The sequence below is a fragment of the Ranitomeya variabilis genome, chromosome 8, assembly GCF_051348905.1.
Source record: "Ranitomeya variabilis isolate aRanVar5 chromosome 8, aRanVar5.hap1, whole genome shotgun sequence".
NCBI classification, from domain to species: Eukaryota; Metazoa; Chordata; class Amphibia; order Anura; family Dendrobatidae; genus Ranitomeya; species Ranitomeya variabilis.
Window position 1 is genome coordinate 47,193,246 of NC_135239.1, and position 144,179 is coordinate 47,337,424.

Genomic DNA, 144,179 nt, shown 5'->3' on the forward strand with positions numbered 1-144,179 from the left:
CAAGACTAAAGAGCTGTCTAAGGACACCAGTGACAAAATTGTGGACCTGCACAAAACTGGGATGTACTACAGAATGATAGGGAAATAGCTTGGTGAGAAGGCAGCAACTGTTGGTGCAATTATTAGAAAAAGGAAGAAGCACAAGATGACTGTCAAGTGTCAATATTCCTCAATCTGGGGCTCCATGCAATGTTTCTCCTCCTGGAGTAAGGATGATTCTGAAAAAGGTCAGGAATCAGCCCGAAACTACACGGGAGGACCTGATCAATGACCTGAAGAGAGCCCAGACCACAGTCTTAAACATTACTGTTAGTAACACACTACGCCGCCATGGATTAAAATCCTGCAGGGCACGCAAGGTCCGCCTGCTCACACCAGCACATGTCCAGGCTCATTTGAAGTCCACTAATGACGATCTGGATGATCCAGAGGAGGCATGGGAGACGGTCATGTGGTCAGATGAGACCAAAATAGAACTTTTGGTATCAACTCCACTCGCAGTGTTTGGAGGAAGAAGATGGATGAGTACAACCCCAAGAACAGTGTCCCAACTGTGAAGCATGGTGGGGGAAACATCATACTTTGGGGGTGCTTCTCTGCAAAGGGGACAGAACTGTAGTGAAGGGAGGATGGCTGGGGTCATGTATCGCACGATTTTGACCAACAACCTCCTTCCGTCAGTAAGAGCATTGAAGATTAGTTGTGGCTGGATCTCCTAGCACAACAATGACCCAAAACACAGTGATGGCAACTTCAAAGTCCTGGAGTGACCTACCCAGTCCCCAGACCTGAACTCAATAGAAAATCTTTGGAGGGAGCTGAAACTCAATGTTGGCCAGCGACAGCCGCGAAACCTGAAAGATCTGGCGAAGATCTGTATGGAGGAGTGAAAAAACTTGGTCAAAAACTACAGGAAGCGTCTGACCTCTGTAATTGCAAACAAAGGTTTTGTACCAAATATTAAAGGGCCACTGTCACCCCCCTCCAGCCGTTATAAACTAAAAGAGCCACCTTGTGCAGCAGTAATGCTGCATTCTAACGAGGTGGCTCTTTTAGTTTTAGGTTCAAGTATACCCAAAATAAAGCGTTTTTATACTTAGCCACAATTCCTGTCTCTAGCCAGGGAGGCGGCTCCTCACTCCCCAGCTTGGCCAGCTCCTCTGCTGTCACTCCAATCTTCCTGCGCTTTTGGCGCCGCCCCCTCAGCGCTGTTATCTTTCAAAACCGGCGCCTGCGCTGTGTACTGGTGTCCTGCGCAGACGCAGTAAGCTCAGAATATTCTGTGTAATGGCTGATACCAGAGAACAAAAGACATCCACAGAAAACCAGGATGAATCTGCTGCACAGCAAATAGTTGTAGGACCTGCGATGACGTCACTGCCATGTGATTAGGGCAGTCACATGTGTGAAAAGCCTCCCTGGCTAGAGACAGGAATTGTGGCTAAGTATAAAAACGCTTTATTTTGGGAATACTTGAACCTAAAACTAAAAGAGCCACCTTGTTAGAATGCAGCATTACTGCTGCACAAGGTGGCTCTTTTAGTTTATAACGGCTGGAGGGGGTGACAGTGGCCCTTTAAGGTCTGTTTTTCTTTTGTATCAAATACTTATTCCATGCAATAAAATGCAAATTGTTTAAGAATCATACAATGTGATTTTCTAGCTTTTGTTTTTAGATTCTGTCTCTCACAGTTGATAAGAATTGCAGATTTCTCCATTCTTTGTTGGTGGAAACATCCTTATTTTCTGCAGTTTATATTGTGTGATCTGCTGTGTATAAAGTGTGATCTGTCACATATAATGTTCTGATAGTGTGTACTATCTACAGGGTGATCTGTCATGTATAATGTTCTGATAGTGTGTACTATATACAGTGTGATCTGTCATGTATAATGTTCTGATAGTGTGTACTATATACAGGGTGATCTGTCATATATAATGTTCTGATAGTGTGTACTATATACAGGGTGATCTGTCATATATAATGTTCTGATAGTGTGTACTATATACAGGGTGATCTGTCACATATAATGTTCTGATAGTGTGTACTATCTACAGGGTGATCTGTCATGTATAATGTTCTGATAGTGTGTACTATATACAGGGTGATCTGTCATGTATAATGTTCTGATAGTGTGTACTATATACAGGGTGATCTGTCATGTATAATGTTCTGATAGTGTGTACTATATACAGTGTGATCTGTCACATATAATGTTCTGATAGTGTGTACTATATACAGTGTGATCTGTCACATATAATATTCTGATAGTGTGTACTATATACAGGGTGATCTGTCATGTATAATGTTCTGATAGTGTGTACTATATACAGGGTGATCTGTCATGTATAATGTTCTGATAGTGTGTACTATATACAGGGTGATCTGTCATGTATAATGTTCTGATAGTGTGTACTATATACAGTGTGATCTGTCACATATAATGTTCTGATAGTGTGTACTATATACAGGGTGATCTGTCATGTATAATGTTCTGATAGTGTGTACTATATACAGTGTGATCTGTCACATATAATGTTCTGATAGTGTGTACTATATACAGGGTGATCTGTCATGTATAATGTTCTGATAGTGTGTACTATATACAGGGTGATCTGTCATATATAATGTTCTGATAGTGTGTACTATATACAGGGTGATCTGTCATGTATAATGTTCTGATAGTGTGTACTATATACAGGGTGATCTGTCACATATAATGTTCTGATAGTGTGTACTATATACAGGGTGATCTGTCATGTATAATGTTCTGATAGTGTGTACTATATACAGGGTGATCTGTCATGTATAATGTTCTGATAGTGTGTACTATATACAGGGTGATCTGTCATATATAATGTTCTGATAGTGTGTACTATATACAGGGTGATCTGTCATATATAATGTTCTGATAGTGTGTACTATATACAGGGTGATCTGTCATGTATAATGTTCTGATAGTGTGTACTATATACAGTGTGATCTGTCATATATAATGTTCTGATAGTGTGTACTATATACAGTGTGATCTGTCATATATAATGTTCTGATAGTGTGTACTATATACAGTGTGATCTGTCATATATAATGTTCTGATAGTGTGTACTATATACAGGGTGATCTGTCATATATAATGTTCTGATAGTGTGTACTATATACAGTGTGATCTGTCATATATAATGTTCTGATAGTGTGTACTATATACAGTGTGATCTGTCATATATAATGTTCTGATAGTGTGTACTATATACAGGGTGATCTGTCATATATAATGTTCTGATAGTGTGTACTATATACAGGGTGATCTGTCATGTATAATGTTCTGATAGTGTGTACTATATACAGTGTGATCTGTCATATATAATGTTCTGATAGTGTGTACTATATACAGGGTGATCTGTCATATATAATGTTCTGATAGTGTGTACTATATACAGTGTGATCTGTCATATATAATGTTCTGATAGTGTGTACTATATACAGTGTGATCTGTGGAGCTGACACCTTGTCTCCCTGCTGTCAGTTACTGTCACCTCCATAGTCATTACTATTACACGCCCAGCAGCCAATTAGTGGCCTGTACGGTGACTCCGCCTCCTCGTTACTGACCACACCCCTCAGTGCCAGGGTCTGTGCCGCCTGTGGCTGGTGAGAGGGCAGTGACGGCTGCGGGAGGCCGGTGAGGTCGGCTGCGGTGAGAGGTGGGTGACGGCGGCGGCCCGGGCTGGGCATTGTGCGCTCACATGTGCCGGGCGCAGGCGGCGGCGCTCACTTCCTTGTCTGCAGCTGCTCTGGGTACAGTGAGTCATGGAGGTGACACTGAGGGAATAGCCCGGAGACAGCGGCCGGTTATAGCGCGCTGTCTGACACCTCCGTGCAGCAGGTGGATGTCGGTCGCCTCCAGCGCTTTCTTCTCTCCTCTGATCTTGGTCTGTGCTTTGCTGTGTGGTCCGAATTCTTCTCATTATATTTGCTGCATTTAACTCTTGTAAAAACCGCAGCGTTTCAAGGGTTTTTCCAAATTTTTTCCTGTAACTTTCACAGTTTTTTTTTCTTTAAATCCCCTAGTGTCTCAGTGCACCACAGGTCTTTCTCTGCAGATTCTGCAGCGGAAAGTGCCTGAAAGAAACTATCAAAAGTTCAAAAGTATGACTATATGCATTACTATAGGGAAGCGACTGGCTGTGTTTTATATTCAGGGTTTTACTTTTCTGAGCAGAACTCACCAAGGAGTTAAAAGTTTCCGGTTCAGTCTTCTGGTGGTTTCTACTCATAAGACGCTCCTGTACTTATTACAGCCATGGGAAAGCTCAAAAGACGCACAGTCAGATGTTTTGGGAGCATTTTTTTTTTTTTTAAAAAGCGCAAAGTTTCTTAACTGCCTGCTCGCTGGGAGCGCACACTCAGTCGTGTGGTCACGTGATCGCCCGCTCTCTGGGAGCGCACACTCAGTCGTGTGGTCACGTGACCGCCCGCTCGCTGGGAGCGCACACTCAGTCGTGTGGTCACGTGATCGCCTGCTCGCTGGGAGCGCACACTCAGTCGTGTGGTCACGTGATCGCCCGCTCACTGGGAGCGCACACTCAGTCGTGTGGTCACGTGATCGCCCGCTCGCTGGGAGCGCGCACTCAGTCCTGTGGTCATGTGACCGCCCACTCGCAGGGAGCGCACACTCAGTCGTGTGGTCACGTGATCGCCCGCTCTCTGGGAGCGCACACTCAGTCGTGTGATCGCCCGCTCGCTGGGAGCGCACACTCAGTCGTATGGTCACATGATCGCCCACTCGCTGGGAGCGCACACTCAGTCGTGTGGTCACGTGATCGCCCGCTCGCTGGGAGCGCACCCTCAGTCGTATGGTCACATGATCGCCCACTCGCTGGGAGCGCACACTCAGTCGTGTGGTCACGTGATCGCCCGCTCGCTGGGAGCGCACCCTCAGTCGTATGGTCACATGATCGCTCGCTCGCTCGCTGGGAGTGCACACTCAGTCGTGTGGTCACGTGTTCCCCCCCTCGCTGGTATAAGCAGGTTACAGGATACAGCACAGACAAAGAGGCAGACCAAGGGTCAACAAGGGGATTTATTTAACAAACAGCAACTCCTCGCAGAGAGATAAATATAACCAAGGGTATGAAGTAATTTCCTAACACAGAATATGCAAAAGGGGAAAAAAATGTCAACTATGCACTTAACACTTTGGGCTCCTGTCACAGATGTGCTCCTGTCCGCGAATGAGACTGTTAGATTAGGCTAGGTTCACATTGCGTTAATGCAGCCCGTTCAACAAATGCGTTAAACGGGCTGCGTTAACGCAAGTGTCGACTTGCTAGCGCAGATAGAGCTAGCAGATGCTCTATCTGCGCTAGCGGTGACGGATCCGGAAACGCTGCAGCCCACGTCCCAGGGTCCGTCCCTCAATGACGGCACATCGCTAACACACGCTCATTATGGGCGTGCGCTAGCAATGTACCCGAAATAGAGCTCAATGGCAGCGCTAACGGACTGCGTTACACCGCTTTATGACACAGTCCGTGTAACGGACTGCCAGAACGTAATGTGAACCCAGCCTTATGCTCAAAGGGGATTTATCACAGTTCTGGGGAGAATGGGAGAAAACTTCCCTGACGTTGACGGTGTGTTCCGGTGTTCCTGACGATGTCTGTGCTCTCTGGTGGTCCTGATGATGGCGTTGTCCTGTTGTGGTCCCGGCAATGGCGGTGTCCTCACCCAATCCAGATGATGGCGGCGATAGTCTGGGGCTCCAGCACTGGCACTGACCTCAGCGGATGGAGTAAGGAAGGGGAATAATCTCTTCTCTCAGCGGTAAGAGCCCTTACACTAGCGGGGCCTATGACACTGTCCCGACACTGTTTATAATGGCCAGCCCGGTCTGCTGCGCTGCACTGTTCAGCGCCTGTATCCCGCACACAGACCTTGCCTCTCACGGTCACCGGCCTCGACGGATTTGTTAACGTAGTCGGCCATGTCAGCAGTCTCGTGAATGTCCGTGATGTAAGCGGGGAGAGCGATGTTGGCGTGGACAGCGGTGTCTCCGGTGTGACAGTGGGACCCCGTCTGTTGACTCCTGTCAGTGCGTCCTCTCGTCCCCGGCTCCAGTCAGCGTCGCCTCACAGCTGATCTTTTCTGACAGGACTCCTGCGTGCGCTGTTCCCACCTGAACTGTTTGAATTTCTGCACGTTAATTAACTGTTTAGCCTCGTCCTCTTCTCGCAGGTACAGGGAACACTCTGACACTGTTAGGTTGAACAATTAATAAAATGTTCACTTCAGTTGCGTACTCCTGGCCTAATGGATATTGATCAGGTGCGCACTAAAGAAATAACATATGACAACACACAGTCAGATGTAAACTCTCCTTGATCAAGCTATGGCTCGGCTCCAAGGGGCTTTATTTAGTCAGAACACAGGTTTATATAACCCCTGTAAGGGGGCTCGGTTAGCTCTAAAATGGGAGTGATCGGATGTATTCCATTGGTTAGTGGGTTGGGCAATGAGCAAGTCCATGGGCGGATCCATGAGGTCATCAGGGTGGGTTGGTCCATGAGGTCATCAGGGTGGGCGTCACTGTGGGTGGATCCATGAGGTGATCAGGGTGGGCGTCATCTTGGATATCAGCACATGGTGTGCTGAAACAGGAAATGGCAGCCATCTTTAGGGTCTCACTGATCATCTTGGATATCAGCACATGGTGTGGTGAAACAGGAAATGGCAGCCATCTTTAGTGTCTCACTTTGATCTGAGAAAGCTTATGTAAGGTTAAACAATACATGTTATGGGTTGCTTCTCGCAATCTCTTATGTCTTGAGATTAGTTAAGTATTTGATCTTATGGCTCTCCTTAACAACACCCCAAGCTCGCCCCCCTGTATCCTAGGTGACAGACCCGACGGTTCTGGACCCGTTACAGATGAGGCAACCCTGGTTAGTTTCTCCCCCTTAGGGCTCCTTTTCACTAGCGAGAAATACGTGCGAATCTCGCATGTTAAAACCAAGCTGTGGCGCCGGCACTCCAGAGCGGAGCGTGCGGCCGCATAGCAACTCATGGAGCTGCACGCTCCGCTCCAAAGTGCCGGCGCCAGAGCTTGGTTTTAACATGCGAGACACGCATGTATTTCTCGCTAGTGAAAAGAAGCCCTTACACTGGGAGCACACAAGACTCTTGACAGTGTTTATAGTGACCATGCCATCATAAAATCACCTTTAACCTGCACTCAGACCGGGTCCTGCAATTACATGTTGATTACAAAGGTGCTAGACTATGGCCCCAATTCATCATTTGAGCTTTTTTTTGGTCCTTTTTTTTTTTGTCTTGGTTGCCATTTTTTTGGTGCCAAATTCATCGAAATGGTAGGTGTGATTCATGCATTTGGTGTAAAATCATAAATGGACTTTTTTTTTCCCTTGTATTGAACCGGTTTTTATGACCTTTGGTCCAAGTTGCAAAAAATTGCACCAAAATACCACCGAATTATAAAAAATACACTGGGGGAGGAGGAAAATTGCACCTAAACTTTTGCCAGACAAATCAAATGAAGTTATTAGGAATCTCTAAATTCCACCCACAAAGTGGTAAATAAAATAAACATGGGCGAGCAGCTATAAAGTAGACTTAAAAAAAAAGGCGCAAATAGAATAATGAGTTGTGTACAACAAAAAAAGGAAAAAAAAGCACAAAACTAGACAAGAAAACATGGGCAAAGTCAAGAATGAATCGGGGCCTATTTGTCTTGTGGTTTTGCCATATTTATAAATACCGTAAGTAACTTTCCTCCTTGTGTGTAAAATCAACATCTACATATAGTTTAGCTGCGAACATGATTGTGATTATCATGTAATCACCTGCAGGATCCCGGGGTCAGGTTAATAGGTGATTTTCTGAGGACAGGTTCCCTTTTAATGTTTTGGCCACGTAGGCAGAAAAAAACAAAATGTTGCGTCAGGAATCTTACATTTGGTTGAGATTCACAATATTTTGGACCTTTGCTAAGTTTTGAGAAACCTGTCAGTATGTTCTTTTATCTAAGGATGCTGTGGTATAACATGTTTTTTTTTCTGTTCAATCTATAGATGGCTCTGGGGGTGCCAGTTTTCGTCATCTGGCTGCTTGCTTGCAGTGCTCCACCTGTCACCAGTTATCCAGATGGGAAGGTCACCGTAGCCTGTAGTTCCATGGAGCCGCATCATAAACATTCCCCGCAGTCTGGAGTCATCCATAACATCACTGTGGATAAGACCGTATTTAGTCCAGGAGATCAGATCAAAGGTAGGAGCATTTACATTAGGCCACCTGCAGCCAATAAATAAGCGATGATCGGTTACGTTTTGCCGAGCACTATTCATTTAATGGCCTGTTCAGACCCGGCCGACCGCACTTCCATGAGCACAGAACCATCGGTAGTAGATAAATCTGTGCAAATAGGCTGTCGTTATATAAACACCAGAGGAACAAGCATTTTGCCCATTTGTCGGGTGATTGGCAGCCCTTTTACACTTCCTGATTAACGGGAAACGAGAGTTCTTAGGAATGTTCGCTAATAATTCTTCAGTGTAAATGCAACTTTATGCTTCCGCAATTGTCTTTGGAGATACTGTGTGCCTAGAGCAACCAAATTAGTTTTCTTTTGTCATTTCTATGAAAGCTTAGAAAATTAAACTTGATGGGTAATTTTCCTAAAAATCAATATAGAATATATGACGGTATGTTTTTTTTTCTATGTATTTTTTTTGTTCTTTTAGTCATCTATTGTCCAATTTTTATTCAATATCATTATTGTCTGATGCAGAAAATTAACAATATTTTTTTTTTTCTCTTTTTCAGTGACTTTGTCTGGATCTCGCTTTTCTGGATTTTTCATTCAGGCTCGAAATGCGAATAATTTAGACGGTGATGCTGTGGGCTCCTTCTCATTAGTTGATAGACAAGTTTCACAACTTTTGAAATGTGGAAGTCTCCCGGTATAGTTTCTTATACTTCATAGGAAATAGAAAACCTTAGAGAATGACATGTAATTTAATGTTGTACACTAGAACTAATTTGCCTGTATGGGAGGTGTTTAGTGGGAAGATCCGTCAGCAGCAAACGATTCTACACAAATCTATTGTTCCTTATGCTATGGGGTCTCTCCAGAACCCAGGGTATAATAAACAGAAGATGTTAAAAATAAATAAAAATTCTTAGTCTCCTCACCGTTCGACTTTCTTGGGCTCCTAACCATTACCCTTCCGGTCTTCATCACATCTTCTCATCCCTGCTGCAAGTTCTCAAATTCCCAAGACCCTCACATTGACCTTGGACTTCTGGCTCTGATGAGGCCGGGGACAGTTCTGTGCAAGTGTACACAAGTTCAAGATGTTACAAGGTGGCTGTGACCTTGCATGTACATACACAGAACCATCCCGAGCTTCATCAGTGCTGGAAGTCCCAGCATTTTGCTGAATCTGCGCAGAAGAGTTGCCAAACAATCTGTGTTTTGGCAAATTAAAATTTTGGTAGAATTTGATTCCACTCAAATTTTATTATTATTTATTTATATAGCACCATTGATTCCATGGTGCTGTACATGAGAATGGGTTACATCAAAATACAAATATCACTTACAGTAAACAAAACTAACAATAACAGACTGATACAGAGGGAAGAGGACCCTGCCCTTGCGGGCTTACATTCTACAGGATTGTGGGGATGGAGACAATAGGTTGAGGGTTGAGGTGGCCATGTGGTCATTACAGGTTGTAAGCTTCTCTCATTTCATTTCTTTTGTAGAGTTTACTTTTCCTTTATTTTATTTCCTTCTTTTCCATTTTGTTTATAGTCTAAACAGAAACTCCATTTTCATTAGACTGCCATACTCTGTATATCCGTGACGTGTTAGGAGTTGATTACAATGACACTGGCATAGTGACACAACTGCACGGAGCTTTATTACACAGCTGAGATGCAGCCGTTCTGGGACATTGTGGCAGAATGTGGCTGCAATACATTACTTTTTGCTATAAGTCACAGTTTTAATAGAATCACAAGATTTTTGTAATGAAAATTGATAAATCCCACTTCTACTGCAGCGCATTGTGCAGAAGTAACTAAGGGTGATGCCTTCCTGACTCCAGAAGGCAGGGAAGTGGCGCCCTTCGCAGTACTTCCCGGGCACTTCGGCTTACTAGTCTGCATGGATGTTATTCTGGCTTGTGTAACCCAATGCTTCTCTTTCCAGGGCTCCGCTGTCAGTCAGACCAGCAAGAGGAGAAAAGAACAGGTTGAATTCTATTGGATCGCTCCCAGCGCCGGCCCGCAGCATATCCAGTTTCTGTATGTCCTCATGTTCACAGCACAGGCCATTGTACATTTTCCCTTGCACTCACCTGTCACTTTATATTTTATGGTATTCAGGGTAGAACATGAATATTCATGATAGAATTTTGTACCCCAAATGGTTTGGCAGATACCAAGACTCCGTTTTCTACAGCTGGACCCATGATGGTCAGCTGAAAGCTAGGCCAGCCTCCTGAGAAGTTAGTAATTTACTCTATTCACACAATATTAATCCTTTAACCCCTGTCACACTATGACTGATGTATACGTTATGGATCGGGGTGCTTGGTGTAGGCTCATGACCTGCACCCGCTCTGCACATGGCGGGTGCAGGCTGTGTTGACCAGCTGCCATCTGTCTCAAACAATTTGCTGCTGTCAACCCCTTAAATGTTCTACATGGGACATCTCAGGGTTCCCATTGATTGCCATGACATTGAGGCCTATACCGTAACTGAAAACAGAAGGTCAGATTTGAAAAATTATTTATTTTTTGTTCTCTGAAACCCCAACAAAAAAGTACAATAAAACGTGTCGACACAAAAAAAGAAAAAGCTTTCATTCAGCTCCTCAACATAAAAATAAAAAATCTTATAGGTCTTGGAAGGTGACAACACAATCCATTATTCATTATTAGTTTTTTTTTCAAAGTTCAGAATTTGGCCATTAATGTAAATAATGTCAATGTCAATCAAAACTACAACTCGACCCACAAAAAAACAAGGTCTAATACTGCGGTGGTAAAAAGAAAAGGCTCCTTGAAGGGGAACATATGATAGATTTCTGCATCCTTAAGGGGCCTAGCATTTCACCAATCAGCACTTGCACTAAGTGGAAATTTTTTTTTGTATTTTTATTACCACACCGTCCTTCATTGTGATTTGCTTTGCTGTCCGGTCTGTTCTCCTCTGAATAACCAGTATTTTATTGGTTAATTTTGCAGACGTGGATTCTTTTCCAGATAGTGGCCGGGCTTCACCTTTACCGACAGATCAATTGTTAACATTTACAGGTGGATGAGGGATTTGGAGGCCGCATTCTTCCCGAGCTCGGCGAATGCTGCTCTCTGAATCTGGAAATACTTGTTTCTCAGCACGCTGTAACAAACCTGTATTACACAAGTCAGAGGGATTAAAGAAGTCGTAGTCTCTGCCAAAAATAATCAACACTGCCAGGCAATGTAGAAAATCTCTGCAATGTTTCACCTTATTAAAAAGGCAGTTTTAACACTTGTATTATAAGACCAGTGCTCGGAGCGAGGTTCATTCTGGCAAAAGAAAGTCTCTGAGGTGTTTAAAGCAGTAATACAAAACAAAAAAGTCCTACTTGCTTATCGGCACTCACCTGGTAACCAGTCAGGCCGCTCTGTGGTCTGCACTGATGCATGAAGAGGAGACATCACTGTTCCGTCAGGAGCAGAACCGCTGCGCTCTTGATTGGCTGCAGCGGTCAGATGTCTTGATCATTGCATCGCTGCTAGAGTCACTTGAATGCTGCTGCCAATCTCTGTCCGCAGCGGTTCTGCTGCTGGTTGAGCAGTGAAGTCTTCTCTTCCTGTGTCAGCGCGGACCACAAAGCCACCTGCTCTGGATCCTGGTGGGTGTCACTAGGTGATTATCACTTTTATTTTTTCTTTTGCAGCTCCATCAATAATGAACAGGCTGCCAGAAACCCTGGCTATCAGTAATTGGGTAAAGCTGTTGGCGCCTGCCGATATGTGAAGGTCATTGACCATTTAATACCTGGTTGGGCCAAGCTGCTTATTTTCTCCATGACATTTATACCTAATCTGTCTTCTATGCGTAACTTTTTATACCCCATAAACGCCCTCCGATTAGAAATGACAAACAGTAACTATAACCATGACCCCCGCAATGCTTCTACTACAGTGTATGTGACCACTGCAGCCAATCACTGCCAATGTAGATGCCCAGTGATTGGCTGAAACAGTCCTGTGCGCTGTAGTCATGATGTCATTGCTGTAGCCCATTAGCGTGCTTTACTCACTCCATTTTTTCATCTGTGACACAATGATAAATGTGCCCAATGTTTTCTTTTATCTAGGATTTTGGCAAACACTAGGGATTTTTTTTTTTACTGGATTAATTCCCTGCATGTTTCTTAACCATAAAGTTCTCTTTTTTTTTTTTCATGCCTTAGAGCCACCGTTGTTGAAAAATACGCAATTTACTGGGTGAAGATTCCAGGACCAATTATTTCTCAATCTGGTTTTCCACTCGTCTCCAGTAAACCACAGACTGTTGTGCCGCCAGCCGAGCCATCCGCGTCATTACTGACCGAGGGGGTAATACAGGATGGTGACTGTTGTTGTTGTTTTGTTGTTGTAACCCCCCCATTGCTGTGAGATCACAAGCTGGCTCTGGTTATTTAGGGGAACTATTCCATTTTTCTTTTTTTTTGCAGGGCTATCTTTATACTGTAGTCTTGTTCATTTCCATTGTAGGCCACCTACATTACTCCTGCCATCTAATTGATAAAAACGTTACCTGATCCCAAACAGATCACATTACAAGCTATTGGTGTTCAATTAATCGCTATTTGCATTATACAATGAATCGGCGCTGGATCGTGGCGTGTAATAAATGCTTTTACACCAGTGAGAACATTGTGTAAAGCAGCTTTCCAGTGTCAGCTGGTATATAGGAGTCACTATCCTGTGAAAATGGGACACACCGAATGGCAGAATAATTTATCGTTATTATATTTTATAGTTTTAATTCTTTTTTTTTTTTTTTTTCCTAAAACTTTGTATTGTAACTTTTGTGATGAGCCGTTTTTTTAAATTTCAACCATTTCTTACTTGTGACCTTTCTTTAGGTATAAGACTACAATTTAGACTATGAATAGGTAAATCTGGTCATAAACCTGTTCATATCATTACCAATAATCATTTTGTCTATAATACTGAAAAACATTTGCTTGATGTGAAAGATTCGACCAATGAGTCCAATCATTCAGGCATAACGTTTTTCAGATGGCGTTGGTACACACAAGGATTGTAGACTACATTTTTATCAATGGCTTTACACTTCCCATGATGCAGGCAAATGCGTGTCGTTATAAACCGCAAAATTATAATTATTCTTTTTCGTTTTTCTTTAAGCTAAAGCCCTTATGGAAGAGCTGATCATCGGATTCCTGGCAAACCATTTAGTATCTAATTATTTGCTATCAATTTTAAGGAACTTGATTTTATTTTTTTTTTCAAAGCATATATTTTTTTATAATAAAAAAAAAATTAAAATGTTGCTGTTGAATTTAATTAAAAATTGACACGATATACTAAGGCAGTGTTCACAAGTTGCGTTTTTGCTGCGTTTTTTTATGCAAATTTTCAGCTGTTTACAAGAAGCTGGTTTTGCATAGTTTTTACTGCGTTTTTATCGGTACATTTTGTTTCTTGTGCATGCTGATAAAGTTTAGTGTATAAAAAAAAAAAAAAAATCTGATTCGACTTCATCAGGTTTTGGCACCAAAAACGCAGCAAATCCTGATACCTGCATTTTTTGCACTACCCATTGCTTTTAATGGGTGAAAAACACTGAAAGAAGTGACATGCTGCATGTCGGGGAAAAAAAACAAGATGTGTGCATGAGATTTCTGAAGTCTCAGACTTTGCTGGTACTGTTCTGCATTGTCTGTTTTTCTGGTTGCAGAAGATGTGAACTGAGTATTTGAGTGAACCCGTTCTGTTGGAAGAGTTCACAACTCTTAGATTCCAAGCTGCTCAAAGCTTACTTATTAACACAAAGTTCACTTCAACCTTGTTTTCCTAAATCTCAGAAGAAAAAAGTTAAGGGTTACAAACTCTTCCATTGGAATGAGCTCACTGATGGATTCTCAGCTCACTCCCTGCTGCCAGCAGAATAGACTGTGCAATTCAGACTGTAGATTGCAAATTGGGAAAAAGTTTTAACTAAACACAACAACAAAGAAAAAATCACAAAATTAATGAATTTAAGAAATATTAATGCGTCCAAGTGAGTGAGTATTCTTTCAGCCAGTCAATAGAATAAATGTTTTCATCAGCGATGGTCTATACATAGACCAGAATATTCCCCAGCCCGTTTGTCTCTAGATAACATCCACCACACAAGGACACGATCGGTTTAACACCGTGCACTCAGGGATGGTTATAACCAATACCTATTGCTCTTGTTATTCATAGGAGAGCGCCATCAGGTGGCCACACATGATACTAACCTTTTTTTTATAATAATTTTTGTGAGGGGGATTTTTTTTTTTTTTTTTTTTTTTTTACAGTTTATTGTATTTGCAGGTCAGCTCATCTGGATGTGGAAGCAACAAGTTCTGTGTCAGGAGCCCCACGTCGTGCGATCCTCAGCGTGATCTGCACTGCTTCTTCCTGTCTTTCAGGAGAGAAGACGACTCCATGCTGATTGAGATGAGTGGACCAGTAAAAGGATACCTGTCTTTTGCCTTATCACATGACCACTGGATGGTGAGTATCACCAGGTGTTTGCTATCTAATCTGATAACTGCAGGATGTAGAAACAGAGACCCTGATTCCAGCGATGCGTCACTTACTTTACGTGGTGCTGCAGGTTTGATTAAAACAGGTTTTATCTGCAGATGCTAATAGTTTGATGTTTTTTTTTTCCTAGGGGGATGATGATGTTTACCTGTGTGTGATTAATCAGCAAACTGTCGAGATAAACCCTGGATACTTTCGAGGACGCACACATCCAGATATAGCATCACCGGTAATTACTGAAAATCATGAAATCGCAACATGAACTTTCAGAATGTAGTTTCATAAGGTAGAAAGTTGTAATTCTAGTTTTAAATTGTCAAGCCTTCTTGGCAAAATGATGCAATGTTTCTGTATTGTAGAAGCGGTATTAATGTTTTGCTCCTGACACTTTTTGTAAATTCTTTAAAGGGACTAAAAATTACCTATTTTTGATTCAGGTTTTTATCTTACATGTATTTTTTTTTAATGTTTTTGGCAATGTGTGTTTTTTTTTTTTATCGCTCTTTGTCTGATTTTTTTTATTTTATTTTATATTTTTATTTTATTTTTTTGGTAATTAAATGTCATGCTCAACCAGAGCGAGCGGTGTTCTTTCTTTGATTTATTTCTGCTGTGACACATTCCGAATCCCTTAGGATACAGATTTGTTTAGAAAGTTTTGCAACTGAAAATTGGTTCCATTAAAGGAGTTGTTAGGTGAAGAGAAAGTCATCGATCCCAAGTATAGGTGATAACCGATGAGGGTCCGACTGCTGGGAGGACCCCCACTGATCAGTAGAATGAGGCACATTATAGTATGTGGTATAGCAGATTGCATGCCAAGAGTGTGAATTGAGCAGTGGGTGACCATGTGCACTGCCGCTCCTATCTGATTGGGGTAGAAGTGCCCAGTTCTGCTGATTGGCGCAGGTCCCAGCAGTCACAACCCTTTATTTAGCATACATGATATATTCTATTTAATTTAAATGGGATGTTTTTGGATGGCAGGAAGCGCGTGAGTTTTCGGCATTGCCTATTTAGATCAGTTGGACAAGTCTATTACATGTGAATTGTCCAAAAATTAAGGCTACAAAGAATTGATCCAACCTGAACATTTGTTCTGTGATTTGCTGAATAAATGGCACAAAAGATCAGATTGAATCTATGGAAAGTGCATTCTGATCTGTCTTCTAATATATGATTTTTACTCCAGAGCGTTCTGCGGGACATGGCATGGAGGATAAAAGATGGAATTCTTCAATGTTCTTTCCGCAGAAATATCCGTATTCCAGACTCTCAAGAGCGATTTCCGCTGGACAGCCGTCATTATATATTTTTGGCTGATGGTGATGCTGAAGATGGTATATCAATACTATAAATTCTAAATACAATATCACTTTATGTTTAAAATAGCAAATTAATTATTATTTTTTTTTTTTAATGTAAGGACACATTCACAGACATCAACGACAGCCTCTTATAACCAACAAAATGTACAACGTTGCTGAATCGAACGAGGACGTCGGTGGATCACGATCCCCTCTGCTCATTAAGTTCCATGGTAAACAGACTTTTGTTTCTTTTCCCCTGTAGGGTTTTTTCTTTTTGATAATGCAAATTATTTTCTTACAGCAAACAACTTTAGTATTCATGGTAATGTAGTTTTGCCAAGTGACTGTTAGTTGGTGACGGTGTAGCATTTGCTGCAGGTTTTTGTGCTCTTTGGATATCTGTTTAGCTGGTATTACAGCATCACCTGCTCATGGCGTTTGTTTCCACCAGGATTAGTAAGTTTCCAGTACGTTTTAGCCCTGGGAATGGTGTAGTCCGGCTATTCTGTCCAGTCCAAAAGAACAAAACAACCATTTATCAAGGATGCAGTAAATGGATGTATCCCTCCTCTCATTCCACTTAATATTGCACTATCCAAACTTCTAGAGAGGAGTTTATCGAATGTTTAGTCTTATCCCGGGCAAAAATAAAAATAAAAAAAGTCCAGTCTTCAGCTGTCCTGTAAGTAGACTGAGCTTCTCATAAATGAGCGGGCAGGCCCTAATGCTGCACATAGGAGAGACCGTCCTGTCTGACTGTGCTCCGTGTCTGTCGGGTCACAGCTTAGTATTGCCGTCCGCTGTCATTCACCTGTCCTTGTTCTGCTCACCTTGTCAGGCGCTATGATGTTCGTTGCCTGGATGACTACAGTCAGTATCGGTGTCCTTGTGGCTCGTTTCTTCAAACCTGTCTGGCCAACAACTACTCTGTGTGGGGAGAAAATTTGGTTCCAGGTATTTTGCACTTCTTAGAATGACTGTTTAATGCTGTATTCACATGTTGCGTTTTTGCTACGATTTTTTATTTTTTTACTTTGAAGGTCTGTGATTTAAATAGCCATCTGTTATTATTTCCATTTGAAAAGATTTGTGTGGGTTTTGTTTTTATTTTTTTTTAACTGGATCCATTTCAAAGGGATGATTACTGGACCAGTGGACTTTATCCTTACCTGGCCAGCGATGATAGCTGGGTGGCACCTGCGAGATAGTTGTCGTTTGTTCTTCAGAGAGGGCTAACTTGCATGGTTGGGGTTTCCCATGGATTATTATTACCAATGAAGCTCTATAATGAGCTGATGTCTTCCTCTAAAGGCGTAATTGTGTAGGATGGCCATGACATGACATGGCCAAAGAGGAGAGTTGTGTAACATATTTTATCACATTTACAATATGTCATGTATTTTTTTATTTTTTTTGCCATTTTGTAAATTTTACATTTTTTAATGTTAGCTAAATCTCCCTCCCCAAAGTCGTTTTTATTTTATTTTTTTTCATATCTACATAAACCTGTCATCGGTTTTATGCTGCCAGAACTGTGGACAGCGTCAAGTACACACTGGGAATGTTATGCGTGTATGTGTTAATTTTTGTCAGCCTGGTGGGGACTATGCATCTCGGCTGTTTAGTCCAAGAAGCCGATCCTTGGTGGCTTCTCGCCCATTGACATTGCTTGACTGGTTTCTCCTCCTACACAGTCTAGGGGGTGGTACAAGGAGAAGCTGCCGAGGACCGTTTTCTTGGACAAGACTTCTGAGACGCATAGTCCACGTCAGGCTTTTCAAAGTTTATCCTGAAGAGCTGCACAGCTTCAGAGTAATATAGAACACTAGATGGTGGCCCGATTCTAACGCATCGGGTATTCTAGAATATGCATGTCCACGTAGTATATTGCCCAGCCACGTAGTATATTGCCCAGTCACGTAGTATATTGCCCAGTCACGTAGTATATTGCCCAGTCACGTAGTATATTGCCCAGTCACGTAGTATATTGCCCAGTCACGTAGTATATTGCCCAGTCACGTAGTATATTGCCCAGCCACGTAGTATATTGCCCAGCCACGTAGTATATTGCCCAGTCACGTAGTATATTGCCCAGTCACGTAGTATATTGCCCAGTCACGTAGTATATTGCCCAGTCACGTAGTATATTGCCCAGTCACGTAGTATATTGCCCAGTCACGTAGTATATTGCCCAGTCACGTAGTATATTGCCCAGCCACGTAGTATATTGCCCAGCCACGTAGTATATTGCCCAGTCACGTTGTATATTGCCCAGCGACGTAGTATATTGCCCAGTCACGTAGTATATTGCCCAGCGATGTAGTATATTGCCCAGTCACGTAGTATATTGCCCAGCGATGTAGTATATTGCCCAGCGATGTAGTATATTGCCCAGTTACGTAGTATATTGCCCAGTTACGTAGTATATTGCCCAGTGACGTAGTATATTGCCCAGCCACGTTTGTCACAGGTTAAAAAATAAAAAAGAAACATATACTCACCTTTCCGAGGGCCCCTTGTAGTCCACGGCAGCTTCCGGTCCCAGGGTCGGTCTGTGCGCAGGACCTGTGATGACGTCACGGTCACATGACCGTGTAGCGGTCACATGATCATGACGTCACGTCAGGTCCTTGCCGCGCAGGCGCGCCGGACTTGTGATGACGTCGCGGTCACATGACCGTGACGTCATGGCAGGTCCTGCTGCCATACCATCTTTGCCACCGCAAGCTGCAGCGGAAGATGGCGGGCGACGCGAGCGGCTCAGCGGACAACAGAGAGTGAGTATAGCAGGGTTTTTTTTTTTTATTTATTATTTTTAACATTACAATTTGTACTATTGATGCCGCATAGGCAGCGTCAATAGTACAAAGTTGGGGACACACAGGGTTAATAGCGGCGGTAACGGAGTGCGTTACCCGCGGCATAACGCGGTCCGTTACCGCCGCATTAACCCTGTGTGAGCGGTGTATGCGGGCGCCGGGCAGTGAGTGCGGGGAGTAAGTGGCCATTTTTTTCTGGACTGTGCGCGTCGCTGATTGGTCGCGGCAGCCATGACAGGCAGCTGCCGAGACCAATCAGCGAACGAATAACCGTGACAGAAAGACGGAAGTACCCTTAGACAATTATATAGTAGATACATGACTGCAATAATGCTGCCAGTGTCTGATTTCATGCTTACCGTGGTGCTGGCAGCTTAAATCTCCTGCCAGGTTCCCTTTACTGTACTGCTCGTTGCTGATTTTCTTATCACCAAGGTAAAATGGTCACTAACGGTATAAAATAGAAAAATCTTATCCAGATGAAAGCACTTTGCTTAGTCTTTAGCCATGTCAGCTTTTTCTTTCCTTCCCCAGGTGCATCGTATCCTAATGGTCACCACAGTATTACTAACCGTTTTGGCCTTTGTGCTGCCATTTTTATACCGCGGACACTGGAGCACTGTAAGTAAGCTGCATCCTGCACCAGCTGAATCGCTTTTATTGCATTCATCAATGTTGGACAACCTTTTACGTGGTCAGCTTGGCTTTGTATCTTTTTATTATTCTCATTAAACGTGTTGTCCGGCCTTAGGCTATCGTGGACCACACATTGCCCAAAATAAGGGATGAATCTAAAAAGATAGAACACATTTTGTTGCATACAATATGTTCTATTTTTTTTTTTTTTTTTGATCCATCCTTTGTTTTGGCTGGAATTTTTTTTTCAAAAGCTGCGTTGTGTAGAGCACGTGTGGGAACGGTGTATTCAATAGAAATAAAAAGCATGCACGGCCTGAACCAAATGCGACTCTGCAAGGGCTGTGCAGATTGGTAAAACTACATTAAGGCTATGTGCACACGTTGCAGATTTCCTGCAGATCTGTAGCGTTTTTTTCCACGCAGAAACAATGTAAATCAATGGCAAAAAAAAAAAATGCTGTGCTTATGGTGCGGAAAAATCTGCACGGAAAACACAGCAGATTCAAAAAAGGACCGTGTCAATTATTTTTGCAGATCTGCTGCATTTCTGCACCCATTCCATATTAGAAATCTGCGGGGGTAAAATAAAAAACGAAGAAATCCGCACAAAAAATCTGCAACGTGTGCACATACCAAAAAAAGTGCAGATTCTGACCTGCGTTTTCTCCCAAAAAATTCAGAATCTGCACCGAAAATTCCGCAGTCAAATCTGCAACGTGTGCACATACCCCAAGTCTGTAGTCACAAGGGTTGATCCCAGACCACCCCTTTAAATCCCTCAAAGGTGTTCTATTAGATCCTGTTAATGTAGTTTTACAATATGTTCTAACTTTTTTGGATCCGTCTTTTGTTTTGGGTGAAAAAAAGTTACAAAAGCTGCATTGTGTAGAGCACAAGTGGGAATGGTGTTTTAAAAAGGTTACCTAGAATTTGAAGCCATTATATATGATTCATGTCACTGAAATAATGCAGTGTGTCAAATATTTTTAAGTCACTATAACCCTTTAAAACCTAGTTCTCGCATATGTGTTCGTGTGTTTAAAGGGTTTTTCACTTGCTGCCAATCACTGAGCTCAGCAGCTCTGACCTCCATCGATCTAAGTGATGCCTTATCCTTTGCATAGGCCATCAGTCTTGGAGGATACAAGTATTATCACAAGGATTATTAGCTCGCCTTGTTTGCTGAATAATGGCACAAATTACATGGAGCTTCTCTAATTCTGTATTGTCTTATGCTCCCTACAGCGGGCCGGTTATCATCCCTATTTAGGCTGTATAGTCTTAGCCTTGGCAGTTCTTCAGCCGATAATCGCCGTTTTCAGGCCTCCACCTTTCAGTCACAGGTATGAAATTGTACCCTCTCAATGCTCTTCTTCTCTAGCCAGCTTTTTGTTTTTCCTTCCCTTTTTCCAAGAACCATAGCTTTATTTTTTCAGCAACAAAGTTGTATGAGGGAATAAATTCCTAGTACGATGAATTGATGGGAGGGAAAAAAGGGCAAAAATATGATTTTGCCATTATTTTTTTTTTTTGGGGGGGGGGGGGTTATGGTGGCCTCTGCAGTAAAAATAACCTGGTAACATAATTTTTCCAAGTAAGTATGTTTATGGTGTTGCCAATGTTGCATTCAATTTAAAAAAATAAAAAAAAAAAATTTGCACAATTTTCTGAGACCCTAACTTTGACAAGAAAACAATCGACCGGTGTGAGGGTTTGTTTTTGAGTACCTTGCTGATGTCTTAATACTGATGTCCATTTCTATTGCATTTGGTTAGGGGGGTGAGGTGTCTAGGCGGAAAAAATATATATGTTGATACATTCAACTTTTATGGATGCGGTGATATCAAATATTTCTTTTTTTATTAAACTTAGGGGTTGATTTAAAATATTATAATTTTTGTATATTTTAAAAATTGGTGTTTTTTTTGTGCTAATTTTCACTGTACTTGAACCTGTAACTATTTAATTACTTGTTTCATACAGCGGTATTACAGTATATAGAGAAAATTACATTCCCATATGTAGCCCAGTTTCTGTATGTACACAATTCACATTAGTGGTGCAGAGCGTGGCCCACCTGCTCCTGTGACAGTATTGAACCCCTTCTCCCTCAAGCGCATGTATTTTTTTTTTTTTTCTTTTCCCACAACCATATTTTATTACGTTTTCAAATTAAAAAAGGGATTGTATGTATTATACTATATCACACACTAGATGGTGGGCCAATTCTAAAGCATTGGGTGTTCTAGAATATGTATGTAGTTTATTTATGAAGTTTACAGAATAATGCAATTTATACACAGGATTCGGCCTGCCGGGCGCGACTAATTAGCGAAGCGTGATTCAAATTCCGCGCCTGCTCCAGGTTTTTGAGGGCCCCGGGCAAAAGAGGCTCAGTGGGCCCCCCTCTTTAACACATGCCACGATTCATGATGCACAGATACAGCAGAGAAATATAGCACAGCCAAGTAGCATATAGCCCACGTAGTATATAACATAGCCCACATAGTATATAGCACAACCCACGTAGTATATAACACAGCCCACGTAGCATATAGCACAGCCCATGTAGCATATAGCACAGCCCATGTAGCATATAGCACAGCCCCGTAGTATATAGCACAGCCCCGTAGTATATAGCACAGCCACGTAGTATATAGCACAGCCACGTAGTATATAGCACAGCCACGTAGTATATAGCACAGCCCATGCAATATCTAACACAGCCCATGTAGTATATAGCAATGTGGGCACTATATCCCTGTTAAAAAAAAAAAGAATTAAAATAAAAAATAGTTATATACTCACCTTCTGTCGGCCCCTGGATCCAGCCCAGGTGTTTACCGATGCTCCTCACGACGCTCCGGTCCCAAGAATGCATTGCAGTCTCGCGAGATGATGACGTAGCGGTCTCGCGAGACCGCAATGCATGGACCGGAGCGTCGCGAGGAGCAGCGGGAAAGGCGATGGGAAGTGAGATATAATGATTTTTTTATTTTGTTTATTATTTTTAACATTAGATCTTTTTACTATTGATGCTGCATAGGCAGCATCAATAGTAAAAAGATGGTCATACCGGGTTAATAGCAGTGTTAACGGACTGCGTTACACCGCGGCATAACGCGGTGCAATGCAGCCATTAATCCTGTGTGAGCGCTGACTGGAGGGGGTACTGACAGAGACTAGGAATTGGCGAATTCGCGGCCGGACTGTGCCCGTCACTGATTGGTCGCGGACCAATCAGCGACGCTGGATTTCCGTGACAGACAGAAGTGTCCCTTAGACGATTATATCTACTATATAATTGTCTAAGGGTCACTTCCGTCTTTCTGTCTGTCCTTCTGTCTGTCACGGATATTCATTCGCTGATTGGTCTCGCCAGCTGCCTGTCATGGCTGCCGCGACCAATCAGCGACGGCCACAGTCCGATTAGTCTCTCCCTACTCCCCTGCAGTCAGTGCCCGCTCCATACTCCCCGCAGTCACCACTCACCCAGGGTTAATGCCAGCGGTAACGGACCGCGTTATTCCGCGGGTAACTCACTCCGTTACCGCCGCTATTAACCCTGTGTGCCTATGCAGCGTCAATAGTAAAAGGATCTAATGTTAAAAATAATAAAAATAAATAAAAAATCATTATATACTCACCTTCCGCCGCCTTTCCCGCTCCTCGCGACCCTCCGCTAACCTCTCCGTGCAAGCGGCACGTTCCGGTAGCAAGGATTGTATGGGAGAAGGACCTGCCATGACGTCACGGTCATGTGACCGCGACGTCATCACACCCTGGGACCGGAAGCTGCCGCCTGTACCGCGCACAGGTGGCAGAACTACAAGTATGGTGAGTATGTTAGAACTACAAGGGGCCCTCGGATCGGAAGGTGAGTATGTTTATTTTTTATTTTTTAACCTGTGACATACGTGGCTGGGCAATATACTACGTAGCTGGGCAATATACTACGTGGCTGGGCAATATACTACATGGCTCTGTGCTGTATACTACGTCGCTGTGCAATATACTACGTGGCTGGGCAATATACTATGTCGCTGTGCAATATACTACGTGGCTCTGTGCTGTATACTACGTCACTAGGCAATATACTACGTCACTGGGCAATATACTACGTAGCTGGGCAATATACTACGTGGCTGGGCAATATACTACTTGGCTCTGTACTGTATACTACGTCACTGTGCAATATACTACGTCGCTGGGCAATATACTACATCACTGGGCAATATACTACGTCACTGGGCAATATACTGCGTGACTGGGCAATATACTACGAGGCTGGGCAATATACTGCGTGGCTGGGCAATATACTACGTGGCTCTGTGCTGTATACTACGTCACTTGGCAATATACTACGTCACTTGGCAATATACTACGTCACTGGGCAATATACTGCGTGACTGGGCTATATATTACATGGCTGGGCAATATACCACGTGGGCTGGGCAATATACTACGTGAACGTGCATATTCTAGAATACCTGATGTGTTAGAATCGGGCCACCATCTAGTAATTATATATATATATATGTGTACGTACACACACACACCTACACGTACGCGCGCATACATATACACACACATACATATACCCACACACACACATATATACCCTTAACCTTCTGGCTATTCCAGAAACCTGGATCCAGCATTCAAACGCGCTGCCGCTCTCTTGTTTGGTGGGCTGAAATTTTCACATCCTGTCAGACAGGGAGAACAGACAGGGTGGCTGTTGGTTTGCTCCCTTCATCACAATGTGCTTGCCAGGTCACCCCCCCCCCCCGGTTCCCTCACTTACATTTTCTTCCTTTTGAAGTCCACGTCGTCAGACTCTTTAATCCCTTCTCCTTACAAGTGGCGGTTGTTTATCGCTTTCTATCCTGTGACATCCCCACCCTCATCATGGGAGACTTTATCATCCTCATCAATGATCCCCTCTCCCAATCTGCCTCTCATCTTCTTTCTCTTAATTTCTTCATTCGGCCTCTCACAGTTTACTAATTCTCCTACGCATGAGGACGGGAATACTCTGGACGTGGTTTTCTCCCGTCCCGGCTCGCTGCACGACTTTACTAACTCCGCTCTCGGACCACAACCTTCTTTCCTTCTCTGTCAAGAATTGTCTCCTCACCTGGGACACCCCCATTACCACACTTATCGGAATACACGTACCATTAATACCCAGCAGCTTGTAGACAATCTCCACAATCTCCACAATCTCCACACACCCATCTCCTCCCTCTCCTGTCCAGACTTAGCATTGTCACACTTCAATAATACACTGAAGAATGTCCTAAATGAAGCAGCCCCTTCTACACGCAGAAAGACCCGACACAGACAACGGCAGCCCTGGCACACTATGCAAACACGCTTTCTTCAGCGCTGCTCAAGGTGTGCAGAGTGGCAGTGGAGAAAATCTCTATGTATGAGTGTGAGTGTGTGTGTGTATGTATGTGTGTGTGTGTGTGTGTGTATGTGTGTATATATATATATATATGTATTTTGACCCTCCTATGCGCTATGTTTTTTTTGTTTTTTTTTGTGCACCTTGCCAAAATCTGACATACAATTTTCTTTTTAACTTCCACGTTGAGATATAATTTTTTACTATTTTAGTCCCCTAGGCTTACTCTTAGTTCTAGTTCGTGTTAAACTGTAGAGGAGCTCAGTGCTGCACATGCTGTTGCTGCCTATGCAGAGCGCAGCAGGTGAGATGAGTTTGTCATTGACGGCTGTGCTGCTCATTTTCCTGAGTTTTGTCAGCCCGCCAAACATTGGGTGGGCACTCGCTGTGCCCAGATGTCGCACCACTCAATGGAGCTGCTGCTCAGTGCACTGGTGTTCTCACTCACTTAAGGATAGAAGAGGCACAAAATTTGAAATTTGTACAATTTGTGCCTGGGGTGACCACCCCACAGTACACCACTGGTTTCCACACACTCCAAAAGTGGTGATTTGATATGTGACATCATCCAGTGATATAAGTCAGCGGGTATATAATGGATCAGGTGCCCAGGTGACATTAGACACCAATGACTGTCATTGGCCCATGCTTTCTAAAGCGAAGAAAAAAAGGGAAAACTAGATTAAAAAATTTAGCAGCTTTCAGAGTGTTTTAGTAAATGTTTTTATGGAATCAGAAGACCTTTTACTGGTTTGTGTTTTAAGACAGATTATTTCCGCACTGCTACTTGTAATAACTGATACATTTCCAAATAGGAGGCCATTATTTAACTGGGCGCACTGGGGAACTGGCACAATTGCAAGAATAATGGCAGGTAAGTTACTTTTTGGAATTTGTGGGTTTTATGGTCCTGCGGCTGCACTTGTGTTCGTGGCTGGTAAAATAGTTCTTCTGTTTTCACTTTTTTTTTTTTTTTTCTATATAAAAAAAAAAATTTAAATATTCATTTGAACCAAAATAATAAACAATAGGTTTTTGGTGTATGTATATTGAATGTACTTAGCCTCAAGGAGGTTTATTAACTTACAGTTAGGTCCATATATATTTGGACAGAGACAACATTTTTCTAATTTTGGTTATAGACATTACCACAATGAATTTTAAACAAAACAATTCAGATGCAGTTGAAGTTCAGACTTTCAGCTTTCATTTGAGGGTATCCACATTAAAATTGGATGAAGGGTTTAGGAGTTTCAGCTCCTTAACATGTGCCACCCTGTTTTTAAAGGGACCAAAAGTAATTGGACAATTGACTCCAAGGCTATTTCATGGACAGGTGTGGGCAATCCCTTCGTTATGTCATTCTCAATTAAGCAGATAAAAGGCCTGGAGCTGATTTGAGGTGTGGTGCTTGCATTTGGAAGGTTTTGTTGTGAAGTAAATATGCGTCAAAGGAGCTCTCCATGCAGGTGAAACAAGCCATCCTTAAGCTGCGAAAACAGAAAAAAACCATCCGAGAAATTGCTACAATATTAGGAGTGGCAAAATCTACAGTTTGGTACATCCTGAGAAAGAAAGAAAGCACTGGTGAACTCTTCAATGCAAAAAGACCTGGGCGCCCACGGAAGACAACAGTGGTGGATGATCGCAGAATAATCTCCATGGTGAAGAGAAACCCCTTCACAACAGCCAACCAAGTGAACAACACTCTCCAGGAGGTCGGCGTATCAATATCCAAATCTACCATAAAGAGAAGACTGCATGAAAGTAACTACAGAGGGTTCACTGCACGGTGCAAGCCACTCATAAGCATCAAGAATAAAAAGGCTAGACTGGACTTTGCTAAAAAAACATCTAAAAAAGCCAGCACAGTTCTGGAAGAACATTCTTTGGACAGATGAAACCAAGATCAACCTCTACCAGAATGATGGAAAGAGAAAAGTATGGCGAAGGCGTGGTACAGCTCATGATCGAAAGCATACCACATCATCTGTAAAACACTGCGGAGGCAGTGTGATGGCTTGGGCATGCATGGCTGCCAGTGGCACTGGGTCACTAGTGTTTATTGATGATGTGACACAGGACAGAAGCAGCCGAATGAATTCTGAGGTATTCAGAGCCGCCATACTGTGTGCTCAGATCCAGCCAAATGCAGCCAAACTGATTGGTCGTCATTTCATACTACAGATGGACAATGACCCAAAACATAAAGTCAAAGCAACCCAGGAGTTTAGTAAAGCAAAGAAGTGGAATATTCTTGAATGGCCAAGTCAGTCACCTGATCTCAACCCAATTGAGCATGCATTTCACTTGTTAAAGACTAAACTTCAGACAGAAAGGCCCACAAACAAACAGCAACTGAAAACCACCGCAGTGAAGGCCTGGCAGAGCATCAAAAAGGAGGAAACAGCGTCTGGTGATGTCCATGAGTTCAAGACTTCAGGCAGTCATTGCCAACAAAGGGTTTTCAACCAAGTACTAGAAATGAACATTTTATTTAAAATTATTTAATCTGTCCAATTACTTTTGGTCCCTTTTAAAAACAGGGTGGCACATGTTAAGGAGCTGAAACTCCAAAACCCTTCATCCAATTTTAATGTGGATACCCTCAAATGAAAGCTGAAAGTCTGAACTTCAACTGCATCTGAATTGTTTGGTTTAAAATTCATTGTGGTAATGTTTATAACCAAAATTAGAAAAATGTTGTCTCTGTCCAAATATATATGGACTTAACTGTACACTTCCATAGCAGATCAATGCAATGTACACGATCTGTGTGATCCGAGAGGGTCCAGGGAAGCTACATTTCTTCAGATCAATCAAAACCACCATGATTAAGAAAGTGGAGGATCACTGGGCAGGATACACAACCAGTGCAAAATACCCAAGTTGTTTACTTGCTCTCTGGTTGATTTACTATTAGGTCATGAGAACATGGTCTACTTTGGCTGAATGCTTTGACCTAATCTCTGTGAACTCGACAAGTAGTTTTCCAAAAAGAGTCCTTACCCCATTTTATTATTTTATGACAACAGTTACATGTAAGCATTTTGCCATGTAATGGTTAAAGCATCACTCCAGCTTGGTGTTTTTTGTTTTGTTTTGTTTTGTTTTCACAACTGGAGTGGTGCTTTGAATCGAAGGTCCTTGCACTCAGTCTCATTCTTGCCTATGGCCATCGGTTACTAGCAGTTTGTGACACCCTGGAACGCTCCAGTGTTTGCTGGAGTGAGCCGGAGGTCACTGTAAGACTGAGAACCTTGTTCTGGCAGTCGCAGACTTGCATTGCGAGCTTGTGACGTAACTTATGACTACCGGAGAGTCAGAAGTTGCTGTCAAGTGACTGTGCCCCGGGACCTGAGCGATGCTGAAAAAAGGTGAAGACGCTGGATGGTGAGTTATAATACCAGCTGCAAGGACCTTACATTAGAAACAATACTCCAGGGCTGAAAAAAATCACAAATGCTGAAGTGGTACTTTAATATCAGGTAAGAAGCTGTGACACGCACTGATGAAAAGTTGTCTGAATCCAGTGATGTTACCAGTATTGGATGACTCTTATGTTTCTGGGGGAACATCCTGACTATTCCTCAACCGAAGATGATGACAGATCAGGCATGTTGAATATTAGGTGCCCAGTTGTTTTTTGCACACTAGCGAGGAGCTGTATCAGTGGCATCTCACAGACGTGTACGTCACTTTCATCATTCAGGACACATGCTTTCTCGTGCACATGTAAGGATGTGTTCCAAAGATTAGCTGTTGACGAACGTCGTTCATTGTAGAAACTTTGAAGGTGTATGTCCACCTTAACTGTTCCCCCAAAAACGTTATTGGAGTCCACCGTATCGGATTGAATCGTGAATTTGCCCAATTACCTTGCACCTTGAGTATTGCAACAAGCTTGCAACCCTCCAGTCCATCCTGAACATTGCTGCCCCATCAATCCACATGTTTCTCTGCTGCCTCTCCCATCTCCTTCAGGGACAGCTTGTTGCCTACAGAATTCAGATTACTTATCTCATTAAACTTTGTATAAATAAAATAGTGCAAATGAATATAAAATTTTGTAATGTATCTTGTCAGAGAAATCTGCTTCTTTCTCTACTGAGAAGCCACTTCATTTTTTCCCTCTGCTTCTTGAACTAGCCATTCACTTGGTGGGGAAAGAAAATACTGTAAAAATCCATCTTTGTCAAAACAAGACACTGCCAGGAAGGAGGAGGAGTAAGGAGCGCTCGGCACAGTACACAGCGAGACGCGCATTGCGTTATGCAAGCATCTGGTTTACTTCATTACATTGCAGGATTCACAGCCACTCTGCTCAGTACTGCTGTATAAAGCCATCCGAGCCTTTGTCTGTGCGCTCGCTACACAGAGGGAGAAAACCATGAATCATTCTCTGTGTGCTATGTATGGGAGATGCACTAGCAGCTAATCTCTATCCAGAAGCTCAGAAAAAAATGAAAATTTACAGATGGAGGCTGCAGAAGGGAGAAGTAATGAAAATGCATAATATAATTACTGCTATTCCTGATTTACAAGGTCCATAATCTGTCCCCTCAAGGCACCTCTGACCTAATCTCCTACTGCATGCCCACTTGTAATCTCTGTGCTCCCCTCTTGTCTGCTCCTCGTACAAGCCTCTACAATGTTTCTCCCATGATTCCCATGTTTTCTGGCGCTCGCTACCCCTGTAGGTCAAACTGCCATATCAGCTGCTGTTATTCCCTGTAGATTGTAAGCCCTCGTGGGCAGGGTCTTCGCTCTCCCTCTATCCCTGACCTAGATGGGTTTATTTGTAATTGCATGTTACCTTTTATATAAAGTCACTCCTGTTTTTCTCATGTTCTGCTCCCTGGAATTATGAGCGCTTTACAACCAAACAACGTGTATGTGTGAGACTATGTAATGATTCCTTCCTCTTGCAGTGGCTGCAATATTCCTCGGTATGGATCTACAAGCGTTGGATCTACCAGACCCCTGGGACACCTACACGATGGTTGGATTTGTCCTGTGGCACGTGTCTGTAGACATCTTACTGGAGGTTCACGGCTTCTTTCTGCAGAAGGGTAAATTGAAGTTTGCCATCTCTAACTTGCAGGGAACCTGTTACATCCAGAAACTCTCTTCACTTGTAGATATAGGGTTAATCTGCAAGTACAAAGCATTAAAGTCCTACCTTCCTTAATGGAGCAGCGGGTACAGGGAGAAAATGATCTTACTCTTCCCTGCAGCTATTCATTTCGAGTCATTGATGTGGTACAGTCAGCATGCAGTGAGCGCACTGTAATCACTCCGCAGTACTTTGACAGCTCTGTGCACTCACTGCAGAGCAGACTGTCAATCAATAAGTAGGGGATTCATTACAGTGTGGCAACTGCGACTGTAGCAACTTCTTGCGCCACCATGATAACTGAAGGCAAGTGGCTGCTGGGAGGAATGAAGTGACTTTTCTCCCTGTACCACTTCTCTAGTAAGGTAGCCAGGAATGATTTTTAATGCCATTTACCTGCAGATTAACCATACATTGATTCCACTGTCCTTGTTCCAATCTGCCACGGCAGCTCAGTGTGGACAAGTAGGATAACTGGTTGTGGCTGCAGCTTTGGTCTGTACAAGTGAGACTACGACCTGTGTGGTTTAAGGGGTTGAAGAGGGTAGCATCATGTTAGACCAGAAAACTGTTCACGGCTGTAAAACTTTAAATCAAATTTTACTTGAAAATGTTCAAATTTTAAGGACTGTTGCAAACAAAAGAAAAAAAGGACACCAGCTCCCAACACAATATAACAAGTCACATCGAAGTGCAAAAGATGAACCATTTAGTTTGATAAGAGAAAACATACTTATTTACCGTCAACTTATTAGGACAGAGCATAAATACAAATTAATACTTGTTTGCTGGAAAAAGTGCAGTCAAGAAATAGAATGCATATAAATATATCTATCTGCGCTGTAGATCACAAAATAAAATAATTAATAAAATTATCTGCATGTGTTGTCCACCCCAAAGTATGTCCACAACTGCCTAATCCAAAATATGTTAATACATTTTCGGTGCTTTATATATAATATATAAAAGATTTGTTATTTACCGGATATTTCACACTGAAGTTCTCCTGGATCTGCCCGCAGCCTTCAGGTGTGTTACAGTAAGAATCTTCTAGGTAAGTGCAGGCGGTGATATTAAAACCAATTCCTTTCCAAGGTGTATATGAGGAGAAGGTGGAGAGCTGTCCCGGCCGGTGACAGTCCCCCCTTAACTCACCGATAATATTCCTGGGTTTACAGCGTGAGCCTATGCTTCCACACGCTAGTTGCCGACGAGGTCCAGCAGAGCCGCAGGACCTCGTGTGACGTCACTTACACGTGATGTGACACGTGAACGGCTAACGGATTGCACTCGGTACCAAAAAGAATCTATCCAACGCGTTTCAAAGTCCACGGACTCCTTCTTCAGGGATGGTACGGTGCTGGTCAAAGATACTTTTTATATTGTCTAGCTAGTGGAAGCACTGAATCTCATTTGTTGAAAGCAAAGAGTTCAATTTCGCTATTTAACCCGTTCGGAATCAATGTATCCAATTCAAAAATCCATTTACTCTCCTCCTTTGACATCTGATGAATGAAATTACCTTTCCGCCAGCTTCTTTTAACGATTTTAATCCCAGTAATTCCAATGTCCTTTATAGAGCCCCCATGATATTCTTTAAAATGTAGTGATAAAGGGTGGCCCGCGAATTTCTTCTTGATGTTCCGTAGGTGCTCCCCTATACGTACATACAAAGGCCGTATAGTGCGCCCTATGTATAATTTGTTACATGGGCATTTAATGCCATAAATTACTCCGCGGGTGAAACAAGTGATATGTTCTTTAATCTCGGCTTCATTGCCTTTATGAATGATATTAACTTGCTTTTTTATATTTACTTCCCTACATGGTAGACATTTTTTACAGGGAAAAAAGCCAAGCGGGATTTGTGATATAGATGATGGTTTTGACAATCCAGGCTTACGCACAGATGGAGCTATAATGTTACCCAGATTGTTCGCCCTCCTATAGACAAACCTTGGACGTTTTGTTAATGTCTCTCCAATTACCTTATCTTCCTTAAGTAAATTCCAATGCTTGTTTACAATTTTTCTCAAAAAATGGCTGTTGGAGTTGTATGGCGTTATTATGGGTATTCCATCATCTTCCATATTGTGACTTTTTTTCTCTTTCAGTTTAAGCAGTTTTTGTCTTGATTGTTTCCCTACCTGTTCTTTAACCCTTAACAGGGTCTCCTTATCATATCCTTTGTTGCAAAACCTCTCTATCAGAATATTTGTTTCTTTGTTAAAGTCTTCTGATTTGGAACAGTTTCTGTGGGCCCTTATAAATTGACTTTTGGGTACATTCAAAAGCCAACTAGGTAAATGACAGCTGTTTAATGAAATGTAGTTATTTGAATCTGTTGGCTTATGATATAAAGTGGTTTGGATCCTATTTTCCTCTATAAAAATTCTCAAATCTAAAAAATTGATTTCTTTATTACTACTATTAACTGTAAAATTTAAAAAATAATTATTTTTATTAAGATCATTGATAAAATTTAATAATAAAACCGGACCCCCTGACCATATAAAAACTATATCATCTATAAAACGCTGCCATAGGACCAGGTTTGCCCGTAGGAGTCCGTCCACATAAATATGTTCTTCCTCCCACTTACCAACATATAGGTTGGCATAACTAGGGGCAAACCTGGTACCCATGGCAGTGCCCCACTGCTGGGAGTAGTAGTCCTTCCCAAAACAGAAATAGTTGTGGGTAAGTATAAAATCTATACACTCAATAATAAAAGAAATTTGGTCGCCCGGTAAAGTTGCATCCTTAAGTAGAAAATGTTTAGCAGTTTCACAACCTTTCTGATGTTGGATAACTGTATAGAGAGAAGTAATGTCGAGAGTGCCGATAATATAGTGGTCCTGCCATTGGACGGTTTGTAATATCCGTAGAATATGTGCACTATCTTTTAAATAAGATGGAAGTAAGGGACATAATTTCTGTAAATGGCAGTCGACATATCTCGACAAGTTGGTTGTGAGTCCACCTATGGCTGAAATTATTGGCCTCCCCGGTGGGTGAAATGAATCTTTATGTACCTTGGGTAGATAATAGAAATACGGGATTCTGGGATGTGTGATATTAACGAAATCATATTCAGATTTATTTAAAAAACCTCTATGTAATCCTGATTTGATTAAATTTTGCATTTCACCCATATATCTCTCGGTCGGATCTGCCTTAAGTATTTTATAAGTACGTTTATCTCCCAATAGGCGTAATGATTCTCTATTATAGTCCTCAGTGTTCAGGATCACTATTCCGCCCCCTTTATCTGCTGGCCTTATTGTGATCTCTTTATTGTTTTGGAGTTGTTTAATTGCCATCCGTTCGCAATGAGATAAATTATATTGATACTTAGAACAATTTTTATTTGGTATTTTCCTAATATCGTTTATAACATTCTTCTGAAAAGCATTGAAAGCCTCAGAATATTCCTGAATCGGATGGAAATTCGATTTGTTTTTCAGGAAGGTATGTTGATATGGAGCAAGTGTCACTACGTCCCCATTGTGTTGCTCGCTGACAACTTTCTTCTTCATATAGTGTTTCTTGATAGACCACTTCCTCATAAATAATTTTATTCCTACAAAGGCTTCAAATTTGTTAAATTTCATACTAGGGGCGTATTTTAAACCCTTATTTAATAAATTATTTTCATGGGTATTTAACGTATGGTTACTAAGATTAACAATCTTTTGTTCTAACGTAGTTGGTTCGTTTTTTTGTTGATGTTGTTGTTGGTGTTTGTTCTTTTTTTTGGTAGATTTCCCGGCCCTGCACCCCCTCTTTCGTGGTTTTTTCGAACCACCTGAAAAAAAGGAAGGTGACTTTGTTTGGTCTTCTGTTGTTTTAATTTCCTTTGTTCGAGGGCTCGGGTAGATGCTTTACTAGTAGTTGGTCTCTGAGGACTTAGTTCTCTTTGCTCATTTTCAAAAGAGTTTGCTCCATTTTCAAGTAGGAGGAACCTGTTCTGAGTGTTTGCGGAGGGTATAGGAGTAGAAATCTCAGGTCCATTGTTTTGGATATTGTCTTCAGTGTCCAAGTCAGTATTGACATTGTTCTCAATGATCTCACCTGAAACATTCTCTGCATCTGAGGTGACGTTAAGGGGGGACTGTCACCGGCCGGGACAGCTCTCCACCTTCTCCTCATATACACCTTGGAAAGGAATTGGTTTTAATATCACCGCCTGCACTTACCTAGAAGATTCTTACTGTAATACACCTGAAGGCTGCGGGCAGATCCAGGAGAACTTCAGTGTGAAATATCCGGTAAATAACAAATCTTTTATATATTATATATAAAGCACCGAAAATGTATTAACATATTTTGGATTAGGCAGTTGTGGACATACTTTGTGGTGGACAACACATGCAGATAATTTTATTAATTATTTTATTTTGTGATCTACAGCGCAGATAGATATATTTATATACTTTATGGTTGGTATCTTTTCCATCCTATATCGGACACTTTTGGTAGTTAGGTCCGTTTATCTGCAGCAGTAGAATTACTAATGCAAATATATTGTGTGCAGCGCCTATAGTTGTTTTTATATTTAAGAAATAGAATGCATCTGCAGTTATTGTACTACATAGGACTAGTGTCCAAAAAAACACTTAGACAGAATTTCTGTAACTCTTGATGACAACTCCGATCCATCAATAAATGGGGCCCAGAGCTTTTCGGATTTTGTATCCACATTTCTTTTTAAATAAATTCCCCTTTCCAAATGAAGTAATCTGCTGACATTTATAAACTCCGGGATTGTAGAGCCCTATTTCTTTAATATTGAGCTATTAATTTCCTAGCCATGAACAACATACAGGACACCGCAGTCTGACCATATTCATCAAGTCCTCAATGTACCCCAGTATACACACACACAAGGAGTAGGGACTAAACCCCACTTATGATTTCCAACACCCCCTTTCCAGAAAGATTCTAGATTAGGACAGGACCACATCATGTGCAGTAAGTTTGCAGTGTTATACAGCTGTTAATTATTTTACAGCAGTTTGGGGAGTAATTGACTTTTTTTTTTTTTTTTTTTATTCATGCACTTTAAATTGTTTGGCACAGTTTTTTTTTTTTTTTCGTAGGAAGTAGAAAGATGATAGAAGATCATGTGGAGATTTTAAACCCATCTATAGCAAAAGATGAAGTAAGTCTATCTGATGGTGTCTGTCTTCTTGCTATTCGGGCTCACCCATGTCACCCTATTAGGGCCTTGTGCAAAGTCTGTGGGGCCATAAAACTGCACCCATTTATGTTTATAGGTGCAATATTATCTTATGTACAGTTTTCTCCATTCTCCTCTAGACACATTGCACGGGGACACCATAGAGCGGCACGCAGAGTATCTAATAGCGCACCGTGGTGCCTCTTGTGTGCTGTCGTACATGCTCCATTCATATGGTTCGGCTTTGCGCATACTGCATGCCTTATCCGTAATGTTCTATGTGTGGAGGTTCACTGCCTATGGTCTGCCTTTTTAAAGGGGTTGTCCAGGCTTGGGGTACAAGTCTGCAATCCCTCTGACTGCAGACTTATGAATCCTCATAGCATGCACTGTGTGCGGGGTCAGAAGCAGGTGGCCACATGACCGCAAGCATGCGATTTGCATACGTCCAGCCACATTCCAACTAGTAGTGTCCAGCCATGCTCAATTCACTTGTCTTGAGCAAGGCTGCGCATGCCTAGTTGGCATGTAATAATAATAATAATTTTATTTATATAGCGCCAACATATTCCGCAGCGCTTATGTGACCACATGTGTGCAAATCATATACTCACGTTCGGAGAATTCTCACTACGCGTACACTGTGCTGTGATGATTCACAAGTCTGCAGTCACACAGACTGATTGCAGTCATACATCCTACGCCTGGATAACCCCTTTGAACTAATTGCTGTAATTTCCTTAATATATACTTTTCAGTAGATCTCCCTTTGCAAAAAGTAGCATTTAGAGTTGAGCTAAAAAGATTCCTTGTCCAGCATACAAATGGGTTCTCTGGGGCAGCTAAACCTGGACAGTCTCCACTTCTGCGGCCGGCAGTATCCACCTGGCTTCCAAGGTACGCCATGCCATTACTAGCCCCTACAATGTTATGGCAATGCCAATTGCAGAAGTGAAGACTGATATGGACCACTGCCACAGAGAACCGCACTGGATGCTGGACCAGGGCAGGGCAAATCCCTACGGCTACTATGTAATCTCATTGTCTAATGTCTAGTGACTTGGCATCATGTTAATAAATATTTCTCCATTCAATAACAAAGATTAAACCTTTTTTTTTTTTGTCCAACTACTTGCAGTTCATGTAATTGTCAGCAGAGGGCGCTCCCTAACTGCTGTGTTCTGATCTGTGACGTTTTTTGCATTGTGGTGCTAAATGGTGTCTTTACATTCTCAGGGCCACACCTTCAAGAAGATTGTGCTGACCGTATACATCTGCGGAAACTTTGCCTTTTTGATAACTTTCTTAGCTGCTATTAACCAGCTTTGAAGAAAAACACTGGAAAAAAAAATCTTTATTGCTGCCATACAGGCTCGTTTCACAATGCAAATCATATTCAGCATATACTATCTGATGGTGCAAGTACCTGGTGCTGCTGGAAGTGTGGCGGATGTGAATAGGAACAAAATGTGCTCCAAGGACCACTTTTACTACTATGCCCAAAAGTTCCAAGTGCCTTAATTAGAAGTCCATGGTGCCTTCAAATTTTCTCATATTTTATATGTAGTTTGCGGCTTCTAAAAAGGAAATTTAAATTTATTCTTTTGTATTAGGACTTACAGGAAGACTCCAGATAAGTAAATCCAGTCTTATATGCTGGATTGAAAGGGCACCTCCTCCCTCCTGTGACCTTGTACCAAGTGCTCCGGCCTGCGCCCCCCCCCCCCGCAGGTGACCTTGTACCAAGTGCTCCGGCCTGCCCCCCCCCCCCCCCCCCCCCCCCGCAGGTGACCTTGCACCATGTGCTCTGGCCTGCGCCTCCCCCCAGGTGACCTTGTACCATGTGCTCTGGCCTGCGCTCCCCCCAGGTGACCTTGTACCATGTGCTCTGGCCTGCGCTCCCCCCAGGTGACCTTGTACCATGTGCTCTGGCCTGCGCCTCCCCCCAGGTGACCTTGTACTATGTGCTCTGACCTGCGCTCCCCCCAGGTGACCTTGTACCATGTGCTCCGGCCTGCGCCCCCCCCCCCAGGTGACCTTGTACCATGTGCTCCGGCCTGCGCCCCCCCCCCCAGGTGACCTTGTACCATGTGCTCTGGCCTGCGCTCCCCCCAGGTGACCTTGTACCATGTGCTCTGGCCTGCGCTCCCCCCAGGTGACCTTGTACCATGTGCTCTGGCCTGCGCTCCCCCCAGGTGACCTTGTACATGTGCTCATGTGCACCCCCCCCCCCCCCCCCTCCCCAGTGGCCTTGTGCCATGTTCTGGGCCTCCCCCCAGTGGCCTTGTGCCATGTGCTCTGGCCCCCCCCCAGTGGCCTTGTGCCATTGCTCTGCACCCCCCCCCCCCCAGTGGCCTTGTGCCATGTGCTCTGGCCCCCCCCCCCCCGGTGGCCTTGTGCCATGTTCTGGCCCCCCCAGGCCCTGCACTATATCTGACACAATATTCATTATTCCAGCAGCTTGCGCCTCTAACCATTTTGCAGCTTTATTGCACAGAGGATGTAATGGAGGTATCAGGCAGACTCTTCTTATCTCAGGTTATTGGGTGCCACATCAGTGCTCCTCAGTATGGATTCTAGTTTGCAGTCCTAAAAATCACAGCCTGTTTCATGTAACCTTCTATAATCTGGGAGTAATTGTATAAAGGACTGTTGGCTACTTAAGTAATCTGAGAGCAGAATTTTCCTTTCTCCACCTTCGGGTTGTGCCACCTTCCAGTAGGGTAAAACTGAACAAAGCCAAAATGGAGAACTTCCAAAATAAATGCCTTTATGCAAGTTTTTGCTTTTAAGGACTTGTTCCAAATTTACAATAATGTCTCAGGTATTTAACGCTGTGCTCATATGCACATTCAGACATTGCATTTGGCTGGTTAAAGAACTGGAAAAAGTGATCCATTGCATCCAGCTATGCAAACAGAAGCTGCGGGGTCTTGTTCCTTTATTATTGGGTCCACTTTTTTTTTCTTCTTCTGACCTAAAAAAAACCAAACAAACAAAAACCCCCCCTGAACCTGGAAGGACTCTGTAATAATCAATAATCACACTTTGGTTATATAACTGATGCATCGGATCTGATTCCCTGCTCTGTTCACTCTCAGATTGTCTTTTAGACCGAGAACTATTGCAAGTGTAAACTTAAATGTTGCTTGCATTTGTTATAGTCAGCCTTGGACAAATGTGAAAAATCGGGAAGCTGGTCCAACATTTGCAATTTTTTTTTGTTATTCTTTTTATACAACGGTGACCTGTATTATGATTACAATGACGGAAATATTTCCATCAAACACTTGTAGAAAATGTTGAAACCATTGATTATTGGAATCCTCAAGCCTTAACATTCGATCCAGCAGGTGAGATGTATAAAGACTGGTGCAAAGAGAAATGGCGTAGCTAACCAGGTTAGAAGCCTATCAGATGTTTTGGCAGCAGCATCCATTTTTTTTTTTTCTTCATCAGTTTTGATACATCTCCTCTGTGTCATTACAAGGTGACCATTTTCACATGGTGCATATTTTGCATCTGATTTAGAAGTCAAAAACAGATTTGACTTGATATTTCAAATACAAAATGGTTCTTTATAGAGATATTCCCATCTTTAGAAGTTATCACCTATTCACAAGAAAGGTTACAACTTGCTGATCAGTGGGGGCCTGACCATTAGAAGCTCCCACTGATCCTGGGAACAAATGCCCTGTCTGAATGGAGACGTGGCCGGACACGTGCAACTCCGCTCCATCCATTCTCTCTGTGGCTGCCAGGTAGCGGTTTACAGCTGAGTGGTGCACGCACCCCGCCACTCGAAGCATTTCAGAGCCCTGTGTTTTTGGGGGATGAGCAGTGGGTCCCAGAGGATGGACCCTTCCCTCTCCTCCCACTGATCAGCAAGTTACCATCTGTCCAAAGGGAAGGTGAGAACTTGTAAAGATGGGAATAACCCTTTATTTTAAGTCGATTTGTCTTGAAAGCAGATGTTGCCTGAATGCCAAAGGAATACTGAGAAATGAAAATTCATGTCTGCTGAAATCGGTCAATAACTTGCAGTGAGGCCTCTGCTACACAGTGCAGATAGAAATAAAAAATGTAACTTTAAGTAGAAAACTAGAAAAAACAAACAAACTGATACCTGCGGTCTCTATTTTAATTAGTAACAAATTACCGTATGCTTCTGAATAGTAATGAATTATTGATTTTTTTATTTATTTATGTAATAAAAAATTTCCCACTTAAGAATTGTCTGAAATATTTTTTTACACCACTGTTCCAAGCTACTCCAAACTTGTTGACCGTCAGTTTTAGGTTTCGGTTGCCCATAAGGAGTTTTGTTACTATCGATGAGGCCAAATGTAGTAGCTGGTGTCCGGTTTGTGGTTTTGGGCACAAATGGGTGCAAAAATCAATCCACATTGCATGCAGAATTACCATTGCTTAGGAAGGCTCCGCAAACATGTGTCCCACCGACCGTATGTGACCCCACGTGTGGTTCTCCCTAGCAGGAATAACATATGTCCGCTTCAGTCAGTATATGAAGAAACTGGTCTGCTTTCAATGCGTTGGCATCATCGGGCTGCCATGGCACAAAGTGCAGCGGGGCACAGCCGGCACGAGCAGCACTGTAGACTCTGGTTTAGGTCATCGGACCCCAGGTACAGCGTACCCCGTATACTCATGGATGGTGGAACCGTAATTAATGTTATTCAAGCCACACATCATATCATCCTGCTTCTTAGGCAAAGCTCAGACTGAAATGAGTGGGCACCCACAAGGAGACAAAGCCTGACTGTTCTCAGGAGGAGCTGCACGGTCTCTGCAGCATTCTGTAGGTGTACTAACATTTCACTTAGCGGTGGAATAAATGCCTGAGGGTCCGCACAGACACAGAGTTTAACACACAGCATGTGTCTGGTTAATTGAGCTGACGTGAGGCAGAGAGTGGTCTCTGAGAAGACTCTTCAGCCGCAGTGCTTATACCTTCCAATCTGATATTTTTACCCAATGCGGCCGGCAGTGTCTGAGATACAATCCTGATCCATCACGTTACTGAATTAGCTTTTATTAAATCTGGAGCTCATCAATCTGCTCGGCTTTTACCGAAACGCACGGCTGCAGATGGCAACGGCCGTTCTGTCTCTCGTATTGAACGTCTTCAAACAATAAATGGTTTTATGGAGACGGCAGAATGTACACAAATGTTATCCTTAATGTTTGTTGGGGTTTTTTTTATTCAACACTTTTTATCAAGTTGAATAGGTATCGGTTAAAAAAAAGTCCTAACAATGAACCATAAATATTGTCTGCTTAACAAGTGTACAATGTTTACTTTCAAACAACCTTTTATTAAACATTTTACTAAAAAGAAATTCTTCAAATAACCTTAGTCTCAATTTGGATTATCTAAAGTTGTGGCTTTTCTTACTTTGCATCCCGCTGCCTGTTTTGCGGATATGTCCGTCTCTAGTGACAGAGGCGCGGAGACTGACTGCAGGGAGTGCGGGCGTCTCTCAGGCTTCCTCCGGTGTCAGTGCATCATTGCTGCGTTAATGTGACCATGATTGTCACATTCCTTATATGTATGGGTATTTGGTGCCAAATTCATCAAAATGGTGCATGTGATTCACGAATTTAGTGTAAACTCAAACATGGGCTGTTTTGTTTTTTTTTTCCCCCTGTCGAGAACTGTTTTTGTGACTACAAAAAATTGTACCACAATTTTGACATAGCCAAAATTACACTGGGTGGGAGGCGACTAGCGTGCAATAGCACCAAGTTTTCAACTTTTTTTTTTTAAAAAAAGGTCACATTTGATGAATTAAGCATACATCTAGAATCATTACCTTCCACTTGCAAAGGAAAAAAAAGTGAGCACAGATTTCAAAAAGGATGCAAAAAGAATAAAGTGGGTGCAACAAAATATAAGGGCACAAAGGGAATGATGAATCGGGGGCCTATGACAGATCTCTCTGCAACAATGGTCATTGTAGAAAAAGGTAAAAAAAAAACATGGACATCCGATCTAATGCTCGTTTAATGTTACAGTTGGCACTAAAATTGCAGAGTCTACTACTCTTAAGTGTTTGTCTACAGTAGGCATAGACACCCAAAAATGAGGCATGGCACAGCGCACTGTTACTCTGCCAGTATATACAAGCAGAAAAAAAGGCATGGCAGAGTGCACTGTTAATCTGCTAGCACATACAGGCCTGAAAATGAGGCATGGCAGAGTGCACTGTTAATCTGCTAGCACATACAGGCCTGAAAATGAGGCATGGCAGAGTGCACTGTTAATCTGCTAGCACATACAGGCCTGAAAATGAGGCATGGCAGAGCGCACTGTTACTTGGCTAATGCATACAGGCCAGAAAATGAGGCACGGCAGAGCACACTGTTGCTGTCGGCGCATACACGACCAAATCCTGTTTTGCAGTAGGTTTGGATGTAAGCCCCAACAGGACCCATGACCTGAATGCCATGTGAATAAGGATATGGCTGCAAAAAAATAAATTGAAACTTGAACCTAACATGATTCTGCAGTCTTTATTAAACTTTTATTGAAAAGTCCGTTACCTGTTAACCCCCTCGCTCCTTCTTAGTTCCAGGGTGCTCTACATAGAAGAGGTGTCCCACAGCAATGATCACAATTCTCTGCCCCATTATGGAATTTTGCACATCAACATTACAGTTGTGGAAGACAAGAGAATCAGAACAGAATACATTTCTATAACATCTCCAGTAAAGTCCTCTGCCTAATTTCTTCGTTTTCGTTTTTTTTTTTTTTTTTTTTTTTAAAAACAACTTTTTCTTGGACTGTTACTCCAGGTTTTTCTGCTATTTAGAACATTGCAGTTGTGCCTGAGAGAGAAGTCATGGACAAGTTATCACCAGGCAACAACAGGGGCATGGGGACCAACTTTGGTCTCCGCTTTGAAGGGGACAATAATAGGTACAAAATTTCCATGGATTTAAAGTGAATCTGAGAGCAGCATAATGTAGGGTCAGAGACCCTGATTCCAGTGATGTCACTTACTAGTCTGTCTTCTGCGGTTTCAATACAATCAGATTTATCAGCAGGAGATTATCATAAGAGGACAAACTGCCTCTTTCCCCCTGGTCTAACTTGCCGCCCACCAATATCCATTGCACATAGAAGGCAGCCAATCAGTGGTGTTGAGGCGGAGGTTATACAGGACTCCGCATTTAAGCTCTGCTAGATCTGCAGCGCAGAATACTGTGATTCTATCACAACTGCTGCACTCAGTAAAGGAAGTGATACATCACTGTAAACAGGGTCTCTGCCCCTACACCATGCTGATCTCGAATTACATAGCAAAAGCTGCTCGCGGATTCTCTAACAATTTTTGGATTTAATTTTAAAGGCCATTTTATTTTTTCCAAAAGTCACAACAGGAAATGCAGCCCTATTAGACCTTCCTCTCCTTTTTAGCCAGTGTAGTTTATCTAATAGGTATTGATTGTCAGATACAGATTTCCTGACCGGGTATAAGCGCCGTTTGCACAATGGATCTTTAAATGCAAAAAAACACAACACACCCACGATCATGAACAATTTTTTTCATTACTACCAAATTACATAAGATTTATTTGCTGATAAAATGATCGAGGATCAGAAGAAAGACGCAAAACAGCTTTGTCTTTACATCTTTATTTACTTTGTGCTCCTTTACAGACGTGACAAATAAATAAGAGGAGGCGGCCATACATTCTTAAGACAAAATAAGGCACATTTCTTTCATAATACAGGAGTACAGGCTAGTGATAGATTTGGCTTATATGTTCCCGTCAGGACCAGCCCTGGTTACTTGTGGCAGTGTTTCATGGCATAATGACTGTCCGGAAAGTCTCCAGTCCTTACAAGATCTCACATTGATGAACCCCCAACACAACATTTATAATCCTGCTTGAAAATTCTAGAAATAAAGTATATAAATGTGATTCTCATAATGCGACATTGCCGGGAGGTAAAAGCAGCAGAAATCAGCCGTAATCTGCAGAGAAGTAGTCAATTTCTTACAGCGCCCCAACAGAGTAAATGGAGCATTGCATAAAATCAATGAGCTGTCTATATGATACACGGACATTTTGGGAGGTTCTTAAATTAATTTTTTTTTTTAACCAATTATTGAGGGGCCACATTCAAAGATGGAGGTCCTCTACTAGTTTAGCAGTGTAGAATGGGGTACTTCAAAATGGGTTGTCCATCAAAGAATCCTTTAGAAAATGGATAAAATCACAAAAAAACAGTAAAGCCCTGTTTAGACTTTTTTTACGCACAAGAAAAAAAGTTTTTTTTCATCAGCATGCTGAACACGAATTATTATTTTTTGGTCCGTGTCTGTTTTTACCAAGCGCGTGGCATCAGTTTTTCATAAATGAAAAAAAATAGAAACGTGAAAGCTTTTACTTGGTAAACAGTAAAAAGTGTACAGTACTCGAGTAATATCTTTGTGCAGTCCATTTTTTATTTTTTTATGGACATTAAACGGGTGAGTTTAATATGTTACTGTAATAAAACATGGACATATCTTTGTGGGTTTTTAGCATCATATGTCTTGCAAATAAAAAAAGAAAAACTGACGTGTACGACAGACTATATTGAGTGGGTGTTCCATCTGGATAGCAAGGATAGGAGATGGAAAACATGATGTCTGAATGAGGACTTACTGCATATAACATTATAGTACTACATGAGCTAATTGTGTGCTGCACATAGAAACGTCTTTATAAAGACAAACCTTTCATTCATCGCTCAAAATTGGATTCATCACATACAGTAACCAGATCTTCTAATAACAAAGACGGAAACCAAACTAGGACATCATTTCACATGGACCCTGGTCATGCAAAATCTGATTTAAAAAAACGACATCAAAACTGCAGAATGCTGCCTATAATAATACATTGGGCCAAATTCTGCACCCTAGAAGTTCTGTAGCGCAGGATCTAATACATAACAAGCAATATGGATCGGTAATTGTACAAATGTGGTGCTCAAAAATAAGTTCTGTATGGAGTGCCATGTTTTGCCCAATAGTGTGCAAAGGCATCAGCATATGTCCTTAGTTATTCCTCTACATACGGACTAGAACGCATCTATTTTAAAACAAAATCAAAAAGGAAACTAAAATCATAAATTATGGGACATTTTTAAAAACAGAAAGGAATGATAGACTGAACATTTACAAGCCAAACTTTACTCATCAGACATCGCTGGACTAAGGGGCCTCATACACAATAGATAGATGCTGGCTGAACCATGGTTCAGTCAGCACCTGTCTCTCCCGACTACTCCATACGCAAGAACGATCACTCTGCCAAGCCCTCGGGTTCTCTATGAAAGAGCTGCTGCCAGACTCTTCTGGCGCTGGCTTATATCACTGAGAACAGTCCAAAATCAGACATCATCTGTTGGAAGAGCTGGAAGGCCACCATACATATTAGACTGGCAGCCGAGCTTGCCTAGGTCGGTGGGTCTGTCTGATATTAGTATAATAGGTTTGGGAGCCATAAGTATAAATCTTCTGTACAGGTCATTTGGGAAAAATTAGGGTTCTACCATTGTTCCCCTCTGGAGGCTGATAAACATGTGAGTGTGCGCATATGAAGACACGGCTATGCCCCAGTGGCCGGCACTATCACAGGAACATTGTACAGATCCAAATCATGATCAACTTCAGTGAACAGATATACAGAGATATAGTGGAGAACCTAAACCAATAGTGGATTACTGCAGTGATCTAGAAACATTGAAAGGACTTATGGTCGGACAGACCGAAACCTGATCTTTCCACAGGGAAAGAGGAGGATACAGCTGACATACACCAGTATCGGGAGATGAAATTCCAAATGCCCAATAATTCTATCCCCCGGCATCGTCTGTTGGAGAGGCTCATGTACACATTCATCTGGTTTGGCGGACTTTCATCTATCTGTGTATGATGACCCAGGAGGCACCCAGTTTTCTAACCTATGTTATTATTCACACCATATACCTGGATGTACCCTAAAAGGGAGTAAGCTTTGGGTCTAGAGTCTAGAATTTTACCAAGTAATAGCAGAAAGAAAATATACAAGGAAGTCTATTATAGGTCATGTTCACATCACATTTTATGCAAAACCTATCTATAGGCTACCACCTACTCAACACATGCCAAAACAGTGCCCATTTGGTAGACATTCGTGGCAATTTTTTTTTTTTTTTTTTAACACGTGTCATGTGGTATAAGTTTCTTTAATACATGAGCTCTTGGAAAATACTGTATATGCAACTCTACGGTCTACAGTTACAGTATAGTTCAGGCTTTTATGCAGTCAGTATTATTTTAATGAAAACTGATATCTAGGCTTGCTCATACTTGAGGTTTCCAGATCCCTCGACTTCTGTAAAAACACTTTTTTTCTTTTCCCCTTCTTTCATCTTCTTGCACGTCCTTTATATTTTTGCAAAAAAAAATCAAGGGATCCTGAAACATCAAGTGCAAGCGAACACAAATATCAGTTTTCATTAACACGAATATATATATATATATATATATATATATATATATATATATATATATATATATATATATATATATATATATATATATATATATATATATATATATATTAATTTAGGAGTTTCTTTTCTATCTTCTGGGGTCTATTTGTATTGGTTTCATTGGAAAACAGAACTTGGAGATATATATGTGCTGGAATCCTCAGTATTATATAACCCAGCTTTATAATGCCAAGGAAATATTCATATATTCATATACTTAAAAATAAATACAAAAATACCCAGACTCATATTGTTCAGTATGACAAGCAATTAATGCCTAGCTACTTCCATACCACTCCATGATAATTATATTCAAAAAGGAGAAACATAGGAGTTTTAGTAAAAAATCTTGTAACAACCTTTATTGAAAACAAACCATCAAACCTGTATCGACAGACAAAATGTAAAAGATGTGATAAAAAAAGGACACCAACACTGCCTGCACTCAGTGCCATATGTAATACTAGTCCCACAGACTTAAATCAACATATTTCAGGGACCCCATCTACTACAATGTCCATCCACCTGATTCCAAGGGTTAATGGAGGGAGGTCATTAATCAGTATAGCCCAGTGGCTGCTGTAAGATCATCTCTAGGGATCCCTCTCCCATACCACCACCTAAATACATATGGTCATAATATCCAACTATATTAAGTTGAATAAAGGATCATCTTACCCAGTCTGAGGCAGACCACTGGACGTACCCCGACGCGCGTTTTGCCGCTCTGTAGCCTTGCTTTCTCAAGGGGAGGTGATTTAAGTCTTTGGGACTAGTATTACATTTGCCTGTCGATACATGTTTGATGGTTTGTTTTCAATAAAGGATGTTACAAGACTACTTAACAAAAATAAGTATGGAAGTATTGTGCCTCTCCGACGATAACAAGCAAACATTGAAATTTTACCAATTGCACAAAAACTCAAGGATTGGTGTAATTGTCTTTAAAAATAATAATAATCAAGCCTGCAAATACACAGGAAGCCGAGTCAGATCTCATTTGAAGCCGCATACGAGGACATAACTACAGGAAAAAAAGCAACAAAGTCAAATGCACATGGCTAGGCTCCTTGTAAATTATTTTTCCAATTCTCAAAATAAGCAGTTTTCTATATCAAAAGACTTTAACTTGCATAGCGTTAGTCACAAAAGCAATACGGCAGGAGACAGGCACTAGCGGCGCTCCAGCTACTGTCGAAAATTAAGTCCCAGAATGCGCTGGATCGTGCCATTGGTCGCCTACAATAAAAATGTCTATTAAAAATGTATACACAAGTCTTCTGCAGTTCTTCATCCATAGTTTACAAATTTCCATATGTAGGGAGTGTGAATCTTAGATCACTTTTTTCCCAAGCTTGGCCATTCTAATTCTCAATGCTGCGAGAATGGAGAAAAGAAGGAAAAAAATCAGGAATAATTACAAAGTTATTTACATATACCTTTTTGGGAGAGAGGTGTAGAGCAGGACTGCCAACCCGTCAGTATGTATTCTATGGGGAATACACCGATGCCCAACACTTTGTATGATCACCAATATTTACATGCTGTATGGTTTTTGTATTTTCAAAATGAGGAGTTATAGCATTGTTACTAGTGATGAGCGAGTGTACTAGTTTCTCGGGTTTTCCCAAGCACGCTCGGGTGATCTCAGAGGATTTGTTAGTGTTCGGAGATTTAGTTTTCATCACCACAGCTGAATGATTTACAGCTACTACCCAGCCTGAGTACATGTGGGGGTTGCCTGGTTGCTAGGGAATCCCCACATGTGTTCAAGCTGTCTAGTAGCTGTAAATCATTCAGCTGAGGCAATGAAAACTAAATCTCCTGGCAGTTACAAATATTCGACCACCCGAGCGTGCTTGGGAAAACCCGAGTAACGAGTATACTCGCTCATCACTAATTGTTACAATGAGCCTGGAAATACTGCGATTATTGAATGAGACAAATATATTCCATAACAAAAAGGAGCCGGGATTTGGATACAAAAACTCTCTTAAGAGTACATTTGGGCAATCTGTAGGAACTTAGGTTCCAGTTTACAGATTCACCATAAATTGGCTTTACTGTTAAGAATGAATGAAATTTGTTTTAAAAAAATAAGATTTTTTGAAATTCACAAAAATTTGGACCAATTTCCACTTTAAATGAATAAATTGGAAAAAAAAAATAATATCTTAATTGACTTCCATAGTACGGACTACTAGTATGGGCAGTGATAATGGTTGGCAGTCATACTAAACCGGCAAGGGAGGATGCAGAACAACATACCTCAGCATTATTTCCAGTGGCGAAAGCAGAAGTTTACAGACAATTAAAAATGAGGCAGACTGGTGAAATCAAATCCACAAATCAGAGAAATAAATTTCCAAATGTCAATTACATTATTTCTGTAATTGAGAGTGATGTAACCATTACTGAGCTTTTCAGGGAGCAGCATTTTTTCATTTAGTTTTGAAGAGAAATCTCCAATTATTTAGCCAAAATCCATCATTCCACTAGTAACTCACTAATAAGGGATGACTTCTCCAACAAGGCACCACATAGAATGAGCTGCGATGTCCATTTTGAGCAAAGGGAGATGCCTCAATAACCTGTCATCTATTTTCCACACATATAAAGGCTACGTCCATATCTGCAACCATTATTTGTTGGCCCAATGCATCAAATAAGCAAAAAGGTGCAACTATGCATATAGTTTCCAAGCGGTTATCTGTCGCAGCTCACTTTCACATGGGGAAAGAAGCAGTGCCAATGACTTCAGGTCTCCTGCTGGGACAAATGCATGATTTCTGCATATTCTGCACACATCCCGGCAGGCATGAGGACGTGACGCTCACCTCACCGGGCATGAGGACGTGACGCTCACCCCACCGGGCATGAGGACGTGACGCTCACCCCACCGGGCATGAGGACGTGACGCTCACCCCACCGGGCATGAGGACGTGACGCTCACCCCACCGGGCATGAGGACGTGACGCTCACCCCACCGGGCATGAGGACGTGACGCTCACCCCACCGGGCATGAGGACGTGACGCTCACCCCACCGGGCATGAGGACGTGACGCTCAACCCACCGGGCATGAGGATGTGACGCTCACCCCACCGGGCATGAGGACGTGACGCTCACCCCACCGGGCATGAGGACGTGATGCTCACCCCACCGGGCATGAGGTCGTGACGCTCACCCCACTGGGCATGAGGACGTGACGCTCAACCCACCAGGCATGAGGATGTGACGCTCAACCCACCGGGCATGAGGACGTGACGCTCACCCCACCGGGCATGAGGACATGACACTCACCCCACCGGGCATGAGGACGTGACGCTCAACCCACCAGGCATGAGGATGTGACGCTCAACCCACCGGGCATGAGGACGTGACGCTCACCCCACCGGGCTTGAGGACGTGACGCTCACCCCACCGGGCATGAGGACATGCCGATCACCCCACTGGGCATGAGGACGTGCCTCTCACCCCACCGGGCGTGAGGATGTGCCGATCACCCCACTGGGCATGAGGACGTGCCGCTCACCCCACCAGGCATGAGGATGTGACGCTCAACCCACCAGGCATGAGGACATGACGTCGTCCCACCAAGCATGAGTATCTGAAGTCTTAATCACTTTTCTTTTCCAGATACAAATGTGAGCGGTACCAGATATCCCTTTTAAAATTGTTGTGTTTACAGAGCCTCAGACAGTAGACCTGCAGTCATACTTCCATCTCTCTTCTAATTTTTGCTAACTTTATAGGTAAGCAACAAGTAGGAGATGGTAGAAAAAGGGAACGTTGCAGGACCAGATTTGGCAAAGGGTTTGTTTGTCTGTTGTCAGGACATATAGGTTTGTAAGGAACTGCAAACACAAAATTGTAGGAATTTTTAGGTGTTGTTTAGTAGCAAAAAAATATTGTTAATAATCCTTAAAAAATGAACCTACTAATTTGTTTTTCAAATCAGTTTAGATTGAGCTATTTTTGACCCACTTCTACATTCATTGTGGCACAAGCTGTATTGACACATGATTGAGTGACATGGCTGTCTGCTTCAATTTCATAGCCAAGTCGGACCCCTTCTTTGTCTCTAAATCAGCCATGATGGAGAAGGGGGCTGGCTTAGCTACTGAACGAAGACAGAGAGACAGCTCAATTTACCAAGTGCCAACACCGCCTGAACTGGAATGAATGCAGAAGTAGAGCTGCCAGGACAATCCAACCAGATTTGATAATTAAAGCGCAGCCATAGTTTTAATTTTACTTTAACAAATCAATAGTACACATGAATATAGCTTTCAATTCTCAATGCGTTCTTGTCTCGTTTTTCCTGTGTTTTTTAATGAAACAAATCTCGCAGGGTATTACTGTACCAGCAAAGTACTTTATGCAGCATTTTTTATGCCAAGAGACACATTTTGGGCGCAAGAAATATCTGCTACAAAAACTTAACGTGTTCATGTATTATTCTTCCTGTACTTCATAGAACTTTATGAGCACCAACTGTCATATCTCAGTATTCAATGAAGACAGATTTTACCCATGAATTGAGAATTTACAAAAAGGAAAGATCAGGAGGAGAAAGAAGCAGATTTCTGTAATAGTATGTACACTATAATAAAGTTTCTTATTTTCACATGTACTATTGATTTGTGGGAAAAATTAAAATAATGGTTACTCTTTAAAGAATATTAATAAGTTAGATATTTTACAATTTGTATACAATAAACTTCTCTTTTCTCCTTAATTGAGGACTATTTGCAAATGTTGCATGCATTGGATCAGTAAAGCAAGATAGATTCTAACAGCACAGCCTTTAACCAAAAGTTTACGTAAAGTAGAATGAAGGATTTTGGAAGAATCGTAACATTGGGCATCCATTAATTCCATTGATGAAACAATTGTATAAATGCAGATTTACATGGAGATTTTTTTTTTGCATGAAACATGGCAGAATGTCGTTCCTGTGCATGTTTGCTATTACACTATTAAGGAAAAATTCATGTCTATGTTTCATGCTTCCTGCTGCTGTCGAAAAAGAAACTTCAAATATTAAAGGAGTCACAGAATGAGGAGCTTATTTCGGCAGCAGCATTAGGCAGAGATTCATACTGGCATGCAATGATCATCTTCAAAGGGGTTCTCACAACTTACCTATGGATGCACCATACATGTTCGTGTGGTGATGCAATAAACTGAAGGGTAGAAGACTTCTGACATTAAAAATGAAGTCGCCCCAGCCCCCCAGGTCGTGTATAAATAGGGAATTGTAGATAAAATTGTTACAGGGAATTTATAAGAATTACAAAAACCTAAACATTTCGTAATTCAGTAGACAGTGGTGCTAAATTCACAGTAATGCAACATGGACTGGAGCCACCATCATGGACCAGAGCCACCATCATGGACCAGATCCACCATCATGGACCAGATCCACCATCATGGACCAGATCCACCATCATGGACCAGAGCCGCCATCATGGACCAGATCCACCATCATGGTCCAGAGCCACCATCATGGACCAGATCCACAATCATACCTAAGATTCACCATCATGGACCAGAGTCGCCATCATGGACCAGAGCCGCCATCATGGACCAAGTGTGCGTTAAAACATTACATGACAGAACAGCATTTGCACTTGCTGACAGGCTTCTCACCTGTTAGGGATGGGTCCTCAGTACCATCATCTACGCTCTGATTGGAGACAGGGAGATAGTTATGGGGTCCCAAAGTTGCGTCTTGTTCTCTTAAGGATATGGAGTTCTTGTATGGCTGAGGACTGTGCAATGCAATATTGTGTATCGGTACTTTTTGTACAGTATTGGTCGAGATGGAAGGATTAGAAATATGAAGCGGTTGAGTTTCAGGCACATTAGTTAGTTTGTTAACTCTTTTTTCGTCTTCCTTATTATTCTCCTCGTCATCATCAATGACAACTAATTCTGCCCTGATCACCCCTTCGTAATCGGTCAGCGGCCTGCTATCATTTTCATCAGCTTGCTTGTACCCCATAAAGATCATGGTAACTGGCTCGTTGTCATCTACATAACAGGGAGTAGCATGAACAATGTTGTAGTGGACGTTATCTTCCCAATCAACTGGTTGGTATTTGGTGATGTCATCTGGCGAGTTCCTAAAGGTTGCTTCATGGCGTGCCTCCTTTACTTGGAATTCAACATTAGTTGCTTGTCCATTCTGCGTCATGACTCTTGGCCGAGAAGACATAGGATTTTCTGGAACGGGTGAGTAAACTATGGGCATCTCTTCTGTAAAAGTCGAATTATGACCGTTTTGATGTTCCATCGTCACCGGGGAGCTGTGACCATTTATGCTGGGAGAGACTTGGCCCTTGTGAGTGACAGAATTGTGAAAGGGATTTGAAAATACCGGTTCGTGATACTCTGTGGGAGACTGTGTACTTCTTTCCGTAGCTTTACGCAAAAGGTCCTCCACTTCTATGGGGGCAAGACTATCTATACCATTTTTTACCATCTTGCCTGCAGAGCTTACTGCGTACACAGACTTTCTGCCATCATCGTAGACTTTCACTCCTGCATCTTTTATCTCATCAGATGGCACTGGGATTGATGATATTACCGTGTTTTTTCCAGTCTTCATATCTTTCTCGACTTTAATCTCCATGGCAAATAATGCTAAATAAACAGATATATCATTACTATAATAGATTGCGTTTAACATACAGGTCCTTCTCAAAAAATTAGCATATAGTGTTAAATTTCATTATTTACCATAATGTAATGATTACAATTAAACTTTCATATATTATAGATTCATTATCCACCAACTGAAATTTGTCAGGTCTTTTATTGTTTTAATACTGATGATTTTGGCCTACAACTCCTGATAACCCAAAAAACCTGTCTCAATAAATTAGCATATCAAGAAAAGGTTCTCTAAACGACCTATTACCCTAATCTTCTGAATCAACTAATTAACTCTAAACACATGCAAAAGATACCTGAGGCTTTTAAAAACTCCCTGCCTGGTTCATTACTCAAAACCCCCATCATGGGTAAGACTAGCGACCTGACAGATGTCAAGAAGGCCATCATTGACACCCTCAAGCAAGAGGGTAAGACCCAGAAAGAAATTTCTCAACAAATAGGCTGTTCCCAGAGTGCTGTATCAAGGCACCTCAATGGTAAGTCTGTTGGAAGGAAACAATGTGGCAGAAAACGCTGTACAACGAGAAGAGGTGACCGGACCCTGAGGAAGATTGTGGAGAAGGACCGATTCCAGACCTTGGGGAACCTGAGGAAGCAGTGGACTGAGTCTGGTGTGGAAACATCCAGAGCCACCGTGCACAGGCGTGTGCAGGAAATGGGCTACAGGTGCCGCATTCCCCAGGTAAAGCCACTTTTGAACCATAAACAGCGGCAGAAGCGCCTGACCTGGGCTACAGAGAAGCAGCACTGGACTGTTGCTAAGTGGTCCCAAGTACTTTTTTCTGATGAAAGCAAATTTTGCATGTCATTCGGAAATCAAGGTGCCAGAGTCTGGAGGAAGACTGGGGAGAAGGAAATGCCAAAATGCCTGAAGTCCAGTGTCAAGTACCCAGTCAGTGATGGTGTGGGGTGCCATGTCAGCTGCTGGTGTTGGTCCACTGTGTTTCATCAAGGGCAGGGTCAATGCAGCTAGCTATCAGGAGATTTTGGAGCCCTTCATGCTTCCTGGCACCTGCTCACCGTGCCAAAACCACTGGTAAATGGTTTACTGACCATGGTATTACTGTGCTCAATTGGCCTGCCAACTCTCCTGACCTGAACCCCATAGAGAATCTGTGGGATATTGTGAAGAGAAAGTTGAGAGACGCAAGACCCAACACTCTGGATGAGCTTAAGGCCGCTATTGAAGCATCCTGGGCCTCTATAACATCTCAGCAGTGTCACAGGCTGATTGCCTCCATGCCACGCCGCATTGAAGCAGTCATTTCTGCCAAAGGATTCCCGACCAAGTATTGAGTGCATAAATGAACATTATTATTTGATGGTTTTTTTGTTTGTTATTAAAAAACACTTTTATTTGATTGGACGGTTGAAATATGCTAATTTATTGAGACAGGTTTTTTGGGTTATCAGGAGCTGTAGGCCAAAATCATCAGTATTAAAACAATAAAAGACCTGACAAATTTCAGTTGGTGGATAATGAATCTATAATATATGAAAGTTTAATTGTAATCATTACATTATGGTAAATAATGAAATTTAACACTATATGCTAATTTTTTGAGAAGGACCTGTACTTTGTATAATTAAATAAGGCTCTGTTCACATTGGGGCCGGTTCATTATTGCATATGGGTCTTGTGTATAGTTTTTGTTGTTTCTTGCCTGTTTTTCATTTGCGCTTTATTTTTCTAATTTGTGTCTTTAAGTCAATTTTATATCTGTTCACCTGTGTGGTTTTTTTTACTTTGTATTTTTATGTTTGTCATTGAGGGCAGATGCTTTCTGTTGATTCGTCAATTGTGTGTTTTTAGAGCATTTTTTATTTTGTGCAAATGTCATGAACCATGTGTACCATTTTGAAAAATTTGGTACTAAAAAGTCAATGAATACCATTAGCCAAAAAATAAAGGATGTAAAAGATGACTTGGACCCAGTGTGTTGTTGTAGTAGATTAGCGCATGAATCAGAAAAGTACGCCAATGCTTATGACTAGAGTTGAGCGAATTTTTCAATATTCGGTTTGGATAACGATCGCCGGCGAATATGGTATTTGTAATATTAGCGAACGCAGCCGAACGCCATTGGAGTCTATAGGAGTAGAAATGAGTTAATACAGCTCTGGCAAAAATTAAGAGACCACCACATCAAAACCCTGTTATGGGTGGCCCAATCCCCACACCTGAACCCCATTGAAAACCTCTGGAATGCAATTAAGAGGATGATGGATAGTCACAAGCCATCAAACAAAGAACTGCTTACATTTTTGCAAAATATGAAAGTAGGCGATCCAGCTCCTAAAACAATTTCTTTATTCTTCCAAACATTAAAACATGACAGACGGCAGACCTGTGACAAAGATCCACACTAGGATAGAAACGCGTTGCTTGGCCGCCAGTGCCTGGTGTGCCTATCCACATGTAAAGAGGACACTGCCGTCTGTCATGTTTTAATGTTTGGAAGAATAAAGAAAATGTTTTATGAGCTGGAACGCCTACCATCATATTTTGCTGATCCACGTCAGATCCTGACCGAGTTCCGTGCACCTGGGGCAGTCGGTGAGCTGGCTAGGGCATCAAGCCCAAATTTTATTTTTCATACAATTAAATTTTTGCGCCAGAAGCAGTGTGAGAGACTGGTGGAAAGCAGGCAAGACGCATGAAAGCTGTGATTAAAAATCATGGTTATTCCCCAAAATATTGATTTCTGAACTCTTCCTACATTAAAACATTAGTATTGTTGTCTCTAAATGATTATGAACTTGTTTTTTTTGCATTATTTGAGGTCTGAAAGCACTGGGTTGTTTTCTTTTTTTAAAATTTTGACCATTTTTCTTTTTCAGAAAAAAAATACAAAATTTATTGCTTGGAAATTCAGAGACGTTGTCAGAAGTTTATAGAATAAAAGAACAATTTACATTTTACTCAAAAATATACCTACAAAGAGAAGAATCAGACAAACTGAACATTTTGCAGTGGTCTCTTAATTTTCGCCAGAGCTGTATGTGCGGAACCGATCATCAAACATAAATTTGGCACGAATAGGGTACCAATATGGCACAAATATGGCCCATTCAAATTCGGCGATCGTTTCTGAACATATTCGCTATTCGCTCAACTCTACTTATCACGCATGTATCCATAGAGCCACATTTACTTGACAAGTGTCCTTTTGGCATAAGGATGCACTTGGCAATTTCTTTTTTCACTGGAGGAACATTTCAACAATAATGGGGCACAATTTGTAGCTTTTTTCGGAGGTATATAATGTGAAATCCGCCTTGACATATAATGTGAACGTAGAGTAAGCTTATAGACTGTACTCTATAATCGGTATTGTACATTATACTATAGACACATTATATGGTATTTGTTCACCATCTCCTGATGCCTAAAGTTATTACTACTCTACTAAACATAGTACTCGGGGAGAAAAGCGATCTCTGAGCCCATAAAACTCCGCGTCCCATCAGATCATTCGTTGTGCAATGGTTTTGGTACCGTTCATACCTTTCCTTGCCTCCTCCCCATTCTCAGTTTGGGCACTTTCCATTCTTCTGATAAATGAGGGTTTATACGATGGCGGTAAATCAGGGATGCCAGCGTAGATATCCTTTACTGGTTCTGGATCTAGAATAAACAAACATCTATTGTAACTTATGGATTATATAAACCGTAAATATTAAAAAAAAAAAAAAAAAAATCTTTATAATGTACTCAATGTATTGTAATAATCTATGTGGCAAAAAAATGTATTAGAAAAACATTTTAAAAGTACATAACAGCACAAAGCTAAAAAGACAAGACCTATAAAAACACCATGGTAAGTGTCAAGAGTCAAAATACCCCCTCTCATCATACCATAAAACTGCATATAACATACTATGTAAAGTGCCCTAAACAAGGGTTAAACGTTCATCAGAAACATAATGGATCCAATTCATTATTTGCAAAAACATTTTTGCCTTATGGTATTGACTTTTTTGCGTCTTTCAAAATGCTTCATGTGGTTGATAAAATTTGCAAAAAAAAATCAAAACTGATCTAAAAAGACACAATTGATGAATCAGTCGAAAATATCTAGAAACCCCAAACTTGTCCCACAATGCTGAACATAAAAAACAGTAGAACATATAAATCCATAAATATATATGATGAGAGAAGGGGTATTTTTGCCCCCCAAAATTATCCTGCTGTTTTGGTAGATTTTATCTTTAGCTTTATGCTGTTATGCACTTTTTAATACAATTTTTTGCCACATGGATTATTTGTTCCGATTCCCCTAATAAACTATATTAATTGATATTCAATGACCCGCTTTATATAGACTTTTTTTCTTTATGTGTTGCTGTGCCGGCTTTCTTTGCTATATGCGTTTGTAGCACCTATCTTTTCCATTCTTCATGGGTGGGTGCCCGCTATTCATGATTTTCTAGTTTCACCAGGTATGTCCGTGTTATTGAAAGTTTGCACAAGACTAAAACCATTGGCTGCGACATGGACTAGGAGAAATTCAACTCAAGTTTTCAAATATTAAAAGGAAGAAAAGTCTATGTTGCAATGCCACCATTTATTTCTGAAAGTATAACTATAAGGGGGTGCACAGATATGTTACAACCAGGCCGTGAAAGGGTTCCCAAGCAAGCATTCTGATGAGCTATTGGATTACAAAGGGCCCATATATTGCTCTTGCACAGGGCCCTCTCCTGTCCCTGTCCCCCAGTGTTCCCAAGGTAGCCCCAAAATACAGAATTATTTCCCAACTTTATAAAAGTTACATTAGTTTGGTCTCTGATATAGAAAGAATGCATTCCTTTAGGATGAAGCAAGCAGAGTACTTAGAATACCAATACATACCTTCTTGCACTTCAGCTTTCACAGCCTGAAAGAACAAAAAGATAAGAATTTGTATTGTTCAAAGCAAAGAGAAATATAGTAGCTGAACTATTATTTCCCTAAATGTATTATCATATTTTACTTCAACCTATATGATAAGATTTTTTTTTTTCTCGCAGACTTGAGAGGCAAAGTTCTAGCACGACTCTCACTTATTGGAATATTGGGGTTGGGTGCCTGGTCCTATGGAGTCTAAAAGGGAATGTAAAGTTTGTCCTTGAAGAGAGCAGCAATTTGGTGTAAGGAGACTTATAGGTCATTCAATGCTTCCTATTGAAATAAAATATGCTTTTACAGAGAGAAAAAGGACACCAGTGCCACCTATCGGAATAACAATCCAAAAAGTCAATGTCAGAATAAGAAGCCAACTTGGAACTCTCCACAAGAGGAATCTTTACCATCTAGGCCTCCTGTCAGAGGCTTCTCACTCGGCTAAACCAGTTTTCCTGCTTTTATACTGATGAGTGGTCAAACACCCTGAAACATATGTATGCAAATGGAGTTTCTGATTTGGCTTCTGATCCTAAGTCATAGCGCACTAGAAACCCTGCGCTCTTCCTTTGCATATTTGCCAGGCCTATTAGTCTCCCTGCACTAACTTGGAGCCCTGGACAAGGAAAAACTTGACCCTTTGGACTTCCTGTCAGAGGCCTCTCACCCAGCCAACCAGTTATCTTGCTTTGTACCAAGGAGAAAATCCAAGCTTCCAAGGCACCAGAGAAAATGGGGATAAAACATAGCCTTTATTCCATCTTTAAAAAACACATGGTGAAATACCATTGAGGTAGAAGAGTGAAGCAATGTTTGGGCCCAAAAGGGACTTTTTAAGCCAGAAGTACAGTAAAGCTTACAGCCATAAAGTATTTTTGTTATTGTACTTCTTGCTTGAAAAAGGCCTTTTTTGGGCCGAAACGTTGCTTCACTCATCTACCTCATTGTATTTCACCACGTGTTTTTACCGAGCACAGGGAATACTAGTAAGTTACAGGGTAGTGTGCACTGTGCTCGGCGCAATTTAGGATTTGGAAATCTGGAGCTCAATAAGCAGAACTGATGTCTTCAGGAGTGCCGTCCTTGAATTATCAATTTACCTCTCAAACCTGCTATGCAGTTAATGGATTTAAGTCCTAGGATAAATATTAATCTTCTATATTGAGTCCCGTTGTATCGGCCTTCTCATACCTTTATTATATCTTCATTCGTTCGCTCCACGGACTTCAGCTTCTGTAGCACGCGCATTTCTTTAGCAGACAGTTGAGTTTCTTGCTTCTCTAGATCTTCGATTTCTTGTTCAAGCCTGAAATGAGAACACATTCCTGTGATTAAGAGCCGGACGTCCAATATACTTGAGTACACTCCTGTAATCTGCATAGTACGGCATTTCTGTACTGGACAAGCTTATTTCATTCATAGGTATTTTTAACTAAGTTGTTTGATATTTAATGCTCTTACATTCCTTCCATTTTGGACTTGGGCCCAAAGAAATCTGCAGTTAACGTAGCACTGAAAGAATCTGGAATACTTATCATTGAATAATCCACTCAAGGACTCTTATGTACTGTCGGAAAATGTAAGAGAAAATCCAAGCACCAGAACCATTTCTCCATATATTGTGCCCAATATCTATTTTCCAGTAACTTCATGTAATGTAGCATCCAGCAATTAGAAGCTGTTGGTATGTATATGTGGAGAAAAAAGAATAATAACTACTCGTAAAATTAGGGGAAAAATTTATTAAATCACTTTGTGCGGCTTCTTTGGCTCAGAAAAGTTGCAAATCTTGCTGAACATCACTACTTTTCTTGCTTGTCACCCATTTTAAAAAGTGGCACAAATTGGGCAGAGTTAAACAGGCGAGTGCGTGATCATCAATTTTCCAACAGATTTATTATTACTAAAGACAGAAAATCTGTCCAGATTTTAATAAATTGGAACAAATTACTACAAACTTTTGCTTAAAAAGAGGTTTTACCAAGATAAGTTATCTCATTTCCACAAGAAGCATTTACCAACAAGAAGAAGCTGGTTACCAACCATGCGCAACTACAGTGCCTACAAGTAGTATTCAACCCCCTGCAGATTTAGCAGGTTTACACATTTGGAATTAACTTGGCATTGTGACATTTGGACTGTAGATCAGCCTGGAAGTGTGAAATGCACTGCAGCAAAAAAGAATGTTATTTCTGTGTTTATTTTTTTTTTAAATTGTGAAAAGTTTTTTCAGAGGGTCATTTATTATTCAACCCCTCAACCCACCAGAATTCTGTTTGGTTCCCCTAAAGTATTAAGAAGTAGTTCGGGCACAAAGAACAATGAGCTTCACATGTTTGGATTAATTATCTCTTTTTCCAGCCTTTTCTGACTATTTATGACCCTCCCCAAACTTGTGAACAGCACTCATACATGGTCAACATGGGAAAAACAAAGGAGCATTCCAAGGCCATCAGAGACAAGATCGTGGAGGGTCACAAGGCTGGCAAGGGGTACAAAACCCTTTCCAAGGAGTTGGGCCTACCTGTCTCCACTGTTGGGAGCATCATCCGGAAGTGGAAGGCTTATGGAACTACTGTTAGCCTTCCACGGCCTGGACAGCCTTTGAAAGTTTCCTCCCGTGCCGAGGCCAGGCTTGTCCGAAGAGTAAAGGCTAACCCAAGGACAACAAGGAAGGAGCTCCGGGAAGATCTCATGGCAGTGGGGACATTGGTTTCAGTCAATACCATAAGTATCGTACTCCACCGCAATGGTCTCCGTTCCAGACGAGCCCGTAAGGTACCTTTACTTTCAAAGCGTCATGTCAAGGCTCGTCTACAGTTTGCTCATGATCACTTGGAGGACTCTGAGACTGACTGGTTCAAGGTTCTCTGGTCTGATGAGACCAAGATCGAGATCTTTGGTGCCAACCACACACGTGACGTTTGGAGACTGGATGGCACTGCATACGACCCCAAGAATACCATCCCTACAGTCAAGCATGGTGGTGGCAGCATCATGCTGTGGGGCTGTTTCTCAGCCAAGGGGCCTGGCCATCTGGTCCGCATCATGGGAAGATGGATAGCACGGCCTACCTGGAGATTTTGGCCAAGAACCTCCGCTCCTCCATCAAGGATCTTAAGATGGGTCATCATTTCATCTTCCAACAAGACAACGACCCAAAGCACACAGCCAAGAAAACCAAGGCCTGGTTCAAGAGGCAAAAAATCAAGGTTTTGCAGTGGCCTAGTCAGTCTCCTGACCTTAACCCAATTGAAAACTTGTGGAAGGAGCTCAAGATTAAAGTCCACATGAGACACCCAAAGAACCTAGATAACTTGGAGAAGATCTGCATGGAGGAGTGGGCCAAGATAACTCCAGAGACCTGTGCCGGCCTGATCAGGTCTTATAAAAGACGATTATTAGCTGTAATTGCAAACAAAGGTTATTCCACAAAATATTAAACCTAGGGGTTGAATAATAATTGACCCACACTTTTATGTTTAAAATTTATAAAAATTTAACTGAGCAACAAAACTTTTTGGTTTGTAAGATTTATGCATCTGTTAATACATCCTGCTCTTGTTTGAAGTTTGAAGGCTCTAACTTATTTGCATCTTATTAAACCTGCTAAATCTGCAGGGGGTTGAATACTACTTGTAGGCATTGTACGCTTCATTCATTGTCTATGGGACTACTGGAAAAAGAAGAGTTCTGCACTTGGCTATCTCCAGCATAGAAAATACTTAAGCTCATCTCCAGTGATCTTGGGGAAAGTACCCTTGAGAGGTAGGCAGGCAGCATGAATCAGAGCTTGGCTTCACCATAAGACAAGGATAAATACAATACAATATGTATCCCAAGAATAAGCTTAAGTTGGAGGTAAATGCAATACTGGGAAAACCAGATCGAAACATCTGTCCCTATCAAGTGTTTCGCAGTAGCCTTCTCCAGGGGGCATTTATAGAGAGGCAGAAAAAGCTGTTTTAACTGATTACTCCAAATGAGGGGAAGAGAGGAAGGCACAATCCAATGTTAATAAACGTGGGCAATTCCTTACAATAAAACAATCCTGGTTTGCCATTACATTAATAAACATTAACATTTCCTCGCCTTCAATATTTTATTCCATATATCTACTATTACTTTACAAAGAGCAATGAATGCCTCTTATGGACTCTCATACACATTAGACAACTCTTGGTGGATATACAGGAATGCTTGGCTTGCCGAGAGCTACCTGCGTTCTTCATGAGAGAGTGCTGATCGTCTCCTCTGGCACATTGTAAATCCAAAATGTCAGATCCTTCTCTCCCCTGACATCATCTGTGAGTGGAGAAAAATTAAGAATTTTGTCCGACCTCCCCGATATGGGCAAGTTCGGCAGACATTAGTCTAATGTGTATGGATACCATTGATAGAGAAGGCGGCAAAAAAATGTACTGATAGTAAATAGTTTGTAAAAAAAAAGTCTGATAATATCACTGTCAAGTGTTTGGGTTCAAAACAGGCATGACCCTAAAAATTAATTCCCTGAAAATAAAAAAATGAATTACAGGGCGGGCTCCAGATGGTCTACATTTCTGACTAACAATCACAAACTAAGTCCTAAACGGGTTATATGAGATAAGAAGATAGGATGTAATGCTAAAGTCTATGGACGAGAGTGGTGGCGCGTTTTTTTTTGGTTGTTTTTTTAATACCGTGGTTGGGTTAGCAACACTTCTTTATTGTCAACTCTGATATATTATATGCTGAGACATTGGAAGGGAGCAGAACTACATGTCGTGGGAAGAAAACATTTCTATAAATTGTCATTGTTTCAAATGTTGGGGCCATACGAGGTTCTGGGGATAAATATTCATTAAATGATGCATGTTGGCATAAGCAGTGTTAGAAGCAAATGTCCAACAAGGATGGTACAATGAAGAACAAGTATGAGATTGTTATCACACGTTTATCTAGATCATTGTTACAGAAACACAGGAGATCCAATGTTCATAGGAAGGCAAACATGATGTCCTCCTAACAGGACCAGAAAAACCTTATATTAAAATCAAGATAATTGTTGTCGCAACAAACAACTCATTACAAGACAACCACCATAATTATGTCTTGATGATATGCCCGCAACTACGTTTGACCATGGCTTTTTCCATTCTGTATCCAACCTGCATCTCATCTCATTGTGCTTATCTTATTTTCCATTAAGGATCCTTATGAAGGGTAATGAATAACCTTCTCCTCGAGCCTCTCACATTGGCAAACAGTCTAACCACTCTCATCGATGAGTTCTCCTACCGCAGCCTCCTACGTGGCACCATCAGAGCCTGAACTATCATCATACTTACTGACTTAGAAAGTGAGTGGTAATTCCATAACTTGGCCCCAAATTGCAGGCTATGAACAAGGCAAGCGAAAGAAATGAGATGCAATTTGGGGCTTCTTGTGTCAGTACAAAAAAAAACAACAACTTGACTGTATCCATGTACAAGTATAGAATGGATGGTAATGGATTTTGAAGGAAGTCTTTCGGTTGATTTATGCCTACTATCCATCAACAGAATCAGGTACAGGAAACATACCTGTTTGGCCATAGATAGAATTTGTATAGTAATTGTATAGCGAATCAACTTTGTATAAATAAGCCGCCCTGATCAGAGATCCTGGCAAGTTCCCCTGATATACTCATGAAGCTCTTTTAGCATAGGCAATGGAAATAACAAATGAGTTGATTCCGCGCTGCCATAGGATGAAGAATGACGGATGCCAATCTAAATAGTAAGTTGTTTATTTATCAACACATTTCGAAGCATATAGCTTCTTCATCAGAACGACCATGATCATGGTAAACCAACATACTCAAATGCTGACCAGTCTAGTAGGCATCAAATGGATTGCAACCAGAGAGCCTCCATCCAGCACGTGACTACAAGTCCGCTTACACACTTAATGTTCACTGAATGATCTGTAACAGATTGGCAGCCTATGTGCATTGAACAATGTTCTCGGTAGCACAGGTCCTGTTTACACAGGATGTGCTGCCGAGAACAATTAATTTTTGCTCAGCACAAGAGATAATTTAAAGAGATTCTCCTGAAATGTGTGATCCTAGGAATCTAGCAGTATAAATGCACCTTCAAAGAAACCGTCTTCAGCTCTGCTTACATTGAGCTGAAGGGGGACGAAAATGTAAATGGTGTGAAAAAATATATATAATCATTCGCATCTATTTAACAATATCACTTACATATGACTGAATTTTACATTTTCAGGATTCTTTAAAACGGTTTATGACAAGAATGTGTCCCAATGGGGACAGTGATGCTAATGTGTGCAAAGTGCTGCAGAATATGGAATGAGGAATTCTATAGAAGCACAAGAAATAAATGCGTATTACACTGTAAAAGAAATAATCTTCCCTAAAAACTTAGATAAATCACAACTTTATTACAGTATTTCCAAATCTAGAGAGCTGAACCTTCACACAATGAACCTAACACCAAATGCTTCACCTTTCAGGTAGTGTTCATTTTACAAAAGGACTATTGTCTATAAGAACACAGTCCGCCAACGCAGGGAATCATTAATAATGGAAATGTTTATTGCTCTACGCCACTCTTATACCAGTTCCAACAATAACCTTCCTTTGATCCATCCTGCACCTTCTGTAACGGCTTTGAAGGACGTTAGAAAATGCGATCAGAAAAAGGTAGAAATTCTAGCTTCATTAAGTTTTTTTTTTAAATATACCATATATCTTCTTTATTAGTGGATAATATTAATCCACTGACAAATAGTTAAAATTCCAACTTCATAAACACGACTACAGGATCCATGGAGAAGGCATAGTATAGATCTATGAGTTTCAGGTGTGTAACACCCTTAGTCATGATAATACCTGACCATTGCTGGTGCATTTACATAGTGGTTAGACCCGGTCTGCACAGCGACAGCCCAATGACTCAGAAGTAGGGATGAGCGAATGTGCTCAGATAAGGTGTTATCTGAGCATGCTCGGGTGATAACCGAGTGTCTTCGGCACGCTCGAAAATTATGTTCTAGTCCCCGCGGCTGCATGTCTCGCAGATGTTTGACAGCCGCAACACATTTCCTGTTTGTTAGGCAATGCTTGCATGTGTTCCAGCTGTCGAACATTCACAAGACATGCAGGAGCGGGGACTCGAGCAAAGCATGAGAATTATTCCCAAATTTACAAAGCATCACATTAAAGAACATAAGAGATAAGGGCAAAAGCAAGAAAGTATTTCAGACTTGATCCTATGTATCCGGTTACGGCAGGTGGCATATAGGAAGATCTCCACCTTCATGGTGTAGGCGCCTACTGAGTCTGGGTTCTGTATAACTCACATTTCAATCCGCCCTGGTGCCATCGCAATTTCACTTCTCTGTATGCAAATTGTATCCACAAAGGATATTTGCATATTTATTAGCAAAAAATTACAATAACCTGACCTTTCATACATTTTAGGAATTGATCCAATGTGTCAGATAACACGTGCATCATTTCCATATTAACGATTTACTGCACATTGGAAAATCAGACAGGCAGGGAAGACCAGCTCAGAAAGTATGTGCACCCTTAGAAAATTTTCATGCTTTGAAGGACACAGAAGTTCAGCACATTTGATTAAGCTTTTTCCAATCATAAACAGATAAAAAATCTTAAAAGGAATGTATCATTAGAAAACGACCTATTGTTTAAATTAAATTATTTTAGTAACATGTATTTCTTTTTTTTTTTAAATTAGGTTTTTTTTTCATATTATGATCTCTATTAAAAAGTAAAAATTAGTAATCTTGCAATTCTCACGCTGTCCACTGGGGCTATTTTAGACTCATACTTCCTGTTCTTTCAGGAAGAGTTTTCAGAAGTCTCATTATCATTAGAGGCAGGCTAACTGATAATGAAAGGTAACACATCTATACATAGTTAATAACAGGATCCACCAATCCAAATAGGTGATGTCACAGCTGTCCCTTCATATTAACCTCTGTACATGTTCATTTGATGCTTCAATTCAAAAGATAGGATCATTGTGGCTAATGTGCATGTCAATTTCCTAAAACAGGAAGTCTAAAAAAGCCCCAGTGGCCAGTGTGAAAACTGCAATACTTCCAATTTTTACTTTTAATTAAAAACAAAATAAAAATAGCCTTATGGAAAACAATTTCAAAAATTAAAATAAACAAAACACAAAAGCCTGATTTTACCCATAGGGGATGTTCTGATGAAACATTCCCTTTAATCCCTTCCTAACACATAACATACTAGGGACATCATATCGGGTCCTCGTCTTTGGACCAGTCTCAGAAGCTGAGCTTGCTTTATACACGGCAGATGATGGCTGTGTTATTTAGCATCATCTTCCTCCAACTAGTGCAGGCAGAGCTATCAGACGTTCACAGGTTCAAGTCACTAGAAAATAAACAGTTCTTAAATACATAAAAAGTAAATATATACAGGTGCATCTCACAAATTTAGAATATCATCAAAAAGTTAATTTATTTCAGTTCTTCAATACAAAAAGTGAAACTCATATTATATAGAGTCATTACAAATAGAGTGATCTATTTAAAGTGTTTATTTCTGTTAATGTTGATAATTATGGCTTACAGCCAAAGAAAACCCAAAAGTCATTATCTCAGTAAATTAGAATACTTGATAACACCAGCTTGAAAACTGATTTTAAAATCCGAAATGTTGGCCTACTGAAATATATGTTCAGTAAATGCACTCAATACTTGGTCGGGGCTCCTTCACCATCAATTACGGCATTAATGCGGCGTGGCATGGAGGCGATCAGCCTGTGGCACTGCTGAGGTGTTATGGAAGCCCAGGTTGCTTTGATAGTAGCCTTCAGCTCCTCTGCATTGTTGGGTCTGGTGTCTCTCATCTTCCTCTTGACAATACAATACCTCTTGACAAGGTCAGGCGAGATTGCTGCCAATCAAGCACAGTGATACTGTTATTTGTAAACCAGCTATTGGTACTTTTGGCAGTGTGGACAGGTGCCTAGTCCTGCTGGAGAATGAAATTTCTATCTAAAAAATCTCAACCGAGTGAATAATGAAGTGCTCAAAAATGTCCTGATAGAACGCTGCGCTGACTTTGGTCTTGATAAAACACAGTGGACCTATACCAGCAGATGACATGGCTCCCCAAACTATCATTGATTGTGGAAACTTCACACTAGACCTCAAGCAGCTTGGATTGTGGCCTCTCCACTCTTCCTCCAGACTCTGGGACCTTGATTTCCAAATGAAATGCAAAATTTACTTTCATTTGAAGACAATACCTTGGACCACTGAGCTACAGTCCAGTTCTTGTTCTCCTTGGCCCAGGTAAGACTCTTCTAGTGGTGTCTATTGGTCATGAGTGGCTTGACACAAGGAATGCGACACTTGTAGCTCATGTCCTGGATACATCTGTGTGTGGCGGCTCTTGAAGCAATGACTCCAGCAGCAGTCCACTCCTTGTAAATCTCCTCCAAATTTTTGAATGGACATTTCTTAATCCTTTCAAGGCTGTGGTTATTCCGGTTGCTTGTGCACCTTTTTCTACCACACTTTTTCCTTCCACTAAATTTTCCATTAATATGCTTGGATACAGCACTCTGAACAGCCGGCTTCTTTAGCAATGGCCTTTTGTGGCTTACCCTCCTTGTGGAGTGTGTCAATGACTGCCTTTTGGACATCTGTCAAGTCAGCAGTCTTCCCCATGATAGTCAGTTTCAGTAGGTTGCACAAAGGGACCTTTTTAAAAGCTTAGGAAGTCTTTGCAGGTGCTTTTTGCTAATTTTAATTTACTGAGATAATGACTTTTGGGTTTTCATTGGCTGTAAGCCATAATAATCAACATTAACAGAAATAAACACTTGAAATAGATCACTCTGTTTGTAATGACTTTATATAATATACGGTATGAATTTCACTTCCTGTATTGAAAATCTGAAATAAATTAACTTTTTTTTTATACTCTAATTTTGTGAGCAGCACCTGCACATACACTCACCGGCCACTTTATTAGGTACACCATGCTAGTAACGGGTTGGACCCCCTTTTGCCTTCAGAACTGCCTCAATTCTTCGTGGCATAGATTCAACAAGGTGCTGGAAGCATTCCTCAGAGATTTTGGTCCATATTGACATGATGGCATCACACAGTTGCCGCAGATTTGTCGGCTGCACATCCCAAAGATGCTCCATACAAGGCAGGATGGATCCATGCTTTCATGTTGTTTACGCCAAATTCTGACCCTACCATCCGAATGTCGCAGCAAAAATCGAGACTCATCAGACCAAGCGACGTTTTTCCAATCTTCTACTGTCCAATTTCGATGAGCTTGTACAAATCGTAGCCTCAGTTTCCTGTTCTTAACTGAAAGGAGTGGTACCCGGTGTGGTCTTCTGCTGCTGTAGCCCATCTGCCTCAAAGTTCGACGCACTGTGCGTTCAGAGATGCTCTTAGGCCTACCTTGGTTGTAACGGGTGGCGATTTGAGTCACTGTTGCCTTTCTATCAGCTCGAACCAGTCTGCCCATTCTCCTCTGACCTCTGGCATCAACAAGGCATTTCCGCCCACAGAACTGCCGCTCACTGGATTTTTTTTCTTTTTCGGACCATTCTCTGTAAACCCTAGAGATGGTTGTGCGTGAAAATCCCAGTAGATCAGCAGTTTCTGAAATACTCAGACCAGCCCTTCTGGCACCAACAACCATGCCACGTTCAAAGGCACTCAAATCACCTTTCTTCCCCATACTGATGCTCGGTTTGAACTGCAGGAGATTGTCTTGACCATGTCTACATGCCTAAATGCACTGAGTTGCCGCCATGTGATTGGCTGATTAGAAATTAAGTGTTAACAAGAAGTTGGACAGGTGTACCTAATAAAGTGGCCAGTGAGTGTATATGCAGGCTCAGACTGGCCCACAGGGTGACAGGGGAATCCCCCGGTGGGCCTCAGTGTAGATCTGGGTCCCCAACCCCACAGTATGGGCAGTACTTGGCATAATTCACTTGATTCACTCTGTACAGAAAAAAAGCAGCATCTCATCATTCATTAACCACGCTACCCAGCTTATTATTATATAGAGATATAGGTAAATTTGTGAACGAAGGTATTATAACATTTGCATGCAGGTGAAAAGTGGGCCCCCCAAAGTCAATGTTATTGGTGGGCCCTTGCCACCCCAGTCCGACACTGGTTGTAGTGCTTGCACAAGTGCTGTGGCTCATTCTAACAGCACTTATGGTGATCTTTATGGGGTGTGAAGAGTCCCACTGATCTGATCACACTGGCCTATTCTAAGTATCAATAATCTAAACCTCAAGGCACTGAGTCAGAAATTACTGCTGGCAGATTACTGCTATTTATGCTGTAAAATTGTTAATTCAGCTGTTGGCTATTAACAGCCTGTAATCGATGATGAGTATAAGATACAGAAATATTAGATAATTTTAACTCATCCAATATTCTCATAGTGTTCGGTCCATTATAAACAACTACTCATTATAGTCTATGGGCATGCTCACATGTCCAGCTTTATTATAGATAAATTGACGCTATCCGTGTGGCATCATATTGGTGTCCACTTTTCACTGTCCAATAGGTATAAGTTGGAAAATGTTGATCTTTTTCAATCCTTTCAAATAAAAACCACACTTATGGTAAAAATGTACATTGTGACTCAAAAAAATGACAAATCGTTTAAAATTCATTGACCAAAATGTATCCCTATAAGGGGATAGATATGATTTCTCATTGCAGTTCTTGAAGAGAAACACATCTTATGAGCCCAGTTTCCTACATGAACCAGACACCTAAATAAACTATAGAAGAAAAGCTATAATATCTGACGGCATCACAAAATGTGTCAGCTGAAGGAACTAAATTTTAAAACGCACTCCTCTTAATATATTGCAATCATCATATTATACGGCACTGTGTACTTACAATTGCTCATTTTTCCCTTCTGCCCTTCATTTTTTCCTTTTTCCCAGTTAATTATTTTCTTTTCTATTAGGTCTATGACATCACGTGAGTAAAAACAGACTAGCTGAATCCTTCTAAGCTATGTGGAAACAGGAAGCCTCTCTTCCCTGCATGAGTCATCATTAGAACTACAATTCTACATCACGTGATATAGAGCTAATGGAGAAGAGAAGAATTAGCTGGGTAGAAAAGCAAAATGAGCAATTGTAAGTACACAGTGATATGCAATATGATGATTGCAAAATACTGTATTAAGAGGAAAAAACTTTCAAAAAAGTTTCCTGAATAAATGAGATTCCATGCTGTTAACATAGCATTTTTTCGGTGCCATCAGGACACTATATAGGTCTGTTACAAATTGCATTTCTTGCATCAATGAAGTACCTCCGGATGGGTGCTTTATGTACCTGATTTAAATGCATGGAGTAATTCAATTCCCCTGTGTTACACCCTTCCCAATTTGCTGTCCAGGAAGGAGGCGCTGATGCCTCTTGCCCACAACCTGCAGTTGCACAGACACAACAGTCAGAAACCACGTCCAGTCCAGTGTTCAGTTGTCCCTTGTCAGCATGTATGTCTGTTCACAAATTGTTAGTTAGATAGGGGATATATATTTGTTAGCACTTTACATTGTCCGGTGCTGGACAAAGACCATTGCTGGGTTTTAGAGGCTCCTAAAAGAGACTTGTGTCTCTTTATTAAAATGTCTCCTCCTTTAAATTTTCAAAATTTTGGTCGAAAAAAAAAGGTGATGGGGTATTGGCCAGTTTGTGTACATTTTAAGCAGCTCTAAGAGTCTGGGTTAGCCACTAGAGGGGGGAATTAAAGCACACAGATTAGAGATAGGAACTCAGGAACAGTAACAGTTAACTTAGCAGGGGCCAACTGTGGGTAAGACAGGAGGATTTCCTGGTTTTGGGTCAATCAGGCTTGGGAGCCCAGGCAGGTCATCTGGGCCTGAGGGCCCCCAGCTAAGCAGTGGGCCACGTAACATTAAGTGTGAAGCCCAGTCATCCAGGACAGCAGAAGTGAGAGCAGCAGGACAGCAGAAGTGAGAGCAGCAGCACAGCAGAAACAGCAGTAGTGAGAGCAGAAGTGATAGCAGAAGTCACCACACAACAAACACAAGTCGCTCCAAAATGTGGCAGCTTTCTACTTGGGCAGATGCCCTTATGTCTGGTGCAAAACGGACAAGGGATCTCCTGAACGTAGCAAAGATGAGCAGGGAGGAAGCTGCAGTACCGGTCGAGACGTGTAACCTAAAGGACATAGGGAAGAGCACAGGGAAAGCGAAGGATGTGAACTGTGCGGAACTCTGTGTTGATGCTGTGACTGATGTGGATATGCTGCAATTGGAAACAAGCAAAATTCTACTTTTTAAGTTGGAATTGGACTGTGTTTCTTTATGTGAAGAAGTGTCCCTGCGTCTAAGGGAGACCTCTGAGAACCAGGCAAGTGAGACAGTGGGACTGTATATACAGTATGTGATGCGGGTGGTCAGGGCACTCTAAAGCAGACACCTATATGGGCCATGAGTGCGGCCCTGGGTGCAGCTCACAATACAGCACTTATTTATATCCATGGATTGTCACTTACTGCAGGGTATAACAGCCGTCCGGAGGCAAGAGCAAGACATGTTCTCTGTAACCACACTGACCATGAGGATCACGGACAAAGGACACCCCTATATTCCTTAGTATTCTTCAAGATACCATATCAAAATGTTTTGGGGGTTTTTGTGCACTTTCTTCTTAGCTGGACAATCTTATAATTTAGACCACAAATTCTCTCCCATTGGCAGCAGACTTGTCTCTCATCTCCCGTCTCACAATCAGTGAAATTACCCTCTAAAGCCATGTTTCTACGATGAGTATTTGGTGAGATTTTGACGCTGTAGATTTCCTGCAGAATTTCATTCTTCAACTTGCCAGATTAGGTTATTTGTGTTTCTTCGTTGCCTTTTGAGTGTTTTTTTACATGTTTTTATTGCATTTTTTTCAGTCTCACTCTTACTTCTTTTTTTAATATAATTTTTAAATTAAAATTACTTTGTTTTGTAAACTTCCTGTTTGCTGTGAACTCTGATAATGCTCTATTGATAATGCTATGCGTGCATGTGGATTACATCCATTTTTTTGCTGCTGAAATGTAATAAAAACCCATATGAATTTTTTATATGTGAATATTCGGCATCTCATTAAAGTGTATGGGGAAATCCCGCAAATAAAACACATATAATTCGCGAGATTTCAAAAACTCAACACACCTCAGTTTGTGTAGTATTAAAAAAAAAGTAAACAAGTCCAAGAACGGTAAAGGATCCAGCTTCCAGAATATATTTTTAAAATTTAATACATTAAAAAAGTGAAAAAAATATACAAACTTTGCAAAAGGTTGAAGTGAACACTTTCTAAAATAACCAACGCATTTCAAACATTACAACGTTCTTCGTCCTGGTTCGAAATGCGTCGGTTTTTATGAAGGGTTTTCAGAAAGTGAAATCTCTGTTCCCCTGTACTTTACACACTCTTCCCTGCTCCAGGGCTGAATCTCTGGTGCCCCCCCATGGTATCTGTTATTGTCTGCAGCGCTGACTTCACATCGACAGCGCTGCCTTCACATCGACAGCGCTGCAGACAATTAGTGAGCTCAGCAGCTTATGATGTCTACTCAAGCAGAGTCACTGAGTTAAGTTACTGACTGCAGCACTGTCATCGATGTAATGATGAAGTCAGTAAGGATTTACAGCACTTTTACATGGCGATATTTTGCATCAGTATTTGTTAACAGACTCCAGGAGTGGATCCAAAACACAGAAGAGGTGAAAGTCATTCAGTTATTATTTTTGTCAGTGTTTGCTCCTGTCTGTTTTTTAGCTGACATATACTGATGTAAAATACTGGCCAAAATACTCACTTTGTGAATGAGGCGAGGAAGCTGCTTGTAATCCTGCTGTAATATAAGTCCTTATTCCAATGATGAATGCACACTTGCTTGTCTTCTCTGCTCCATGATATTCAGCAGAGCAGGAGCAACACCTGGGGCAAAACTGTGGCCGGCAGATGTCCGGCCCTATGACACAGTGACATGTGATGGACCCCGACTCCCAAACAAAATGAATCACACAGACGCACACAAAATAAATACACAAAGCATTGTAATTAGGTGTCAAACGTTCTCAATTTTATTTACATTCACAACACCAAAAATGGCACAACCCCCGACTCACGAAGAGTCACCCTCCAGCACTCAGGAGAGGAAAAACCCCATGGTGGAAACCTCTAGGGAACGATGGCTGGAGGATCGCCCTTCCCTTGGGCTTAGAGAGTTAGTGCCGATATATAACAGATGTAACAAGTTTTAAGATTTGTACATTTTACCAGATTTACAGAGAACGACATAACAAATATAGACTATAAATGTGATAAACCAGATGTGGGAGAGATCTGGCTGCGATATCGGTCACCACATTGGTTGTTAGACCCAATTTAGTTCTTCTGATTTCCCAGATGGATGAACCATTTCTTCCTTACAGATCCAGGTCCACCTCTCATAAATTTAGACTTTTGGTTACAGAGATTGTTCATAATGGATAACCCCTAATAGGAGAAATACCCCCTCCCCCTTCTCCCATCCCAATTTCTCACCCATTAAAGTCATAGGTGCTTCCATGAACTCCCAAAGGAGAGCAGCTCTTTGTAGAGGGTAACAGAAGGGGATCCTGTGCTGGGGACCCCCCTCAGTTACCTTCCCATGCCCTAGGGGTGTCTAAAACAGACAAACCCTTTCCCTGCTAGAACCTCCAAATTTCACCAAGGTCGGCACATTACGTGGGGTGGTCAAGCTCAACGTCCTCAGGCGCATCAGTAATGGCGCTGATCGTGGCAGCGCGGCCTTCTATTATGGAATCTTCTTTATCACAGTTGTTTATGACCTCATAACAGTTGTCATGGTTACTGCAGGGGCCATTACTGATGCAGGACCCAAGCATTAACCCTTTCATCATTGGTAATTCACTTCATTATAGAGGCAAATAACTGCACTTGTTACCAAGCAGGCGCCTACCATTATGGCTTCCCTTAGGCACCATAAGAAATACAGATTAAACGTGCAAGTGTTTCAGGAGGGTTTTGCACTTTTTAAATCCAGAGATTGGATTTATAGCTAGCACTTTACACAGAAAAAATATGGGGAAATTACTTGTAAAATAATATTATAGGGATTTACATGTCAAGCTTTTTCCTAATGTACAGTTCAGATAATTACATAGGTTGAAAAAAGACCTAGGACCATCAAGTTCAACCTATCTTCAAAGTTATTTATTTTATATTGCTAGATTACTTATAACTCACAATGTCATGTTTTGTTAAAAAAAGCATCCAGACCTTTTTTAAATGTTGTTATAGTAACTGTCATTACTGGCTCTTGTGGTCGGCATTCCAGTCTGATTGCTCTTACTGTAAAGAACCCTTTCCTATTTAGCTGCCATAATTGTCTTTCCTCCACGTGTAACAATTTGCTAGATCTGAATGTAGAACACTCAAGATGATGGTGTCCATCGGTTGCCTCCTATCGATTGCACACCAGTCTGGTGATACTACCTGTGAGAGGGATAAGTTGTTTTTTTGTTTGTTTTCTTTTTACATATTATATTTCTTCATGTATTTCAGGGCATTGATTGTAACTTTAATATCCTTATGCGTCCCAGGGCACGTATGTACCACAAAAAGCTTCAGGCACATCATGCCGGTCTCGGAGTCACCATTCTGAACCTTAGTTGCACTTTCCATCATATTTGCCATAAAAGCAGTACAGCAAACAGCTATTTTTTTCTTGTAGAAAGACACAAACCAAGAAAAACCCGTTGGGGTCTGTTGGGTGCTCCTGGTTTCCCCTCATATAATAGATCCGACCCCATTATTTCCAGGAACACAAAACTGGACTCAATAACATAGGGGTGAATTCAGCCCTATAGCCTCATACTTGATGTACAGCACCAACCCTGACCTTGAGGTGTAGTATACTCTAGTGACTCTTTTGTCCCATTTACAAGCTGTCCTCTTCTAGAAGATGATCATTCGTTACCAACTGCACAGCTTGTGCAATGACACTTCATATATCAACAAGGTGGAATGATAAAAATGGAAGTCAGTGTGATGGAAGCTGGAAAAGGTCACTGCACTTTACTGTCGGCTCTGTGGTAATCTGCTGAAATGAAAGGGACAGCTCCACGGTCAAAGAAAACGGGACAGTCATCTTACTTTAAAGGGCATTTCTAATTAAAAAAAAATCAATTTGATCTGTTACTGAAAATTTTTAAAAGGGACTGCTCAGGAATAGATGGGAATGCCTTTCTTGTCCAAGAGCTGCATCTTAAATTGAAGCTCAATGCCAATGTTATGGATTTACACCACTGAGTAGCTACATGGATATCTTCAACAGTCCATTCAACATAACATTGCTTTTGACACAAGTGATAACCTCCGCTCTTCTCCTTGTGCGGGTGACATGATGACTAGTTGTCAGGCTCAGATCAATAGCTAGACCAGTCATCTCCTCTATCATATCTGATTGCTGGTAGACCCACTAATGGGACTAAACAAATGATATAATTATGTGTGGTTGCTTCATTCATTCCTGACCTCACCATGGAGGAACGGCACCCCCTGTTCTCATGATTGGTATTGGTCCCAAAAGGAGGGTCAAACATTTGTCCCCATTACTGTGATAACTTAGGTAGACATTTGTGACATATTAATATGGGCATACAGGTTCTAGAATACTTAATACAGTCCTACCTGTATACCTTATATCTGTGGTCTTGTTATTCAGAAATCATCCTTTAATCCTGTATGTTAATGTGTTCTTCCAGGCTTCGGGGGATGCGGTGCCTGGAAGAAAACTCCTGCCTCCAGTCTTCATTTTAGTGTCGGTCATCTCCCATCAGCGTCATAGGGCACTGTAAGGTCTAGTGGTTGTAACGTGCCGGCGCAGATGAAACAAGACGCCATAGTCCATAGAAGGGCATAATATCACAATTGCAGGGCGCATGACAACCACTAGATGTTACAGGGCCCTATGACGCTGACGAGAGACAACAGACACCAAAACGAAGACCGGAGGTAGAGTTTTCTTCCAAGCACCGCACGCCCCAAAGCCTGGAAGAACGCATTAACATAAAGGATTAAAGGATGATTTTTGAAGAACAAGACTGCAGATATGAGGCATACAGGTAGGACTATATTAAGTATTCTAGAACCTGTATGCCCATATTAATAGCTTAGGTATATCCAAAGGGGTGACAGATTGTAATGCATCAAAAAGTAATTAATTTTGTTTACTGGACACAGATTTTTTTTTTAACAATCCTAAATGTTAAAGTGTTGTCCAACAACAGAAAAAAAATCATTCTTTTTTATTGTGTATAAAATGTAAAATTTTTCCACTTGCTAATGCACTTTATTGATTACATTTTTCTTGATGTTCTACAGTCAATACCTGGTCTCAGCAACTCTGCTTCCAGCTAGGCTCTAACACAGAAGACAGCTTCCTCTGCCCCCTTTGTATTGGGGGGTATCATGTTTGCAGGGTCCTGGCCATCAGGCTATGCCACAGCCGCAGAGAAGGGGATTGGCTTAGCCATCAGCGGCAAGCATATCACCAACTCATAGACTAAGCCTGAATTGGAAGGCGAGGGGCCTGGTCACATGTTCTGACATATAGTCTAGAGTTCTAGTAAAAAGTTGATGTCACGCGCAGACTTTTACCTGTGATATGGACATAGTCCTGGTTTATATCACAAGTCATTAAAACAACGTAGCTAAAAAAATATCATTACCTATATAACAGTTGCACAATCCCCTAGTGATGTTACTGATACCGGGGAAGCATGACCCTGCTGCACATTCTAATCAGATGAGTGGGACCTGCAGCAAATCTACTTATCACATAATTAGCAAATTAAGCTATTGTCCTAAGTAATTGCTTCTATTTAAAGCTCAGGTGTACAAATGGATATGGGGGACATTTTGTGGTTGCACTGCGAGTGTGATTTTCTGGGTCTTTTTTCAGAATACAGCATGCTCTAGGAAAAGCGTTATTTTCTCATATTTACATAAATGTTTCTATAGAAAAAAAAAAAACCAACACAAAAATGTATGCCCAAAAATAAAAAATTTTAAATTAGAAATTAATGGCATTTTTTTTTTAAGAAACCAAAATAAAAAGCTGTGAAATTACTGCGTACAAAGGACATTAAATACAGACTTTTCATAAGAAGGGAGTTAATAGTGCAATATGTTATATTGCATAAGATCGTGTAACTTTAAAAGTAGGTTCACACGATCATATAAAAAAAATAAAAATCCGAGTTTCATCCCAAAAAAGCAGGACACTTTTTTTTCTTACTTGTCATCCGTGTTCAATATTATTATTATTATATTATTATTTATAGCAGCAGCGACTAATCATTTACAGGATCATTTACCATTTCCTAAGTTACAAAATTTCAATGTATCCGTAAAAAACAGACTCTGTACTGCGGCTCTGTGTGGCATCCGATTCTTTTCACGCAACCATAGACTTGAATGGCTGAATCTCATCCAATTTATGGAAGAAACTAGTGCACGCTGCCATTTTTGTCACATGCAGATTGTCGTTAAACAAAAAATAAAAAATTGGTATCTGCAATGCGACACTGAATAAAATTGGCCTGAGTACTGTCCGTTATTTTTCACGGACATCACTAGGATGGAAAATATCATTGTGTGAATGAACCCTAATAAACAGTCTAGTGAGGAACAGACAGACAGAGGAGGACCTATGTGCAAAAACAATATATGGGTCATTTTCAGTCCAATAACTCATCATAATACGCAATGTCTCCTGCTTTGGAGGTGGGTGTGAGGCCCCTTAGTTTCTGGGCCCCTGCGCACGTTGCACCAATAGTACGTCCACCCCTGATTCTAGTTATAAACATGAAAAGTGACATTTACAGCACAAGACATAGCTCATTATATCACCAAATCATCACCAGAGAATTATTACACCAAAAAGCAGATGAATTAAAGGGAACCTGTCACCCCCAATATTGAAGATGAGCTAAGCCCACCAGCATCAGGGGCTTATCTACAGCATTCTGTAATGCTGTAGATAAGCCCCCAATGTATCCTGAAAGGTGGGTGAGAAAAATAGGTTAGATTATACCCACCCAGGGGCGGTCCCGCTGCGGTGGGCGTTGCGGTCCGGGGCCTCCCATCTTCATAGGATGACGTCCTCTTCTGGTCTTCACACTGCGGCTCCGGCGCAGGCGTACTTTGTCTGCCCTGTTGAGGGCAGAGCAAAGTACTGCAGTGCACAGACGCTGGGCCTCTCTGACCTTTCCCGGCGCCTGCGCACTGCTGTACTTTGCTATTCCCTCAACAGGGCAGACAAAGTACGCCTGCGCCGGAGCCGCAGTGTGAAGACCAGAAGAGGACGTAATTGTAAGAAGATGGGAGGCCCCGGACCGCAATGCCCACCGCAGCGGGCCCACCCCTAGGTAAGTATAATCTAACCTCTTTTTCTCATCGTTCAGGATACATCAGGGGCTTATCTACAGCATTACAGAATGCTGTAGATAAGCCCCTGATACCGGTGGGCTTAGCTCATCTTCGATTTTGGGGGTGACAGGTTCCCTTTAACAAAAAACATGACTAACCTTCCAATGTTATGTTCCAGAAGTTTGATGTATTTTTGGTCTTCTTGGTTTTGTTTGATCATCTCTTCCTGTTCCGTGTGTGTCATAGAATTTAGACCATCTAACAACCATTTTTCTCGCAAGGCTTTTTTCTAGAATTTGTAAAAAACATATTTTTTAGCACTGAGATTAGATAGATAGATAGATAGATAGATAGATAGATAGATAGATAGATAGATAGATAGATAATCCGTATACTGGATTTGATTTCTAGGGTACAAAAAGAACCCAGTGGTACAGCCTTTCTCAGGACTCGGCCAGATGGCTTGAACTTATATCCTTTTTATATTGAGCATTAGTACAGGGCTAGCACCCAGCTATTAAGAGGAGGTCTCCAGTTAGATACGTTTGTGAGAAGCTTCGCACAGAATAGCAGATCTGGATTTCCATATACTTGCATGGGGGTAAAAGGAGAAAAATAAATACTGTAAGTCGGAGATATGATGATACGGTTAGTCACACGGGGGCTTGGATGTAATTGTGTGGATATACCAAATAGGGTTAAAGTGGATGTGCAGCACCCCAGAGTCCTGGTCGTTGCAGTAATGTCGCTCTGCCACTAAGGGGAGTGATGTTACGTCTGATTGCACTAAAGGAGTTCACCTGACCAGGTATCACAGTCACACATTACACTTCACACTCTGGCCACCAGGGGGAGCAAAGGGTTCTATGTATTAGGCCACTCCTCACACTCTGGTAAAACTGGGGGTTGGATAGGAAGTTAGGAAGAAGCTGACTGGGTTTTGCCCAGGCAACATCCTGTGAGAGAGGGAGTTCCTGGGAAGATTCAGGGGGGTCTCTGTCAGGGGTGGGATCCTGACAGTGGCCTAGCGAAAAGGACAGATCGTTACGGAGCCGCGCTTGCACCCGTTGCGGCGGCATCTTAAGAAAGGACGCGAAGCGAGGTTTATTGTGGAGAAGTGAGAAACGAGATCGCAGCACAAAGGAGAATAGAACCAGTAGGAGTCGTGCCCTAAGATCGTGGCAACATCCTACTGAAAAAAGCTCACAACGAAAATTATATGTATATAGAGGGAAATTGACCAGTATAACAAAAAGAAAAAAAACCCCTGATAAAATCCAATACTTTATTAAATAACCAACACAAAACAAAAAATGCCCTATCTAATAGGTCAGCTACAATGTACAGGGAGGGTTATCAATCCCTAAATAACCCCTGCAACACGTATATCAGGTTGGAAAGTGTTAATAACACACGTGGTATATACTAAAACTAAAAGGGTGTACAGAAAAATATATAAGGTATCCCTACGGGCTAGGAATCAGTCCTAAAGATAAGACTACCTAGATGCGGAGGTTGGCACCCTTAAAGAAAACGAGAAATGGCGCCCCCGCTCGTACGATGACTTTCCCTGGTCTCCTGGCTACTCCCTATAAGGGATAGAATGTGAAACAGAATGCCAGATGGCTGTAGATAACTTGTACAGATAGATATGTGTAATATCCCTTAAACAGCGTCACAGGCCCTCCCTTCCAATGTGCTGTGAGGCCCAAGAATAGAATTAATTATATACACACACATCCACCATTAGAAATGGAGGGCAACAAAAAGACAAGCCAGAAAAAAAGAAAAAACCAGGGGAAAAAAAATTTCAACGCTGAGGACACCATCTAAATACAACCTGATTATAACTGACCAACAATAAAAAACATGCAAAGGTACATATGCCACATAATTGCTCAGATGGTACCACACACAGCTGGAACAGATACTTTGCAGACCCTCATAGTGCACAATAGAAGTTAATGTATAAGTACAAAATGAGATAATACTCATCTGCTATAGACCGCAAATAGTCCAGATGTGATAGCTCAGATTGATGATTTAATGGTGAGGGATATCTCACCACTCCTCTCGACGCGTTTCCCCCATGTGTTTGGGTTCATCAGGAGAGATTTAGATAAACATATGGCAGTGTAGATAGTAAGGAAAAAGGGTTGCCCTCCATTTCTAATGGTGGATGTGTGTGTATATAATTAATTCTATTCTTGGGCCTCACAGCACATTGGAAGGGAGGGCCTGTGACGCTGTTTAAGGGATATTACACATATCTATCTGTACAAGTTATCTACAGCCATCTGGCATTCTGTTTCACATTCTATCCCTTATAGGGAGTAGCCAGGAGACCAGGGAAAGTCATCGTACGAGCGGGGGCGCCATTTCTCGTTTTCTTTAAGGGTGCCAACCTCCGCATCTAGGTAGTCTTATCTTTAGGACTGATTCCTAGCCCGTAGGGATACCTTATATATTTTTCTGTACACCCTTTTAGTTTTAGTATATACCACGTGTGTTATTAACACTTTCCAACCTGATATACGTGTTGCAGGGGTTATTTAGGGATTGATAACCCTCCCTGTACATTGTAGCTGACCTATTAGATAGGGCATTTTTTGTTTTGTGTTGGTTATTTAATAAAGTATTGGATTTTATCAGGGGTTTTTTTTCTTTTTGTTATACTCAACATCCTACTGAGGCGCGTAGCTGGTGGCCGGAACGCCGAGGAAGTAATAGGCTCTACGCATTACTTCAAACAGTGGCAGGACAGTTGATTATAGGTTGGCTGCCTCACCTAAATCACCTAAGCAGACATAGGAGGCAATTGTGGGAGAGGGGAGTCTCTAGGGTCCCTATAAAATAACTCCAGGCCTACCCCGTCATACAGGTGCGTCCTAGCCATATCATCTGGGGGACGGAGAGAGAAAGAACATCAGCCACAGACACAACAGTTGTGAGGACTATCCCGTGGTGCTCAGCAGGGAGGTACTACAACACCCAGGCGCTAGTAGATAGGCACTGATTTCCACCTGCAAAGGGAACTCCGGATGTGCCTTCGGACCGGCCGGTCTCAGCCAGCCCTGTTAGCAGTGCTCTGGATTGCGGATCCCGAAGCCTTCAGTAAAGAGGTAAAGAGACTGCAACCCTGTGTCCTCGTTATTCATCGCGCCTTGCACCACGCACCTTCATCACCTTTCACTGGACGCCCCTTAGCAGGGTCACGGACCGGGTCTAGCCACCGTGACAACCCCAGGACCGAGACAGAGAAGCCCGGTACCGAGTACCCCCGTGGCCCTGTGTCTGGGGGCGCTCCAGATGCAAGTACACCCCCTATATGGGAGAGGGGCAGATGGTCTCAGTGTCCTATGGATATCATTCTGCTGGCAATTATGGGTTCTGACTGTCACTAATGGGGGAAGGAACTGGATGTGGCTCGCGATCATCTCCCAGAATTGAATGTGGCTCTCAAGTAAGAAATGTTGGGGATCGCTGCTTTAAAGGGGCTACATCAGGAAAAAAACACTTAGCGAAAGTTGATATGTAGTAAATGGTTGTTTTTTTTTTCAGGACAGGAACCACTTTTAGGCCGGGGTCACACTTAAGTGTGCAATGCGAGTATCTCGCACAAGTCTCTCACATCAATACCCGGCACTGCCACTGGCACTGGGGACCGAAGCATTCAGCTGCATAGAAATATATGCAGCCGCACACTCCAGTCTCGAGTTCCGGCGGCAGTGCCGGGTATTGATGTGAGAGACTCGTGCGAGTTTCTTGTATTGTACACGTAAGTGTGACCCCGGCCTTATGCAGAGTTCACATGGGTGTGTAAATCTCAGTCCCGTTTGTTTGCAATTGTAAACCTGACTATGTACAGCTCGAGCTTCATAATACAATGTCACTTGTGCATTTCCTTTGATCTGAGCTCTGACATTCTGTAACCTCTACGGTAAATATCATCATTTCACTTTAAGACAAGCATGCTGTCCACATACTTCTGAGCTCTTTACAAATAGAGATTACAGGCCTTTCCCGAGGATTAGATTACTGTACATACAGAAGACATATTGGATTTATTCTGTTCAGTAGAACATTGTGAACAGAGGAGTGAATGCTATGTCCCCGACTGTGACCATAAATATCCCACTAGAGCAGAAAGGCATTCTTTCTGTTAAAAATATATTCGCTCTGAAGAGCGTGCACAAGGTAAATAAAGTGAGATGAAACTTCATTCCAGAGAACAAAGCCTTGTTCCCGAGCTACGCACATTGCCAGCATGAGTAGTTTTGGCCAAGCTCGCACCTTAGGTCGGTTTCACACTGCAATATTCGGGGTTGAGTGTGCACCCACCGCGATGTTACGACCGGCTATGGATCTTCCGACCTAAACTCAACAGCATCATTGGAATATATTAGGCTGCAGAGTTCAGACCAGGGACCCAGTCCAGTCTGTACCCAGATCGCGAACGTCAGACTTTGAAGGTGACCTCAAACTGACTACAAAAAAAAAGTCTGTGAGTCACTGCACTTTGCTATGCATAAAAGTCGATCGGCTAACAGATTTCATAATAAAAACTGAGTAGATTTTTATTTTAGCTCTTACATCTAATTAAACTCATGTACTTACTTTAAAAATCCATGTAAAAATGGCTGTATAATCCTTGGTAAAAACATACATTGCCCATTAAAATGTGCATTTAATGAGTCTAACTTATTTTCACTTAAGGCTTCTACAGCCACTAAGACATGTATTTTGAAATTGAGTACAACAGCCTTACCAGGCCTAAGTGATCTATTTAAAAATCTATACAGTTTGTAATATGAAAGATGGCGACAGATCTGCTTTAAAATATTCAGAATTCTCCTAAACATGAGGCTGGTTTCACCAAAGAAAGCAGAAAAGTTTCAGGATTTAGTTTGATGCCTAAATTAAGGCCACTACTCTGGCAAACCCTTCTGAATCCCTATGTTTCCACCCGGTAAAATAATAATACTCACCTCCGATACTGGTGCCAGTCCAATGGTGTTGATACTGGCTCTCCCGGGGATCACGTGACATAGTTATGTCATGCTATCCCTGTGGCAAATCAGCTCTGGCTTCTCTCTCCCCTCCATCGGACAAATCCAGACATCTGGAGGAAGTGAGAGGTGCGGCTACGCTTTCACTACCTCCATATCCCGGATGTCAATCACGTCCGTAGGAGAGGAGAGAGAAGCTAGCGCTGATTGGCCACAGTGATTGTGTGACATAAAAGGAGAGCCAGTATCAATACCGCTGGAACAGCACCAGCACCGGAGGCGAGTATAAGGGTTATTATTTTACTGAGCTTATGGACATAGCGATTCACAAGTCCAAGTAGTGGACAACCCTTTTAAGGTTTAATATGTGTTGGGATTTTTGGTTGAGTTGAACTGCAAAATCTTGTTTTGATTATGGTTCACTGGTTTAGAAGTTTACTCATTAGTCTTTTACAGTGGGTCACACTGGTGAAGGGACAGGTGCCTTAAAGATCTTGAGAATGTACCTTTTACCTCTCAAGGGCCCCCAATTCAGCAAGACCACAACCCCAGGAGCTGATGCTTATGTCCAGGCCCTCACTATGGCTGTTTTTTTGTTGTTGGTATGGTTAGGGGGTGATTGTGATACCTTAGGATCAGGTTGTCTGCATTTAAATGTCTTTTGCTACAAATGTCAAAGCTGGTGAAGTCCAACGGGGAGATCATGGTACAAAGTGTACAGCATTTGTAAACACTGTGGCCCATTCAGATGAGCCAATAATCAGGATAACATTTAATTGCCCCATCTAACCAAGCAGGTAATCACCATGAGGCACAAGCAAAACTATCATTTGCCGGCTACAAAGAAAAAAATCAGGAGATTGCCCTGTAAATGGGCGATAGTCTGCGCTAACATTGTATTCTATGGGCACAGAACTATCTAAATAGGCCAATATCCAATTGGTGTCCGTTTAATGACCCCATATAAAAGTGGCATCAGTCCAGGGTATCTGGCAGTACCCCGGGAAAAACTGTACAACTGGGATCTTTTTGTACTATAGATATCCGGTATCTCGAGACACGTGTTGGGGACCCCTGCTTTAAAGGGACTCTTTCAGGACAGAATGACTGTTAAAGGCAAGTACAGGCACTCAGTGCATCAAGGCGGGACCAGACATTTAAATACACCTCCCACCTGCTTGCTTTCAGTCAATATCCACCCCCACTGTCATATGATTGACAGCTCTGGCTTCATAGAACCAGAGAAGGGTGAAGTAGATAGAAAACAAGCAGGTTGGCAGGTGTACACCGATCACCTGTACTTGGTTAAAGCAGTCATTCTTTGCTGACAAAGTCTCTTTACAGTATATTTCCTCTTGACCATAGAAATCAACAAAAATAAAATCATAGTTAAAGAAGCACTCCCATCAAATTTTTTATCCTTTCAATACAGTGGCATGTAAAACTTTTGGCATTCCTGGTCAAGGATACTGTTATTGTGAACAGTTAAGCAAGTTGAAGATGAAATGATCTCTAAAAGGCCTAAAGTTAAAGATGACATATTTCCTTTGTATTTTAGGCAAAAAAAATTGTCATTTTTTACATTTTAAATATGACAAAAAGGAAAATGGGCCAATACAAAAGTTTGGGCACCCTTGGAAATGTATGTGTGAATAACTTTGACCAAAGTTTCGACCTTAATTAGCCTGTTAGGGTTATGGCTTGTTCACCATCATAGTTAGGATGCAAATTTCCCAGCTTTATAAAAATCCACCCTCCTCTAACCTTGTGCCAAAAAGCAGCAGCCATGGGTTCTTCTAAGCAGGTGCCTAGCACTATGAAAATATTGGAGGCCCACAAAGCAGGAGAAGGTTATAAGAAGATGGCAAAGCATTTTCAAGTTACCCTTTCCCAGTTTGAAATGTAATTAAGAAATGGCAGTTAACAGGAACAGTGGAGGTCAAGATAAGGTCTGGAAGACCAAGCAAAATTTCAGTGATAGCTGCTCATAAGATTGCTAGAGAGGCAAATCAGAACTCCCACTTGACTGCAAAATATCTTAAGAAAGATTTAGAAGACTCTGAACAGTAGAACAATGTACCACAACTCCAGAGACACCTGCACAAATTTGGCCTTCATGGAAGAGTCATCAGATGAAAACCTCTCCAGCGGCCCGACCATAAAATTCAGCTTCATAAGTATACAAAAGAACATCTAAACAAGCTTGATGCATTTTGGAAACTAGTCCTGTGGATAGATGAGGTTAAAATTCGATTCTTTGGCCACAATGATCAAGGGTATATGTGGAGAAAAAAGGGCACAGAATTTCAGGAAAAGAACATCTTGCCAACCATTAAGCATGGGGGTGGATCAATCATGCTTTCAGGCAGTGTTGCAGCCAATGGCATGGGGAATATTTCAGAAGTAGAGGGAAAAATGGATTCAATGAAATATCAACAAATTCTTATGCAAATATAACGCCATCTGTTAAAAAGCTGACGGTGAAGAGGATAGCTTCTACAAATGGATAATGCTCCTAAACACACATCAAAATCCACAATAGACGACCTCAAAAGGCACAAGCTGAAGGTTTTACAAAGACCCTCACAGTCCCATGATCTGAACATAATTGAAAATCTGTGGCTAAATCTCAAAATAGCAGAGGATGCAAGACGACCCAGGAATCTCACAGAACTGGAAGAATTTTTCAAGGAAGAATGCGTGAAAACAAGGGTTGAAAGACTCTTGTCTGGCTACAAAAAGCGTTTACAAGCTATGGTACTTTCAAAAGGGGGTGCTACTAGGTACTAACCATGAAGATTGCCCAAACTTTTGGATCTGCCCATTTCCTTTTTGTAATTTTTAAAATGTAAGAGATGAAAAAAAATATATTTTTTTTTTGCAAAAAATACAAAGGACATGTGTTATCTTAACTTTAGGCCTTTTAAAGAACATTTCTTCTTCAACTTGCTTAACTGTTCACAAAAACAAAACAGTAATGTTGACCACAGGTGCCCACATTTTTATATGCCACTGTATATTGCAGTCATATTATATGGCACTGTGTATTTACAATTGCTCATTGCTTAATAAATTAGGTTCCAAAAGTGTGTAGGTATCAAACTTTTCTAGTTTTTTTTTGTACCTGTAAGTGATGTAGCTTTAATTTCTCCTCCTCAATTTTAAGGCGTCTTTGAGCAATTTCCTCTTGTAGCTTCCGCTTATCCTGGGGAAAAAAATGAAAATCATTAATTTAACCTAAAAATAAAAGTGCCTGGCGTACAGCTTAAAGGGTTGTTTGGCAAAACTGGCAATACACATCATATATACGCAGAAGCACTCTGGGCAGACAGCTCCAATGTTCTCTATGAGAAAGCTGCCGCCCAGAGGGGGCATGGCCTGGACATGGCGCTGGAAGGACACCCACAAACTGAGAGCTCTCTCTTCAGGCCGTGTGCCTGGGGGAATTATAAGCCTCCCACATGCCGTCCATTATGGGAAAGACAGATGAGACTAGAGTTCAATCCTCCACCTCTGTCAGCACATCTCATATGCAGAATTTATCAGAAAGAGCCTCTTCCCGCGCAGCAGCCAGCGCCATTTCTGCTTCAGCGTGGAACAAGAAGCAGTCTTAACCCTCATGATGCCAGAGAGCTCAAGTCTAAGTCCTGCACCAACTTCTTCTCTCTTAGGGCTCATTCTCACATGCGAGAAACTCGGATGAGTCTCGCACGTCAATACCTGGCACTGCACCCGGCACTCGGATCGGAGCGTGTGACCGCGTAATAATACATGCAGCCGCACGCTCTGCTCCTGAGTGCCGGGTGCATTGCCGGGTATTGACGTGCGAGACTCATCCAAGTTTCTCGCATGTGAGTATGAGCCCTTAAAGTTGTCCTTCACTGAAGCCCACATACTCAGCAGCGTTTGCTTTACAGATGAATTTACTCCCTCAACCACAAGGGATTCTGATATGGGGAATGCCATCATTGATTTGAAACATCATATTGCGTCTAACCCTCCGAAGCATGAAATGGAGCAATTTATGCAGAGGCTGGGGAGCATGTACAAAACTGAAATACATTCCCTCATTTCTAGCTTGTCACAGCTTCCTGACTAGGGACAGAGATTAGAGGACAATGTCATACAAGTTGTGGCCATCATAATGCTCATAAACAAACACTGGATCTACACAGCCAGCAATAAATATTTTAATATGGTTGATGACCAAGAAAATGGCAATCGCCGCAATAGTATCCTGATAAGTGGTATACCTGAAAGAAACAATGCACAAGTGATTATGCCAACACTGTGGACATTTTTCAAGAATATCCTTAGTAAAGATCAACAGGGCGCACCGTACACTAGACCCTCATAGCCCAGATCCTGAGTGTCCAAGGACATTATCTGTCGCATACATTTTCTAAAAAAAAAAATTCAAGGTAAAAGAGGCCATTATGATGAAATCAAGGGAGTTGGGCTGTGTTGATGTCAATAGAAAATGCATACAATTGCTCACAGATTTATCCCAAATGACACTTGCTAAAAGAAGGGTATTGAAACGACTTGAAGCAATCCAACATAGAGAAAAAAGCAGCAGCACTCCGTTTATCGTGTCATAGAAACCTAAGTCCTTTATTTAAGAAAGTTTTTCATGGACAAGATTTTTGAGGGCAAGACGAATGCAGTGTTAAGCGCAAAACGGCCATAGTCCTGTTCTTTTGCCTGCTTATCTGCATTCTTCTTGCCCTCAAAAACCTTGTCCATGAAAAACTCTTAAATAAAGGACTTAGGTTTCTATGACACGATAAACTGAGTGAGTGCTGCTGCTTTTTTCTCTATGTTGGATTGCTTCACGTGTGTTCTTCCCAAGCAAGCACCTTCATCGTCGTGATTTCACCTAGAATTGTGTCGCTGACTCAGAATCCACCCACTCCACCAGGAAGTAGACTGTTTCTTAGTGCCATTCTATTTTTTTTCTTTTGTTGGTTTGCGTATTGAAACGACTACTTGATGCCTTCAGGAAAAATGGTCTGTTGTACTCCGGGAGGGTGTACCCATTCGAGCTGCATGTCTGGAAAAAGGGAACATTGTATACTTTGAAAGATCCAAGCGACATGAGACGATTCTGTGATGCCCTGGACATCTCCAAAATCCATATATTTGACTGGCCACCTGCTCTACCATTACCACAGAGTTCCAGCATGTCGCAGAAGGTATTCAATGATTCAGGTTGACGGTGATGCACCTAGATGGAAAGGAACCTGCCAATCATATGCAAAAGTTTTCAATAATATTTCAGAAGACTCCCTCTTTACCCCCAAATCACTTAAGGCTCACATAACTTTTATCAAAGCTCAAAAAGGAACTAAATGTCTGCCCTAATTTTCATCCAATATTATTAATGTAGATGTCAAAATATTCTCTAAAATAATAGCAACACAGCTCTTCCAGTACGTACCCTCTTTAAGGGTAGAAAAGCTTGTGACAATACACATAAAGCATTATTGTTAATTTCACATGCAAAAAAAACAGGGGATCCCAATGTGCCTTGTTCTGTAGACACTGAAAAATCTTTCGACAGAGTGTATTGGACTTTCTTGAAAAACACACTATGACAAATTGGGTTGGGACCTTTCTTGCTATATAGAATTTTAACCTTATACACTGACCCTAAAGTGAGATTTAGGGTAAATTGCCTTGTATCTGACACATTTTCTATTAAAAATGGGACATGGCAAGGGTGTCCCTTATCACCTCTCTTATGTACATTGGTGATGGAACATTTAGAGGTAGAATTAAGTTAAAATCCCCATATTAGTGGAGTTACTATAGGCTCACATCACTATAAACTAGCTCTATACGTAGATGACTTGTTGCTCTGTGCTACAAAGCCAATTATCTCATTTCCCTCTATAACAATGGAATTCAAAAAATTTGGCCATATAAGCAATTTTTCAGTCAACTACTCTAAAACAGAAGCTATGAACAGAACTTTTAATGCTGAACTGACACAACCACTAATTTTCACTTTAAGTGGCAGACACACACCTGACAAGTACCTGGGTGCACAAATTCCAGGGAACTTGGTTGATCTGCATCAAATTATATCCCGATCCTTGAACAAAATCAAATGAATTACTTGAAACCCTTGTCCTGGTTTAGTTGTATTAATGTGATCAAAATGAACATTTTGCCAAAACGTCTTCATATATTCCAGACCGTTCCGATTTGTGTTCCTCACAACTTTTTCTCCCATCTCAACAAGGCTATTAGCGAGTTTGCATGGGGAACGTCGAGGCCTAGGATATGTTTTAAAATAAATGAAGGAAAAAGGGGGAAGGAGATTGTCAGCTCACTCATAATGAATGCACCTTGCTCAGCAGGCAGCTCGCACAAAGTTGTTTCAGATTGGGATGTCAATCATGAATGAAAAAAACAAAAACAAAAAGGGAATCCTTCAGCGATGAAACCAGTAGAAACGGATATAAAAATAGAGACACTTTATTGAACTGTACAAGGACATAAAAACTGGATATCACCCGACAACTGGATGGACAAACCGACGCATTTCAACAAACAGCCTTAATCACGGTAACAAGGATTGATTAAGGCCTATTTATTAAAAATACTAATAATAGATGGGTAATTCCCAAATGGAGGGTGACTTACAGTGACAAAAAAGGATCCCTGGCACCTGGATGGCGTCCTCCCCAATGTGAGTTTCGGCATTCTGCCTTCTTCAGAGTGCCGAAACGTGCGTTGGGGAGGACGCCATCCAGGTGCCAGGGATCCTTTTTTGTCACTGTATGTCACCCTCCATTTGGGAATTACCAATCTATTGGTATTTTTGTATACATGAACACAATCTTTACCCTTTACTACATGTGTTACATTCTTCACACACAATTCTTGTCACAGTTAGCGCTTTGATATTTATTTGTACACCTCTATACCATGTACCCACATTTATTTTCACTCCTGGTTCTCATTGCACAAGCATTTTATTTATTTTATTATTTATACTCTGCAGTGTTGTTGTTTATTCTTTTTTACTGTTTGCGCAGTGCATATCACCGTGGCACTTCTTTTACCCAGTTCCCCTGGTGTTTACACTCCTAGGTGTGCGTCCCTGTTCGTATGTAACTTTACCCTATTAAAATCACTTACATTTTTTCCTGTTATTGTACCTGTTTTATATAATAAATTGTATATTTTTATCATAATACATTGAACTTTATGGTCTGCTTTATTTTGCACCTTTTTGTTTCACCTGAACTAAACAGTTGCAATCACAGTCAGCTCCAATCATAGCAGTTTAACATTTAAATCCTGCTGGTGTGGCACCCCAGGAGTCCGGGTACCACAGTGGGATTACCTGCCTCTCGGAGAGGGTGATGCCATGCCTGGAAGCAAGGGGGATCCCTTGAACAGGTAACATGTACATTCAACACTTTCTGACTCCAAGCCAGAAGGGGGAGCTCTAGACCCGGTTTCAGGGGAGCTTCTCTATATATATTCTGGCTGGAGGAGGTAGTCAGTCAGAGGAGTGAGTGTGAAGAGTGTGAGGGGAGAAGGAGCAAAGGAGAAGTGAGGAGCTGGTGGGGAGCTGCGACTGAGCTCCCTCCACGCTGAAGCGCAGGAACCGGACATCGGGAGTCCGAGGCTGTGTGGGACTGTATGCTGCACAACAGAAACCGGAGGGCAAGAGATTTCAAGTTTCATGTCCACAACTACACCCAAAGGCACAGCAGCATATAGAGCCGGAGTTGCCGCAAGTAGGGACACCTGTAAAAAGGCTTGCGTTGCCTGGCATGCGGGTACTGTCCTACATATAAGACAGAGAGAGGACCTTGTGTGAAGCCTCAGGCAGCAAGGCACACACACATTACAGCGCAGTAAAGAAGGCTCCCAACCCCACCTGGTTAAGGGGATTCCAAATCGCTTCCAGGCTGCTTGGATTCCAAAGACCACTTGTAATCGGGGTACCTGAACTACATCAGTAAAAGGTAAAGAGACTGTAATCTTTTGTCCTCCAATTCATTCCAGCACTACACCATCTATCATCTTTACTCACTACACCGGGAGCCCTGGGGACTAAGCTTCACCTGTGGGAAGCCATACTATTCCTGCTGCAGTACCATCATCCCCAGTGGACCCCTTTAGCAGCGTCGGTCATCCCTGACCGAATGCCAAAGGTGGCATCACGAACACTCTTTATTTTCTTGCAAACCATCCCCTTTAAAGACCTTCCCTTTAATTTGGACTCCCAGGGCCATGGACCGGGTCACTGCCACCATGACTACCTCTTTAATGACCACCGGACCCGGCCCAAGCACCCCAAGATCCTAACGGGTGCTCCACTGGCAATCATTACAGTGGCACTGAAGAGGTTGGAATTGAGGGAAAATATCCCTGCTGACTCCCATTGTTTGCCCCGCAGCAGGATTAAAGGTTGGGCTTGTCTGTACTTCATAGGAAAATGGTCATTTTAAAATACACTGCAACATTTCAATAGTGCAACGTATTGTACGATTGATCAGAAGATCATGTCTCCTAGATAAATCAGTACAAAAGGAAAATATTCTTAAAAGAATAAGTAACTCATATACAAACACACACACAGGGTGAAATAAGTATTGAACACGTCACCAATTTTGTAAGTAAACATATTTCTAAAGGAGCTATTGACAAGAAATTCTCACCAGATGTCGATAACTACCCATGAAGTCTGCCAGTGCTGTATGCTGAAAAACAGCCCCACACTATGATGTTCCCACCTCCAAACTTCACTGCTGGTATGGTGTTTTAACATGGTGTATATTATGGTATCCAAAGAGTTTAATTTAGGCTTCATCTGACCACACGATATTCTCCCAGTATTTCACAGGCTTGTCTAAATGTTGTTCAGCAAACTTTTACATGCTTTTTTTCTCAACAATGGAGTCTTGTGTCAGTTGACTGCATTACTTATTGTTTTCTTTGAAACAATTGTACCTGCTGATTCCAGGTCTTTCTGTAGCTCTTCACATGTGATCCTTGTCTCTTGTAGAGAGAGGAGGAGTGAAAAGAATTATCAGAAATCTTGCGAGGAGCTCCAAGTCATGGCCAGTTTATGGTGAAATTATGTTCTTTCCACTTATGGCCTCAGTAGTGCTCAGTGGATCCTTCAGTAGTTAAGAAATTCTTCTGTCAATGCCATCAGTATGTTTTGCATCAATAAGGTGGTGAAGGTCTTGAGACAGCTCACTGGTTTTACCCATGAGATATTTCTTGTGTGGCACATTGGTTATGAGATCCCTTTTTATAGACTATCAGTTGAACCAGTCCTGATGTCGGGACTTTCCATGGCTTTTTGCACATCTTGTTCTTCAGGTGTTCAATACTTTTTCCCCGTGTAATTTCTCATTATTACATATAACTTAATTTATAGACATCTATGGTTTGACATTTTGCTTCTTTGGATTGGATGCGTTGTTACTGACATCTGGGGAGAAATTCATGTCAATAGCCCCTTTAGAAATATATTTACTTAGAAAATCAGTGACGTGTTCAATACTTATTTCACACGCTGTATGCATGTACATGCATACACACACTATTAGTCTAAGAATATATATATATATATATATATATATATATATATATATATATATATATATATATATATATATATATATATATATATATATATATATATTCATTCATTAATTCAACATTTTTAATATTCTCATAAAAAGTACGGTATATTCTATAATATATTAATTTTACTTAATTTTTTTGCTCCTTTAAATTTTTATTGATTTCTCTAGCAGTCTTGAACATGAGATAGATAGTGTATATAACATATATATACTGTATTTATCTATTACAAAAAATAAGTAAAATGAATATATAATATACATTCTTATCATATTTTAAAGAATGTTCATGTTAAATATGTAAAGAATAAAAATATTAGAATTTTTTTATATATATTTTCATAAAATCTATTGATAAAAATGTTCTTGTTTACATTGCTATTGATTTCTCTAAGGGATTTGAACTTCCGATGAGTTGATCAATTGGCCTCCCCTTTTTCTTGGAATATAAATAAAATCTAAAAAAAACAAAACAAACAAACCAAACATTTCCCATTCCTGGTCCAAACTAATAAAATAAAATAATATTAATCCATTAAGGTGAACGGTGAAGAAAAAAACTCATGAAATGTCAGAATTGCAGTTTCTTATTCCCTTTACTTTCTAAAAGAAAACAAAAAGGATCAGAAAGTCATATGGACCCCAAAATGGTAATAATAACAACTATAGCTCGGACTGCAAATAACAAACCTTGATACAACTCTATGGTTTCGAAAATGAAAAAATAGACAGCGAAGAGGGACCCACCGGGACTTTTGCCCAAGGGTCCCCCCCCCAACAAAGACAAATGTGAAGCTCAGCTGTCAAACGTGGTCATTTGGGTCAGGAAAGGGTTAAATATAGATGAAGAAACCATCTGACTCAACAGTGGGTATCTAGGAAGAAGTAACTGGTAATTCAAGTTTGTGCTGGTAACGCAGCTGCTGTGCACAGTGCCAAAGCCAACAGGACGATTTTCCAGAGTCTCACCCACAAGAACGAGTGATGTAACAGCCGCGTTATACACACACGGGTGCAGTGTGCTAGAAACAACCACATGACAAATCCATGGTAACTCCGTCTGTGTATGTGTGTTTGGGCGGGATATTGAGACATGCATACTTCACCCTTACAATAACATCTCACTCCGTTTCCCAGCTTCACATGAGCGCAGGTGTTATAGTCCAGCACTTTTATTTTTACAGATTCTGAATTTTTTTAAGATAGTCAAATTTCCTAAATTCCAAATAAATCTAATACTTAAAATAAATAAATAAGGCACACGGTGAGGTCACACTACAGGAATAAGGCACACTGCAATGGTACTACACAATGATGTCACATGCAGGATGTCATAGAAAATAAATAATGTAGTGATGTGAAAGCACTGAATAATATTGGCCCCCTTATAGTTGCCATGATGGACACCCTGGTTGTTACTCCCAGGCCTTGATGACTTACATGATACAGTTTCACAATAAATTGCAAGTTGGAAAACTTATTGCTAACAATTAAATGGATGATTCCAGGAGATGGCGTCTGGTAGTGTTGGCACCGTAGACACAATTCTCATCACTGTCACATGTATGCGGAACCTTTGCTTTTCATTTTTTTTTTCTTTTCCTAGAATTACATAGTCACGTCTCCCGCTTCGGATGAGAAGGTCTTTTCTAAACTTATGAACCATTGTTATACTGGTGTCAGGTCTGCAACATTATCTCAGCCGCAGCCCTATAGCCTGACACTGCAGGCCAATCACAGGGTATCTACAGGCTCCGAGCGTCTCGTTTACAGTCAGTACAATGTGACGGACATCATGTGGATGCTAACGTCTTCTGGCCTAGAATGAAAGCACTGATAAATAATGAAGACCTAAGCACCGTGTACTCAGTAACTGATCCATACAAGCGCCACCTGCTCACAGACAAGGTAAAGTCTGGGGACAAGTGATTTATCGTGGACACATCAGTGCTCGGTTTCCTAAAGAATCTCCCCTTCTGCTCTGTTCACAAGCGTAGGAAAATATGTCACCGGTCAGTGTCGAAAAAATGAGTATGAGCTGTGCTATTTTTTTTTAATAAAATAACAAACAACATAAAAGAAAAGCAGCCATCCTCACTGAAGTCAACAATGTCCATCAGCCGTCGATGGTGTCCGATTGGCTACAAGAATTAATGTCTATAGCCAAACAGCTACCTCACCTCAAGTTTTTGTTACCTCACCTGAGAGCAGCATGATGAACGGGCAGAGATCCTGAAGCCAACAATGTATCACTTAGTTTACTGGGTGCAGTAGTTGGGACACAATCAGTTTTTAGATGTCACATGTAGCAGAGCTGAGAAAGCTAGACCCACCCTCACCAGGCTCAGTATGTACATAGTCTATAGACAATGAGCTGCTTATCACAGGACGGGGCGGAGTTATACTAGCAGTTGTATGTACAACATACCTGACAATAATAATCTCCTAGCGATAAAACCTTTATTATAAGTAAACAATAGCATGCAGTTTGATAAGTGACACATCATTGAATTCAGTGTTTTAATCCCTAGCTCATGATATCCTCATATTACATGGAAAAAACCTGTTGGCAGATTTCCTTTAAAGAATAACTATAATTTCACAATTATTTATAGAGACTGTAAAATTCAGACAATTTCACCAGGATATGCGACCGAGGATGCACATTAAGGTAAAATGTATTGTGGCACAGAGACCTGCTGGGTCCATTAACTGGAATACACTCCGCCAGCCACTCAAGCTAGCAGCGGACATAGCAGGAACATCATGCACTGCCCATACCAGCACACTGAACTCAGCAGCCAGTTGGTGCACTGGCTATAGAAAAGGACACGCGCTGGAGAAGAATGGAAAAACCTGAGGATGGGGGCATTATACCAGGATGGGGTCATTATTCCAGAAAAGGGACAAAACCTCAGTACTCAAGTTAAATTGCTATGTTGGCACTTTGCGTTAAATAACTGGGGTTTAGGTTGCAGTTTGGGCACTCTAAAAGGTTCACCATCACTGTTCTAGAGAAATCAATGCAGGTCCCGCACCCCTACTAATTGGCAACATTTTGCAGTTATTAATATATTATACATTATTATTTTTTTATTTTAAATGTGAAATGCTAGTTATCTTTTAAGCTATAGTCTGCCTTCAAGTAAACTCCCGCATCATCACTTCCAGGACTCCTTGCTCTTATTTACGTTGAAGATAGTTCTTCATGACATTTGCTTTATGTTTGAGGTTGTTGTCTTGCTGCAGAATATGTTTAGGCCGATTCAGACGCCTCCCTGATGGTATCTGCCTTTATTTCCCAGCATTAAGGACACAATTAATACAAATCCCCAACTTAATTTGCTGAATTGCAGCCCCAAACTTGCAAGGACCCTCCACGCTGCATCATTGTGGCCTGAAGACGCTCATTAGTGAACAAACTGCCTTCCATTACACCCAAATATTTCACGTTTTGACTTATTAGTCGAGAGCACCTGCTCACATTATTTTGTGCCATAGTTCCTAGTTGCGTCACTTGGTCTTATTTCCACTTGGAAGGTTTGATTTTTGGCAGCAATTCTTCCATGAAAACCGTTTCTGGTCAGACTTCTCCAGACAGAAGTTGGGTGTAACAGGGTCCTACTGGTTGCTGCCAGGTCTTTGCTGGTGGCACTGCTGGACATCTTGTGATTTTGAAAGGACAACTCCATCTATGGTCCTCACCATTGCCCGTTTCTTTGTGCCCTCAATGCTGAGAAAATGCAGGCAAATACTCATCCATCATGCATTATCTTCGGGAACTTGTCCAATGGGCTCCAAATTTATTCTAAAGCAGGACAACGAACCCAAACATACATCCAATGTCACTGAGAAAGATCTTCAGTGTAAAGAACAAAGAGTCCTGGAAGTGATGATATGGCCTCACAGAACCATGATCTCATCATCAATGAGTCTGTCTAAGATTATATGAGGAGATAGAAGGATTTGTGCTATCCTACATCCACAGAAGATCTGTTAGTTCTCTAAGATGTTTGGAACAACCTCCCTGTCAAATTCCTTCAAAAACTGTATACAAGTATACCGAGAAGAATTTATGCAGTTTTGAAGGCAAAGGGTGACTACACCAAATATTGATGTGATTTAGGTTTCTCTCTTGTTTATTCGCTTTGTATTTTGTTAATTGATCAAAATAAAACTGTTGTTAACTCTTATTTTTTTTTATAGCATTTTTATTTTTCAGCATTTTTTTAAAGCTTGCCTGAAATTTCTGCACAGTGAAGCAATGGCCGGGGGACCACCACGGTGCAGGAAGACTACTGTACATGTAAGAGGGTGGTGCTGTTATGGACAGTAAGGAACACGCTGTCACTTTAAGAGGCTGCACCCCCTTGTCTGGCGTGATGGAATGTTCTGCTTCTCCCCTGCAATAATCGTTGTAATGAACTAGTCTGTGCAGAGTGCAGGTGTGGAGCTGGAGCAGCGTGTGTGAGCTGAGGCTGCTTCAGAAAGGACTTTTTGTGCTGATAGCTGAAAGAGAGAACTGTGTCCTGATATAGCTGCAAGAGAGCCATGAAGATACAGAGAAAGGGATTTACAGTTTCCAGGAGCATCCCTAGGATCCAGAAGCAAGGAGAAGACCACATTTCACAGAGCTGACAGAAAGCCGTGCGCGCCACCATATTAGACTGCTGGGGGCCCCCCTGGAACTGGACCTGATTCTGACAGTGCTCGCCTCAAGGTTGTGCTGTGCAGTCCCAGAATTAATTGCTTCCGGAGTATCCGGTCTTTAGAGCCCATGATGCCAAATCCATCCACCTCCTTTCTCTGCACCTTTGCTAACACTTCTTGCAGTGCTGTTGCATACTGAGAAATTCCTTCTTCTTCCTGCTGCAGCCTAGAGAAAAATTTGGCGTGAAGGTGTCCAGTGCTAGCAGTCTCACCGTAGATCTCTTCCAGGAGCTTCACTAGCTCCTTCAGGGTACTGCGGGTGAGTTCTGGTTGTAGGCAGATGTTTCTATGGGCGTCTCCCTCTAGGGCAGTTAACGCAATGTCCACTTCAAGGTCTGGGCTGATTTTATAAATCTTCAGGGTGCTTTGCAGCCGGGACACCCAGTCGGACAGTGGCATATTCTTGCCGTCAAACTTTGGTAGCACACTAAATATGGTGCCCATAGGGAGTGTCCTTGCAGCGGTTCCACCAATGCCCACAGCATCTCCATTAACATTAGCATTCCCGCCATTGCTGTCTGCTGCCTCCATCTTGGTGACAGTACCCTGCTCGCAGCGCCACTTGAAGCGATGGCCGGAGGACCACCACGGTGCAGGAAGACTACTGTACACAAGATGAGGTGCAAACAACAAAGGGTAGATTTATTGGAAGGCAAGGAATGAAGGGAATGAGGAAGATGCAAACAGGGGTTTACAATGGCAAAAGACAATTTACAAGAGTAATAAACTTTATCTTTTCCGTAAAATAACACAGTGCTCCAGCTATTACAGACTCAAAATATGTCTAACAAGCAAATGTAAACAATAAACAAGTGCTACTCTACGTATAACCTCCCTGGCCTTTACTAAGCAGGCCACATGGCTCCCGTGTACTTAATATTGAAGCCTACACTAGGCCCTAACAGGTGCACCAAACAGGAACAAACTCACGGTGATGTTGGAGAATCAGGTCCAGTCCCAGGGGGGGCCCCCAGCAGTCCCCCAGCTCTGTGAAATGTGGTCTTCTCCTTGCTTCTGGATCCTAGGGATGCTCCTGGAAACTGTAAATCCCTTTCTCTGTATCTTCGTGGCTCTCTTGCAGCTACAGGTCCTTCTCAAAAAATTAGCATATAGTGTTAAATTTCATTATTTACCATAATGTAATGATTACAATTAAACTTTCATATATTATAGATTCATTATCCACCAACTGAAATTTGTCAGGTCTTTTATTGTTTTAATACTGATGATTTTGGCCTACAACTCCTGATAACCCAAAAAACCTGTCTCAATAAATTAGCATATTTCAACCGTCCAATCAAATAAAAGTGTTTTTTAATAACAAACAAAAAAAACATCAAATAATAATGTTCAGTTATGCACTCAATACTTGGTCGGGAATCCTTTGGCAGAAATGACTGCTTCAATGCGGCGTGGCATGGAGGCAATCAGCCTGTGACACTGCTGAGATGTTATGGAGGCCCAGGATGCTTCAATAGCGGCCTTAAGCTCATCCAGAGTGTTGGGTCTTGCGTCTCTCAACTTTCTCTTCACAATATCCCACAGATTCTCTATGGGGTTCAGGTCAGGAGAGTTGGCAGGCCAATTGAGCACAGTAATACCATGGTCAGTAAACCATTTACCAGTGGTTTTGGCATTGTGAGCAGGTGCCAGGTCAGGCTGAAATATGAAATCTTCATCTCCATAAAGCATTTCAGCCGATGGAAGCATGAAGTGCTCCAAAATCTCCTGATAGCTAGCTGCATTGACCCTGCCCTTGATGAAACACAGTGGACCAACACCAGCAGCTGACATGGCACCCCACACCATCACTGACTGTGGGTACTTGACACTGGACTTCAGGCATTTTGGCATTTCCTTCTCCCCAGTCTTCCTCCAGACTCTGGCACCTTGATTTCCGAATGACATGCAAAATTTGCTTTCATCAGAAAAAAGTACTTGGGACCACTTAGCAACAGTCCAGTGCTGCTTCTCTGTAGCCCAGGTCAGGCGCTTCTGCCGCTGTTTATGGTTCAAAAGTGGCTTTACCTGGGGAATGCGGCACCTGTAGCCCATTTCCTGCACACGCCTGTGCACGGTGGCTCTGGCTGTTTCCACACCAGACTCAGTCCACTGCTTCCTCAGGTTCCCCAAGGTCTGGAATCGGTCCTTCTCCACAATCTTCCTCAGGGTCCGGTCACCTCTTCTCGTTGTACAGCGTTTTCTGCCACATTGTTTCCTTCCAACAGACTTACCATTGAGGTGCCTTGATACAGCACTCTGGGAACAGCCTATTTGTTGAGAAATTTCTTTCTGGGTCTTACCCTCTTGCTTGAGGGTGTCAATGATGGCCTTCTTGACATCTGTCAGGTCGCTAGTCTTACCCATGATGGGGGTTTTGAGTAATGAACCAGGCAGGGAGTTTTTAAAAGCCTCAGGTATCTTTTGCATGTGTTTAGAGTTAATTAGTTGATTCAGAAGATTAGGGTAATCGGTCGTTTAGAGAACCTTTTCTTGATATGCTAATTTATTGAGACAGGTTTTTTGGGTTATCAGGAGTTGTAGGCCAAAATCATCAGTATTAAAACAATAAAAGACCTGACAAATTTCAGTTGGTGGATAATGAATCTATAATATATGAAAGTTTAATTGTAATCATTACATTATGGTAAATAATGAAATTTAACACTATATGCTAATTTTTTGAGAAGGACCTGTATATCAGGACACAGTTCTTCTCTCTTTCAGCTATAAGCACAAAAAGTCCTCTCTGCAGCAGCCTCAGCTCACACAAGCTGCTCCAGCTCCACACCTGCACTCTGTACAGGCTAGTTCATTACAACGATTATTGCAGGGGAGAAGCAGAACATTCCATCACGCCAGACAAAGGGGTGCAGCTTCTTAAAATGACAGCGTGTTCCTTACTGTCCATAACAGCACCACCCTCTTACAACAGTACTGTACAATTAGCACAAAAACCTGATTTAAACAATAGGTCGTTTCCGGATTAAACATTCATTTTAATATCTATAAAATATCCTCCCATCTCCAGACTCCCACAACCACCGCTCCAAACTGTGCACAATCTAAGCCTTCTGCATACTAAAAGTAAGGGGAAAAATCAGGTGATAATGAATAGATATGGGGCATTTAATCTTTTACCATGTACAATATAATTTTGGCCTCAAATAATGATTATACCCTAGTGGTCAGACTGCTAGTGGGTATTTCTTTGGTGTCTGGAGGGTTTTTTTTAAGGATTTTTCCAATCCTTTGATATATTGTAGCAGAAGAGGAAACAACATATATAGAGTATCTGCAGTGACAGCCCGTCATACAAAGTCATCCTCATCCTGCTGAGTTTTAGGACGCACTGTTCGAGCTGTATATTAGGTCACTACTTGCGGATAAGTTAATATGTCTAAGAGTCCACCTTTAATGGCACGGATTTCTGTATATCTCCACCATGAGGGCTAAAGATCTTCACATGACTCGCCATCGTGTTATAAACAAGAATTGCACAACATACTAAACTTAAAGCTAATTGCCGATGTCACAGACTTTTCTATTTTGTAGAAGAACAAAATAAGCCTTGAGCGTCTAATTTGCTTTATGTGGGAAATAACATGGCCACGCTATAAAGGAGCTCAGAAGGACTCTGCTTCACCTTATAGAATATCTGTACCTAGCGCAATGTGTAATAGTATATTGTATAACCCATCCATCCCAAGCACCTCCCTCCTACTGGTAATCCATGTATAAAACGTCCCCCCACCCACATGTAACAATGAGATTATGCAATCACAACTATGAGGTGCTACAACATGAATGTAACCAGAGGAGCCGGTAACTGCACCTCTCGGCCATACATTTAGTTAATGTGGTTGTCACTTTCTCCCAGAGTGAGTTTGATTGCCGGGGCTGGACCAGTCCAAAAGATCAGCTGAAAAGAACCGAGTCCTGTGAAGACCATACATTTATATGTGGATGATGCATCTCAGCTTGGAATAACGAATAGATATCTGGATTTGTACAACTGTTGGGTTAGTATCCAAAGTCTAAACTTTAGGGCTCACTCACACTGACGTCGGGAGAATCGGGCCGATTATGCCAAGAACACTCGGCTCAAACTTTGTCAGAGCTTGAGCCGAGTGTCATGTTAATGTGATCCGATTCTCTTCTATGAGAGAATTGAAGCACAGGTGTGAAGAAGACCAAACCGAGTTTCTCCATCTTCTCCATTGTCTGTGTAAACCTGAGTGCAGTTCGCTGTTTTACACACACCCATAGACTTATATGGACTTGCATGGTCTGATTATCGGATGCACTCGCGGCATACTGCAATTTTTGTTTCTAATGCCCAATTGTAGATGTGAGCTTGTTGATGTGGAATACATGCACAATGGGTTCTAAACCAGCAATCCTCAACCAGTGGCTCAGGACCACATGTGGCTTGTGGCAGTGCCCCTTAGTTTGCTGTCAGTCAGTGCGGGGGTGCGTTTACAGCCCCGCGCTCTAAACACAGAGCGGTGACTGAACTCGTGTCAGCGCTGCCCCCCATGACCTAAACCGGATCACTGCTGGGGGGAATAATATTAATTTCCTCCCAGCAGTGTAGGTTTAAGTGCCGGCTCCAGGCAGGTTCACAATGCTATTAACCTGCAGATTAACCCCATTGCTGCAGGTTGGTAGTGTTTTATCAGGTGACAGATTCCCTTTAAGTAACAAGCTAAAATATTTGTTTGAAATTTCCGGATTTTGTGTTTGCTCCCGTTTAATATGATTTGCTTGAATGTGGCTCACGACCATCACTGAGTTTTGCGTGCTCAGTGTGTGATTTGACTCAACAGCAGAAATATGGCGGCAATCATTTTTAAATGGGATTATCCTTCCACTAAATATTATATTCACTGTACAGACCATAAATAAAATGTATTCCTATCTCATAAAGTAATGACATGTTGCTAATATATGATATTACTTTGAGACCCCAACCGATACCAAATATGAAGAGGCCTCAAGGCTGATTCAGTGCTGCAGCCCTAGTTATAGACATTGTTGCCCCTTGATTCTCAGGTTTATAAGGGTCCCCAAGATCAGACACCCACATCAAAAAACCATGGCATATCCTATCAATATTATCATCACGTTATGAGTCAAGTGGCTTTTATGCACTGTTATTCACAGATGCCTCTGTGTGGAGTAACGTAATCTGCAGCACTTTTCCATACAGCGAAATAAGTTGGGGTTAGCCTTGAATTGGTCTAAAACTTTTTGGGTAACTGATATAGTGTAAAAGCATATGTACACTGAACTCAGTGTGAACAGTGTCTTACATCTCTTGGTGGCAGCATATTTTCAACATTGTAAAGCAACATCCACCCATTGAGCTAAGTGCGGCTCATCATTCTACCTACTGTGATAAAGTCACTGGTAAAGTGCTGGAGGGCAAATATGTTTTACTACGCTTAATGGCGTCAGTGATATAAAACCCAGAGTTTTTCTTCCAGAACACTAAGTGCGATTAGGGGTTACAGCTACGTAGTATAATGTGCCGAGTTTTAGGCGGACATCCATGGAGCGGAAGGGAGGATGTCCACCTTATCTCCACCCCATAGAGTGGTCTGGGGATTAAATAGCCGGCCTCTAGATGAAGTAGCGGTTCAGTGTCTGGAGAGGAACACTCCAGAGAAGTGTTTTTGGTTTGCTGATACCTGAACCGTGGGTCTTGCTAACCCTGAGCGGGCTGATCCCTACTACTACAAGGATTGTGTCTATTGCTACTGTTTTGTTTTGCTGTTTTTGCCAGAGGACCATGTTTACTTTGTGCCTCACCTTGGTTTGCGCCACATCTAATAATCCAAGGACATTCATAAAGCTACAGTGTTCTCGTGTCTACCTCCCTGTACAGCCGAGAGAACCGATCTACCATACTACAAACAGTGGGATCCTGTTCGCACTACAGCTGAAGGAAACTGCTTTCTCCCCTACTGGTCAGGGAAGGATTGTAGACGCTGCAGTAGCATGGCATTATGACAAGTCTCCTTCTGCAGAAGTAGTAAGAAGGGAGTGTTTTGCTACCAGAAAAAAGGGGACTGTCCACAGCAAAAGTAACGCGGATCAAAAATGGACATTCTATTAATGCGAACTCTCACTAAGGTCAGTCAGAACGCAACACTGTCTCTAAGGCCGGAGTCACACTACAGCGAGATACGGCCGAGTCTCGCAGGTTAAAAACAACCTCTGGCACCGGCACTCCGGAGCGGAGCGTGCGGCTCCATGTATTGCTGTGTGGCTGCACGCTCCGCTCTGGAGTGCCGGTGCCAGAGCTTGTTTTTAACCTGCGAGACTCGGCCGTATCTCGCTGTGTGTGATCCCAGCCTAGTAACACATGTCACACTACATATTATACATTACCACAATACACGTGTCTTGTAGGGGGAACATGGGCATTACAGTAACAACACAGAATTACTGATTTGAATGCTTCATTATGGGAAAAATAAAAATTGCAAGCCACTAAAATGATTAATTTTATTACTGAGCACCTACAGTGCAGTGGGTCGATCCAAAAAAGTTAATAAAACTGAAAATTCAAGAAATTAGAAGTGAGGTTTTTCTTTCTTTTTTTAGGAGAATATGTGTGCAGAATTATTAGGGTTGCCCAATAAGAGCTCATATAGGTGTTTGTGCCAATCTGTCTAAGCACGAACCACTAATACAGCCTGGCTGCGACTCTCCAGAACTGAGTGTGACAGTTTCCTGCATTTCCATGAAGCTGACATGCCCGGGTTGAGAGAGCTGTGGCCAGTCTGTGCATTGCGTATCGGACCAAAATACACAGAGGTCAGCATGAGCCCTTAGTGTCCAGAATTACTATACAACTAAATTAAAAACTTAAATTTTCTCATCTCAATTGTTTATTTTTATATGTTAAAATGAGAATAAAAAACAAACAACTCAAAATGTACAAAAATACATTTCTGATGCACTGACAAAATATCAGCAACCAAAATAGCCGTCCTTCTTTTCAATAACCGTCAAAAACTCTTACTGTGACCCATTCATTCTCGTCTGGACTACTGCAACTCTCTTCTGATCGGTCTCCCTCTAACCAAACATTCTCCTCTCCAATCCGTCCTGAATGCAGCAGATAGGGTCCATATCTGTCCAGCCTGTTGCTTCATCGACACCTCCACCTTGGGCCAGTCACTACCTTGGTTACCCATTTGCAACAGGAACTTATCTCTTACCAACAAAGCTCTCCACAGTCCTGCACCACCCTATATCACATCCGTCATCTCTGTCTGTCACCCTACCTATGCCCTCCATTCTGCAACTGATCTAAGACTAACATCTTCCATAATTCCATTACCTCGCACCTCCGTCTCCAAGACTTCTCTGGTGCTGCCCCAGTTTTCTGGAATGCACTTCCCCAAACGATTCAACTAATATCTAATACCCATGTTTTTAAGTGTGCTTTAAAAACACACTTCTTTATACAAGCCTAACTCTCCCCTGTTCCCTTCTACTAAAATGTTAATCATAATCTGCTTTCTCCTACTTATTGTTCTCCACATCCTCCATGCACCCAACAGCACACAGTAACTGTACTCTGACCGATCCTGGCTGATGGCCGGATCATGCAGCATTTTATGAAAACCCTTTTATTATAATGATGGCCGGACCATATATAAAAAGCACATTCTACCTATTGTGCCCCCACTGTTTCCTTATAGATTGTACACTTACGAGCAAGACCCTCACTTCTATTGTAACTTTTAACCTATGTTACTTTGTATTATCTGTACATGTCCCCGCTTAATTGTAAAGTGCTGCAGAATATATTGGCACTATATAAATATAATAATCATTTTATTATTAAAGAGACAATGGAAGACTCAATTTTACCAACTCTCGTGGATATAATTGAAATCATTTACGCCCCTTTCCTTTATTACTGTTACGACAGTTATATAAGTGGCTGATAATATAACATAAACATAGATATGACACTTGTATAGATGTGGATGTGAACAGTATTCCGCCAACTGAGATATTTACGTGGTATCTCCACTGTAACAAGGTCAGCGGTAATCCATAATAACAAAAAAAGGAATCGACAGTCCAAACTGAAGCGGTTAAAAGACGCTCAAAATGCAAATGATATTCCTTTGTGCATTTTCTGAGTGCTTATTTAGGCAGGTTTCGGGGCTGACATGTGCACATACACATGGAATGATTTTTACTCAAAAAAAAAAAAAAGGAGCAAAGACAATGATAAATTGAGGGTCTTACTTATGATTATTTTGAAGCAGATCCATTCCAAAATCCTCCTCAAGCGCCATTTAGGATTATGTGCACATTGCGTCATCTTGATGCCAGCGCAGTTGCCAAGTTTTCCCACTTTAGGAAAATGCAAGCAGTCATTTTCCTGAGATGGCTTCACAATCAGCAGATTTCACTGTATACTGTGAAGTATAGAAAGTGGGAGGTTTATAAGTGAAAGCCGCCCAAAGAACGAGCATGTTACCTCTTTTCGCCGGTTCAGGGTTTCGACACCCTGAAGCATTTAGAAGTACTGACATAAGATGGAACATGTGCACAGCAAAGTTTGTTTTATCATTGCTGTCCACTATGTTCATATTATGGTGCACTTTTGCGATGCTTTTTCAGATGGTTTCCAACTAGAATCCATACCAAGGGTATGTACAGGTTGAGTGTTTTTGCAGAGATTTTGAAGCAGAAATTGAGTGGAAGCTTCATTTTTTTAAGAAGATTTGGAGAGTTTATGCTCAATTTCAGATCCAAAATCTTCTTGAAAAATGGTGTGTGTGCACATAGAAAGGTCATTCAAAGATTAAGGCTATTTGATTAGATTGAAAATAAACTTTGCTCATTCAAGTTTTTAGATTTTTTTGTTTTTTTTTACCCGACAATGTATTGAAAACCTCATTGTGTAGAAAGAATCCTTGCGGAACCTGCTCCAAACTTGACATTGTCAGATCAAAACATCAAGACTGGTGATTTCTGTGACAGCCTTGATCATCACTGTGCTGGGGTGAGATGTGCCAAATTCATGAAGTGCCACACTCCTCCTAATGAACATGGCACATCTTTCAACTGCCATGTGCCACGCAAGAAATGTTACTAGAGTAAGAGGCTGACTTACATTTCTGTTTTAACTTATGCCACTTTTGAGGTTTAGTTTATGAGGAGCTTGTCGAGCGCGCCGGGCCATGCCACGTCCCACCTGAGCTCTGCCCACTTTCCAAAATGTTGTTGGAACTCACTGGGACTGGTGTAAAAACCCTAAATGTGATCACATTTTGCTATGTTTCATGCAGAAAACTGGAGAATTGCTTGATGAATCAGGGTTTTAGTTTGGAGAAAAACACTTCAAAACCTCTTAAAAAAAATAAAAATGGAGAGTCTCCTGAAGTAGACTTCTCGTAAAAACTCTAGACGAACCTAACCTAAGAAGTAATACATTTAAATGGTTACCTAAAAGCAATGGCTAGCACTGGGTAAATAGTACCAGGACATACTGATGTACCTAAAGTCTTATGTACATGGTGAAGACGTGTGCACAGAGTCACTTGTAGGGCCGGAAACAGAGTCCCTACATATCAAGGAGTGAAAAGCATTCCGTGTCCCGCCATATGTTGTTTTCATATAGCACTGCTATAATACGTAATGATTCTCAAGGAGAATACCTCCGTAATATGGCGGCCTAAAGAGAACGGGTTGATAATCCATACCAGCAGTACAGTAAAGATTGCTTTTTAGCCTGTGGCCTAATTCACTCTGCAGCAAATTACAGCGTGATTCAAGCTCCCGTTCCCTCCTTATAACATTATAAAACACATCTTAAGAAGGATTAGGAAATTACATCTAAGGCATATGTCATATTTCCATTAGAGCAGGCCCAAACTTGAATAAATAGCCCAGCTTCAAACTGTCCCAGAATTCACCAGAGTCTCCAGGAGCTCGTGTAAAGCCTCCCGACATTCAATAACTGAAGCTGCAGAATGTCTAATTCCTGCACCGAAAATGGTTACTATAATCATTGGCCACGTAGTCAGTAAATGTTACATTTAGCATAGAGGGACCTTTTTTTATATATATATTTTATTGATATTTTTGCAAAGCTTAACAAACCTGGCAGATGATCCATGCTGCCGAATCCGTGGGAGGCATGTACAAGGCACTGGCTGTATGAACTCAGCCAGGTAGTCGGACAGGTGGGTCTTCTCCACAACCGTGCCCTGGATGGACAGGTGTCTCCCTGTGCACATACGGGCAGAGATCTCTCAATCCAGTGTATGGGGAGAAGCTGCCGGGGACTCGCCTGGTCGACAGGTCCACAGCACGGTTAGATCAGAGGCAATCAAAATCAATTATACAAGTCTATGGGTCCATGGAAGTCATGGACAGCAAACGTATGCAATCAGTGTGCTGTCCATTTTTTAACATTGGTAGGCCATGATTACACGCTCAGTATTTGGTCAGTTTTTTACATCAGTATTTGTAAGCCAAAACCAGGACAGGTGATAAATGCAAAAGTGGTGACATGTTTCTTTTATACTTTTCCTCTGATTTCATGTACATCTGAATGAGGCCTTATAATACCTTATAATACTTATTGCTTGTATGAAGGGTTGCACAAGGTTATAATGTGCCAGTAATGCAATCACAGTCCATTTACAGGTACTATAACATTGTAAATACAGATACTCAAGGTGTATTCTGAGGCTTCGGGGCCCTAATGAACAACATTTGATAAGAACGTCATATACCCATGCCATGAATAATACTGGTGGTTTCCTACGTGGTAGAGGTGCTTCTACCTCTGCATCCCCTATAGCTATGTACCTAGAGAAACTCAAAGGGAACCTGTCATATCCACAAATGCTATTAGCCTGCAGACATGGGGTTGATTTGCAGGCTAATAGCGTTCTGAAGCTGCCCAGCCGCCACACTGAAAGAAAGCGCGACTACTAGGAGGAAATCAACTTTATTTGTCCCAGCAGCCTGCAGCTTTCAGTTATAAAGGCACCATTCAGTACAGTGAGTGGCGGCTGTAACCACACCCCAGCACTGACTGACAGCCAGATCTGTATTGAGGCACTGTAGAACCAGCTGTCAGTCAGTGCCGGGGTGTGGTTACAGCTGGTGCTCACTATGTCCTGAGCGGTGAATGAAGCCACGCCTCTATGACTGAAAGCTGGAGACTGTTGGGAGGAATAAAGTTAATTTCCTCTCGGCAGTTAGTTTTCAGTGTGTCGGCTGTGTGGCTTCAGAATGCTATTAACCTGTAGATTAACCTCTTACCTGCAGGTTAATAACATTTGAGTATGTGAGTGAGATATTTCCTTTAAGGGTACAATAGTGCTAGAAACAACATTGTACAAGGGAGTCTTCTAAGGGGATGCCGAGCTACACTAGATGGGGGGAGTTTTTTTGTGTGTGTGCATATGGCTGTAGTTTTTAGGTTTAAAGGGACCCTGTCATTCAATTCATACTGCCCGAACTACATGCGGCATGAATTAGAGACTCGCTGCACGATTGCAGCCAGGTATATTTTGCGTTGAAATGCACTGGAATAGGCAAAACTAGTCTCTGGGATCTCCCAGCCGGCTTTACCTCGCACCGCTCTGTAGTTGATTGGCAGCCCTCTCCCACGTGATGGTGACACCGGTCAGTCATATAGAGCAGCTCCTCAAACTAGATTTTCTCCGTAATGTCAGAGTGTTTCTATAAATCCCATCTACGTTGCTGGAACTAGAAAACGCTGCATTTTTGACACAGAAAAAATAAGCAGCATCAAAAACGCGCCAAAACCTCAACTTGGGAATGTAGCCTAATAGTGACAATATTTGTTTGACATACCAAGGGGGGGAAAAAAACAGCATTTCGGAAAATATAAAAAGTGACAAGTTCACTGACAATTATATGAAGAGTTGATGGATGCAAACGTTACCATATTACACCGGCATAATAAGAGACAAAAAAATACCATAATTCCAATCATTACAGTAATAACCTGAAAAGGTATGCACATCAAAGGATTAATTAGTCAAAGCTTCTACCTCTTCCCAACCGCACCCAACGAAAGTGTAATACTTCATGATACATAAAGATGTTGCAGCATCGGAATAATTCCAGAGGAAAAAGAAAGAATCTCATTCATATTTTAATTTCATTTATGGCTTCTGCCCCTTTAATTTGGGATCCAATCACACGGATATGTCTGTGCTGGATCCCCCTTTTGAATCATGACAGATCAATGTGAACAGAAACTTAGTTTGGAACCTTATGAAATACTAGATTTTAGATTGCAGATCAGTTGATATATTGTGTTTATAGACACATATGCCATTGTTGCTAGATTATAGCTGCTGGTGTATATATATTTTTTTTTTCCACACACACACACACACACACACACACACACACACACACACACACACACACACACACACACACACACACACACACACACACATATGCTTATTGTTGTGTACATGTGCATTTTTGTAAAAAAAAAAAAAAAAGTACACCTGTAGTTTTTTCAACTTGCGCTCATGTGCATGAATGTTGGTGACATGTTCACCAATCTATGGCACCGTGTTCAGTTTTTCATTTACAACCATACATGTCCTAGCATTAACTTTATTATGCAGCCAATGTATAAGTTTTTACACAAAGGACCCAAAGGTCCGTACCCAAGTGTCCTCATGAAATTATTTACATAGCTGGAAATCCGTCCACATACTTGATCAGTAGTTGGACCCAGTGCCATTGGCATTAATGCCCAGCGAGGAGTCATGCCATCCATCTGACAATCTAGTTGTACATCACTGCTCAGACATCAACACTGTTACAAGCAATCCAGCTGATAATATAAAGGATATGCCACACATTGCCAGCCTCTAATAAGACACATTTGCAATAAATGGGACTTACAGTTATGGCCAGGAGCCTTTCCTTCAGCAGCTCAGCTTCTTCCATCCTGTAGAGTTACACAGAAGACATTCAGGTCTGAGAATTCTTAGGAGAAACTGCAGCACAGCTGAAGACAGAGCAGCTGTGAGCCTTAAGTGCAACCCTAATGTGGAGCTGGGAAGACTTTCTTAATGGCCAAGTGTGGGATCAGCCCAGACAGGCTCATGTAGGAGGGTGTGCTCTGCAGGCAGGCGGGCGGGCAGGCACTCACATTGCCAGTGCCATGACTGACAGCCAGCACAAGTTTCTAGCTTATAACAAGCTGTCAGCTCTTTCTTGCTAAGTACACAGATATTGCATTTCCCCAGCTCTTACGTCACTGAATCCGATATATAACATTGTTCGCTGTTTCCTGTTTGTTTAGCCCTTTGGAGCTGTAGAACAAGCACGTCACCATGATGTGGAATCTACTGCTACAATAATGCATACAACACATGTAAGTGCACTGACGTGGGGAGTCTTTGTCGTACAGGTGCATGAAGCGTCTATAGACACAAATATTTCACATGCGGTAGACAGTATAATAAAGTATTATATATAGTTCATGCAGACTGAACAGGAACCCGACAGCACGTTTTACATACAGAAGTAGTGGAATGGCTGTATAGGGGATCGTCCCACTATAAAAATGACACTTGGCCTGAGGAAAAAAATCAGACGTGCACAGCCCCATAGAATATTGTAAGTACGCGAGCTATCGGTGAAGAACATGGATAACAGTCGTCCAAGAAAATCGGTCATGTGCAATGACAATTCTTTATCTTGGGCCGTTACTCTGTTATTCCTACAAGAAATGTATAAATAAACTGACAACGGGGCATGTCCTTACACACCCTGACACTGGCCAATCAGAGAAGACTGAGTCAGACAACAGTAACACCCACTTGTTTGTCTATTCCTATATTTCCCTGAACAATAACAGAGGAACAGCACAATGCAGAGTTCTAAGAAAAGATGCTCCAAAAGTGTTATTTCATAGGGAATAAAAGTGGTACATACTCATGTCGACATTTCAGAAGATCCTGTTTAAATCTGGATTCAGGTATATTGTTGAGTTTATGGGAAGAAAATGACCACATTTTTATCCAATCACAATTGTTGCATGATTAGATGAAACCCGTTTTGTACTTAAATGTTGGAATATCCAATACCGGACAATGTATAGGGGCTATTTGATGCTTTTTCTTTACTATGGGCCTAAAAAATTACAGGCAGGTAGTTACTATCTACCTGCCTGTTGTGCCAATCAGCTCCTGCTAGCGATTCAGCGGCTTTCACTGACATCATGTCGACATATAAGCGGCTTGTCTTCCGCTCCGCTCTGTTGACGGGGCATGACAGCCAATGTCATGCTAATTGACAGACTGATCCCCGCTGCCTAACTGTGAGGAGCCGCTGTCAGTCAGCATGACATCAGCAGTCACACCCTGTCGACAGAGCAGCCCTGAAGAGGAAGAGCTGCTCTCTTGACGTGGAGCAGCTAAATCGCCGGCAGGAGCGGTCACTGAGTCGGCAACGGGCAGAACAGACAGGTAATTCGCAACTCGCTGCCTGTTACTTTTTAGTCCCATAGTAAAAAAAAATCAAGTAGTCGTGGATAAGCCAATTAACTCAACTAGAGATGAGCAAGAAGATTTGCAGAACCCTGGTCCGGAGTCCACCTCTGTATTCTGTGGCAGCCAGACCAGGGTCCTGTCAACTTCATTGACTGACACTTGTGGTGCTTATGAGGCCTTCACAACACCACAACCCCGTGTGAAGCCTAGTGACCAGGCCTCATGAGTAGCCCTGACAATGTAGGGGCCTTGTAAACGTCGTACCTCTTCCTGGTGTGGAGGCTAAGCTCTTCCATTAATGACCCCATTCATAAAACAATTTTCTTTCATTCCTAGTTCTAAATGGAAGCCACCATGCAGATTACGCGCTAATAAAGAAAATTAGATCCGAAAATATTCTTACCCCACTCATTGTGCACGTATCCTCTAAAGGCACAATGGGTCGTCACGGATTGTCATACAATCAAAGAGTCAATTAGTCTTTAGTTTTATTAACCAGCCTTGAATTGAAGCACGGTAATGAAACATAGAACAGATAATTAGCGGTGGTGACCCAGCACATTTACATGACTCATATTGATTATATGCTGTCATATACAAAGACTGAGTCTTGTTGCTATGGTAACGATTCGGGAGTTTATTTCTGGTGGTACACTGTGCATAACACTCATTGTCTTGCATAAGGACAAAGAACAATATACGGAGGAATGTGTTGACAAATTAAATGCTGTTTTCATCTCAGAAAAAGAAAAAAAAAAATAAGTTTATGCTGTGGTGGTGTGTAATGTGGCATTTCTTTATTTGTGGAAAATTACTTAAAGTAATACTCCAGAAAAGAGATCAGCGGACTTCCTCAGATGGTTCTGAGAATTGTCAGGAATCAGCCCAGAACTACACGGGAGGACCTGGTCAATGACCTGAAGCGAGCTGGGACCACAGTCTCAAACATTACCGTCAGGGCTTATACCCATCACCGTTAAAAAAAAAAAATCAGTACGAAGTTGTTACTCAAAAGTCGGGCGAGTGTCATGCAAGTGGCATGTGATTTTCATGCAATTACAATGCGATTTTTATCACCTAGCAACCGGATGACATGCGAATGCAATCCGTATGCAACGCGATTTTAACAGTAGCTTTTACATATAGTAATTATCTATGTCATTTAAAGATAATTTTCAAAGGCAATATTCTTCAATACATATATAGATCGATAGAAATATGTGAGTGAGATGTATAATCAGCAATTTGTGTGTGTAGCTTACTGTACATATCCTTTAGTAATAAATACATTTCTGAAAAAAATGACGTGCGATCCCCCAAAATTTTATCAACCAGCAGAGGGAAAGTGGACAGCTGGGGGCTGATGTTTATAGCCTGGGAAGGGGTAATACACTTGGAGTTTCCCAAGCTATTAATATTTTATAATTTTATTTATTTTTATTTTTTTACAGGGGACATGGGCTTCAGGGGATTAGGTGTCAAGTTGAGTATAACTTTACTTTTTTATTTTAAATTAAAAAAAAAGTTGGCAGTGTCTTTATTTCAAATAAATGACTATCGGGTCATCTAATAGACGCTTCTCTATTACTACTACTACAAATGTATTTATTTGTTGATTAAATTCATGTACAGTAGTTTCTTCTCTGTCAAGATTGTGCTCCACGTTGGTTCGCGCCTGGCAACGCTATGTATGATTTTCACTGGATTTCAGTAACTTTATAATTGTATTACTGATGGCCTAAAATGTTCTTTTCCCACTTTTTTCTTCCTATAACTTGATGTTTTATTGGACGTTATGCTTATATTCTATGATATATTGATGCTGATATTGTCCTAGCCTATTCTTTTCTTTTTGTTGTAGTTTTGTGATTGAAAATTATTTAACCTTTCAATAAAAATGGAATTTTGAAAATTCATGTACAGTAAGCTACACACGCATTGGACTAATTATATATCTCACTGACATCTTTATATCTATCTATCTATCCTATGTACATACTGTATGTCTATTCTATCCTATTCTGACTTGTCACGCTGTGATTTTACTGTACGTGGCTGATGAAATGTCGGGTTTTCAAAGAGATGGATGCAGAAAATTCACACGGCACACGCATGGTCGTGTGCTGTGATTTTTTTTTTCCCATTGCCTTGCATTGGCGACTCTCATCCAATATACGAGGACAATCACAGTATGCTGCGATTTTTTTCTCAGTGCGATTTGAGCTGAGAAAAAAAAATCGCAGATGAGCAGGGACTCATAGAATAATATTAGTCAGAGTGCAATCCAATGTTTTATCGGATTACACTAGTCCATTTTTCTTGCAAATGAGTATGAGCCCTTAGTAACACACTATATCGTCATGGATTAACATCCTAGAGGGCACGCAAGGACCCCCTGCTCACATCTAGGCACATTTGAAGTTCTCCAATGACCATCTGGACTGGATGATCCAGACTAGAGAAGGTCATGTGGTCAGATGAGACCAAAATAGAACTTTTTTGTATAAAATTCACTTGCCGTGTTTGGCGGAAGAAGGAGGATGAGTACAACCCCAAGAACACCATCCCAACAATCAAGAATGGTGGTGGAAACATCATACTTTCAGAGTGCTTGTCTGCAAAGGAGACAGGATGACTGCACCGTATTGAAGGGAGTATGGATGGGGTCATGTATAGGGTTGAGCGAAACGGATCGTTCATTTACAAAAGTCGACGACTTTTGGGAAAGTCGGGTTTCGTGAAACCCGACCCGACTCCAGCGTGGGATCGGCCACGTGGTCGGCGATCTTGGCGCCAAAGTCGCGTTTTGTATGATGCCTTCCCCGCCATTTTTTTCAGCCAATGAAGGAGTGTGGGCAGCGTGATGACATAGGTTCCGGCCTGGTTTCTGCGGCGTCACAGAGCCATATTACCGTTTGGGATGCAGCGATTTCCACAGTCAAACACAACATATGCTTTGCACGGAGGAGAGAGAGAGAGAGAGAGAGAATTTTAAAAATATAATTCCCATTGACTTGCATTGGGTTTCGTGTTCCGATCCGAAACCCGACTTTTGACTAGAATCGGCCGATTTCACGCGATCCGACTTTCGAGAAGTTCGGGTTTCACGAAACCCGACTCGATCCTAAAAAAGCAAAAGTCGCTCAACCCTAGTCATGTATTGTGAGATTTTGGTCTACAACCTCCTTCCCTCACTAAGAGCACTGAAGATTGGTCGTGGCTGGGTCTTCCAGAATGACAATGGCCTGAAACGCACAGCCAGTGCAAATAAGGAGTGTCTCCGTAAGAAGCATTTCAAGGTCCTGGAGCCTAGCCAGTCTCCAGAACTAAACCCAAAATCTTTGGAGGGAACGAAATCTCAATGTTGCCCAACGACAGTCCCGAAACCTGAAAGATCTGAAGAAGATCTGTATGGAGGAGTGGGTCAAAATCCATGCATCAGTATGTGCAAACTTGGTCAAGACCTACAGGAAACATCTGACCTCTGTAATTGCAAACAAAGATTTCTGTACGAAATATTAAGTTCTGTTTTTCTATTGTATCAAATACTTATTTCATGCAATAAAATGCAAATTAATTATGTAAAAATCATACAATGTGATTTCTGGATTTTTTTAGATTCTGTCTCTCACAGATGAAGTGTACCTGAGATAAAATTACAGATCTCTCCATTCTTTGTAGGTGGGAAAACTTGCAAAATCGGCAGTGTATCAAATGCTTATTTTCCCCACTGTATGACACTTTGTGAATCACCATGAAGTTCATGTACTTTCTCCATCTTAACCAATTTTGTAACCAGTTTCAAGTGGCAATAAGGTCATTAAAACCCTGCATTTATACAGTACGTCTAGGACGGTGCTGGGGGGTTCTGTCTCAGGCCATGTGCACACGCTGCGGATTCCATTGCGGAATCTTCCGCAGTGGTTTTGAAAAATCCGCAGTGCAAAACCGCTGCGGTTTTTACTGCGGATTTATCGCGGTTTTTATTGCGGTTTCCGCTGCGGTTTTTCACCTGCAGTTTCCTATTGGAGCAGGTGAAAAACTGCTGTGAATTCCGCACAAAGAATTGACATGCTGAGAAAAATAAACTGCTGCGTTTCAGTGCGTTTTTTTCCGCAGCATGTGCACTGCGGATTTCATTTCCCATAACATTACATGGTACTGTAAATGCATGGGAAACCGCTGCGGATCCGCAGCTGCGGAAATGCTGCGGATCCGCAGCAAAATCCGCAGCGTGTGCACATACCCTCAATCTCTGAAAAATGGGATTAAGACAAAACCCCCCAGACAGAATCATAGAGTGCAATTTCACAAATGTAGTAGAAATTGACTTGATTCCTGCTTTTTTTTGGCATTGACTACATTTTTGTGTCTGAAAAGATAGACAATTAGTCTACTATGCTCTTCGGCAGTGTGATTTGGGCTTTAAGAGAGTCTGTATACTGCCACAACAATTAGAGCCCTGAACTAATAAACAATTAGGAAAGCCCATTAAGGCTATGTGCACACGCTGCGGATTTTGCTGCTTTGGATTTGGCGTCTGTGGATTTGCAGCTGTTTTCCATGCATTGTACAGTACCATGTAGACATATGGAAAACAAAATCCGCAGTGCACATGCTGTGGGAAAAAACGCTCGGAAACGTAGCGTTGTTTTTACCACAACATGTCAATTCTTTGTGCGGATTCCGCAGCGGTTTACACCTGTTCCTCAATAGGAATCCGCAGGTGTAGAACTGCAGGTGGAATCCGCACAAAAACCGCGGTAAATGCGGATTTTCTGCGGATTTACCAAAAACAGTGCGGAAAAATCCACACACCATTCCGCAACGTGTGCACATACCCTTAGCACTGTTTTTGCTAAATCCGCACTGCGGATTTACTGCGGAGTTACCGCGGATTTACCGCGGTTTTTGTTCGGATTACACCTGCGGTTTTACACCTGCGGATTCCTATTGAGGAGCAGGTGTAAACCTCTGCGGAATCCGCACAAAGAATTGACATGCTGCGGAAAAAACACCCCTGCGTTTCCACGCGTTTTTTTTTCCGCAGCATATGCACTGCGGATTTTGTTGTACATAGGCTTACATGGTACTGTAAACTCATATAAAACTGCTGAGAATCTGCAGCAGCCAATCCGCAGTGTGTGCACATAGCCTTAAAGTCAGAAGTCAGACATTCATGATGCCGCTACATTTTAGGCTTTATCTATTATGGCTGCAACACCTGGACCTCTGTGGTTCTAACTGTCCAAGTTTAGATCACCCTACGGATGATCCAAGTTATTAGACCCTACATGTTTCTAATTTTGAAAACTCTTCCTTTAAACTCTCATTGCCTCTGGCCTCCTTGTGTTTGTACTAGTGACTGTTTGTGGTCCCCAGAGATAACTAATGGCAGCTCTGACTTTACAATAGTTTTATATTATTTCACATAAAAATCTCCTTGTACAATAAAGCATTTCTTGTGACCTAAAACAAAAATTGATTGTCTACCTTATTTGAACGAAATGCAAAACTAGTTTAATCTTGAAAGTGTTTATTGAACACATGGGTTTGCAACAAATTATGGGCACCTTATAGTTGGCGCAGCTAGATGGGCAGTACCGCACCGAATGCCAAGGTTGAAGAAAACACCAGTTAAGCCCTCCAAATATAACTCTACCCTTGTAAAACATGCCACGGTGAAGTGTTAAACACTGAGACTGAATACAAGATTTAGGTGTTGGAAAAACCCCATTCTTTCCATCATCAAAAGCACTTGATACCAGCAAGAAATAGCAGGCATTCTTTCCAGTGAAGGTTTAACTGCGGATACTGCTTATGGTGATCGTCACAGAGGTCTTGACAATCATCTTTCATTCCAGGTATGCTATATTGGATAATGCATTGGCTGCTTAAAGTGAATCTGTTGCTAGGTTTTTGTCACCTAATCTGAGACCAGCAACATGTAGAGACAGAGACCCTGATTCTTGCAATGTGTCGCTGATTGGGTTTCTTAGTGTAGTTTTGATAAAAATCATTGTTTTATCAGCAATAGATTATCATTAGATGACTTGTAAATCTGCTGCAAGGTAGTGCCCCATATTCCTGAGCTCTGTACAACCCCGCCCCCACCACTGATTGGCACAGTGTACACAGAAAGCTGCCAATCAGTGATGTGGGCGGAGTTAAACAGAGCTCAGCATTCAGAGAACTGGGAGATCTGCAGCAGATAAAACAATGATTTGGTCAAAATGACAGTAAACAGTGCAGTAAGTGACACATCGCTGGAATCAGTGCCTCTGCCCCTACATCATGCTGCTCTCAGATGGTTAGCAAAAACTTAGTGACAGATTCCCTTTAAAGGAAGTACTTACACTACATATTATGTAACATGCCCTTTCTTCCGTGACATAAATTCAGTTTATTGTATATACTTGTGAGGACCGTTGACATTTGTCTCAAAGTTCAATGAACCCTATGTGCAGTTTTGTTTTTTACACATCAGACTGACAGTAGGTCCTGAGATCATAGAAAGAGAAGTTATCACAGGCAATAGTATAATAAAAGACGCAACATAAGAGAAAATGGCATTATGTTTTTGAGGGTAGATGGCACATGCCAAGTAATCAGCAAGGAATGGCTCCAGTAGCTACTTGGCATGTGCCATCCACCCTCATTTTTCCCGAGCAATGGCACTCAGCAATTACAGAGCTCGACCTTTAAAGAGTAGGTTCACCTTTAACACAATGGCGTACGTAATACTCCTTATCTATTTATTGTTATTGCCTTGTGTTGGAGTTCACAAGGAAAAAAAAAATCCTTACATAACTGACTTTGCTATTTGTTATGTAGTCATAAAGCATCTATTATAAATGAGCGCTGTTCTATAGTTAACCCCTTGACGACCAGAGGTATTTTTGATTTTGCATTTTCCCTTTTTCCCAGAGCCATAACTTTTTTTTATTTTTTGGTCAAAATGGCCATATGAGGGCTTGCTTATTACGGGACGAGTTGTACTTTTGAACGACACCGTTGGTTTTAACACATCGTGTACTGGAAAACGGGAAAAAAATTCCAAGTGCGGTGAAATTACAAAAAAGGTGCAATCCCACAGTTATTGTTTTTTTGTTTTTTTTACCATGTTCACTAAATGCTAAAACTGACCTGCATTTATGATTCTCCAGGTGATTGTGATTGTTTGTTAAAAAAAAAACCCAAACAATTGCGCCATTTTTCGATACCCGTAGCGTCTCCATTCTTCGTGATCTCGGGTTGGTTGAGGGCTTATTTCTTGTGTACCAAGCTGACGTTTTTACAGAGCAAAAAATCATTTTTGCAGTTGGGATTCATTGAAAATGTTGCATAGTTTGTATTCTATAGCCGCCATATGGCGCTGTCTATTGCTAGCTGCAGAATGAAATAACCGAGAATTTGTCAGTCCGCTCCACTGTGACAGTCTGACGGGAGAGTTTGTAAGGCTATGTGCACACGGTGCGGATTTTGCTACGGATCTGCAGCTGTTTTCCATGCATTGTACAGTACCATGTAAACGTATGGAAAACAAAAACCCGCAGTGCACATGCTGCAGAAAAAAACACGCGGAAACGCAGCAGTGTTTTTTCCACAGCATGTTAATTCTTTGTGCAGATCCAACAGCGGTTTACATCTGCTCCATAATAGGAATCCACAGATGTAAAACCGCAGGTGGAATCCGTACAAAAACTGCTGTAAATCCACTGTAAATCCGCTGGTAATCCGCAGTGCGGTTTACCTGCGGATTTTGCAAAAACAGTGCGGAAAAATCCGCACCCCAATCTGCAACATGTGCACATAGCCTCACTCCTAACTATCTCTTTATGAGCTTGTCTCAGTGGATTCATGGCCGCAGACCACATCAAAGTTGAATGTGCAGGAAAACATAGATCCTGTAAAATCTTAACGATGTAAACATTTTAATGAAACCAAATTGCAAAAATGAAAAAATGATTTTTAGCCCCAAATACACATAAGAAAAAAAATTGCTCCCAAAGGTGGACGACCCCTTTACGATGCATTTACACTGAAAGATTATGGTGAACCAGCATTTCAGGAACAAAACAAGACTCATTTAAGTGGTGGACATTTGTTTATAGGGTAGCTGCCTCTAATTGGTGTCATAAGACATCCTACACCAGCTGACAAACTTCACAATGAGAAACAGGCACACTGCACTCATAAGAAATGCTAGTTACAAAGTCCTCATCAGTGCCAGCCACAGCCATCACGCAACTGTCCCCGACTTGCAGAATTAATGGAATCCCTTAATGTGGTTTTCCCAAAAACAAAAGTACGGTACATTTTATTCACTAGATCTTGGAATAATAATAATTTCCACAATTGGATGTGTTTAAATAAAATGTTCTTGTGCTGAGATAATCTTATAAATGTGTCCCTGCTGTGTACTGTGTAACGGCTGTGTCTGACCATACAGGAACATGGTCTGATCATAACACAGCTCCTGGCCAGGGGAGGAAGCAAGAGAGAGTATACAGACAGGACAGCCTGGGATCACAGCCGATTCTTTCTTTGCGGTAAAACATTTTTAAAAAACAGACAGGGAAATGTTTTATCTCACAGAACAAATCATCTGTGATCCCCTGCAGTAATGTCTGTACGGGGCACAATTATAAGATTATCTCACCACAGGAACATGTTATTTAAACTCATCCAATTTTGGAAGTTATTATTATTCCAAGATGTATTAAATAAAATGAATCTTTATTCGTGGGATAACTGTGGCACCCCAGGAGTCCAATTGCCACAATGGCATTGCCTCCCTCACAGAGGGTGATGCCATGCCTGGAAGCAAGAAGGAATCCCCTTAGCAGGTAACACTGTATACAACACCCTTTCCTGACTCCAGACCAGAAGGGGGAGCTCTAAACACAGTTTCAGGGTAGCTTTCCTATAAGTTCTGGCCTGGAGGTGGGGTTAATCAGTTAGAGTTCAGTGTGGGACAGTGAAGGGAGAGGAAGAGTGTGAGAGACTGCATGCCCAGCAACTGAATCAGGACAGGTCTCCTGGCCCTAGCTGACACCCGAAGGCACAGCCGCATACAAGAGCCCGGAGTCACCACGAGGGAGTGACACCTGGAAAAGGCTCGAGCTGCCTGCCATGCGGGTAGTGTTCCACCTGAGGGACAGACAGAGAGGGACTTGAGGAGAAATACAAGTACCAAGCACCAAAGAACAGTGCAGTAAGGAGGCCTCCAACCCCACCTGGCTAGGGGAATTCTGAACTGCTTCCAGGCTGCCCGAAACTCCAATACCACCTGTTACCTGTGCTCTGGATGGTACCTACAATTAAAGGTAAAGAAACTACAGTCCCTGTGTCTTCCAATTATTCCTGCACCCCAACATCCACAACCCCTCATAGACTGTCCTGGTAGCTCTGGGGCCCTGTGGGGAGCAAAACTATCTAAGCTGCATCAGATTCGGCCCCAGCGGATCCCTTTAAGCAGCATCGTCCATCCCTGGCTGAGCACCACAGATGACGTCACGAAAAATCCCCTATAAACATTCCCCTCATCCCTTTTATTGCATGCCCAGGGCCACGGACAGTCAGTTGCTGCCGTGACCACCCCTTTAAGGACCGTCCAACTCGGTTCCAAGTACCCCATGGCCCTAGCGGGTGTTGCATAACCCCTTTAAATGCCAGTAATCAGAATACAAGAAAAGAACAGATCAGGTCTACTTAAAGGGTTATTCCCATCCTCATTGATGCACTATGTTGGATTTTTTTTTTCTAATTTGCTATCTGTTTTATTAACTTCTACTAATATTGTGAATTATATTTTTTATTGTTTACAGCTCGATTCCTAGAGAGCCGGCAACCACTGGTGTCTAGCCACATTGGCCAAACATGTGCAATGCTTATAAGCGCTTTCCAATAGCGAAAGTCAAAAGTGTAGTCCTATATTGTAAGCACTGCTTCGAAGATGGCTGGAGAGCACTGTTGGCTCCTGATCCCGGTCATCTTGTGTATCACCGCGATTCCAATGCTGCTTCATATCGCAGTATCAGGAATGCACATTTAAGCTTGTGATGCAACTATGCAGCTACTCTGAAGCGCCTGCCCCCGGCAATCAGGAGGTCGGCTGGCTGGAGACCGGTGCGCTCCTCAGTTGCATACATGGAAATAACCCAAGACATAGATGTGCATCTCTCTATAGCAGAGGTGTCAAACTGCATTCCTCGGGGGCCGCAAACAGGTCATGTTTTCAGGATTTCCTTAGCATTCCACAAGGTGCTGGAATCATTCTGTGCAGGTGATTAAATTATCACGTGTGCAATACAAGGAAATCCTGAAAACATGACCTGTTTGCGGCCCCCGAGGAATGCAGTTTGACACCTCTGCTCTATAGGATCTGCAGTAGTTCTGCTGGTGCGTCACTGGTAATAAAGTGGGATAATTGTATTATATCTCAGTGAAAGGAAGCTGCATCCAAAGTGACTGCCTATTTGGTCTTCTCCTTGCTTTTGGAAAATGTTGCAAAAATGTTGTTTTAACTGCAATAAAGTGTATACATAGGGAGGACATGTTGATGATGTTCTACATAAGCATTCAGCTTCATCCATGTTTGATTACATATGATATACTGTTCATGATCTATAGTAAGGACTGTTTCCATGTTGGTGTTTAGTTATTCTACCCTATTAATCACATTGATAGAGTTTTCTGAAATATTTGAAGTCTCCATATAAACATAGATGTCCACAACTGATATATAAAACACACCAAACCAAACATAGTTAGGACAATTAGCACTGTGACTTTCACAAGGTACAAATATCCCCCACCTTCTGTTGTCCATGTTGTTTCTGGACTTGGAACACATGCAAATCTGAATTATTATGATAGCTGCAATAGTTCTTTAGAAGAGTTTGATCTTGCTGCCGCACGGCTTGGCACACCCTTGTAATGGTCTGATTATTCCCAGATTATTACTGCTGTAATTATCTCCAAAGTTTCCTGTAGATGTCTGAAAACAGGAGCTGCCCAACCCAGTTCTTCAGAGCTACCTATATCCATCAGCTGTGGAACTGTCTAAAGAAAGGTGTAGACCATAGACGAAAGTTGGGGGATCATCTGCCAACCTCTAAGACTTGGATGGAAAAAAAACTGGAATGACAAATAGCGCAATAGGGTCTTGTCCGGTTTTAAAAAGTGAAGTAGGGTTGTGACAGTCATGACCCCTTCGAAAACTTGTTTGAAAAAGGCTGATGCAGATCCACTAAAAAGGTAGGATGAAAGCTAAGAGATGAGGTGGATGTGAATCCACGCTGCCAGCGGTCCAAAATACGATGTGAGACCAGATAAAGTCCTGGGGCAAATGAGTCCTGGGGCAGAATTCATGGTATGATCCACCATGGATGTGCTGAAGATATGTTAATCCCTTTATGAACTGGATTTACGTAATGAAGAAAGAGATGGGCCAGTATGAATGTGATTTTTATTCATCCATGCGATTCGAGGTAATCATATCTCTTCATCAGGACAAACCACGTTAATCCTATTGTGTATTATTATGGTTGGTCCTGATGAAGAGGTATGATTACCTCGAAACGCGTTGACGAATAAAAACCACATTCATGTTTTATCTTGTCCAGCATCGTATATTGGACCTCTGGTAGCGCTAATTCACATCCACCTTATCTCCTAGTTTTCAACTTCTAATATTTGGCAGGGTCTGAAGTGGCCTTTGTGATGGACACTACACCACAACACGAGATGGGAGTTTTCGATCATTTTTGTTTTGAGTCTGCAAAAAGTTTTGAAAAAAAAGTTGTACAGCAATGAATTTATGGCAGCAGAGATTACTTTTTGCGTTCGCACAATCTCATAGAACAGATTTAAATTCATTTTATTCCACATTTAATGAATAAAAGGCTTTTCCAAAACAAAAGTTTCTACTCAACTTCTAATTCTTTGAAACCTAAAAAAAAGTTTTTCTAAAATATGAAGAATTCACATACCGCAGCCCAAAACTACCTTATTATGGACTTTAATTCTTGTCTTCTGTTCTCTACTCACAGTTCCCATAGCTACGTTTTTCCTCCTACCTCCATAAAGAGAACAATGGGAAACAGTAAAAGCATACATAATCTCCAGAGACAAAGTATGCCAATAAGTTGTTTCCATTACAGAAAGTTTCTCATATTTGAGTCATACCAAGAAGACGTATTACAGATAAAAGCATCAGCTCCATCGACCTAATGGATTGAGGTAGCTATAAATCGTTGTGTTTTTTATAAAGCCTTTCGGTATCAGTAAGCTACTGTTCCATAATTCTATGGGCCATGGTATAAATAATATAGTATCTCCTCCGCGAGCAGATGGTTTATATTACTGCTGCATATGTAGGTGGTGCGGTAATGAGTCCTGGGGCAGAATTCGTGGTATGATCCACCATGGATGTGCTGAAGATATGTTAATCCCTTTATGAACTGGATTTACGTAATGAAGAAAGAGATGGGCCAGCTGTCACCTACGCTGTCCTTAATTCCATCCAAGCCATGACCAGGCAGGACCCAAGATCACATGGCAGCACAAGCTCAGATATCACTATCCAGGCCGCAGCTGCTCCTGTGTCTGGGGCCACAATCCGCAGACAGTCTCAGGCACAAGCCTCTTACAGCCTTGTAATCACATTCAGAAATAAACTCCTATCTAATAATAAGTCACTGCTTTATAATGGGGGATACCTTTCCATTAAACCATCCTAACAGTAGACATTGTGATAACATTTTTTAAAAAAACCCAATAAGCATCGATTCAATCACTTGCAACTCCAGCGCCGACATTTCGACAGTCAACATAGTTTTTTGTTTACTTTTATACATTGATATCATTTTGTACATCCACATGACCGCTGCAGCCAATCACTGGCCTCTATGAAGCATGTACAGCATGACATCAATGAGCCCAGTGATTGGCTGCGGTGATCACATGGATGTGCGGTTATGTCATTGCTAGAGGACAGGTAAACAAAGATGATGTGAATCATGGTTATTTTTTATAATTTTTTTAATCATATTTATATAGGTTAAAAATATTACAGGAAATTACAGCTTTAGAGGTCAGAATATCAGGATTATTCTGCCAAGTATTTCTAGGGCCACCTGAGAGGATAATTAAGGTTATCTGCCAAGTTGTCAATGAACTAAGCCAAGTAAATCCTTCCAATGATTAATATTCTACGCCCAATGGTAAAAGAGGGATCCTCAAAGTAAAGACCAAACTGGGCCCCCCATAATGGTGCTGGCAGGTTCTGCCAACTACAACGGAAGGGCCCAGTGTTTGTTTTACCATTCACACGCTTGGGCCAATTCCTTATACCTTCTTTGCTAACAATGCAATTTTCTTGATATGAAAGTTCTATGACCAACCAGGATTTTGTTTCTTCTCTTCACACGTCTTATACCAATGGCAAACGTTGTCTCCTTGGCATGCACACACACTTACACCACTGTGTTTGAGAATACAGCACCTGCTACACTATTCTTTAAGAATGGCTTATTACTCCTTGGTGTGACAGTCTTAAAGGGAATCTGTCATTAGATTTTTGCTGTGTAATCTGAGAGTAACATGAAGTTGGAGCAGAGACCCTGATGCCAGCGATGTATCACTTACTGGACTGCTTCATGTAGTCTTGATACAATCCCTGTTTTCTGTCCTGCAGATCTAGCAGTTCTCCGAATGCTGAGCTCTGGATAACCCTACCAACTCCACTAATAGGCTGCATCATGTGTACACTGTGCATAGGCAGAAAGCTGTTCATTAGTGTGGGGGGCATTGTTACACAGAATAGGAGGACAAAAAAGGCAAAACAACTGGTCCTCTACTTGTTTATCTGATGATAAAACTCTGATTTTATTGAAACTACAACAAGCTGCCAAGTAGGTAAGCTGGAATAAGGGTCTCTGACTGTACATCGTGCTTCTCTCAAATTAAATAGTAAAATGGTAAAAACCTGGCGGCAGATTCCTTTAATAAATATGCCAGATTTTTTCTCCTACTAGTTTCTCGTCTGGGGAAAACAAGTTGTGGGTCTGATCAAGGCAAATACAAAACAAACATCACAACTTTTTGATATCATTGTGAGTATTTAATCCAAACCTCCATAAAAGAGATCAAAATCCGTTACCTCTGGTGGTGATGGCAATTATTGCAAGGCAACCACCCAAACTTAGGCTTTTTGGCAGTGCCTAGCATGTGGAGTTCTTGCAAAAGTTATTCAATATGGAGACCTTAAAGTCATAATCTCTGGATTTTATTAGTTACCGTACATTTATACAAGGATTATTAACTTTTGCAAAGCCGATTAGTATACAAGTAGGTTTCAGATCTCAGACTAGCTACTAATTTCGGATATCTGCTTCAGAAGTACATACACAGTACAGATAAGTTTTCTGAAACTGGTATGGACACAGGTCATTACCAGTAATAAGCATGTCTTGCTTTAAATTACCGAGTAGCTAAAAGAACACTATTCAGTATAAATACCTAAAATTAATTGTAATTTAAGTTAAATGATAAGAATTACCGGTTACTGAGCATGAGAAAAAACACATGTTGTACAACCCATATGGAACATAGCTAAAGCTAATTGTATAATTGTTTTGAAGCGGTTGTTGAATTTTGAAATACCTGCTTAAGATTACTTCTCACTTGCTCAGAAATTGAGCTTAATGCTTTGTAAAAATCCCTGAGGTCTCCTGATTCTGATGCTTTTTTCCATTTTGCGCTGCGTCACTCCTTTGCACAGATATTCACATTTCTTGCTTTTGGAGTGCAGTATGTGAAATCTCTGATTGTAGTCCAACTGGACGTTTCCTAAGAGTCTTTTCCGGGGAGATGCACCTTATCCTATCCTGTCTAGACACTATCACAGATTAGTGGTGTGTAAGACTGCTAGATCACCTGCTGAGCTGTTATTGACACCATATGGGAGCAAGGGGTGAAAGTGCACGACCCCAGAGAAGACTGAAGAAACAACCAGTTACACCGCAAGCAGAGATTTCAGATACTGCGCTCACTGGAGCTCAATTATTTTTATAAGATATCTAACTCAATTTCTTTAAGCATGTGACAGGCCTTCTTATTGGATTTTGCAGACACTTGTAAAGTTAAAACCTAAAATAAAAAAACAAAATGAGCAAATATGCAGGGTAAATAAATATATAGCAATAGTGCATGAAAATACCATAAAGCAACTGATTAACATTATTTTTATCAAAAAAAAACTTAAATGCCATCCCACAGCGTCAAGGCGACCCTATTTGGGACAGTCCTACGCTTTAGTATTAAAACCTTACCATGTGTCAAATGACGTAAATGTGAATAAGGGCCGAACGGGATTGAGATCAAAACTAATGGACGCCCAGGGATAGGGAGCTATATAACGTAATGGATTTGGCAGACACTTGTAGAGGTGTTGTATGCTGTTCTTATACCGTAGGCTGTGATGTGCATGGTTACGTTCAGAATTGTGGGGGTTTTCTTACTGTAGATAAGAGAAAAATGTACAAAGAGAGAAGAGGGGCTAAAATAATGTAAGATGCAAACGCTCCTTGATAATCTTTTTTTACTGTGCTGCAGAGATTCAGTTCCCAACTACCTACATGACCACTGCAGCCAATCACTGGCCACAGCACTGCAGCTGGACCACGAGGGTCAGTGCTCAGTCAGAAGGTATGTGCTACAAATATCAAAAAGCTGCCGACATTTCCAAACAGAAAAACACAAGTGTGAACTGGTGCAAGCTAAGAGAGCCATTCGATATAACAAATTAAAGCTGCACTCTGAACCGCCATAATATGTAAACATTGAATCTATGAAACGGGAACTGCATTACTGCTATAGAAAATAGGTTAAAAAATACAAGTACTTAGCGCGCTCCATGCATCAGCCTAAGGTGTTTTTAAATAGAGCTTGAGCCTACCTACCCATATAATTGTAGGTTTTTAGTCCGGGAAAGGCACCATGGTTGGTTTAGGGTCCCAATAAAGGGGTACGCCTTGTCGCTGGCTGTGGGGCTCACATGAATTGGCCAATTTGTGGGCTAAGTACTGGTGATGAGCGAGTGTGCCTGTTACCCGAGGTTTCCGAGCATGCTCTGGTGTTCTCCGAGTATTTTGGGTGTGCTCGTAGATTATGTTTGTGTCCCCCCAGCTGCATGATTTGCAGCTGTTAGACAACCTGAACACATGCAGGGATTGTCTGTTTGTTAGGGAATCCCACATGTATTCAGCCTGTCTAGCAGCCACAAATCATGCAGCTGCGGGGACACAAACATAATCTACCAGCACGCCCAAGATACTTGGAGAACACCCGAGCATGCTTGGAAAACCCAAGTAACGAGCACGCTCGCTCATCACTACTAAGTACATTTTTTTTAACATGTTTTCTACATCAGTAATGTGGTTCAAATTTCACATATTCAACGTTCACAAATTCCAGCGTTTCAGAGTGCAGCCTTAATTTGTTAGCATAGATATTATCCCTGTGTCATTCAAGTCCTTTCCATTTTTGCCATCTAATGACTAGGAAAAGTTTTGATTTTTTATTTTGCACATAAGAACAACGTATGCCACACTGATGGGAAAAAAAAGCATATGGACGAAAAATGGATGAAAATTGGATCAAGTGCATTGATGAAAAATGGTCTGTATGTACACATGTGCCAAAAAAACCCTGAAGTCTGAATTAGGCCAAAGTGGTAGTAGACTAATTGCTTACATCACCTAGTTGGAAATGGATAAGAATTGCAGTTCTTATAGCAATATATTAGGATGATAAATGGCAAACACCTGACATTAAAATCAATGACCAAGAATGAGCTGTCAGATATGAGTACAGTAATTGACCCATTGTGCTAATGACCTTATCGCTGTAATTAAGCAATAGGTGAAACATTTCTAAAAACTGTATTAGTATTAGTTCAGCTGCCATGTATAAATCCAGAGTGCGATACTTAGAAAATTATGAACAGTTCAACCATAACGATGACAGACTACATTTTTTTTTAGATATGTTACACTTTAAAATAAAATGTGTACACCAACAAAGTGGGCTTGTACAAAGCGAAAGACGATCGGGCGATCATGCTATACATGTACAGGCATTGATCCATCATGACTGATGCTTTGTATGCCAGGCTTGATGAACAGTCTGCTGGAGTAAGATGCTCCAAATTCATTAATCGCCGTGTAATTCTTATTGAACCTAACTTGTCTCTGCAGAGAGGGAGAGGACTAGAACTCTAGTGCCACCTATTAGAAGAGGCAATCCTAAAAGTCAATATGGACCCTCTAACGAACCTTGTCACATGACTTAAGATAAAAACCAAAATCTCAATCTGCAGACACTGTTTCTGGGTACTGCCCTTCATCAGTGCAAAGTGTGAGACCTTGTTTGGCTGGGTGAGAGGCATCTGCCCGGGTTCCAAGGGGTTACGTTTCTCCTTGCGAAGCGGGACATCTCAAGCCTGACAAGCTAAAATGAGGAGACTTTTAAGCCTTGCAATGCTCCTCTGGAAAATTAAATATGCAAATCGTCTCTTCAGAGAGTCATAGGACTAGAACTCGAGTGCCACCTATGGGAAGTAGCAATCCTAAAAGTCAATATTGAGCCTATTTCCCAGGGGAGCACTGCAAGGCTTAAAAGTCTCTTCATCTTGGCATATCAGGCTTGACATGTCACTCTCCGCAAGGAGAAACAATACCCCTTGGATATTGAATGTAATGCATTATTCTCAGCTGTCATGCACCATCACTAAATATGTACACAGGTCTGGCGTACATTTTTGTAGTATTTTATGCCACTTTCATTGCGTAAATTTTGATGAATTTTTCAGATGCCCAGATTTTTCAAAAAGTTGTCAGAGCTGGCCAGGTTGTCTACAGGTTGCACAAAACCTGTTACATTTTGCAACGTTAAAAACAGTTTCAGACCAGAAATGCTGCAAACACTGCTTGATAATTTGGGCCATAATGTTATCCAATGTTATAACCATTGCATACTATCATTCGTGTAGACTTTTGGAACAATCGTCGGCTAACTTTTATCCTGTGCATGGCCAGCTTGGCTATGGCTTGTGCATGGACAGTGTTAGAGCTACCTTTTTTTACTATATTAGTTGCTTCTACACTAAGTTCAAGGACTTCTTCATGATTTAACATTGATGGTCTATTCTTTAGGTCAGCATTCAAGCCCTTGAAGCCCTCTCAGTCATAATGAATGGAGCTACGTTTTTCTCATCCTTGCAGGTCAGTGGAACCATAACACACATATTCATCCTTTTCATTCAACGAATGGGATGAGGCTACGAAATTGGGACTCCCATCAGTGACACATTGGTGACTTTTCCTAAGGAATACTTAGTCCTAAGAAGTACAGGTAAATCCGAAGGAAAAATCAAAGATGGCAGCTGCAGGAATTGCAAATATTACTGGCTGCTCCAGTTCTCTAGGCTGTATACTCATTGACTGTATACAGGTAATAATAAATATTAGAAGTGGTCTGGCACATTATGGATAGCTGGAACAGATCTCTTGTATCACCATGAATTCAGCCTAAGACAAAATTCCAAAAACGAACCATTGTGTGATCTCTTCTGTAGGCTAAGTTTGCATCAACATAATTCCATTCAGTTTGCTCTGTGTTTGCCTTCAACCTGAGAGTTTGAGAAGTGTCCCAGGGATAGACCGGAAGAGAGCGAAGATGACTTACTGGCGCACTCCTCTGGGTTTGGGTTGGCATGCTGTTCCTGTGTACGGTCAGTGAGCAACTTTGGAGTTGGAGCTGAGGAAAGGGAGCCGTCCATGAGTCATGATACAGAGTGTTCGGTGGCAGAGTCCAAGAAAAAGTTGGAAAAGGGAGAAAAGAATAAAGACAGACATGGGTGTTGCAGAGAATGCCTGCCAGAGGAAATTCACTGCGAGATAATCTGGGCAGCTGGAATTCTGTGTCGTTTCCGAAAAGTTTAGTTTGAGTTGCACAAAGAAAGCTAGAAGCATCCAGAAAGTGGAGCGATAGCATAATTTGTATTTTTTCCAGTGTGACACAGCAGATAGATATATTACAGATGAAGAGGAGAATTTAATAAAGGAAACCTGTCAGTCCATTCGTGCTGCCCAAACCTCAAGCAGCATGAACCGGAGACCGACTGCACACTTACAGGCAGGTAATTGTTTCTCACTAATGTTCTTACTAGTGATGAGCAAACATGGTCGGGTAAGGTGCTACCGGAGCATGCTTGGGTGCTAACCGAGTGCCTTCATCAAGCTCGAAAAATATGTTCGAGTCCCCGCGGCTGCATGTCTCGTGACTGTTAGACAGCGGCAACACATGCTGGGATTGCCTGTTTGTTAGGCAATCTCTGCAGATAACAAGCAGGCAATCCCTGCATGTGTTGTGGCTGTCGAATAGACGCGAGACATGCAGCCGTGGGGACTCGGACATATTTTTTGAGCACGCCGAAGACACTCGTTTATCACCGGGCATGCTCGGATAAGACTTATCCAAGCACATTCACTCATCACTAGCTCTGATGTTTCAGAGAAAACAGTTTAAAGATCCTGCTGGGGACCGTAGGCAATGATGAGACTAGTCCGTTGCTGCCCCTGGCCGGCTTCTCCCTGCGCTGCGCCAGTTGATTGACAGGTCTCTACCATGTGTACTATGTTTTCTCTGATATGCTGGAGAGTTTTATGGAAAAACATAATTGGCTGCAATTGTGCAATTTGAACTATAACACAACCTGAGTGCCAAGAATGATCAATAAACCAGCCCTTACATTACAATATCAGTTATTTTTAATATTGTTATTTTATTATACATTTTGAGCTCAATATTTCTCCCGACCCCCCAAAAATACACACATAAAATATACACGTAGCTTATGCTATACATGGCAAAGTTCATTTGTATCGATCAGTGTCATTACAGTCTGTATGGCGTGCTGTGTGCAGAGATTATACAGTGTCATGTTGAAATAAATGTCACTTTTATGTATATTTAATCTTCCCAAGTAACATAAAACAAGCATATATCATAGCAGGAATTCTCCTAACGTCCTCTCTTAGCATTGGTTTCAGATGAGATCACTAACGCTCCGGCCCGCGTCACTACATCAATGTGACATGTTTGTTTAATGGAAGACAGTGCACAGCATGTGGCTGCCCATACGGGAACATGGACTTTACATTATTTTACAGTAATACATCCTGTTGACCAGAGGATCATAAATATAAGTTTTTATCCATCTTTTCTGGACCATTGCCTAGTAGCAGCTGATGACCCAAGTGGTGTTCGTTGCTCCGGCGGACACTGGTTTTGTCACCGAGCAGTTTGCAGATGGACATAGATGGTGTGACACTACTGTACAGCATAATTTTCAAGCAGGCAATGCAAGGTAAGTTTTTGTTTTCTTAAGTCTGGAGGTTACGAAGTATGAGACTTTAAACCTAGCGTGACTCGAGGCAACGTAGTATAATCCTGGACTGCATTTTTTTCAAATAGTTCCACTACTTGATCTCGTTCGATGTACTAATTAGACAATCTACAAATCACCATATTTAAAAATTATGTTGCTGTACACTCAAAACAAAAAACTGCAAATTGGTGAGTCATTAAGTGTGTTCCTTCTTTCTAATTTTCTGTCCACTGTTGTGAGTTCCGTTCTTGAACTCCCTCCTGTGGTCATGAATGGTACTTCGGCGAGTTCTGTCTGTGAACTCCCTCTGGTGGCTGTGAGTGGAGCTACTAGCCATTGAGGTGCTTTCCTCACCTGCTCCTCATTTGTTGCTAGACTGGCTTCTCTATTTAACTCCACTCAGATCGTTAGTGTATGCCAGCTGTCGATGTCTTAGCATTGGTTCAGATCTCTCTGGGACCTTTCTGAGGACCTGTCTATTCCAGCAGAAGCTAAGTTCCTGCTTGTTTATTTTTTGCTCATTGTTTTCTTGCTAAAATTCTAGTCCAGCTTGCAACCATGATATTTCCTTGCTAGTTGGAAGCTCTGTGGGGTGCAGAGTGGCACCACCGCACCGTGAGTCGGTGCGGGGTCTTTTTGCACACTCTGTGTGGTTATTTGTAGTTTTTTGTGTTGACCGCAAAGATCTCTGTTCTATCCTCAATCTGTTTAGTTAGACTGGCCTCCTTTGCTGAAACCTGTTATGATCCTTAGTGGCTGAGGATCGCAGATCTGACCAGCTAAGTAACTGAACATAGAACGAGCTCTAGGGAGGTGGTAACTGGACTGACCGCAATCCTGATCCTATCCAATACACACTAAAAGTAGCCGTGGAACGTTTCCTGAAATCCTAGACGTCTCTTCACGGCCTGAGAAACTAGCTACCCCTAAAGAGAGAAAGCAAGACCTCACTTGCCTCAGAGAAAATACCCCAAAGATATAGAAAGCCCACCACAAATAATAACGGTGAGTTAAGGGGAAAATACAAACGTAGAAATGAAACAGATTTAGCAAATGAGGCCCGCTAATCACTAGATAGCAGAAGATAGATAGGAAACTGTGCGGTCAGTAAAAAACCCTTATACAAAAATATCCACGCTGAGAGTTCAAGAACCCCCACACCAACTAACGGTGTGAGGGGAGAAACTCAGCCCCCTAGAGCTACCAGCAAGCGAGGAATCACATATTAGCAAGCTGGACAGAACTCATCATAAACAAAGAAACATATAGAACGCAGATGAGCAAAATATGAACAAACAGAAACTTAGCTTCTCTTGGAGAGACTGATAACGAATGAAGTCAGGAGGAATCAGAATAGCACTGAATACATTGACAGCAGGCAACAACTGAAAGTCCAGGTGAGCTAAATAGGGAACCAACTAGCAGATGATGAGACAGCTGATCCCAGCCACAGACCCGCAGAATGACAAAAAGAGCCACCAGAGGGAGCCCAAAGACAGCACTCACTCAGTACCAGACGTGACCACAAGAGGGAGCCCAAGAACAGAGTTCACAACAGAAACCTATTTCATTCCTGTGTTTGTATATTCCTCTTAACTCACAGTAAATACTTGTGGGGGGCTGCCTTTACCTTTGGGGAATTTCTCTGAGGCAAGTTGAGGCTTTGTTTCCTATCTTTAGGGGTAGTTAGATCTTAGGCTGTGAAGAGGCGTCTAGGCAGAGTCAGGCACGCTCCACGGCTATTTCTAGTGTGTGTGATAGGAGTAGGGTTTGCGGTCAGCAGAGTTCCCACTTCCCCAGAGCTAGTCCCGATTCCGAGTATACTATCAGGTCATTCCGGGTGCACCTAACCACCAGGTCCATAACAGTACAGCTGGCCCACAAAGTGTTAATGCATCTCAATAGAGGGAAAAGAGAAGTTCTGAGACCATTTTTTTTTCCCTCTGCAGTGTGTTTTGTCTCTCTTTTCCCCTTAACCTCTGGGTGGTTCAGAACTCAGGTGCAGATATGGACATTCAGGGTCTGTTCTCTATTGTGGATCAACTCACTGCAAGTGTACAAAGCATTCAAAATTATGTAGTTCAGAATCCGATATTAGAGCCTAGAATACCAATTCCGGATTTGTTTTCTGGGTATAGATCTAAGTTTCTGAATTTCAAAAATAATTGTAAACTGTTTCTTGCTCTGAAACCCTGCTCTTCTGGTGACCCCATTCAGCAGGTAAAAATCATTATTTCTTTGTTGCGTGGCGACCCTCAAGACTGGGCATTCTCCCTGGCGCCAGGAGATCCTGCATTGGGTAATGTAGATACGTTTTTTCTGGCGCTGGGATTACTTTATGATGAACCTAATTCTGTGGACCGGGCAGAGAAAATTTTGCTGGCTTTGTGTCAGGAGCAGGATGAAGCCGAGGTTTATTGCCAGAAGTTCAGAAAGTGGTCTGTGCTTACTCAATGGAATGAGTGTGCCCTGGCAGCAATTTTCAGAAAGGGTCTTTCTGAAGCCCTTAAGGATGTTATGGTGGGGTTCCCCACGCCTGCTGGTCTGAATGAATCAATGTCCTTGGCCATACAGATCGATCGGCGCTTACGTGAGCGCAAAACTGTGCACCATTTGGCGGTATCCTCTGAGCAGAGGCCTAAGCCTATGCAATGTGATAGGACTTTGACCAGAGCTGAACGGCAAGAACACAGACGTCAGAATGGGCTGTGTTTTTACTGTGGTGACTCCACTCATGCTATCTCTGATTGTCCTAAGCGCACTAAGCGGTTCGCTAGGTCGGTCACCATTGGTACTGTACAGCCTAAATTTCTTTTGTCCGTTACTCTGATTTGCTCTTTGTCGTCCTACTCTGTAATGGCATTTGTGGATTCAGGCGCTGCCCTGAATTTGATGGACTTGGAGTTTGCCAGGCGCTGTGGTTTTTTCTTGGAGCCATTGCAGTATCCTATTCCTTTGAGGGGAATTGATGCTACGCCTTTGGCCAGGAATAAGCCTCAGTACTGGACCCAGTTGACCATGTGCATGGCTCCTGCACATCAGGAGGATATTCGCTTTTTGGTGTTGCATAATCTGCATGATGTGGTCGTGTTGGGTTTGCCATGGCTACAGGTCCATAATCCAGTATTGGATTGGAAATCAATGTCTGTGTCCAGTTGGGGTTGTCAAGGGGTACATGGGGATGTTCCATCGTTGTCAATTTCTTCCTCTACTCCTTCTGAAGTCCCTGAGTTTTTGTCGGATTACCGGGATGTATTTGATGAGCCCAAATCCAGTGCCCTTCCTCCTCATAGGGATTGGGATTGTGCTATTAATTTGATTCCTGGTAGCAAATTCCCTAAGGGACGACTTTTCAATTTGTCTGTGCCAGAAAACGCCGCTATGCGGAGTTATATAAAGGAGTCCTTGGAGAAAGTGCATATTCGCCCGTCGTCGTCACCATTGGGAGCAGGGTTCTTTTTTGTGGCCAAGAAGGATGGTTCTCTGAGACCTTGTATAGATTACCGCCTTCCCAATAAGATCACGGTCAAATTTCAGTACCCTTTGCCTCTACTGTCTGATTTGTTTGCTCGGATTAAGGGGGCTAGTTGGTTCACCAAGATAGATCTTCGAGGGGCGTATAATGTGGTGCGTATTAAACAGGGCGATGAATGGAAAACAGCATTTAATACGCTCGAGGGCCATTTTGAGTACTTAAAATGCCATTCGGGCTTTCTAATGCCCCCTCTGTGTTTCAGTCCTTTATGCATGACATCTTCTGAAAGTATGTGGATAGATTCATGATTGTATATTTGGATGATATTTTTTTTTTTTCGGATGATTAGGAGTCTCATGTGAGGCAGGTCAGAATGGTGTTCCAGGTCCTTCGTGCTAATGCCTTGTTCGTGAAGGGATCTAAATGTCTCTTTGGAGTTCAGAAGGTTTCCTTTTTGGGCTTCATTTTTTCCCCTTCTACTATCGAGATGGACCCTGTTAAAGTTCAGGCCATTTTTGATTGGACTCAGCCTACATCTGTGAAGAGCCTTCAGAAATTCCTGGGCTTTGCTAATTTTTACCGTCGCTTCCTCGCTAATTTTTCTAGTGTTGTTAAACCGTTGACTGATTTGACCAAGAAGGGTGCTGATGTGGTGAATTGGTCCTCTGCGGCCGTTGAAGCTTTTCAGGAGTTAAAACGTTGTTTCTCTTCGGCTCCTGTGTTGTGTCAGCCAGATGTTTCGCTCCCTTTTCAGGTCGAGGTTTATGCTTCTGAGATTGGAGCAGGGGCTGTTCTGTCTCAGAGAAGTTCTGATGGCTCTGTAATGAAGCCATGTGCTTTCTTTTCTAGAAAGTTTTCGCCTGCGGAGCGTAATTATGATGTTGGCAATCGGGAGTTGTTGGCTATGAAGTGGGCATTCGAGGAGTGGCGACATTGGCTGGAAGGAGCCAAGCATCGCGTGGTGGTCTTGACGGATCACAAGAATCTGACTTATCTCGAGTCTGCCAAACGGTTGAATCCTAGACAGGCTCGTTGGTCGCTGTTTTTCTCCCGTTTCGATTTTGTGGTTTCATACCTTCCGGGTTCTAAGAATGTGAAGGCTGATGCCCTTTCAAGGAGTTTTGTGCCTGATTCTCCTGGAGTTCCTGAGCCGGCTGGTATTCTTAGAGAAGGGGTAGTTCTGTCTGCCATCTCCCCTGATTTGCGGCGTGTGCTGCAGAAGTTCCAGGCTGATAGACCTGACCGTTGTCCAGCGGAGAAACTGTTTGTCCCTGATAAATGGACTAGTAGAGTTATCTCTGAGGTTCATTGTTCGGTGTTGGCTGGTCATCCTGGGATTTTTGGTACCAGAGATTTGGTGGCTAGGTCCTTTTGGTGGCCTTCCTTGTCGCGGGATGTGCGTTCTTTTGTGCAGTCTTGTGGGACTTGTGCTTGGGCTAAGCCCTGCTGTTCTCGTGCCAGTGGGTTACTTTTGCCCTTGCCGGTCCCAAAAAGGCCCTGGACGCATGTTTCCATGGATTTTATTTCAGATCTCCCTGTTTCTCAAAGGATATCGGTCATTTGGGTGGTTTGTGATCGTTTCTCTAAAATGGTCCATTTGGTGCCCTTGCCTAAGTTGCCTTCCTCCTCTGATTTGGTTCCATTATTTTTCCAGCATGTGGTTCGTTTGCAAGGCATTCCGGAGAACATCGTGTCTGACAGAGGTTCCCAGTTTGTTTCAAGGTTTTGGCGGTCCTTTTGTGCTAAGATGGGCATTGATTTGTCTTTTTCTTCGACCTTCCATCCTCAAACAAATGGCCAAACCGAACGAACCAATCAGACTTTGGAAACATATCTGAGATGCTTTGTTTCTGCGGATCAGGATGATTGGGTGACCTTCTTGCCATTGGCTGAGTTCGCCCTTAACCCCTTAATCCCATCTGACGTACTATACCGTCGAGGTGGGGTGGGCCTTAATTCCCACCGACGGTATAGTACGTCATACTGTTTAATGCGACATCGCGACTTAAGTCGCGGTGATCGCATTAAATTGCCGGTGCCATCTTACCTGGATGAAGATGGCGCCGACATCCCCGGGCCTGGCTCCGCCCCCCAGGCCTCTGGATCGCTGTGATTGGCTATTCAATTCTGAACAGCCAATCACAGCGTTCCTCATTGTTTCAGCCAATCGGAGCGGCTGAAACAATGAGGTCGCAGGCTAGGATCGAGTACCGATGTACTCGATCCTAGGGCCGGTGCCTGGCAACGCCAGGCACCGGCACAACCCCCCCGGATTGGCGCGATCGCCGATCGTATCGATCGCGCCAATCGCAAGGCACAGCGGCGGTATTACCGCCGCTGTGCCCTGCTGTACTGGCCTGGATCGGTGCTGCAATAGCACCGATCGTAGGCCAGAGCCTAGTGCAGGCCCAGCAGGGCCTGCAGGAGCTGATTGGCGCGATCAATGCGATCGACGATCGTGCCAATCACAGGGCACAGCGGCGGTAATACCGCCGCTGTGCCCTTCTGTACCGTACGCCCTGCTCCCTGCTGTCCCCCGGTGTAGCGGCCTGGATCGGTGCTGCAATGGCACCGATCACAGGCCAGTGATTAGTGCAGGCCCAGCAGGGCCTGCAGGTGCTGATTGGCGCGATCGATGCGATCGACGATCGCGCCAATCACAGGGCACAGCGGCGGTCACGTTGTGACCGCTGTGTGCCCTGCTGGTGACCTGGCAGTGACCTGCATAGGATAGGAGAGATCCAAGGCAGTTGCCATGGTCACCAAGCCCTGCAGGGATTGGTGGGATCGATGTTATCATTCGATCCCACCAATGACAGCTCACAGCAGCGGTGTGACCGCTCTGTGACCTGTCTGTCACCTGCAGGTGACCTGTGTGACCGCTCTGCAGGGGTCCTCACTCTAGCTGAGGGACTCCTGCTGAGCGGTCACACAGCCAGATCCTGTCTTGCTGGGCCTTGTGGTGCTACAGAAGCCTGTAACACCACAATCCCCTGCGATACAAAAAAAGCGAAAGAAAGAAGAAAGAAAACCAAAGAAAGAAGAGAGACTACAAAAGGTAAGTGCTAACAGCCCCTACCCGGTCTCACTTCACCCCCCCATCCCCCCCTCCATCCATCCCCCCCTCCATCCACCCCCCCATCCCCCCCTCCATCCACCCATCCCCCCCTCCCCCTTCCCCCCCTTCCCCCCTCTTTTTTACCCCCTCCGTCCCTCTTTGCGTCGCCGCCGTGCGCACTTTTAGCAGCCGCCGAGCGTTGATTGGTGACGCAGTTCACTGATCAACACTCGTGCTCGCTTTTTTTTCAGCAGCCCCCTTTGCCCAATTCCGTACACCCATCCCGCAGCCGCCAAACTTTGATAAGTGACGCAGTTCACTTATCAGAGCTTGTGCCTGCCGTTTTCCTTTTTTTTTTTTCACCACACCTGTGCGCACACCCAGCAGCCGCCGAACTTTGATAAGTGACGCGGTTCACTTATCAAAGCTCTCGTGCCTGCCGTTTTCTTTTTTTTTTTTTTTACACATCCCCGTGCGCTCACCCAGCCTCCGCATCTGACCCTTGCCTTCCTTTTCTTTTTTTTTCATCACATCTCCGGGCGCTCACCCCGCCGCGTCTAACCCGTGCTTTCCTTTTTTTTTTTTTCCCCACATCTCCGTGCGCTCACCCCGCCGCATCTAACCCGTGCTTTCCTTTTTCTTTTTTTTTTTTTTTCCCCACATCTCCGTGCGCTCACCCCGCCGCATCTAACCCGTGCTTTCCTTTTTTTTTTCCCCCACATCTCCGTGCGCTCACCCCGCCGCGTCTAACCCGTGCTTTTTTTTCTTTTTTTCTCACATCCCTGTGCACGCACCCAGCAGCCGCTGAACTTTGATAAGTGACGTGGTTCATTTATCAGAGCTCTCGTGCCTGCGTTTTTTTTTTTCATATCCCCGTTCACACACCCAGCAGCCACTGAACTTTGATAAGTGACGCGGTTCATTTATCAGAGCTCTCGTGCCTGCGTTTTTTTTTTTTCACATCCCCGTTCACACACCCAGCAGCCGCCAAACTTTGATAAGTGACGCGGTTCACTTATCAGAGCTAGGGCCTGCTGTTTTATACTTTTCTTTCACAGGTATTTTTTTTTTCCTTTAGCTTTTTCTTTTCAGAGTAGTTTGCACCAAACACTATCCCCCCACACTTACACAGTTACCAATAAAGTGCACCCAAGCACCACACTTACAAAAAAAATGTCCCGCTCATCTCGTTCGTCCCAACAGCGCTATTCAGCGGAGGAGGCATATTCTTTCCTTGCCTCCGACACTGATAGCGAGGGAGAGGATCCCACTTTTCTTTATTTTTCTGATTCTTCCTCATCCTCTTCCCACTCCTCATCTTCCTCCTCCGGCCCTGCGGAACCGCCACGCAGACGCCGCAGGACAGAAGATGAGGCTAGGCCCATCGTTGATGAAGATGAAGATGAAGCGCCCACCATTGCTGAAGACGAACCAGCGCACCCCACTGCGGACCCCATATGGACCTCGCCACCTGAAAATTACGAGCCACTGATTCCTGATTTTGTGGCAGAATCAGGAATCAAGTTTGACACCACCGGCCTCACAGAACTAGACTTTTTCAAAGTCTTTTTCTCTGAGGCTTTCGTCAACCTCATGGTGGAGCAAACTAATCTGTATGCTCGGCAATTTTTGGACCAAAACTCGGGTTCATCATATTCTAACTGGTCTCCTGTAGACGCAGTTAAAATGATGCAGTTTTGGGGCCTGGTCCTCCACATGGGGATCCTGAAGAAGCCTGAACTTCGGCAATATTGGAGTGTGGATATTTTATATAACACTCCAGTATTCCGAATGGTCATGACCCGGACGCGCTTTGAGGCCATCCATAAGTTCCTGCATTACAACGATAATGCACGGTGTCCCGCACGTGATGACCCCAACTTTGACCGTCTGTTCAAAGTTCGGCCGGTCATCGAACACTTCAACAAAATGTTTGCAGAAGTGTACGCGCCTCAAAGGGACATCTGCGTGGATGAGTCCTTAATTCATTTTAAGGGGCGGCTTAGATTCCATCAATATCTGCCCAGCAAGAGGGCCAGGTACGGAATCAAACTCTACAAGCTGTGTGAGAGTACCTCAGGGTACACCCACAGCTTTAGAGTCTACGAAGGGAAGGACAGCAGGATTGAACCGCCTGAGTGTCCTTCTATCCTGGGAGTGAGTGGGAAAATTGTGTGGGATTTGGTGCACCCACTGCTGGATAAAGGTTATCACCTCTATACCGATAACTTTTATTCCAGCATCCCACTCTACAAATCTCTCTTTGCGTGAGGTACCGCAGCTTGCGGTACTGTCCGCAAAAATCAGAGAGGCCTCCCGAAGACGCTACTTGGGCAGATTCTCAGAAAAGGCGAGAGCAAAGCCCAATGTAGCGACCACCTGCTGGTTGTCAAGTACAAGGACAAAAGGGATGTCCTTCTGTTGACCACCATACACGGTGATGGCAGCGCCCTCAGCACTGTACGGGGTACCTCTGCACAGGTCTGCAAACCGGACTGTGTACTGGGGTACAACAAAAACATGGGGGGCGTTGATCTCTCCGATCAACTCCTCCAACCATACAGTGCTTTGAGAAAGGCCAGGGTGTGGTACAAAAAGCTGTCCGTGCACATCGTACAAATGGCAATGCTCAACGCTTTCCTGCTGTCACGATGTGCACGCAACACCGATACGTCGTACCTTCATTTCCAGGAGGTAGTGGTTAAGGCCCTGATGTTTGGCACGAGGGAAGGAGCGGGCTCCAGTACTTCTGGAACTGAAGGTGCACGTGTCGTACCAGGCCAGCATTTTCCTGAGGTGGTCCCGCCAACTGAAAAAAAAGGTAAGCCGCAAAAAAGGTGCCGAGTGTGCTACAAAAGAGGAATTCGAAGTGACACCATCTATCAATGCGACACCTGCCCCGACAAACCTGGCCTGTGTATGAAGGATTGCTTTAAATTGTACCACACCTCCATGCACTACTAATTTACTTTACAGGAAATAGAATAATTCCAAAGTTGGCACATCTAGGTAAGTTCTCTGGGGGTCTACTTTCCAAAATGTTGTCACTTGTGGGTTTTTTTCCTGTTTAGGCACATCAGGGGCTCTGCAAACGGAACATGACGCCCGCAGACGATTCCATCAAAGTCTGCATTCAAAAACGTCAGTACTTCCCTTTCGAGCCCCAACGTGTGCCCAAACAGTTTTTTCCCACATGTGGGGTACCAGCGTACTCAGGGCAAATTGGACAACAACTTTTGTGGTCCAATTTCTCCTGTTACCCTTGGGAAATTAAAAAATTGGGGACTAAAAGATCATTTTTGTGGGCAAAAAATAGGATTTTTTATTTTCCCGCACGGGCGGTATAAACTTTAGTGAAACACTTGGGGGTTCAAAGTTCTCACCACACATCTAGACAAGTTCCTTAGGAGGTCTAGTTTCCAAATTGGGGTCACTTGTGGGGGATTTCCACTTTTTAGGCACATCAGGGGCTCGTCAAATGGAACGTGACGGCTGCAGAAGATTCCATCAAAGCCTGCGTTCCAAAACGTCACTACTTCCCTTCCGAGCCCTGACGTGTGCCCAAACAGTAGTTTTCTCCCACATGTGGGGTACCAGCGTACTCAGGGCAAATTGGACAACAACTTTTGTGGTCCAATTTCTCCTGTTACCCTTGGGAAATTAAAAAATTGGGGACTAAAAGATCATTTTTGTGGGCAAAAAATAGGATTTTTTATTTTCCCGCACGGGCGGTATAAACTTTAGTGAAACACTTGGGGGTTCAAAGTTCTCACCACACATCTAGACAAGTTCCTTAGGAGGTCTAGTTTCCAAATTGGGGTCACTTGTGGGGGATTTCCACTTTTTAGGCACATCAGGGGACTAAAAGATCATTTTTGTGGGCAAAAAATAGGATTTTTTATTTTCCCGCACGGGCGGTATAAACTTCTGTGAAGCACTTGGGGGATAAAAGTGCTCACCACACATCTAGATAAGTTCCTTAGGGGATCTAGTTTCCAAAATGGGGTCACTAGTGGGGGGTTTCCACTGTTTAGGCACATCAGGGGCTCACCAAACGCGACATGGCGTCCAATCTCAATTCCAGCTAATTTTAGCTTGAGAAAGTCTTATGGCGCTCCTTCCCTTCTGAGCCCTGCCATGCGCCTAAACAGTGGTTCCCCCCCACATATGGGGTATTGGCGTACTCAGGACAAATTGGACTACAACTTTTGTCATCCAATTTCTTCAGTTACCCTTGTGAAAATAAAAAATTGGGGACTAAACCATCATGTTTGTGGAAAAAATAGGATTTTTTATTTTCACGCACGGGCGGTATAAACTTTGGTGAAGCACTTGGGGGATAAAAGTGCTCACCACATATCTAGATAAGTTCCTTAGGGGGTCTAGTTTCCAAAATGGGGTCACTTGTGGGGGGTTTCCACTGTTTAGGCACATCAGGGGCTCACCAAACGCGACATGGCGTCCAATCTCAATTCCAGCTAATTTTAGCTTGAAAAAGTCTTATGGCGCTCCTTCCTTTCTGAGCCCTGCCATGCGCCCAAACAGTGGTTCCGCCCCACATATGGGGTATTGGCGTACTCAGGACAAATTGGACTACAACTTTTGTGGTCCAATTTCTTCAGTTACCCTTGTGAAAATTAAAAATTGGGGACTAAACCATCATGTTTGTGGAAAAAATACGTTTTTTTATTTTCACGTACGGGCGGTATAAACTTCTGTGAAGCACTTGGGGGATAAAAGTGCTCACCACACATCTAGATAAGTTTCTTAGGGGGTCTAGTTTCCAAAATGGGGTCACTTGTGGGGGGTTTCCACTGTTTAGGCACATCAGGGGCTCACCAAACGCGACATGGCGTCCAATCTCAATTCCAGCTAATTTTAGCTTGAAAAAGTCTTATGGCGCTCCTTCCCTTCTGAGCCCTGCCATGCGCCCAAACAGTGGTTCCGCCCCACATATGGGGTATTGACGTACTCAGGACAAATTGGACTACAACTTTTGTGGTCCAATTTCTTCAGTTACCCTTGTGAAAATTAAAAATTGGGGACTAAACCATCATGTTTGTGGAAAAAATCGTTTTTTTTATTTTCACGTACGGGCGGTATAAACTTCTGTGAAGCACTTGGGGGATAAAAGTGCTCACCACACATCTAGATAAGTTCCTTAGGGGGTCTAGTTTCCAAAATGGGGTCACTTGTGGGGGGTTTCCACTGTTTAGGCACATCAGGGGCTCACCAAACGCGACATGGCGTCCAATCTCAATTCCAGCTAATTTTAGCTTGAAAAAGTCTTATGGCGCTCCTTCCCTTCTGAGCCCTGCCATGCGCC

General features: G+C 42.1%; 2 protein-coding genes and 2 long non-coding RNA genes across 5 annotated transcripts; 2 read left to right on the forward strand and 2 right to left on the reverse strand.

The window, feature by feature from the left end:
- Window positions 1–3,587: 3,587 nt before the first annotated feature.
- Window positions 3,588–36,836, forward strand: LOC143788291 (putative ferric-chelate reductase 1). Its single transcript, XM_077277832.1, has 16 exons — window positions 3,588–3,702; window positions 8,089–8,284; window positions 8,840–8,976; window positions 10,233–10,327; window positions 12,490–12,634; window positions 14,630–14,812; window positions 14,976–15,074; window positions 16,038–16,185; window positions 16,272–16,385; window positions 16,994–17,109; window positions 19,509–19,595; window positions 20,859–20,956; window positions 25,842–25,900; window positions 29,958–30,098; window positions 35,245–35,306; window positions 36,561–36,836. Exons 2-16 carry the CDS (start codon window positions 8,089–8,091, stop codon window positions 36,651–36,653), a joined length of 1,773 nt encoding a protein of 590 aa, XP_077133947.1. The 5' UTR covers window positions 3,588–3,702; the 3' UTR covers window positions 36,654–36,836.
- Window positions 36,837–36,869: 33 nt separating this feature from the next.
- On the reverse strand, window positions 36,870–37,214 carry LOC143788292 (uncharacterized). Its single transcript, XR_013218596.1, has 2 exons — window positions 37,143–37,214; window positions 36,870–37,000 (listed from the first exon to the last, which is right to left on the reverse strand). It is a non-coding gene; the product is annotated as an uncharacterized LOC143788292 (long non-coding RNA).
- An 8,697-nt stretch (window positions 37,215–45,911) lies between these two features.
- On the reverse strand, window positions 45,912–110,530 carry PALMD (palmdelphin). 2 transcript variants are annotated; one of them, XM_077276397.1, is made up of 9 exons: window positions 110,268–110,510; window positions 86,114–86,194; window positions 78,139–78,269; window positions 58,638–58,752; window positions 57,417–57,441; window positions 56,070–56,189; window positions 51,533–52,528; window positions 51,026–51,066; window positions 45,912–47,256 (listed from the first exon to the last, which is right to left on the reverse strand). In XM_077276397.1, the coding sequence occupies exons 1-8, from the start codon at window positions 110,310–110,312 to the stop codon at window positions 51,026–51,028; spliced, it is 1,554 nt and encodes a 517-aa protein (XP_077132512.1). In that variant the 5' UTR covers window positions 110,313–110,510; the 3' UTR covers window positions 45,912–47,256. The 2 variants fall into 2 exon arrangements, with proteins under 2 accessions (XP_077132512.1, XP_077132511.1); XM_077276396.1 differs by lacking the exon at window positions 51,026–51,066 and having other exon boundaries at window positions 45,913–47,256; window positions 110,268–110,530.
- Window positions 110,531–127,344: 16,814 nt separating this feature from the next.
- LOC143788293 (uncharacterized) lies at window positions 127,345–131,142 on the forward strand. Its single transcript, XR_013218597.1, has 3 exons — window positions 127,345–127,576; window positions 130,084–130,152; window positions 130,506–131,142. It is a non-coding gene; the product is annotated as an uncharacterized LOC143788293 (long non-coding RNA).
- The last annotated feature ends 13,037 nt before the right edge of the window (window positions 131,143–144,179 follow it).

What these genes read in the sequence shown, in the direction of transcription:
- LOC143788291 (XM_077277832.1), top strand. Translation starts at nt 8,089, where the DNA reads ATGGCTCTGGGGGTGCCAGTTTTCGTCATCTGGCTGCTTGCTTGCAGT. An exon ending in CCGCAGCATATCCAGTTTCT is followed by an intron (nt 10,328 to 12,489) that starts GTATGTCCTCAT and finishes TTCATGCCTTAG; the next exon opens with AGCCACCGTTGTTGAAAAAT. An exon ending in CGGCTTCTTTCTGCAGAAGG is followed by an intron (nt 30,099 to 35,244) that starts GTAAATTGAAGT and finishes TTTTTTTCGTAG; the next exon opens with GAAGTAGAAAGATGATAGAA.
- PALMD (XM_077276396.1), bottom strand. Translation starts at nt 110,312, where the DNA reads ATGGAAGAAGCTGAGCTGCTGAAGGAAAGGCTCCTGGCCATAACT. An exon ending in CGAATGAAGATATAATAAAG is followed by an intron (nt 57,442 to 58,637) that starts GTATGAGAAGGC and finishes TTGTTCTTTCAG; the next exon opens with GCTGTGAAAGCTGAAGTGCA. An exon ending in TGAGGACCCATCCCTAACAG is followed by an intron (nt 47,257 to 51,532) that starts GTGAGAAGCCTG and finishes CCATTCTCGCAG; the next exon opens with CATTGAGAATTAGAATGGCC.